The sequence below is a fragment of the Phascolarctos cinereus genome, unplaced genomic scaffold (genome assembly GCF_003287225.1).
Source record: "Phascolarctos cinereus isolate Bilbo 61053 unplaced genomic scaffold, phaCin_HiC Scaffold_3;HRSCAF=262, whole genome shotgun sequence".
NCBI classification, from domain to species: Eukaryota; Metazoa; Chordata; class Mammalia; order Diprotodontia; family Phascolarctidae; genus Phascolarctos; species Phascolarctos cinereus.
The window spans coordinates 49,217,824-49,362,002 of record NW_027555736.1 but is presented as its reverse complement, the minus strand read 5'-3'; the positions used below and the strand labels follow the sequence as shown (position 1 = coordinate 49,362,002).

Genomic DNA, 144,179 nt, shown 5'->3' with positions numbered 1-144,179 from the left:
CTTTAATAAATCTTGTCTTTGGCTGAAAGAAGGCTTGTATCACATTCATTCAGGCAGGACCCTTGTATCACTTTTTCAGTGTCCCAGCATCCCTAAACTTCAACAGTCCAAAGGCTACTGCCCAAAACTCAGAACAGTGCTTTCAAATGCCTGCTCAAAGGACCCACAGGTGGGTTTCAAGTCAATGCACCTGATGATGAAATTCATTCAAGTTGGCCTAGGTGTGCATCATGTCCTCCTAGCCCACCTCACTGGGCAGGACACTTACCCTCTAGGCCTCATTTTCCCAAAGTATGAAAGAAAGAGATTGGACTTGATCAGAGGTATCAAATCATAGCCAACTAGACTCACTCTGCTTACAACCCTGTCAAGTGTCACTGAACCAGATTAAAATACAACTGAGAAATACTTAACAAAATAAATAAAAATTCAACAAAACCGATATTACATTTTAAAACTAAGTCAATATGCAGCCCACAGGAACCTTACACTTGGATCAGTGGTCTCCTGAATCTCTTTGAGTTTGACACCACTGGTGATCTCGAGGACCCCTTCAGATCTAACATTTCTGGGATCCTTTCTACTCTGTACCCCAGGCCATGGCCTGCCCATCCTGAACTGACCAAAAAAGACTCAAGCAAAATGGAGATGCTGGTGATGTTTGTTAGTGGTCTAATCCACCCCGCCCCTCTCCCAGTTTCCCAGTAATCCCACCTCTCCCTCCACCTTGCCAAATAACACACTGGCCCTCATCTGGCCATCACCAGATCCCCTTTGTGGGGTACACCAATAGGAGCTTTGGCTTACCCCTGCTGGATGTCCAAAAACAGACCCTCCTCCATCATTCTCATCTCCCTACAAGCTAGGTGTGAATGCTATTTGGGGAGCCCCTGTGGAAGTGGGATGTGGTAGAGAGACATCTAGGCTTGGATTCCATACTGACTCACTTCTTGGGCAAGTGACCTCATATCTTTGAGCCTCACTGTTCTCATCTGCAAAATGGGGGCAAACAGTTTTCCTTATCTGTAAAATGGATATAATAATAATAGCGCCTACTTTAGAAAGTTGTTGAGAGGATGAGAGTAAATGATCATTGTAAAGTACTTAACTCCATACCCGGCATATTTTAAGTACTACAGAAATATTATTATTATTATTATTATTATTATTATTATTATATTACAGAAATGGTAGCTATTATTATTATTATCTCTTACAGTTTTCTATTGGTCTATCCATTCTTCTGCCTATCCATACCTCAATCTCCCTACTTATGCCACAGTACTTATCAGAGCTGAGGTAAGGAACTGCTTTGTAAAGTGGGAGGTGTGTGAGTGGTAGACTACTTTATAATTATATCATCAGCCTCATCGCTTATCTTCTAGGGCAGTGATAAGGATCTAATGAGCTAATGTGTGTAAAGTGGTTTTGTCAATAGCACAAGGTCAAGGTTATGACTTAGTATTGCAAATGGCACATCCCACCTAATGTTGCCCTCAACCCTCAAAGTTGCTTTATTTTTTTTGCCCCTGAAGTTATTTCCCAAACATTATAATAATCCCTTTCAGGCATTGTCACCAAACCCCACCATATGGTCCAGAATCCAGGCCCAAGGCCAGTCAAGATTAGCCTCTGCTCCCTACCCAAGGGCCCTGAATCACTGGCCTGCAGAGAGCCCCAGCATCACCCCTCCCATCTAGTTGTAAGTTCCCACCCCATCTCACCTCCATCCTACCTTCAGCTCTGGTCCAGTGGAATTCACTCCCTCCCCCCTCCTCCTCCCCCAATATTGTTTCGCCTGCTCTTTTCAAGGGATGAGTCATTGACATAGGCTGTATATCCTTGTGCTCTGGCTATAAATGAGACTTCACAGGAATTACTGACTGGGGGGCTAAGGACTGAAGATGGGGGCAAGAATACAGGGAAAGAAAAAGGCCCAGTATGTGGACTCATCCTCAGAAATGCAATATTGATAAGAGGTTTTGGAATTTAAGATAAATTAACTTATTCATTCATTAATGAAGCATTTCTTAAGTATTTACTATGTACAAAGCAAAGCTGGGCAGCTATGTGCTACAGTGGATAGAGTGCCAAGCCTGGAGTCAGGAAGACTCATCTCCCTGAGTTCAAATCTGGCCTCAGACACATACTAACTGGGTGGCCCTGGGCAACCCTGTTTGCTTCAGTTTCCTCATCCATAAAATGGGCTGGAGGAGAAATGGCAAACCACTCCAGTGTCTTTGCTAAGAAAACCCCAAATGGGTCATGAGGAGTAGGACATGACTGAACAGCTGAACACCAACAATAAGGACATGTTCAAAGAACTGTGCTAAGCACAAGAGTCACAACTAGGAAACACAGTCCCTGCGCTCCAGGAACTTACATTCTAATGGGGAAAACCACATATATGGAAGGTCTCAGCTTCAGGTCAGATGGAAGGGTCCCATAGTCATTGATCTGAGCTGGAAAGGACCTTAGAGATGATCTAGTCCAATCCTCTTATTTTTACAGAAAGGAAAACTGAGGCCCAGAGAGGTTAAGTTACTTGCCCAAGAAGAGCAGGGATCTGACCCTAGGACCTCTGACCCCAAATCCACCATGTTGTATCTCCTTATCTGGGCACAGGTTAGGAGGTCAAGTTCTACCTATATGATAGAACTTATATTTTTCTTATATAGAAAGATAGGGATGGATTTCAAGCATTTGAGGAAAAGGCACTCATTCTTTGAAATCACCATAGAAATGTGGGCTATTAATACTATCATCATTATTTAATAGTAAGCACACTGTAGCCTCTGCAGTTGGGAATGGTACAAGCCTCAACCTCCTCAACTCCCTCCTTGGAACAAAGAGTCCAAACCCTTGAGCTCTCCACCAGACCAGAGCTGCATATGTGGGCAATGGTGGATGGGGTAGACTAATAACCTAGGCCTGCACTAATTTTCTCATCTATAAACTGGGGATAATGACAGGATATGGGATGCTGAAGGTGTAAGAAGAACTAATGAATACCTGTCCAGAACACAAAAAAATCTGTAGATGAAAGAGCATTATTAATCACAAGGTGTTATGAAGAAAAGGGGAGGAGAGGGTAGTTAACCATGGAAATCCTGATGACATCAGACACAAGTCTGGGAATCACCTCCCCAAGCCCAGGTCCACATGATAGCTCAGCATTACCTGAAGGTACAGCCTAATCCAAGGAGGAGACATCTGACCAATAAGAGCTCCTCCCCATCTCTGCCCCTACTTCCTAAAGCCCAGTTCAGATGACTGCATTTTGGCACATTTTCATTGGGCATCTCTGTGCGTCCAACACCTTTCTTGGTGCTGTAGATCACATGGAGTCAGAGAATCTAAGAGTTGGAAGAGACATGAGGTCATCGAGTCCAACCCAAACATGAATCCCCAACAAATGGTGACATCCCCCAACAGTGTGACCTGGCAACCCTAAGAGCTCCTTGTCTCTACTCAACAACCACCAGGGATGGAAGGCCTTCATCCTCCCTGAGGGATCCCATCCCAATTTGAGGAAGCTCCAATTATCAAGAGGTTTTGCTAAGATCTGCCTCTCTGAAACTCCTGCCCAATGCTCTTGGCTCCAGGCTTCTGGGGCCAAGCAGAACAACACTAATGCCCCAGTTTTCAATGTTCTTAAAATATGGTGCTCAGAAATAAACATAATAATCTAGATGTGATTTGGCCAGGTCAGAATACCAAAGGTTCTAGTCTTTCATTTGGGACTCCAAGTATGCTTCAGTTACTACAGCTCAAAAGATATCTTTGGATTGCCTTGTTCTGTCATTATTTCATCTGCTCACATGGACTGTCGTCCTGCCTCATTTTTCCTCCTGTATTTATGTGGTTGATTTTTTTTTAACCCAAGTGCAGGGTTTTGCATCTATCACTCTTCTATTTCATCTCAATAGCTTCGGCTGCTTGTTCCAGCCAATGAAGATCTTTTAGGATCCCAGGTTTTCCATCCAAGGATGTACCTTAGGGCAGGTAAGTGGCACAGTGGATAGAACCCTGGTCCTGGAGTCAGAAAGACCTGATTTCAAATCCATTGTCTGACACTTACAAGCTGCGTGAACTTGGTCTGCCTCAGTTGCCTTAAAGGTGAAATGAGGATAATTACAGCACCAACCTCCCAGGGTTGTTGTGGGAATCAAATGAGAACATATTTATAAAGCACTTAGCATAGTGCCTGGCACATAGTAGGTGCTATATAGAAAAGCTTGTTACCATATCTATCTAACAAATCTGATGAGCATTCCATCTACCCCTTTCTCAAAGTCATAAATTTAAAAAAAAAAAGTTTAACAGACATAGGCTCAAAGAATCTCAGAGCTGCAAGATACTTACCAGCATGCATTAAGCACCTACTACGTGTCACTGTGTTGGACGCCAGAGATATGGAGACAAAAATGAAACAGTCCCTGCCATGAAGGGGTTAACATTCTCCTGGGGAGAAAATATGCACATACATAAAATACTTAAGCACAGTCTTACAAAACCATATGTATTCAGATGACATAAAAACATAATATTTAACTAATAGAGATTTCTTCCAACAAAACCTACATATTAGGTATTGCTGTGGTTATATTTGTATTTGAAGATCAAATTATCAGACTATTGCTAGCCATGTCTATACTCTGATGTGATGGAGATATTTCATTTGCATGGATCATTTAATTTCTAAATAAATGTGCAAGAGGAAAAATAATATTATATACACATAAACTTTGTATAGAGATCATCTGATCTAACCCCTTTTTTTGAAGTGACTTGCCCAAGATTACATAGGAATTACAGAGGTAAAGGAATCTCTGAATTCAGATTTAACTGATGACTGTGCATCCTCCTCCACACTGCCTCTCTGTCCCCTCCACTCCCTCCACCTGTCACTGGCATGTCAATTCCACTACTAAAGAGCCATTAAATTGGATCTGGAATGATAAACCTTGGGCTATTGGCAACTAACACCACAGTGGAGAAACATGTGCCATCTTTCCTATTCTTCCAATCAGTCTGGGAAAATCAGAAATACACACTTGGAGAAGAGAAAACTTAAGATCACCTAATTATTGAAACATGTTGTAAAAGAAATACTAGGGTTGGTTCAGGGGGACTTCCTGGAAGCGGTGACACTTTAGCTGTATGTTGAAGGAAGGCTGGCATTATGTAGGCATAGATAGGAGAAGGCGTTCTAGACTTTACATTTATTCATCTCGTAAGTCAAGGGACCTGGGTTCAAATTCCAGCTTTGTCACTTTTCCTTGTGACCTTGGACAAGTCAATTCACTTCCCTAGGCCTTAGTTTTGGAGTTCGACTAAACGGCCCCTAAGGTTCCTTCCATCTGCAAATGTATGATTCTCCACTCAGCTCCTGTCCAGGGTCCTGGCTACTCAGGCAGCTGGAGAGGCAGCCAGATCTGAGCTCAAAGAAGGTGAGGTGGGCACTGCTGAAGAAGGGCGTCGCTCTTCTTCTTTGACAGGGAAATTTGCAGCATAATTAAAATGAAATGTTGATGTCTGTGTTGCATGTTGCAATATTGATGTATGAGACACATAAAACATTCCAGGAAGGTCTGGTTCCACTTGGTGATTTATGACTAGTACCGTCCCAGTGCTGGCCAAGAAGCCCAGGAAATAGTGGGTGCACATCAGGAGAAGGAATTGTGCTTCATCGTTATAAAATAAGGGGAAGGAAATTGGCGGAATTAAGTGCAGCCAACGAAGAGACAGCCTCCTGCTTTATGGGCTGAGTGTACGCCTTCTGCTGTTGGAGGCAAACAGAGGCTGAGATCCAAAGTGACCCTCTTCCTCCTCCCCTGCCTGAGACGTATCCCATGAGAGATGCTTTAGGAGTGAATGGGATCCAGGCAAACCCAAGCAGGCACCACTCCAGAAGATCCACTCTCACCTAGGCTTTCCTTCTGCCACTCTCCTTTCTCCGCCTTAGTCTATCCGGGTGTGTGGTTTTCTTACTTTCCAGTCCCCTAAAATCACTGAGGAAATGGCCTGCTCTGCCTATCTCCACCACTACCACTGGTCTTTGCCCTAGCTCATCACCCCTCATGAGTACTTCCCCCTTCTCTCCCTTGGGTCCTCAGAGACAGAAGGTGGCTTTGAAGAAAGGGCTTTCATTCCTCAAAATTAAGGTAATTAGAATGAAATCAAAACACATCACAGAGTACAGAGTACAGATACAAAAGGCTAATACATACATACACACACACACACACACACACACATATATGCACAAGCATATATACATACCACAATTATTTAGATATACAGATATGTGTATGTATGGATGCCAGGGGGATAATATAGTGCCTACTCTGTGCCAGGCACTGTGCTAAGTGCTTTCCAAATATTACCTCATTTGATCCTCACAATGACCCTGGGAGGTAGGTGCTAGAATTATCCCCATTTTACAGATGAGGAAACTGAGGCAAACAGAGGTTAAGTGTCTTGTCCAGAGGCACACAGCTAGTGAGTATCTAAGTCTGGATTTAAACTCCCACCAACATGAAGGGACCTTATCACAAGACCTATCAGGGTTGCCCCTTACTGCCCACTGTGGAGGCTTCCCATGAAGATGACATGCAAATTCATGAAGCATTCCAGATGTTTTTCAGCTAAAATACTTACCTTTCCCTTCTCTTTGCCAAGCCTTGTTTCAAAAATGGGTTCAGAACTCATCTCCTTGAGGAAGCCAGTCTCCATTAACCCCACCAGGATCCAACCATGAACGGCCCATTCTTTAGACTCCATTTTGAAATGACATAAATCTTCCACTTATTGTCATTATGGCTTTTCCACCCGTACACTGGTCTGTGGCATACAACTGTGATAGGACAACACTGTCTCTTTGGGACTCCCTATCCCTATCCCTCAGCACCCTAAGTTGGAGCTAGAAGGAATCTTTGAGATTGTTTAGTCTAATCTCCCCATTTTACAGATACAGAAAGTAAGAACTAGAAAGTTTAAGTGATTTGCCCAAAGAAACACAAATAATTGGGTTACAATTTTATGTGTTGATATCATGTGACAGAGGACAAGGATCTTAACCTAGGTGCCCAAATCTAGTACTCCTTCCAATGTAGTACATTCTGAAACACAGTTTCTTCAAGTGTAAAATGGGGCTGGTAATTTCCAGCCCTGTTATTACCGGCCTTCTTGCTGTTGCTCACATGACTTTCCTACATTTATTTCCATGTCTGTGCATATGTCTCCCAAGCCCAAAATATATCTCTCCCTCCTAATCCCCGTCTCTCAGAATGACTCATTCCCTTCAAAGCTCAATTAAAGAGCCATCGCCTACAGGAGTCCTTCTCTGATTGGCCGAAGCCTGTTTCACAAAATTACTTTGATTTACTTCATATATCCAGGACAGCTCAGTGGATAGAGTGCTGGGCCTAAAGGCAGGAAGACCTGAGTTCAAATCCAGCCTTAGATATTTACTAGCTGTGTGATCCTGGGCAAGTCACTTCACCTCATTTGCCTCACTTTGCTCATCTGTAAAATGAACTGGTAGATAAGGAAATGGCGAACCACTCCACTGTTCTTGCTAAGAAAATCCCAAATGGGGTCACAAAGAGTCAAACACAACCAAACAACAGTGCTACGATGATGATGATGATGATGGTGACAGTGACAGTGGAGACCAATGGTCATTGTCTTTGCGGTAGAGCAGTGCCCACCCCTCAAGATGAGTGTCACAGAAAGGAAAAGCTTGGTGGGACTAGGGAGAGGGGAGGGAAGAGAAGCAAAATAACAGGAAACTGAAGGAGTCTTTCATCTTCTATCCATACCCTATCTCTGTGGCTGGAAGGTGGCCTCAAGTAATCTGTAGGAAGTGACAATATGTGTAAATATGTACATATTCATTCGTGCCTACATATAGGACATGCATATGTATATATTAATTAATACATGTATATCTATTTCAATATTTCGAAGCTCCACGATCTCTCCAATGTGGACGGTCTCTCCAATTTATGCAGATAACAATTCCTCCAAGCCTGAGTAGACAATTCCCAAGTACCTGAGAAGGGAGGCAGAGTGGTGCAGTGGGAAGAGCATTGGATTCTGAGGTAAAAGAGCACCTGGATTTCAGTCCTGGCCCAATTACTTGCCAGCTGATTGACCTTGGGTACTTCTCTGGACCTTAGTTTATCTATAAACAAAGAAAAAGGGAAAAGGTTAGACTAGGTTATGTCAAAGATGCCCTCTGTCTCCAAATCTCTGATGCTATCTATGACCCCTGTTATACTTCTAAAATAGGGCCAACATAAGGAAAGAACTCTGTGAGCCTTTAAACTCCATGTCAATGTGAGTTATGACTTTAAAATCCAACACCTGGTGGCCAACTTTCTGTCTTACTTTGAACTCTCCAAACTTAAACCTCTTTGAGTTTAGGCAGGCTGGTCATTGCTTGGACTCTACTCAAAGACTTTCCAACTTGGGAAGACCAAAGGTCACCTCTGTGCCACCATGATCCAGTGGAGGACAGGTATGTAATCAACCAATCAACAAGTATTATGACACGCCTACTCTGTAGGCATATATGCAGTCACTTAAGGTAGACTTTATAAGTGTGTGTATGTGGGTATGGGTGTGTATGTGTGTATGGAGGTACAAATGTATATGTTCACAGAGAACCCTTGTAGCAAAGTGTTACGGGCTTGTAGGCTTTGGGTAAACAAAAGACCATGACAGAAGTTACTAACCTCAGATTCACGAATTCCTCTCTGGTGTCTATAGATAGATTTTAAGGGATCCATCAACTTGAACGCATCTCTATTTTCAACACCCTCTAACTGAGATTCAGCTTTTCCTTCTATTATGAACATAGACAACAAAACACTCTTCTGAGAAGGGTTTGTAGGTTTCACCAGAAGGCCAAAGGGGTCCATGACACAGTCCTTGGAATGGAGTGATTAACCTTAGTCAGTTAGTCAATCAGCAACCTTTATTAAGCACCTACTATGTGCCAGGCACCATGCTAAGCACTGGGGATACAAACGTGAAAAGGAAAGACAGTTCTTGCCGTCAAGGAGCGTCCAGTCTAACAGGAGAGCACAACACACAAAAGCAAGGGTGTGGGAGACCATAGGGGCTCTCAAATAGTAGGTTAAGTGCTAGAAGGACTGAGTAGGTCAATTATTGATGCAAGAATTGTTTTTAACCATTTTACTGTGATTTACCATAATTTCTCCTAACTGTGTAAATGCACTTCAAATAAAAATAATTACAAGCAGATATAATATTAGGGCAGCTAGGTGGTTCAGTGGTAGAGTGCCTGGCCTGGAGTCAGGAGGACCTGAGTTCAAATCTGGCCTCAGACACTTACTAACTGTGTGACCCTGGGCAAGTCACTTAATCCTGTTTACCTCAATTTCCTCATCTATAAAGAGAGCAGGAGAAAAAAATAGCAAACCACTCCAGTATCTTTGCCAAGAAAAGCTCAGATGGGATCATGAAGAGTCAGATGCAACTTAAAAACAACTAAACAATAATTATAATTTTATTTTGAAATAGAAATTTTCATCCTTCCATCTCTAATATGTGCAAATACATTATGTCAGTTGCAAGATCTTGTTTCTCTGAGGTATTTTTCAGTTCTGGTCTGACTTTCAGGGGATCTTGGACCCTCGGTTCTCCCCTAGAGAACAAGGGGAAAAGGGATTGTTAGTAGACAGAGTTATTTAGAAGTTGAGAGGCCTCCGGATTGGAAATCATCTAAAGGGAAACCAAGACTGGTCTACTTGCTTAATACAGTACAAGGTCCAATGGGTAGAAGTTACAGAGATCGATTTGGTCTGAGTATCTGGAAAATCTTCCTAATAATTCCAGCTGTCCAAACATTGCATGGGATACTTGGGCAGAAAGAAGGTTCCCCTCTTCTTTGAGGGGAGCCATCAGGCCAAATGACCACTTGTTGGGAATCTGATAGGGCAGAGGGGTCAAATACACTGCCCATGGACTGCATTCAGCAGCATTCCCACATACAGCCTGAACCAGATTAAAATCTAATTGGCAAATATTTAACAAAATAAATAAAAATGGGGGCAGCTAGGTGGATAGAGGCGCAGTGGATAGAACACCAGCCCTGAAGTCAGGAGGACCTGAGTTCAAATCTGGCCTCAGACCAAACACTTGATACTTACTAGCTGTGTGACCCTGGGCAAGTCACTTAACCCCAACTGCCAAATAAATAAATAAATAAACAAACAAACAAATAGACAGATAGATAGACAGACAGATAGATAGACAGATAGATAGATGAATGAATGAATGAATATATAAATAAATGAATGAATAAAAAATAAATAAATAAATGTAAGATAAGATAAAACATAAGTAATGTTACATTTTAAAACTAAGGCAATATGCAGTCTTCGGGGGTCCTTCTCAGTGAATTAGGGGCTCTTGTTTCTAGGAAAGTTTGACATCATTTCTACAGAAGTCATTCTTGTTCAAGTTCAAATTTGACTAAATGGCCTCTAAAACCCCTTTAGATTCTGAGTCTGGACAGTAATTGGGCAGAGGGTGCCTAATGACTGAGCAAGCTTCTGTGAGGCCTGGGGTCAGCAAGGGAGAATCCAGAGTGGTCCCCTGTAGATGGCTGTAGTCAGGTCAGGTGTTTCTAGCCAAGGCAAGAGAGTCCTGGAATAGTCCAAAGCCACAGGACAAATTTCTTCACCTGAGGAGGGACACTGCTGGTCACTGCTGGCTGGAAGCTGCAGGGCCAAAGAAGATGCCACCTGCTGGTAGCTGTAGAGAGCTAGGGAAGTGATAGGAGATGCATCAGCAGCTGTCTGACATGGAGAGGATGGTGAGCATCACCTGCTTGGATCTGCCAACAGCTGCAGTAGGCACCTGTGCTGAAAAGTCCCAAGAAGCCATGCCTGCCAGGTGCCTGACAGTACAGGGCTGTACATGCTGAGGCTCCCAAATCTCTAAAAAGGGTCTACTTATTGGAGTGTGCCAGTATTTTCCATGCAAGATTTCTATTGTTTTTCTTAAACTTTGAAAAAAGAAAAATGAAAACTTGTTTTTTCTTGGAGCTTGGTAAAACTTATGCTTGCAAGGGGATTTGGTGAATAATACCCTGGGAGGTACAGAGTAGTTCCCAGATTTGGGGGTGAAGTTAAGAAATCAGAAAAGTGGAAAAAGCCCCAAAAGGTACTTGGGCCCTTCATGTGAAAGGTGCTGACATGAGAAATTTTTTTTTTTGTATAGTGGACTTAGCTTCCAGGGGCACCCTCTTAGACCCATGCCCCCATCCAAGTAAGCTCTACATGGGGCCAAAATAGAAGCTCTGTTACTTGGTTTAAACCAAAATTTACTGAGAGATTTATGAGGGGGAAGAAAGTGAAAGCTGAACAGTGTCGGCAGGCTGAATTTGTAGTTGACATAAGGTAGGAAGGTACATGACTCCTCTTCTTTCACATCCTCCCCTTCTCTTCTTTCTCCCTCTCTCTCCCCTCTCCTCCTCATTTTCTTCCTCACCTCCTCTCCCTCTCCATCCTCCCCTTCTCTTTATCCTACTGTCTCTTCCTCTTCCTCATCTCCCCCCTCATCTTTTTTCTTTTCCGTTCCCTTCCTCTTTCTTCCTCACTACTGTCTCTTCCTCTTCTTCCCCTGCCTTTCTTCTCCCTTCTCCTTCATTCCCTTTCTCCTCATCTTCCTCTCCCCCTTCTCTTTCTTCTCCCTCTTTCCTCCTACTGTCTCTTCCTCTTCATCTTCCTACTCTTCCTTTCTTTTTTTTTGGGGGGGGGTTTGGACAATGGGGGGTTAAGTGACTTGCCCAGGGTCATACAGCTAGTAAGTATTATGTGTCTGAGGCCAGATTTGAACTCAGGTCCTCCTGACTCCAGGGCTGGTGCTCTCTCTGCTGTGACACCTAGCTGCCCCATCCTCTTCCTTTCTTCTCCCTTCTCCTTCATCCCCCTCCTCCTCATCTTCCTCTTCCCCTCCTCTCTTGTTCTCTCCTCCTCTTCCTCCTCCCTCCTTTTCTTCTTTTCTCCTTCCCCTTCCTTTCCCTCCTCATCTTCCCTTTCTCTTTTTCCTCTGTCCTCTCATTCTCCTCCTCTTCCTCATATTCTTCTGCCTCACTCCCTTCTTGTCCCTCATTGTGCTGCACTGGCCAGAAACCCAAGAGTGCACCCCAGTCAGACCCTCCACTCTGTGGATAATTTACTGCAAATGAGGAGCATTTCTATAACGGAAAAAGGCCTGCCCATCCCACTAGACCCCTGAGGGTGATTTGCTGGGGATCTCTCAATAATGGAAAAGAGAAGCTTCACTCATCAACATTTCCTTGAAGAGCTGCCTGGGGGAGGGGAGGGGGAAGTGGGGAAGGAGAGGAGAAAGAACAGAAAAGGGGAGTAGAGAAAAGAAACCTTAGAAAAGGACAATGGAAACATGGTGAAAGAAGAGGAGAAAAGTAGGGAAGAGAAAAGAGGGAAGAAGAGAGGGGAGGAAACCAGAAAAGCAAGAGAGGAAGGCATGGGGAGGAAGAAGCAGGGAAGGGAAAGGAGGAGAGAAGACAAAGGTGGAGAGGGAGGGAGGAAATGGGAGGAGAGGGAAGGATGCTGGTGGGAAAAGGAGAGGAGAGCAAAGAAGGGGAGAGATAGCAATGTTCAGATGACCTGGGAAAAGAAAGTAAGACAATGAAAACGGGGGAGAAAGAAAATCACCACCAAACCACCCCACAGCTGAGAGTTAAAAATAGATTTGTGGAGAAGACAGAATGAGAGCAGTTGTCTTAAAAGAGGAAGGAATAGGGATGGAGACAGAGGAAGGAGTTACAGAATAGTTCCAAAGGATGAAAAATGACAAGAGAATTCAGGCTGCCCCATATGTGTCTTCAGGTGGCTCAACCCAGGGCTAGGAAATTTAATCCATTGGCTTCATCAGCAGTCATATTTGGCAGACACTGGGCCTGGCCTCCCTAGAGCCAGCTGGGCCGGCCCTGGGACACCAATAGCCCCCCTGGGGTTCAAATCTCAGCTGCTCCTTCCCCACTAGGAAAGAACCATCAGGGAAGGTCCCTGCAAAGGCCTCCAAGCTTCCCAAGGAACCGGTAGTTGGGGGGCAGTGGGCACTGTGCATAGATCTGATTCCACTTATCCACTTAGCGCCAAATCAGCTTCAAAATCAGCCTCCTAATACAAGAGTTCACAGCCACCCCAAGCAAGGGTAGGTCACTCTAGAAGCTTTGGGACCTGGAGTCAAGAGGTCTGGGTTTATGTCCCTTAAGTTACTGGGTGGTCTTGGACAAGTTACTTACCCACCCCAGGCCATGGAAGAGGTTGTGTTAAATAGACTGGATGGTCTGACCTCCTAATAATCTATAGAGCTGCCCTAACAGTAACAAATGGAGGCTGCTATGGCTGAAATCAAAACTAGTTTGAAAATTTCCAGCTAGGAGACCTCCTTGTCCAGTCCTCTGCCTTAAAAAGATTGAGTATTATTTCCCCCACTTGACAGATGAAAAAACTATTGAAACAATACAGTGTAGTGGGAATGTTGAGGTTTAGGGGTGTTGAGAGCCCAAAATAGCAACCCGTGGGGTCCTGCCTGAATGAATTTGATCCAAGCCTTCTTTCAGCCAAAGATCAGGTTTATTACAACACCGATTGCGGTAAGCGAGATTCCTAATAAATCTGCGCTATTGGACAGATTTTAAGAATCTGAGCACTTTAATGGCAGCCAAGATGGATCTTATATACAGAAAGACTGTCGGAGGGATCTAGGAGTGACCAAGTAGTTTGGGGCGACTGGGAGGTCACATGCCAGGTACCTGGACTTCATGGCCAAGAAAGAATGGAGTCTAGATATGATTAAGGGTGGGAAGTGGTCAGGGGAGGTAACCAACAGAATTGGGAGATTGTGCATAGCCACAATGAAAGTCCTGTTGGAGATGACCATGTGGGAAAATCCAGGGCTTTTCCCTTTTGGGGTTCAGATCCCAATCCCATCATGAAGAGCCCTGGATTTGGAGTTGGAAGACCTGAGCTCCAACCTGAGGTCTCCTGTGCTCGACCCCTGCAATCTTTAACCCATCGCCATCCCGCTCCTGAGCCTCAGATGCGCCCCCTCTGAGATGAGGGGGGTTGAGCTGGAGAACCTCTGAATACATTCCAGCCATCACTCAAGGTCCCACACCAGGTCAGCAGCAAAGCCAAGCACTTGCCCCCCTTCTCTTGGCTCCTTACCTTGGACTCTTTCATTCACTTCAGACATCAGTGCCCAGCCCAACCTAGGCAAACATGGCCACAGAAGAAAAATGCACCAGTCATTGGAGATGGACCTATTTGGGTCCTATTTGGGGGCGTATGGATGACCTATGGAGCCATTGGACCTATAAAGGAGATGATCCCCCAGGATGGAGAGCACCGGATCATCTCCCTTTATAGGTTCAAGAGTCTTTCCTGGGCACCTCCTGAAAGTCTAGTCCTGTCCTGAGTGTTAAGGGGTATTGGAAGGGTACAGGAGTCACATTCACAATCTTCGTTATTGTTCAGTCATTTTTCAGTCATGTCCGATGCTTTGTGACCCCATTTGGGGTTTTCTTGGCAAAGATATTGGAGTAGCTTGCCATTTCTTTCTCCAGCTCATTTGATAGATGAGGAAACTGAGGCAAACAAGGCTAAATGACTTGCCCAGGGTCACATAGCTAGTGTCTAAGGCTAGATTTGAACTCAGATTCTCCTGAGTCCAGGCCCAACGCTCTATCCGCCTGTCACCCTCAGAAAGCCTCTAATCCAGAGTGACCAAAAAAGATGAAGGCACACATAATCTACAGATCTATGTGGAGTAACCTGATATAATCAGACCCGTCCAAGGATCGGAGGCAAGTTTATCTTTTTAACTATATCTGCTGGCAATAGTGAGCATACCTTTCTGGGTGATGAGTTCAAAAGTAAATATTATGTCCGTGCTTTTATAGAAATACATTAGTACTAGAGGGATTTAAAATGAAAGAGATCATATTACCCAGACAGGTGGCACAGGAGACAGAGCCCTTCACCTGGAGTCAAGAGGACTCCAGTTCAAGTCTGACCTCAGGCACTGGCTAGCTGTGTGCCCCAGGGCAAAGGCACTTAACCTATGTTACCATCTGTAAAATAGGAGTCATACTAGCCCTACCTCCTAGGGTTTTTGGAAGGATTAAATTAGCACATAGTAGGCACTTCATACATTTTTGTTCCCTTCTCCCAAACCTTAATTTTACACAGGAAGAAAGTTGCCCAGGATTCAATTCAACAAACATTGACACAAGCAGTAATACTGAGCCAAGTTCAGAACACAGAATCTCCAGTTCCAAATCCCAGCTCTTTTCTACCATACCACACTGCCCTCAAGAGCATGGAGAAGTTGGGCAGCCTATTGGTCCTTTCCTCAGCCCGGCCCTGAGCTCTCACCACCCCTCCCTCCCCGTGGCCTCATTGTGTGGCATCCTGGAAGGGCCACTCCTTCCACAGGCCCATTCAGGAGATTGACAGCTGGGGATTATCCAGAGTCATGAAGCCAGTGCCAAGCTGAGAACCAGGAAAACATTCTGTTCCCTGCTGAGCTCCACCCTGACTTGGCTGTGTGGCCTCCCTGGAGCTTTGGTCCTTCTCTGGGCCTCTCCAAAGCACCCCAAAGGAGCCTAGGTTTCCTCCCCCAACAAGAAGCTCTAATGAACTAATTAGGAGCGTCTCTGCATAGGCAAAGTCCCCCATAAATGTTTAGCTTCACGAGCAGCAGGAGCTTGGGAGGGTGACCAGCTAGAAACAGCAGCCCTGCTGACGGGGCTGGTTTCAGTGCTTGCACTGGGGATGCTATTATTTTTGCTAGGAGTAGGGATTAGTATTAATGTTGGATGCTGTTCATAATGCTTTTATAGAGCCTTGATTCCAGGGACCATGAAGTACTTCTCTGCTGGAGATTCCCTGGGAGGCTTGGAATGGGTAGGAAGGGAAAAGAAGGTGACGTAAAAACAAAGAAGTGAAACACCAGAAAGCCTAATTCATTTGGGCAATCAGAGAGCAAAGGAACAACAGAACTGGATTGGAAGTCACAGTCTCGGAGACACTGCCTCATTTTTCCTCCTTGTCATGAATCCAAAAGTAGTCTTAGGGATTGATTCCAACTCCCTCGATTTGGGGGGGATTTTTTAGATAAGGAAGTTGAGAGGAAGGGAAATGACTTGCCCAAGGTCACACAGCAAGGGTCCAATCTTGACTCACATCCAGTTCACATGACCTCTTCCTTTCTCCTCTCCTCCCCTCCCCCCCCCAGCTTGAAGTTTTGCAAAAAGTTGGACTTGTTTTATCTCATTTGAGCTTCACAACAACCCTAAGAGGTAGGAGCTATTATTAGACCCATTTCACAGTCAATGGTCAAAAAGCATTTGTAAAGCACTTACTTTGTGCCAGACACCACACCAAAAAGTGCCTGAAAAGCAAAAAGCCCATCCCTGACATCATGGAGCTTACATTTTAATGGGCGAAAAAAACACGTAAAAGGAAGCTAGACAGTGGGAGGGTGATGGAAAAGCCCAAATGAGGAAACGGAAGCAGGCAAAGAATCGGTGATTTGCTCTGGGTCACACAGCTAATGAATGCCTGAGGTAGGATTTGAACTCAGGTCTTCCCACTACAGGTTCAGCACTCTCTCCACTGCACCATTTAACTGCCTAGTGGAAAATAGCAGAGCCTGGATTCTAGTTCCTCTGATTCCAAATTCCTTTCCAGCACAGCTATTGTTGACTGATCAACTGACTCTCGTGTGCTATCCTCACCCCATTCACCCTACATAGTAGTGAATAGTAGTGCTATTTACCTCCCAGACCCAGACTAACTCCTCCCACATTTAAGAGTAACTATCAGTATTAGGTCATCAACAAGCATTTATGAAGCTCCTACTATGTACCAGGCACTGGGCTGAGCCCTAGGGATACAAAGTAAGGTAAACAGACAGACCCTGTAAGGGATTAAAACCAGAAGCCCAGCTCCCTTCCCCCAAGACCAGCTTTGGCTTATGTAGACTTGGCCAGTGTGGTGAGGTGGACAAAGCACCAGCCTGGGAGTCAGGACACCTGAGTTCTAGTCTCAGAAATGCATCACTTCCCTTCTCTGGGACTCAGTTTCTCCTTATGTCAAATGAGGAGCTTAAACTCAGCATGTCCTAATGTTCCAGTTCTGAAATCATGCAGTTATCAGTGGCTTGCAGAGGAGGGGTCCTCCCTGCTCCAAGATTGTTTGCAGTTTGTAGGAACTGGCTTCTGACATCAATAAATATTGATCTCGTGGGCTCTCCTGCTGGGCCTTACATGAGGACCATTAGGCATCTGCTTCACAAAAGTACTTGTCTCCACAGTTCCAGCAAGGTCCTGGGGGATGTGAGAAAGCCTGTACAGAGGAGCTCCCCACCTGACTCAGGACAGGGTCCAGGCTGGAGGGAGCCAGGCCCTCTCTGCCGACTCTGCCCAATGCCAGAGTCCACTAATGAAGATGGATGGACTCAGCCTGGACCTGGGGGCACTAATGAAAATTGTTTAATAGTCAGGAGGGATCAAGAGAAGTGGTGATTAATTATCAAGAGGAGGAAGTTAATGGCATGGGTTGGCTTGAAAAGGGTGAGATAACTGGGACTTTTGCCTGCTTGGCTCCGCAGCTTCTCCTGACATTTGGCTCTCCTTGAGAGCTCCAACAATCCCTGGTGCTGCCCCCTCCCCAGTGGGTACCTGAGCTGCAGTGAAAGAGGAAACACATCCATGATCCCAGGGTCCCTTCACTAACGGGGCTCCTTCCTCTCACTCTGGGGCAGATCCAGCTCAACGAAACAGCTACAGCTCAATAAAATTGGCATCAATTAATTTCATGCATCCTTATAGATGTGCACATGGCTCATAGAATGCAAGCTTCTTGAGGGTAGACATTGCTGCATTTTTAGCTCTGTATTCTCAACACCTAGCTCAGTGCCTAGAACATGGTAGCCTCTTAATAAATCCTGATTGATTGATTGATTGATTGATTGAGGAGGGAAAGAGGATAAAGTGAGAGGACTACTATTTAGGGTGAATGGGGTGATGATAGCACATGAGAGTCAGCTGATAAGTCAACAAGCTTTTAAAATTCAGTACTTAACATGTGTCAAGCCTTGTGCTAAGCACTGAAGATGCAGAGGTTAAAAAAAAGTCACTGCCCTCATGGAGCTCATGTACTAATGCAGAGATGACATGTAAATTACTAGGCATATACAAAACATAGAGAGAGGAGACAGAAGGTAATGAGAAGCAGCTGGGGCAACCAGAAAGTCCTCCTACAGAACATGGGCTCGGAGCTGAGTCTTCAAGGAAGCCAGGGAGAAAAGGCTGAACTTCTCAACTCTGAGTTGGTGTTTTTCTCTTATAAGGAGAATGATCTTTGGACTAGAAAGGACAGAATGCGTGTGGCTAATAAGGAGCTGATTCCCAGGAGAAGCAAAGAGAAATTAAGAGAGCCATGAACTGCCCTTGAGTTCAAGTCACCAGACTCAGATGAACTCTATCTTCTCATAATGAAATGGGCAGATGTGATTGCTAATTGATTGGCACCTGTAGAGAAGTGGCTAGTGGATGCTATCCACCTAGAGAAGGGCAAATGATGTCCTGACTTTCGCAAAAGGGAAGAGAATGGAATCTACAAATACAGGCTCATGCATGAGCAACACTTCAAATCCTGGCAAAATGCAAGATGATGTTTACAATTAAAGGAATGAATCTAGAAATCTAGAAACATCTGGAATATCTAGAAAATCAGATAGAATAGATACAGAATAGAATGTTTAGAAAAAGAAAGCAGTGATCCCAAAGAAATGGTTTGGCTTCATCAAGGAACAGTCATGTCAGTTTAACCACATTGTCTTTTTTGACAGGGTTAGTAGCCTGGTAGAGCAGAGCAATGCTACAGATATAGCCTGCCTAGATTTTAACCAAACATTTGACATGTCTTTTATGCTGTTCTTATGGACAAGATAGATGCATTTCATATGTGTCTTACAAATAGCTATATATGTACTCATTTCCCTTATTAGAACATAAACTACTTACTTCACTCAAAAAGCTACTAAACTGTGCATCCCCTTTAACTCAGTGATAGGAGTGCTAAGTCTATACCCCAAAGAGAACCAGAGACAGAGAAATGGAGAGAAAAAGATAGAGACACAGACAGAGAGAGAATGAGAAAGAGAGAGGAATGAGAGAGAGAGGATGAGAGAGACAGACAGGGAGAGAGACAGACAGAGAGGACGCATATATACAAAAGTATTTGTAGCAGCTCTTTTTGTAGTGGAAAAATCTAGAAACTAAGAGGGGAAGAGAAAGTCCCTTCTGCTAGAGAATGAATGGTTGCGCAAACTGTAATATATTAATATAATAGAAGGTCATTGTGTCATAAAAAAATTATGAAAGGGGCAGTTTCCGAGAAAATTCAGAGATTTCTGATACAAAGTGAAGTGAGCAGAGCCAGGAGAATAATTTATACAATAATAACATTGTAAAGAAAAAAAATTTAAAGACTTAAGAAATATGATCAATTCAATGACTGAGCAGGATTCCAGAGGACAAAAGATGAATAGATACTGGGATGATGGAATCAAGATGCAGAATGAGACATATATTTTTTCGACATGGCCAATGTAAAAAATGTGTTTTGCTTGAATAAACATATTTGTTACAAAGGTTTTGTTTTTCTTTTTCCAATATGGGAGGGAGAAAGGTTGGATGGACAGAGAAGGCTACGGATAGAGTGGCAAAAAGAGGATTATGAAGCATTTTTAGATATACAGAACAGAAGGAACATACGTGTAGAACATCTATGAAAATTACAGGTGGAATTTATCATCTACTTAAAAGGAAAATCAAGCTCTATGTAACAGAAATAGTTTCATATGCAATCCTCTTTCGTGCTACTTTGTATATGGAAGGTCTCGTTTTATTTGGTATTTGTTAAGTTCAGAATACTTTTTTTTCTTTTTGCTTTTTGGTGAGGCAATCGCAGTTAAGTGTCAAACGTCTGAGGCCAGATTTGGATTCAGGTCCTCCTGACCCCAAAGCTGAAGCTCTATCCACTGCACCACCTAGCTGCCCCAAGAATATATTTTCTTAAAGTCTTAAAAGACTACAGAGCTATAGAACAAACATGGCCTCAGACACATACCACTTACTTACTAGCTGTATGACCCTGGGCAAGTCACTTAACTCCATTACGTAGCCAAAAGAAAAAAAAGTAGAATAGGCTGCCTCAAGAGATGGTGAGAAGAGGATGCCTCAAATGAGGAAACTGAGGCTGAGTGAGATTAAGTGATTTGTATTCTATTATATTGTTCATGTGTACATTCTATATCTCCCACTATCAATCAATAAATTAGTACTTATAAAGTACCCCTCTTTTGTTAAATTTTAATTTTTTGGGGGGGGACTAGGCAATAGGGTTAAATGACTTGCCCAGGGTCACACAGCTAGTAAGTGTTATGTGTCTGAGGCCGCATTTGAACTCAGGTCCTCCTGAATCCAAGGCTGGGGCTCTATCTACTGCGCCACCTAACTGCCCCTTAAGGTATTCCTCTTATGCCAGGCACTGTGTTGGGCACTTGGGGATAATCAGGACCAAGAATGAAACCATTTCTACTCTGAAGGAACTTACATTCTAGTGGAGGAGAAAAGTATATTTACAATTTATACAGCATAAATTCAAAGTGAATAAATACAAATGCATACAAAGGAGTTAGACATAAGGTAGCTTGGGGAGACAGGTACTAGCACTTGTGGGGATCAGGAAAGGCTTCCAAGATGGTGCCTGAGTTGCGTTTTAAAGGAAGAGTGGGACACTGGGGCAGTTAAGGAGGGAGTGCATTGCAGGCATGGGGGTTAGCCATAACAAAGGCTTGGAGGCAGGAGATGGTCATGAATGAGGAACAGCCTAGTGTGACCAGGTCATAGAGTGAGGGAGGGAAGTGACCACCGATGAGTGTAGAAAGATCTTGAGGCCAGGGACCAAGCTGGTATCTATCTCCCTACCTGCTTCCCATGTTGAGCACATGCCTTACAGAATAGGTGTTTGATACTTTTCTTCGGGATGAGCAAATGCAATGGGGTCAGATTATATTTGAAATGTACTTTCGTGGAAAGAAACTAAGCAAAAGCCATTTGCAATGGGGAGAGATCTATGAGTGTCCCTTCCACCTTTGCCCTGAAGTCATGGAGATCTGGGAGATGGAAGAATAGAAGGCCAGCTGGAAGAACAAACACATTAGATAAGGCAATGGAGTTGGAATCAGGAGGATCTGGATTCGAATACTGCCTCAGACCCTTACTAGTTGTGTGACCCTGGCAAGTCATTTAACCCCTAGAAGCTTCACTTGCTTCATCTGAAAAATGAGGACATGTTCTAAGGCCCCTTCCAAGTCTAAATCTATGACTTCCCTAAAGAGGCAAGGTGAATACAATATAATAATAATAGTTAACATTTATATAGCATTTACTACATACCAGGCACTGTGCTAAGTACACCCCATTTGATCCTCATTATTATTTTTCTCATTTTACAGGTGAGGAAACTGAGGCAAAAGATGTTAAGTGATTTGCCCAGGGTCATGCAGCTAGTAAGTGTCTAAGACTGGATTAGTACTAGGAGGCCTTCTTGACTCCAGGCCCCAGGTTTCCTATTGGAACAAGACTAGAAAGGCCCTTTAGAGGCCATCTAGCCCAATTTTCTCCTTTTCTTTTTTTTTTTACAAACGGTGAAAATAAGGCCTAGAGATGTCTTGCCCAATGTAACACCAAGATTCAAAAGCCACGTTCTCCAAATCCAGGACAGACGGCTTAGATAGGAGGGAAAGTCCAGGGGAGACAAGGAGGGGGAATCATTGGATCTGTAATCAGAAGAACTGAGTTTGAATCCTACCTCCCAGAGTCACCAGTGTGACTCCAGGCAAGGCACTTCACCCATGCCTCAGTTTCCCCACCTCTAAAATGAGAGGCTTAGGTTAGGTGACGAGCTTTCAAGCCCTCCCAGCTCTATATCCTATGGAGCAATGAACCTTAACAAACCCAAGAGCCTTCAGTGACTGAGACTGGACTACGGGCTACGGGGAAGAAAATAGGGAGTTCCACAGATGTCTTTCTCTCTGGCCCTCGGCAAGGAAGACAAGATCTAGTCTTTCTGAAAGAAATGCTAAAGTTTCCTTGGCCAGCCCTGCCCCCTTGTGGTGAAAGAGGAGAGCTGCAAGACAGTAAGCACAGTAAACCTTGGGGTGCTTTATAAAGAAGGGTCAATCTGATCCTCAGTTGTTCTGTTACTCAGCAGCGTTGGTTCAGCAACCCCCATTTAGACAACTTAACTAAGCACGTGAGAAGCTTTTAATTGGAAGGAAGGAAACGGCAATCATTAAGCACCTACTGTTTGCGAGGCACTATGTTAAGCACTTTACAAATACTACTTCCCTTGATCTTCACAACAATCTGGGAAGGTATGTGTGATTATTCTACCCATTTTACAGTTGAAAAAACTAAGGCAGACGGTGGTTAAATGACTTGGCCATTGTCACAGAAATTGTATGTATATATACACACATACACACACACACACACACACACACACACAAGCACACACACATATAACCTGGCTCAGGATTTGAATCTACATCTTCCTGACTGACTTCAGGACTCCATCCCTAGAGATACCTACATGGGGGAGATGATACAGGTTATATGGAGTGGAGGAGGAAGTGGAAAATACTCAAGAAAATTAGTTTTGATGTTAAAAGAGACTCCTAAGGTCAACTAGTCTCCCAGTGCAAAAATCTTCTCTACTACATCACAGATATTCAGCCATTTTTGAGCACTTCCAAGAACAGAGAGCTCACTACTTGTCATGGCAGTACATGACATTATTCACAGAATTTAGAACTGGAAAGGACCTTCTGGGCCATTTTAGGCATTATATGCCTTTTCTAAAACCTGGGAGGAACCTTAGAGGTCATCCAGCCCAGCCCCTTCATTTTACTGATAGGGAAATTGAGGGCCAGCTCGGGATCACACATGTAGAGAGTAGTCAAGCTGGGAATACAACCATAGAGCTATTCAAGAAGGGGCAGGATGCTCAACCTCCGAGATTCTGTTCCCTTTTCACTGCACTCTTCTCCAGGGCTCAGTGTTGGAAAGGCTTTTAGTTAGGGAGCCAAAATCTCAGAATATTTGGATAGGGTTTTCATGTCTTCCTTGGGTCTTCTCCTCTCCAATGGAGAGCGGAGCCCGGGGCCCTTCGGCCAGTCCAGATCTGAAATGTCCTCACACTCCTTTGCTCTCTCCGGAGGTCATGCTCCTGTGGGCAGGCTCCAGCTAGTCTGGATCCTTCCCAAAATGCTGCCTCCAGAATGTGCTCTGACCAGAGCCCAGGATAGGAGCCCTCTGACCAGCCTAGCTCCAGACACCAGGCGTCAATGAAAGCACCTTAAGAAGCAATGTAGCCCACATCAGACTGGAACGGGAGCTCCAGCACTGGGAGGGAGGTCAAACTAGTTTACCTTGGAAGTCCCTTTTAATTTCAAGTCTATTATTTTTGAGTCGGCTCCACTCAACCCCGTATAACCTTGCATTTTCTCTGAGCCCAGCTAGGTGGCAACAGTGTACAGAGAGCTGGGCCTGGAGTCAGAAAGACCTGAGTTCAAATCCCACTTCACACACTTACTGGCTGTGTGACCCTGGGCAAGTCACTCGGCCTCTGTCTGCCTCAGAAAGAAAAAAAGGAATCAATCCTTTTAGCTGCTGTGTCACATTGTTGATTCTAATTGAGCTTGTAGTTCACCAAAACTCCAAGATTTTTTCATACAAATTATCTAGTCCTATCTTCCACATCCGGTACTGTCATCATCTTCATCAACATTTATATATTGACGTGCCTCAAGTTTTGCAAAACACTTTATTGTATAAATTATCTCATTAAATCCTTATAACAACTCTGAGCCAGGTTATATGTGTGTGTGCTTATATATAATATATATGTGTGTGTGTGTGTGTATGTATATGTATGTGTGTATATACACACATATATATATCCTCAGAGCTGTATATATAATATGTGTATGTATGTATACACACATATGTGTGTATGTGTGTGTATGTATCACATATATACTGGCTCAGCGTTGTATATAAATGTATGTGTATGCATGTATACATTTATATGTATGTATGTATATGAGTGTATATACACATACATATATCCTCAGAGTTGTATATACAAATGTATGTATGTATGTGCATATATATGTGTGTTTGTGTATATGTATACATATACACAGTATATATATACTGGCTCAGAGTTGTATATATAATGTATGTATGTATATATATGTATACATTTATATGTATGTATATGTATGTATACATTTATATGTATGTGTGTATATGTATATATGTGTGTATATGTGTATGTGTATATACACATATATCTGAGTTGTATATATAATTGTATATGTATATGCATATATATATATGTGTATGTGTGTGTATATGTATACATATACACATACATATATATACTGGCTAAGAGTTGTATATATAAATATATGTGTGTGTAATATGTATATACACACACATATAAATGTATATATGTGCACGTATATATACATTTATATGTGTGTGTGTATACACACACACACATATATATAACTGGCTCAGAGTTGTATATATAAATATGTATGCATGTGTATGTATACATACATTTGTGTGTGTGTGTGTGTGTGTGTGTGTGTGTGTAGAAATATAGATGTTATCTCCATTTTACAGACAGGGCTTAGAGATATTGCTCCAGGTTACATAACTAGTAAGTGTCACAGGCTGGATTTGAATTCAGAGATCTGCTAAAGAGGGTAAAGCAGCAAAAAGAGTGACTCCAGACAAGTGAGGTCAGTCTGCTTGGACTGAAAGAAGTTTTGAAGAAGCACAGAGGCCCAGAATGACCCCAGGACAACAGTTTTAACAGCCTGCTCCCATTCAGGGGAAAAGGCCAATTGGAAAAATCAAAAGCCTTGGGAAGTGAGTTTAATTCAGTACTTAAACCTATTTGTGAGGGTTTCATTTTGTTGGATGGCGGAGACTGGATTAACCAATGACAAATTACGGAGACCCAAAAGTGAGATGAGAGGCAGAGTGGGACGGTAAGAGCACTGAGTATAAAGTCAGAGGATCTGGGACTGAATCCCAGCTTTGCTAATTACCACCTGTGTGACCCTGGACAAGTCATTTCACTTCTGGTTTACTCATCTTCAAAATGAGGGGGATTGGACTCATTGACCTATAAGGTCCCCTTCAGCTCTAAGTTATAGAATATATTACGTTGATAAAATATTCACAGTTCCAGGTTCCAAGTTCTGGGCTAGCAGAGCTCACACAAATGGATTCCCACCCAAAAAGTTGGAACAGGGTGTACAGCCCCTCCCAAAGAAGGTTTAAAAACTAGTGTTGGGGGCAGCTAGGTGGCACAGTGGAAAGAGCACCAAGCCCAGAGTCAGGAGGACCTGAGTTCAAATACAGCCTCAGACACTTGACACCTAGTAGCTGTGTGACCTTGGGTAAGTCACTTAACCCCAATTGCTTCACCAAAAAGCGGGGGGGAAAAACTAGTGTTATTGGCCCCAAGAGGTTTTAAGCCTTCCCTGAAACACATCAGTGACATCTCATCAGTGAAGACCTAAGAAATAAAGAGAGGGCAGGATTGTCTGGTGATCCAAATATGTGCAATTTTTCAAAAGTCACATGAGAGTCGGTTCCTTGCTGTGTTCTTTCCCAACCCTATTATAGGACTGTACCCTGGACGGCTGCCTACCTTGCTTACCCTGTGGTGTCCTGGAAGCTTCCGATGAGACTTCCCAGTTACAAGATGGCAGGCAAAGGTGAAGGCCAACTCCTAGGGCTCAAGTTCCTAGGCACAAGAGAAATGAGGAAGTAATAATTCTGGCAGCGAGGTGCCACGGTGGATAGAAAGCTGGGCCTGGAGTTAGAAAGACCTGAGTTCAAATCCTGCCTCATTTACTTACCAGCTACATGACCCTGGGCAAGTCATTAGCTTTCTCAACCGTACATGGGGATAATAATAGCACCCACTTCCCAGGGTAGTTGTGAGAATCAAATGAGATAATATTTGTAAAGCACTTTCAAAACCCTAAAATAAATGGCAGCTACGATGGTTATGCTTATCGTCACCATAAGGAGAAAGGACCTCAAAACCATTCCGTATGAGCATCCACTGAAGAAAACAGAGCTCTTTCTTCTGGAAAGCAATTGGAGAGAGGGTGGAGCATGACAGTCTAAAAGTATTTGCAAAGCTGTAGAGTGGAAGAGGGGTCTTGGGTCCTCAGGGCAGCCCCAGGAGCAAAAAGTGGAAAAAGGAAAGAGACCAAGTAAGTGTTGACCAGGAAAAAAAATGAGAGCTGTCCATGGTGGCCTGGGCCTCCATGAGAGGCAGTGGGTGCTCAGTCTCATGGAAGGTTTTCAACCAGAGGGCTAAAGGACCATTTGCCAGGTATGCTACAATGGAGGTTCCTTTTGGGTATAGGTTACACGAGGCAGCCTCTGGGGACGCTCATGGCTCCAAGATTCTGTGTTCAGGGTTCCAATTTTCATTCAATTGGGCCTGGGGAGTGTGGTAGCTCTATACACACCCCCACACTCCCAACAGGCTTAGTGCCAGTCATGGATCAATGGAGGAGAAATTTAAAATAGGTGATATTTGCAAATCATGTCACAGTCAACAGAACGTGTTCAGATGCCCTGGCTCACTTGGTCCTCACAATCCTACAAGGGTAGGAAGAAGAGGGAATACTCGTGTTTCACATAGCTGTGGCACTTTCCTTACAACTTCGCAGGAGGAAGAAAAGGAAGTAGGATTATCCTGTTTTATAGATGAGGAAACTGAAGCTCACAGGGGTTAAGTATCTGGCTTGGGATTTAAAGCCAGGGAGAAATGCAGCGTCCTAGAAAGTGCAATGAGCAGAAAGTCAGGGGACCTGGGTTTTGAGTGGTAAAGAACCAAGCTGGTTTGCTGTTTGACTCTGGACAAGCTCCCTTCCCTCTCTGGGACCCAGTTCTCTTCTGTAAAAGGACAGAGTCGGTTGGAATTATCTGAGGCCCCTCCTCTCTCTAATGCTCTGTGATTCGAGATCCCTGGGAAAGAGAAAGGGCCATAAATGCTGGCTGAGCCTCCACTAGGAAAGAGCCCTCCTCTATTAAACATTAACTTGGGAGAGGGCAGCAGGCCTGCTCTGGTTTCCAGGCATGGGCTCCCTTTTTCTTCCCTTTGACTTAGGTAAAGAAGAGGCTTTTCTGGAAGCTTTGATCAGAAAAGGAGGGCTAAGGGGAGGGTCAGAGAGAAGGAAACTCAGAGATCATTTTCCTGCTTAAAAACCAGGGCTGGTCCCTCAAGGAGGGGTAGGAGAATGATAAAGCCCAGGAAAGAGTCTAGGTTTAAAGCTGGAAGCCCTGAAGAGCCTTGCCCCCTTCCCTGGCCAAGCCTTCTCCCCACCCCCAGTGTCCCTCCCCTCCCCTGAGAGCTGGCCCTGGCTGGCTAGGACCGGAGAGGAGCCAGACAGCTGTTGGCACGGGGTGGATGTGAGCCCTTTGCCACGCCCCCTGCTATCACAGCGGCCAGGGAGCTTTGGCCTCAAGCTGGTTGAGACTACCTCTCTAACTCCCTCCTGTCTCAGCTGCGGTCCTCTGGGGGATTCTCTCGTGCACCCACCCCTGATATGGTAAGGGCCCCATGCTGGGGAGGGGCAGGGGACATTGGGGAAGCGGCTGCCCAAGCCACAGGACTGAGTGAGGCACCAGATTCATGTGTGTCCAGGGCAGAGCCATTGAGGGCTGGGAGAGGAGGCAGAACAGCCTAGTCCCTCGGTTAATGAACAGCTTGCTTCCTCCCTGCAGACAGTTCCTGGGAAGGGAAGGGGGAGGGGGGGATGTGGGGCAAATAGGGCTCCTGAAAGGAATGCCTCTCCTCCTGGAGCCAGGCAGAGAACCATCTTCCATCCAGAGGGGCCAGAGACCCCCGATAGGCCAGCTGAGAGGTGGAGAAGGCAAAGATCCAAGGAGAAAGATGGCAAAGCACGCCCAGACTTTCCCACTCTGAATCCATGTTCCTGTGACAGATCGATAGGGAAGGGATTTGCTAAATGACCATAAGGCACAGAGTGGTGCTGACAACCCAGAATAAGAAAGAAAAAGGCAGAGGTCCAGGGTTCAAATCCCAGCTCTGCTTCTTATTACTTCCATGACCTTAAGTATCTCAACCTCTCTCTGGGTCTCAGTTTCCTTATCTGTAAAATGAAAGGGATCAGACTGAAAACAAGGTCCCTTCCACCTCTAAATCTTCAATCCCAAAGGATATTTTTGGGGAGGCAGAGGAAAGCAGCAGACGTTGGCTTCCCAAAGACATGGGTTTCTGAGAGAGAGGGAGGGTTAGTATCTCTGTAAACCTGGTGAAAATGTGCAGCTGTTGGTGCAGGAAGAGGCAGCTGTGAGATGTTTGCCTGGTGGCTTTGTGGTAAACCAGCCTCAGTGGTGCGGGAAGGTGCTTCCCCACTGGGATCTGTCTCACCCTTTTCTATGCCATGTTCTAGTTCAGAGACTGGTGGAGTAAAATGGGCAGGGGGAAGGAGAGGCTTGAATGGACTTAGGAAGCCAGAGAGAGGTCCACACCTGCAGAAGGGGCCAGGCTTGCAAAGAGGCATTTTCTTGCTCAGTTTAAGCCAAAAGGTTTAATTGGAACTTTAGAATTGAAATGAACCTTAGAGATAATTTAGCAAAGCCTTAAAATGGGAGGGAAGAAGAGATGGAGGTGGATGGAGAAAGAGGGTCGTCCCTACAGAGTAGAGTCTGTGTCTAATTGGGGGAGGGGGAAGAAGGATCTGACAGGTGGGGGGTGGAGGGAAGGGTGGTCATTTTCCTTCAGCCTTTCACAGCCCAGGATGCTGGACTAGGTGAATCTCTCTCTGATTCTCTTTGCAAATGTCGTCATGTCTCAATCCTTTGACCTGAAGGTCAGAAAGGTATTTATGTTGGGAGGCTACCAAATCTGGGCCTCTGGTGGGAGTGAGACAGAAGAGGTGGAGTGACCGCTGAAGAGAGGAGATCACACCCCTTCCAGGGCCATCCCTGAGCTCTGCCTCCCCTCCCCCCACTCCCACCCTACCCAGACCAGACAGCAGATATTAAGGCTCAGCCTGACGTCTGGTTGCCAAGATACTTGGATGGAGCTTATCAGCCAGCCTGAAAGGGCAGGGGTGACAGTTTCTAGATCTGTGTTTACTCTCAATCTTTCCTCCCACCATGGTGTTCCACCATCTCAGCAGCTATCCAATAGGAAAAAGAGGAGGGGAGGGGAGAGAAGGATAATTCAATTCGACAAACATTTACTGTTCGCCAGCTATGTGCAAGTCACGGTGGGGGTTACAGAGACTGGCAGGACACGATCCCTGTCGTGATGTTTACAGTCTAGTGGAGGCGGTATGACTTCTCCTATCTGTTCAAATCCTATGCAGTTCATCTCAAGCCCTGACTCCCTGAGGAAGTCTTCCTTGATAACTCCAGCCATCACTGATCCCTCCTCCCCCTGAAGACTCCCCTCCCTCCCCCCACTGTCTATAGGATACATCTGGGTAGGTTATGTTACCCCATTTAACTCTGTCCTTCACTAGTATATTCACTGATCTCCTGTTTTCTGTGTCCAATGCAATATAAGCTCTTTGAAGACTGGGACAGTCGCTTCTAGACTTTCTTTGCCACCCACATGGGGACAGTAACTGGGAGGGCACATGGTGCCTGCAAAGAATGCCATATTGGAGTCAGAGTACCTGGCTCTGATACTTACTTGGTCATTCAGTTATTTTTCAGTCATGTCTGACTCTTCGAGACCCCATCTGGGGTTTTCTTGGCAGAGAAACTGCAGTGGTTTGCCTTTTCCTTCTCCAGCTTATTTTACACATGAGGAAACTGAGGCAAATGGGATTAAGTGACTTGCCCAGGGTAGGTGCTGTCATGATGCCCATTTTACAGTTGAGCAAAACTGAGGCAGAGGTGAAGTGATTTACCCAGGGTCATACAACCTAAGCCTGGATTTGAACTCAAGTCTCCCTGACTCCAGGCCCAGGGCTCTATCCCCAGGGCCACCTAGCTTGCCTTGTCCCTTAACCTCTGTGAGCCTCAGTTTTCTCATCTCTAAAATGGAGGGTATGTGAGGGAGAGGTTGATCTTGTGATGTAAGACCCACCTATTAATTTGTTCTGCCCAAATGATCAGTGGGAGAGGAAGGTGGTATGTGATCCTGAGTCAGTCCTCACTAGACTTCTCTGGGCCTCAGTTTCCCCATCTGTAATGGGCAGTAGACTAAATGCGCCCCAAGATCCTCCTCACCCTGAGGTTCTAGGAAGTCAAGGAATGAATGATTCCCGCCATGATGGGCCATCCAGAGCCCCCTCCTTCCCTGAGTGCTTGTGCCATCTCTCATTTGAATCTTGTTTCCCCTGGCTTCTTAGAAGAAGAGCCCTTTCATTTGGGGTGGGGGTGAAGGGTACGGCCCAGTGGGAGTCCTGATTTAGCTAGGATTCTTGCTACTGAGAAGGAAACAGAGGCAGGCCCGGAGGTGGAAAGTGACCTGCCCAAAGGGACCCAGAGGGTGAAGAGACCTAAAGTTTCTCCACAAGAGGACCCCATTGAAGGCGACATGATAACTGACCAAAATATAGAGGACTGCCAGGGAGACCCCAGAAGGCTGAATGGGAAGCAACAGGTGGAAATGGTGGAGAACCAAATTTCAGCTCAATGTAAAAAAAAAAAAAAGATTAGAGACATCCTAAAGTCTAAGGGGTGTGAGATAGTGAGCTCCTCATCACTTCCCAGGCATGCCTGGATAGCCGTTTGATGGCAGGCAGCATTGTGGAGGGGATTTCTGTTCAGGATTAGGCTCAATGGCCTTGGAAGGCCTGTAAAAGTCCCACAGACAATCAGCTGACGGTCCAGGAGAAGCCCCCAGGCCCTCTAGCCTTCAGCCGCACACCCTCCATCAGCCCTGTCCTTTCCAGTTTTGTAAGTTGCTGAAGGACCTGGCACAGCAATTTCAATGGTGCAGGGAACTCCCAAGTAAGGAAACCACCTCCACCGGTGCAGATCCAACCTTCTTGGCAACTTAAGAGTCGCAGAGGGGCAGCTAGGTAGCGCAGTGGATAGAGCACCGACCCTGAAGTCAGGAGGACCTGAGTTCAAATCTGTCCTCAGACCAAACACTTGACACTTACTAGCTGTGTGACTGGACAAGTCACTTAACCCCAACTGCCTTAAAAAGAAAAAGTCACAGAGAGTCACATAGGCCATAAAGCAATTGTGTATTGCCTCACAGTCCCCCAGACAGTACATTCCACTTGGGGATGGGGGCAGGGGGGCCATGCTGCATTCTCCCCCCCTCCACCCGCCCCGGGGCTGTGCTTCTGATTCTCAGCTGCTTTCTCCCCCTGAAGCATCTCTTCTCAAGCCAGCTCCTTCTGAGGGGCCTCCATTTGGGGGACAGGCCCCGGCTGGCCGTGCTTCCTTCCCGTGCCCTCCTCCCTGTCCTCAGATCCCTATTAAGTGCTGTCATTGGAATGTAAGCTCCCTGAGGGCAGGGGCTTTACCCACCACACCGCACTGACATCTCTATCTAGGCATTATGGCACCCATTTTTTCTCTCAGGCAGGAAAAGTGCACAGACTGAGTGCTGAGGAGAGAGACCAGCTGCTGCCCAACCTGCGGGCCGTAGGCTGGAATGAGCTGGAGGGCCGAGATGCCATCTTCAAACAGTTCCACTTCAAAGATTTCAACCGGGTATGGGACCAAGGGCCTGGGGAGAGTGAGGATTCTTGGGCCACCCTCGAATTCATTTTGAGGAGTGCACATTCAGAAGCTAAGGAGTGGCCCCGTGCCAGGAATGCTTTCCTCTCATAGGGGCCCTTTAGGAGAGCTCCTGGAGGCCTTTGCTAACCCACTTTGATGAGGAAGGTGCTCCCCACATAAGGCTGATGGGGAAAAACAGAGTTGATGGGCCTTGCCCATGCAGTTGGCTCAAGGGAGACTGGGTAATCCAGTCTCTAATGAGAACGGCAGTTAACATTTAGATAGCCCTTTAAGGTTTGCAAAACACTTAGTTGATCTTCGAGACAACCTTGTGAAGTAGGTTCTATTATTATCTCCATTTAACAGATCAGGAAACTGAGGCAGGCAGAGGCTGTGACTCACCCAGGGTCACACAGCAAGCCTGATTCCAACCCGTCTTCCTGACTCCAAGCCCAACACCCTATCCACTGCACCACCGAGCTGCCCATCACAGAGGCTTCGGCTGGGATTTTCCCCCACCACTCTGTCCTAGTCTTTCTGGGGTTTCCATCTCGGGTGGGCAGGATTGGCCCTGTTTCCTCTTCACTAGATAAGAGGAAAGATAGTATATTAAACCTAGTATATTAAAGCCAAAGGCTCCTTAGAGCTGGGTGATCCAGTCCATCTCCCTGCCTCTGAGGAGGTGACCCTTATCGGACCAGTTATCTGTCATTCCCATGGCACGGTTACAAGGCTAGCTGGGCTCTGTTCCTCCCTTCCCTAGGCCTTTGGGTTCATGACAAGAGTTGCCCTGCAGGCTGAAAAACTGGACCACCACCCAGAATGGTTCAACGTGTACAACAAGGTGAGCTGTGCTCCTGCCCACCCCCAGCCAGAGCCTGGATGCCTTTAGAGCCATCCTTGACCTCCTCAGCCCACTCATAGCTCTCTCCTCCCCACCTGGGATTTCACTCTGAATTGGAACACTTTTTGTATTGCTTCCTGTGTTTTTTCTTCCTAACTAGATTGAAATCTGTGAAAGCAGAGCTATCTACTCTGTTACCTTTAAAAACTGATTCTGGATATCCCAGTGCTGGGCACATAGTAGGTGCTCAAGATTCTTTTAATTTTTTAAATCTGGCCCTGATTTCATAGCAGTATAGGATATTCCAGGCATGGAAATGCCTTCCACTAATGCAGATCAACAACTTATCTGCTATATATCATCTCAGAGCTGCCTAAGGGCATGGTTGACTGGCCTATAATCAGTCACACAGCTCATATGTATCATTCTTGTACTCCCAAGCATCCAGTGCAGCACCTGGCAAAGAGTAGGTGCTTAATACTTATTGACTCGAACCCAGACCTTGACTCCACAGTGAGCATTCCAGGTTGTATTTCCCTCAATACTGGCTGGGTGACAAAATGACACGCAAAGTCCCCCTAGTGAGTAAGCCGCAGGAATGGAATTTAGGCCAATCATGGGAATCCTTCCCATGAGGCCTCAATGAAGTCCCCTGTTTTTCAGTTCTGATCTCCTTCCACTCCAGCTCTCCAACATAACCTATTCGTACCCATTCCCTGTTAAGATGTTATCTTCCTGTAGACATTGGCAGCCACATTAGGTGAAAGGTCTGGGTCTCTGTCTGGCACTTGCCCAGGGGGTTGATGCTAACTATGGTGGCACAGAGTGCCCAACACCCAAGGAGCCCTTGGCTGTGTTCATCGTAGTGGGAATGGTTAAAACAGTCAACACAGAGTGCACTAAAAATCAGAGAGGAGATATAGCAAAGGATTTGTTAGCTCTTTTTTTTTTACGGGCTTGAGAATAACTGTCTAAAGCAAGTCGGTGCAAAAGTAGCAGGTACTCCTGACTTCCAGGGGCAGGTTGGTGGGCTACCACCTTTTACAAGTTTAGTTGAGGCCCAAGGAACACTGGACACATACACATCTCCTGCATTCAGAGAGGTTGTACACATGATAACTTCTACTTGGAATGAATTGGCATTTGGTCTCTGGTTTTATTTTTCAGGTCCACATCACCCTGAGTACCCACGAGTGTGCAGGCCTGTCGGAGAGGGACATTAACCTGGCCAGTTTCATTGAACAGGTGGCTGTGTCTCTGGCTTAGACCTCACTCTCCCTCCCTCCAAAGTCCCTTCCACTTGCTGCTCTAGGAGGGTGAGGGTGTTGGGGGGACACAGGAAACCCTAGACAATGAATGGATCAGATTCAATGGTTATAAGGGGGTAGGTGGGGAATGGACGCGAGGCGACATGTACACTGTGAAATACGCCCTTGTTCTCAGCACCAGACCCTGTCCTCTTTGCCCACTGCCTAGCCTCACCCTGTGCTGTGTGCAGAAATTGTGCCAAGTCCAATGTAAGGCAGCTAGATGGTTGGGTGCAGGGGCAGCCAGGTTTTCTTCCCTTCTCGTATCCTGTGAGTGCAACAGTGAAGTGATGATTTCCTCCTTCTGGCCTGTTTAACATTTCACCATAAGCTACTGAACTATAACTAGGAGTCAGCTAACAATGTTCTGTCCACTGTAACTCGGAGATGGGACCCTCAAGGAAAAACCCAATTGTAACGGACAAATGTGACCTCATTCCTCAAATAAAGCTAGCCATGGATACTCGGTCGTGAGCTCTGTCGTCTGCCTTTCTGGAGGTGGGGCCCAGATGGGGTCAACGCTTAGTTTTAGGTGACCCCCTTGGAGATTCTTTTCCAGAACGTTCAGTCCATCATTCTCATTAGCAGCAGTAAAAAAGCTAGCAAGGTCATCAGTCTGGAAGCGGGGCCTTTGAGAAGAGGCTTGCTGAACGTCCTCCATCAGGACCAAGAGCTACAGGTGCCCTTCTTCCTGGGGGATCCTGGGCTCTGTGACAGATCTCCCTCAAGCTCCTTCCCAATCCTCAGTCCCAATCGGCTCACTCTGACTTGCCCTCTGCTGGGCAGACAGGGAGCTGGGGTTCGGCCAGGCTGTGAGGACTAAGGGCCCTGGGTTAGAGTCCCTCCTCTCCCCACTACCTGGGGGATCTGAGACAGCTCACTCTACGAGGCCGAGCCTCAGATTGCTCAGTTGCACTAGCTGAGGACTGAGGTCCCTTTCAGCACAGACTTGCTGTGCCCAGGGCATGGCTCCTCTGAAGGACTGGGTCTCAGCTCACTCGGTTTACCTGGTGATGTACATGTAGTGGGAAAGGACACTAGGGCCAAGGAGGAAACAGCAATAAACCAGGGCAGGGGTGGGATGATTTTTTCCAGCTGAGCAGTCAGGTAGGTCCGTTTCCACTGGCCAATGCCCTTTCTCTGGAGAACGCTATTCACGCACCACTCCCCTGAACTCTAACTGGCCTTTCCAAAGTCTGCTGGGCTCACAAACGCCAAGCACCCTGAAGGGGTTTCTCTTTCCAGGGCCAAAGGAGAGGTGGTACAAAAGAAGGAGGGAAAGGGAGCTGCGAGGCTCTGCACCCACAGCTTCCATCCTGCCCTCAGCTCCCAGGGTTGCGTCATGTGAAGACTATTCCCACCTCGGGGCAGCTAGATAGAGGGCCCAGGCCTGGAGTAGCAAGACTCCTCTTCCCGAGTTCAAATCTGGCCTCAGACACTTGCTGTGTCACCCTGTTTGCCTCAGTTTCGTCATCTGTAAAATGAGCTAGAGAAGGAGATGGCAAACCACTCCAGTACCTGTTAAGAAAACCCAAAATAGGGTCACCAAGAATTGGACATGCCTGAAACAACTACACAACAAAACTCCCACGTCACTGAGCAAGGGAAAAAGACCTTCATGGTCCCACTGTGTTCCCTGATTTTGCTTCCCAAGACTGCGGGCTGCTGAAGGCCAACTCCTGATGGCAAAGTGGAGCTGGATCACCCTTGCCTCCCCACTGCCCCATCTGAAATCCACTCCTGGGAGATACTGAGAAGGGCAGTGGGAAACGCCCAGCGAGAAGGCACTAGGGTTCAGGATACATTGTGGCATTAAAAGATTCTATTTTGGGGGCAGCGAGGTGGTGCAGGGGATACAACTCCAGCCCTACAGTCAGGAGGACCTGAGTTCAAATCCCACCTCAGACACTTGACAATTACAAGCTGTGTGACCCTGGGCAAGTCACTTACCCCCGATTGCCTCGCCAAAAAGGAAAAAAAAAAAGATTCTATTTCTAGAAAGGTAACTGCTAAAAAGACAACAGGGCTTAGAAATAAAAAATTTATTCTACAATTAATCCAAACAATGGGAATGACAGGCCTGGAGAGAAGACTCAGTGGGGGAGGGGATAGAGGAAGTATTTCATCACTGCTGAGTTTCAAGAGAAATAAGGTCGTGAAGTGTTCAAATCAAGGTGAGGGCATGGAAACCTATGCCCAGCTTACAGAGGCAAGGGTTGGGGGGGAAGGAGGCCACGTGGTGTCTGTCCCTCCTCTTTTCTCCCTCTATGCCACTCCCCTAGTGCGATCTCATTAGCCCCTGTGGGCTCAATCACCATCTCAATGCTGAGCATTCTCAATCTCTACAACCTCCAGGTCTATCTCTCCAACTGCCTTTCAGACATCTCAAATAGATGTCCAGTAGACACCTTAAACTCAACATGGCCCAAACTGAACTTATTCTGTTCTCTCCTGTCCACCCTTAAACCCTCCCCAAATTTCTCAATTTCCTATTACTATCAAGGTCTCTCAACTCCCCCTAGCCAATCTGTGGCCAAAGCCCATCGATTTTACCTTCCTAACATCTCTTGTACCTGCTTCTTCTCCCTTGACTCTGCCCCCACTCTAGGCCAGACCCTCATCACCTCATCTCCTTCCCATGAGGCCTCAATGAAGTCCCCTGTTTTTCAGTTCTGATCTCCTTCCACTCCAGCTCTCCAACATAACCTATTCATACCCATTCCCTGTTAAGATGTTATCTTCCTGTAGTCATTGGCAGCCACATTAGGGGGAAGGTCTGGGTCTCTGTCTGGCACTTGCCCAGGGGGTTGATGCTAACTATGGTAGCACTCTTTAAATAGCCTGCTGATAGATCTACCTGCCTTGCCACCCTCACCCCCAGGTATGGGGTACGTGGGGCATTCAGGAGGACTAGCACCACTGATGTGAGGGCTTCTCAGGGCTGCTCATCCACTTTCAGCATCCACCCATCACCCAACTCTCACCTGTGGCTCCAAGAAGCTGGAGCCCCCTACGTGGCCACACCCTGGTAAACTCCCAGCAACAGGCCAAACCAGGCTGAAGGTAACCGACAGGCCTCAAACCGAGGTGAGTTAGGGGGTGTCTACCCCAAGCGCTTCCCCTGGCGGAACGAGTGGATGAGAACAATTTGTTCCAGGGCCATGAAGGCAGCCGAAGCAGGCGCCATGGAGAACTTGGAGCTCGGTCAAGCATTGAAGGTCATCCAATGCATCCCCACACATGGTCAGTCATCCTGGCCCGTGTCTTGCCACCGCGCCTGGAGGACGCTAGAAGACAGTGAGGCTGAGGACCCTGCGACTTTGCCTCAGATCCAATTCACTAATGAGTCAGAAACGTCATTGGTCTTTGAAAATGCAGGGCGAACAACAATCACCTGCCTGAAGTCTCTGCTTCTCAGCTGTCCGAGTCATCTTCCTAAAGCACAGGTCTGACTGTCTCTGTCTCTGTCTCTCTCTCTCACACACACACACACCACAATAAGTTCCCATGCCTCCCTGTGTCACTTGCAGGATAAAATATAACATCCTGATTGTCATTCCCAGCTCCCACCTCTTCAGTCCTCTTACACCTTTACAGAATACAGTGACCACGGCCTCCTGACTGTTCCTTTCACAAGGCTCCTCCTTCTCCCCACTGCAGACATTTTCCTGGCAGTCCCCCAGGCCTGGAATTCTCTCCCTCTTTCTCTCTGCTTCCTGGCTTCCATCAAGCCCCAGCTAAAACTCTGTCCTCTACAAGGAGCCTTTCTTGCTTCTCCCTTTTAATGCCAGAGCCTTACCTCTCTTACTTAGCATGTATTTCCTGTTTTTACAGGGCTGTTAGCATGCTGTTTCCCCAGGGGATTATGAGCTTCTAGAGAACGAACACACACAGTCTTCTGCCTTCCTTTGTATCCCCAGTCCCTGGCACACAATAAATGCTTAATAAATGTTTACAAACTAATTTTATGGCTTTGTCAGATAAGGCCTTAGGCATTAGTTTGTTACGACTAGGGGAGGATAGTTCCCTTCCTGTCCACCGTGGACAGTCATGACAAAGAGTAAAGTATTCATCTTTTAACAAAAAGAGAAGCAGCCCCCACCACCGCCCCAATCCTTGAATGAACCCAAATTTACTAAGCCTCAAAGCTGTGGATCACCTGCATCTTCTTCCTTTGGGGTGCTATCCCCAAACAAGGAAGTGTATCATCAGTGGAGCAGCCTTAGCCTCCTTTAGCACAGTCAAGGCTATTCTGAAGCCAAGCTAATGGGAGTCCAGAGGAGCTGAAACCCAACTAAAAAAAAAAGATGGTTTGCCTAAGTCAGCTTGGCTCCTGCATGCCCAGTTTTTAGAATACTTTTAATATCTAATTCCTGTCTGGAACATCAGGTGACACCATGCTCAAAGCTCTACCATCACCACCACCTACCACTTCCTGGCAAGGGATGCTGGGACTAAACCTTTCTGCCCTTTTCCTTAGACCAGAGTCCCATCACCAAGACAGCCAGAGAGCCAAACGAAGACTGTTTCATTATGCCACAGGCTTAGTTAGGCTAAGGAGATATTCCAGACCCTGACAACTTAAGTGGCAAGGACCTGCCTGGGAACCAGGAGTAGGGTTCTCCTCCTCTCTAAAATAGGCATCTCTAACATCTCTGCCTCTCCTTCAGAGGGTGTGAGAATGAGTCCCCAAACACTGGTCCAAGTGCCTGGGAATAAGTGCTGTGTGGGCCTGCAGGTTATCACTCGTCACAAGTGAAAGGATTCTAGCTCAGCGCCGGCATTCCTCCCCGACAATGGCGGTCCCTGTCCGACAGCCAATGCCAGGGTTTTGGACCAAGGTCCAGCGTTGAAAATCAATGCCACTACCTCCCGAGAGAAGACCGCTCGGCTGCGGTCCCATCAGAAGTGACACCTCCCATCCTGGAATCTCCTGACACTCATGTCGGGGTTATAAATGACTCCAGTCTTCCACGGTGATGAAGGTTTTAGAAGTTTAATTGTTTTTCAAGGTTACTACTGCAGCTTGGCAGCGAGGTCAGAGAGGAGAAGCGGGGAGGGTAATAGGGGAAAGTACCATCAATTTTCAGATTATGAGGCTGAAAACAGTATTAAGAGTGAGTTGACAGTCCATGGCTCACACAGCTACTTCTCTACGAGCCAGAGAAAGGAGAAATGAGAGAGTGAACCAAGGGCAGAGCCACTCAACTCGCCCTGGCCGCTGACCAGCTCACACACACCATCACAGTACAATTACATAGCAGTTGGAAGAGAGAAGGGAAGAGACTTGAAAAAAGAACGAAACCTGGAATTAAGGCTGTGTCAGGACTGACAACTAGTGGGGCTCTCAGAGCCATGGGGGCGTGGTCTGCTCCGCCTCTGCATCCTGGCCACCAAAGGCAGAGGAGGGATGCCTGCTGCCTGCTCCCGGGGCCCTGGATCCCCCAGAACACCTGAGACCCAAGGACAGTTCCTGTAATTTCCAGACCGTTGGCACCATCACAAAGCGGCGCCTTACACAGAGTAATTAAATGGGTCACAGGGACGGTTGATGAAGAAAATGAAGCGTGTGATTCTCAGCTCCAAGGGACTTCTCCCCTTCCTCCAAATCCCTTGGGGCAAAATGTACAGGAAACAGGGAAGAACAAACAACAGGAGTCAGCCATATCATACCGCCACATAACTCACAACAGCTGGCAGTTCCATTCCTCTGGTACGCGAAATAAGCAAGACAAAGATGTGACTCTCCTTCCCCACTAGCATGTGGAAGTACAAATTCACAGCACAGAGGTCATAGGATCTGCCAAGCTTGTGCCAGGGGATAAGGATCCCTGAAGAAGGGAATGGCCCCCCAGGAAAATGTCATGTGGCTTTGTCATAAGAATTCCCATGCCCAGGGTTGGTATTAAAAGAAGTCAGTGGGTACATTTCACCAACACCCGGGGTCTGGAGTGGCTGCTTCCTATGGCAGAGAAAGGCACGCTAGTAAAAAATCAGAAAGCAGGGCAGCTCCGGCAGAGCAGGGCACTAAAGAGAGTGAGAGCGGAGAGCGGATGCAGGATCTGCATACTCGCCCCACGCCACCTGAGATACCAGTCTACCAAGGAATTGCAAGGACCAGGACAGACTGCAGTCCCCATGAGGCCCCGTATTTCTAATAAAGATGTTGCCCAGAGCCTGCTCCCTTTTAGCTAGAGATGAAAGAGAAAGCCTGAGGCTCACCTGCCATAAGGACCATGGGGACTGGAGCAAGGTTTGGGGCACTGACCAGGCCTGTAATGGGGATCCCACATCCTCCTCAAAAACAGCCAGGAAAAAGTCAAGGCAAATTGGTGAATGCCCTTTAAAATGTGCCTTCAAGTAGCCAGGATCACAGCTCATTTACCAGTTTTATGCTACAGAATGGCTTGAAGAAAAAAAGACAAAGGTAGGAACAGAGAACAAATTCCAGTGCCATCCCCAGCTTGGGTCCCCATCTCACTCCAATACAGTGGAGTCTAGCTTCTGATTGCAGCCAGATCTTGGAGGGGGTGGGGGCTTAGGGGGGTAATAGACCATCTCCAGTTCAGAAAAGAAACTCCAGGGACAGAGACGCCAGGGTACCTTGGTGAGCATTTTCTTTATCCAACCCATGGAGGACCGGAACCCATGGGAGGAAAAGGACCATGAGTAGCAGTCCCAGGAATAAGGGCAAAAAACAGAACCAAAAGGGATTTTTGATGTAGAAATGGCTAAGTCCAGTCCAGTCTTCCCTTTGGAGGGATGGCAGGACTGAGCTGAGCCACTTTGTGTGGGAAGAAACTGACCGATCCAACCTTATCCCTCCAGAACAATGGTTCCAGCCGGCCGGCCTCCTACTAAATAAAAAGTAATCCGCCATGATCGTCACAAGTGGGTCCAGCTGCCTACTCCTGGTGCTAGCTCCGAGGAAGGCGGGTGAAGGTTCCTACTTAAGACAGACAGACCTCCACTGAGGATGACAAAGAGAGACTAGTGGAGGCTGCTCCAGAGCCACACCCTCGCTTCCTAAGGAACCAGGAGAGGTCAGAAAAGCCACACAGTAATTACGAGTGAAAAGGCTAACAAAATGCCTTGGGAGGGATGAAAACTGGGACAAGATCACTACGTGAGGAAATCTTTCGGTTATCTCCAGATTAAAAGCAACCCTGGAGGCTCGGAGAGAAGACTCCCTCAAATCCAGATGTCTTGAAGTTGCTCTTGAAGTGGAATGTGAACAACAGCCGTGGTGCAGAGCGGCCCGCTCCTCTGAGGGTCAGCCCAGGACCATGGACAAGGCATCCCCGGGCACAGGATCAGTGAGATTTGGGGGAACCATTCTTTTGACTGCCCTGACACGGCTCTGTGGTGAAAAGACTGTCCAAAAAGGCTTCTGTCAATTCTGCTACCATCTTCCTGTCAGGGACAGTCTGGGACATCCCATAAATGGCACCCTGCAAATCCAAACAAGATCTGACTTTACTGTTGCCACAAAGGAAAGGAAAGGAAAAAGCTGTGGTCAGCAGTCCCAAATTAAATTCCAACTCCTCACTGCCTCGCCGATCCTCCCGCCAGCCCTGGGAGTTTTCCACTCTTTCTTCAAGCCTTCCCACCCATGGTCACGATCCCCTAGACCGAAACAGAAAGACTCTCAGAAAGAGCATCTCAGCTGTTCCCTGCCCGGCTTCACACAAATATTTCAAAAGACCCGGGGCCATTTTCCAGCTCGGGCACTTAGCGCCCATGTGACCGGAAGCAGCGTCATCTTTGAGCTACGTTTTCTCTTTCACAAAGGAGGCTGTTCTAAATGAGATTTAAGGACTCCCTCAGCTCTAAAACCCTATGACCCCATGTTACCCCTCGCCCTACTAACTTCCAAAGAATGTAGAAAAATGGCTCCGTACCATGCCTGTTGTCCTGGCTTTAGGGTTCTTCATGATCTGCGTGACAGACTCCCGGACATCCTTCAGAAACAGCATGGACACCTTGGGACGGGTGTGAAGCAGGGTGATGCAGATGTGGATGCTGCAGGGAAAATAACAGGAAGAGAATTGTAAAGCAATCCACTTGTCTCCTGCTGGCACTTTTTCCTGAAGCCAAGTTCATGGGGTCAGCTAAGTTATTCAAGTCACTGGTCTCCTAAGTAGTAGTGCACACACCAGCACTGTGACTCCCAGGCAGGGCCAAGAAACATCTAGGATAAGGAGAAAAGAATGGCACCCCCCAAAATACTCCATTCCCTTTAATCCAGATTAGTGTGGGTTCTGTACAGCTAGAACCGTCAGAAGCCATGCCCCATTTATCTGTGAAGCACCTGAGAGACATCACAAAGAGGCAGGAATTAGTCAAGAACTTTAAATCCCGGCTACACATTTGTACCCACAACTCACTTTAAAAGAGCCCGAGCTTCTGGAAGCTGTGGAGATCCAGACTTTGAAAGGAGTCTGGGCATGAGCAGAAAACACCCCCAACCTGGACACCTGATTGTGAACTCCAACTTGGACAACTATGAGCTCATAGTAAATGAGTAAATGATAATCTCTCAAAACTTCAGTTCTTCATCTGTAAAAAAGGACTGATGACCTCCCAGGACTCTTGGGTCTCAGAGAAGGAGCTGACCCTTACATTCTCCCATCCAGCCAACACGTACACTAGGGGATCCTTAAATACCCGAGGGCTTGGCTCTCCTGGCCCGCAGCCAAACTCCCATGACTTCCCTGGCCACAGATGCTCCGTGGTGGGTCACCTTGGAGAGGACCCCTAACCAACAGCAGACTTACCTTGATGGGAATTGCAAAATATTCAAGTTCCAACCCTTGGCAGTCAGGAGATTAGAGAGTCGAAAAATGTCAAAGTCATGAGAGCCCAAGGCAATGACTGACACCTGAGGGTTCCCAAAAACAAAGATGCCTTTGATTTTTTCTAGCCTTAAAAAAAAGAAAAAGAAAGATGTTTGTTCACAGGTGGTCCTTTTATTATCATCCGCTTTAAACAATATCCTGCATGTTGAAAGTACTCAATAAACTTACGGCTTCTAAGGTCCAAGCCCTATGACCTATGTGGAATGAAAGCCTTCAAGGACACGCGCAAGGACACTACTCATCAAACCTAAAACATTTTGTGCCTTCTCCTCTGCTCTTCTATCAGGCTTAAGCCAAAGCTATGAACAGATACTTATGCTGAACATTGAAAATTCAAATGCCTCAGTCTGAATCAGACTCCAAGGGCAGTGAGGTAAAAGCTCACACCTCAGCCCCGTGAGGACAGTGTTCTGAGGGGTCACCACCCACAAGGCTGAGATGCAGGAGTCACTGTCACTATCTGTGGCATCCAGGTCAGCGGCCCAGCATCACCAAGAGGCCTGAGGTTAAAGGCCAGCCCTTCCTGGCCAGAGGCTTTGGTTCTTGGGGCATGGAAGGAGAGAAAGAACAGAAAGCTGAACAACCAAGCATCCTGGACAGACATACTCTGACTTGAGGAAGCGCGCGGTTCTGATGATACTCTTGGTGGCCTCCACGTAGCCATTTTCGCCCATGTGCATCAAGGTGGCCCAGCAGGCTGCAATGATGCCGCCAGGCCGCGATCCTGCTACGTTGGGAGAAGCGTAGATCCCTCCCTGCCAGTCAGGGGAGATGAAGAACTGGTAGCGTCGATACTCCTTGCTGCTGTACAGCAGCACAGACGAGCCTTTGGGAGCATACCCATACTAGGGGAGAGAAAGCGGAAAGATAGCAGCACGGACAGAAGGAGAACAAAGTCAACGGCCCACGAGGCCCTGGCCGAGTCGACACAGAAGCAGCGCCCATCTCCTGTCCCCTCTGGCAGGCGCCACTTCTTCTCTGAACTAATCCACTTCCCTTTAGCCTCCCCAATCAAATGCCCCCTTTAATAATGACTCCAGGCATTTCATGTTGGCACAATTGCAATTCACATGCTGTCAGAATTCACCCAGACTCCACAGGTGACTTTTGTCTTTCTTTCTTTCTTTTAAAAAAAATGTCACCAACATGTTGTCAAAATAACAGGCAGTAAGGTCGACATGGAAAGAGCAAAGGACTTGGAGGCAGAAATCACAGCCTCTTACAAGTGTGTGTGACCTAAGTGTCCTCTTTGTGAAATGAAAGGTTGGACTGAACTCTTTCTAAGATTGATCCTAACTCTAAAAATTACAATAAAGAGCAGCTAGGTGGCGCAGTGGACAGAACACTGGCCCTGAAGTCAGGAGGACCGAGCTCAAACCCAGCCTCAGACCAAACACTTGACACTTATTAGCTGTGTGACCCTGGGCAAGTCACTTAACTCCAAATGCCTAAAAAGTAAATAAATAAATAAATAAATAAAATAAAATAAAATAAAATAAAAAATAAAAATAAAAATTACAATAAATTCCCATGAGGAAGCAGGAAAGTGTGGAGTCCAAATGCTGGGAGCACAAGCTTAGAGCTTGTTCCACATACACCATCCCCTCCTGCCAAGAAGCTGACTTTCTTGTTCAGCATTTCATCGGTGAAGGAATGATCTTGATTTCAATCTTTGGAAAAAGGAAAGCCATGGAGCAAAAAAATCCAATAATCACTTATGTTTGGCTGAGAATCCACACGATTTCCTTACAGCAAATCTGCCTCCCTACTTGGATCCATCATCTGAGCAGACCTTGGCTGGGTGGTGGGGAAAGTCTATAGAAACTTTCTAAGTAGTGACAAGGCAGCAGGCTGGGATCAAAAATTCACTGCTGAGCATTCACACATCAAAAAACACGACTTAGCTGTTTAACTGACATTCTGAAAATTCAACCAAAGCTACTGAAATACCAGCAAGGCAAACAATGCCTAACCCCACCTTTGACCCCACCATGCTTGCCCAAGGGTCCCCATATGGCTATCATGATATATATTCAGTCTATTTCGAGGTATATTACAAATGGGGGGGGGAGGTAATGGCTTCCAAGTTCTGGCTACACCCACTTCTTTATATACTCCTACCCCCATGATCTCAAGATTTCAGGGAAATAAGAAACAGCTTTTTCCTATAAAAAGTATGGAGACTCCTATGATAGAACTCTCAGTTTACAGACATTCGATCAAGATTCCTACAGTCACAAAGAGGCAAAGATCAGCAGAGTAATGAATTCTAATCTGCTCCTTCCAGCCATTTCATTTAACCAGGCAAGGAACTCCTCCTGTCTGGCTCTATTGCCTCGGTGGGAGCTAAGAATCAAGAGTCAGATTTCCCGAACAGGAGACTGCTCAGAGATGTGAAATACTGGCCAGAAGTACCATAGGGCATGTTCGCTTCCTCACAGCAGAAGTGGCTATCTTAGCTGTCATTTTTCTCCATCTTGTCTTACCTTATGAGTATCTGCTGAAATGCTAGTCACGCCTTTTACCCGGAAATCAAAGAGCTGATCCAGAGGGTATCCTGCTTGTTGCATGAAGGCGATGAGGAAGCCCCCCAAACAGGCATCTACGTGGAAAGGAATTTTATACTTGACAGCCAGCTGCACCGAGAAAATAAAGAACAGAAGAAATCACAGAGGACACTATGACAAACCCGACGGTGGAACACAGCAGGAAAGGTGGACTCAACCCAAAGTTATTCTGTATTTACGTCTTATGCAAGAAGAAACAAAAATCAGAGATGCCCCAAGATCTCTACGGTGTTTCACACAAAGGCATGCTATTTCAGAAAGCAAAATTCTCCTTCTTTTTATACCTCATTCATCCTTTAATTCTATTCAACCACAAATTAATATCTTCAGTAGCTAACTTTCTAATTTTTTTTAAAACTCAATTTTATTTCATTTTCAGTTCCAAATTCTCTCCCTCTCACTCCCCTCCCCCACCCATTGAGAAAGCAAGAAAAACAACAACCCTTACAAATGTATGTAGTCAAGCAGAACAAAGCCCCACATGAGCCGTGTCCAGAACACGACTACACACACACCTGTGCATATGCACATGTATTATACAAGCCTCAATCTGTGCTCTGAGCCGTCAGCTCTCTCTGGAGGCAGAGAGCACGCTTCATCACGAGTCACCCAGAACTGCAGTTGGTCATTTTACTGACCCAAGATACTGAGTCTTTCTTTCTCTTTTCAGTATCGTTGCTGTTGTATAAACTGTGCTCCTGATTCTATTCACTTCACTTCGTATCAGTTCATACAAGTTTTCCCAAGTTTCTTTGAAACTGCCCTTCATTTTTTTTTTTTTGCTTTTTCATGAGGCAATAAGTGACTTGCCCAGAGTCACATAGCTAGTAAGTGTCATGTGTCTGAGGCTGGATTTGAACTCAGGTCCTCCTGACTCCAAGGCCGGAGCTCTATCTACTGTGCCACCTAGCTGTCCCACCTTCATCATTTCTTACAGCACAATAGTATTTCCTCATCTTCATGTACAAACTTGTTCAGCCATTCCCCAATTCATGGTCATCCCCTTAGTTTCCAATTCTTTGCCAATACAAAAAGAGCTGCTATAAATATTTTTGTAATATGAGTCCTTTTCCTCTTTTATCTTTATCTCTTTGGGTATGGACCCACTAACAATACCAATGGATCGAAGGGTTATCATGGGCTAATAACTTGTTTGGCATAGTTCCAAATTGCTTTCCAGAACAGCCAGAGAAGTTCACAGCTCCAGCAACAGTACGTTACTGTACCTATTTATCCACAACTCCCCCAGCATCTGTCATTTGCCTTTGTTGCCAACTTTGCCAATCTGATGGGTGTGAGGCGGTACCTCAGTTGTTTCGATTGGCATTTCTCTAACAATTAGTGATTTAGAGCATTTTTAAATGGCTATTTATAGCTTGTCTTTCTTCCTTTGAAAAGTGCCTGTTCCTATCCTTTGTCTATTGATTAGGGAATGGTTCTAATACTTATAAATTTGACTTGGTTCCCTATATATTTGAAAAATGAAGTCTTTATCAGAGAAACTTGCAAAAAAATTCCCCATTTTCCTGCTTCTCTTCTAATTTGGGTGCACTGGTTTTATTTGTGCATGAACTTTTAAATTTTATGTAATCACAACTGTCCTCTGTGCCTCCTGTGAACCTCTCTATCTCATTTGGTCATGAATTCTCCCCCTATCCAGAGATCTGACAGCTCCCCTATTTTATAATGCCAGCCTTGATGTGTAAATCATGTACCCAGTTAGAACTTGGCTTGGTATATAGTGTAAGATGTTGGCCTACACCTAGTATCCACCCAATTGTTTTCTAGTTTTCCTAATAGTTTTTGTCAAATAGTGAATCTTACCCAATAGCTGAGCTCCCTGGGTTTTTTAAACACTCGACTACTGTGTTTATTTGTTTCTGTAAAATAATAATAGCTAACATTTATATAGCATTTATGACGTGCCAGGCATTACGTTAAGCACTTTACAATTATTATCTCATTTTATCGACAAACAGTCCTGGGAGGTAGATGCCACTATTATCCCCATTTTATAGATGAGGTAACTGAGACAAACAGAGGTTAAGTGACTTGCCCAGGATCCCACAGCTAGTAAGTGTCTGAGACAACATTTGAACTGAGGTCTTCCTGACTCCAGGCCCAGCGCTCTATCCACTGTGCCACCTAGCTGCCCATACAGGTATTATTGTGTACCTAATCTGTTCCACTGATTAACTTCTCTATTTCTTACTCAGTACCAAACCATTTTGATGATCATGGCTATGTAATAAAGTCTAAGATCCGGTTCTACTAGGCTCCCTTCCCCTTCAATCTTTTTTTCATGAATTCCTCTAATATTCTTGACCTTTTGTTCCTCCAGACAAATTTTGTTACTATTTTTTCTAGCTCTACAAAGTAATCCTTTGGTAGTCTGACTGCTATGGCACTGAATAACTAAATCAGTTTAGCCAGCATTGCTATTTGTATTCTATTGGCTTAGCCTGCCCATGAACAATTACTATTTGAATCAATCATTCTGAGCTGTCTTTATTGTGTTGACACAGTTCTGTGTTTCTTGGTAGGTAGACTCTCAAGAAGTTAATGCTTTCTGTCCTTATTTTAAATGGAATTTCTCCTTCTATCTCTTCCTGCTGGATTTTGTTGACAATATACAGAAATGCTGATGATCTGTGTGGGCTTATTTTATATCATCAAACTTTGTTGAAGTTGCTCATGTTTTCAATAGTTTTTAAGCTCTCTAGGCTTCTCCAAGTAAAGTATCACATCATCTGCAAAAAGCAGTGACTGCTTCTTCTTTGCCTGTGCTCATTCATACTCCAATTTCCTGTTGGTTTCTTATTGCCACAGCCAGCACTTCCAGCACTACGTGGAACCATGATGATGAGAGGGAACAGCCCTGCTTCACTCCTGATCTTATTCCAAAGGCCTCCAGCTTATTCCCATCTACGCTGGATAATGCTGGCTTTTAGTTTTGCACAGATAGTACTTTGCATTTTAAGGAAAGCTCCATTTGTTCCTATGCTTTCTAGGGTTTTGTGGGAGTTTTTTAATTTTTTGAAGCAGCAATGAATGTTTTATCTTGTCAAAAGCTTTTTTTGCATCTTTTGATGTGATCATATGATTTTTGCTGTTTTTGTTATTAATATGGTCACTTAGGCTTATGGTTTTCCTAATATTGAACCAGCTCTGCAGTCCCAGCATAAATCCAGGTTAATCACAGTGCATAATTCTTTACAATACATTGCAACAGTATCCTTACTAATATTTTACTTAAAATTTTTGCATTGATATTCATTAGGGATGTTGATCTATATTTTTCTTTCTCTGATTAGATATTCCCTAGTTTAGGTATCAACACTACATTTGTATCATAGAAGGAATTTGGCAGGACTCCTTTTCTTATTTTTTTTTTCAAACAGTTTACATAATATGGAATTATGCTTTAAATGTTTTGCAGGATTCACTTATAAATCCAACTGGTCCTGGAAGTTTTTTCTTTGGGACTCCACATATATAACCTTATTCAATTTCTTTTTCTAAAATAGTGTTACTTAAGACTCCATTTCCTTTTCTGTTAATCTGAGCAGTTAACATTTTTGTAAATACTCATCCATTTCATTTAGGTTGTCAGTTTTATTGGCATACAGGTGGTCAAAATAGTTCCTAATAATTTATTTTATTTCTTCATTGGTAGTAGATTTACCATTTTCATCTTTTTCATTTTTAATACTAGTAATTCAGTTTTCTTTTTTTCTTTTTTTTTTAATCAAATTAGCTAATGAGTTATCTGCTACCCTACACACACACACACACACACACACACACACACACACACACACACACACACATACACACACACACAAACACAACTCCTAGTTTTATTGATTAAATCAGTGGGACTTTTTGCTTTCAGTTTTGCTAATCTGTCCTTTGGTTTTCAGGATTTCTATTCCGGTGCTTAAGTGGTTGTTTTTAATCTATTGGTTTTCTAATTTTTTTAGTTGCATGCCCAAATTAATTGGTCTGTTCTTTCTCTCTTTTACTGATGAAAATGTTTAGAGAAATACATTTCCTCCTAAGAGCTTGGCTGCATCCCCAATATTCTGGTATGTTGTCTTGCCATTGCCATTATCTTTAATGAAATCATTAATTGTTTCCATGATTTATTCTTTGACCCACCCATTATTTAGGATTGTTATTCCATTCCAATTAATTTTTAATCTTTGCTTCAATGTCCTTTTGTTGAATGTAATTTTAATGCATTACGGTTGGCAAAAGAAACATTTAATATTTCTGCATTTGTTAGATCTTTTATGCCTTAATTCATAGCCATTTTTGTGAAAGTGTCATGCACAATTAATAAATAGGTCTCTTCCTTTCTGCTGCCATTCAGCATTCTCCAGAGGTCTATCATAAGTAGCTTTTCTAAAATTCTATTCAGGTCCTTCATTTTTGTTATTTCATCATTAGATTTATCTATGCCTGAGAAGGGTAAATTGTCTATTTCTCCCTGTAAATTTTCCTTTAAGAATTTAGATGCTGTATCACTTGATGAATTATGTTTAATATTGATATTCATTCATTGTCTATAATACCTTTTAGAAAAATGTTGTTTCTCTCTCTCTTTTAATTAGGTCCACTTTTGCTGTTGCTTTATCGGAGATCACGTTTGCTGCCCTTGTTTTTTATTTTTTTTTCTCCTGCTGAAGCATAATAGATTCTGCTCCCACCCCTCATTTTCACTCTTTGTGTATTTTCTTATTCAAGTGTGTTTCTTGTAAACAACATATTGTTGGGTTTGGGTTTCTAATCTATTCTGCTACCCTTTTCTGTTTTACAGGTAAGTTCACTACATTCACAGTTATGAGCGATAATTACGCATTTCCCTCCATCCTATTCTCTTTTCCTTCTCCTTGCTTCTCACCAGCTCTTTAAGAGTTTGCTTTCCTTCTGACTAATCCTTCCCATAATCTGCCTTCTCTCTTGCTGCCCCTCTTTCCCTTAACCCCTCTCCCTCCTATTTCCTTGCTGGACAACATGCATTTCTGTGCCCAGCTCTGCGTTTATGGGTCTTCTTCTATCTTTCAACCAGTTCACATGAGAATGAGGTTCAACTGTTCCCCGCTCCTCCTCCACTCCTACTTCCTGGCTGTACAGACCTCTGCTTACACTCCCCATTTTTGTCATCGAATTTTCCCCATTCTTCCTCTCCCTACCCCCACTTCTCCCAATGTCTTCCTCTTCCTATTCCTTCCACTCTTCTTTTAATACCAATAAAACATAACAGAATCACTCCCTCTGTGATGATGATAGGGTTCTGAGGGGCCTCACGTGTCTTACCCCCAGACAGGAAGATACACAGTTTAACCTTGTTTAGTCCCTTAATGACTGTTCATTCATGCATATCATTTTGTGCTTCTCTTGACATTTGTATGTTGAATTTCTTATTCCATTCTGGTCTTTGTATTGAGAATACTTGGAAAGCCTCTGTTTTATTAAAGGTCTGGGCTTTTTTTTTCTGCCTATAGAATTACATTGTTTTTTAAGGTAAATAATTCTTGGTTATAAGGCTAGTTCTTTTGCCTTCTGAAATATCATATTCTAATCTCTCCACTCCTTCATAGTGGTGGCTGCTAAATCTTGTGTGATCCTAACTGTGGTTCCTCGTTACTTCAATATTTTCTGTCTGCTTGTAGTATTTTTCTTTCTTTGCCCTGAGAACTCTGGATTTGGGGTTTAACGTTCCTGGAAGTTTTAATTTTGGGGTTTCTTTAAGGAAGTGACTGGTATATTCTTTCTATTTCTACTTTGCCCTCTGTTTCAGATAGTCTGATAATTCCTAAATTAGTTTTCCAGGTTAGTTGTTTTTGCTATGAAAAACCTAACATTTTCTTCTATAATTTTTTTCATTTGACTTTGTTTTACTATTTCTGGATGTCTTATGTAGTCATTAACTTCTATTTGGTTAATTCTTTTTTTTTTTTTTGGTTAGGCAATGGGGTTAAGTGACTTGCCCAGGGTCACACAATTAGTAAGTGTTATGTGTCTGAGGCCAGATTTGAACACTGGTCCTCTCGAATCCAGGGCCGGTGCTCTTCCCACTGCGCCACCTAGCTGCCCCTGTTATTCTCATTTTTAAGGATTTACTTTCTTGAGTATGGTTTTGTGCCTCTGTTTTCCAAGCTGTTAATTCCCTTTCTATACCTTTCTTCAATTGCTCTCATTTCTTTTCCCATTTTTTCCTCCATTATTCTCATTCGGTTTTTAAAATTAATTTTAGTTCTTTAAAAAAAAAAAAACTCATGTTTCCATTCTGGTTGGACTTGTGTCCAAGTTGAATTGTTCTTCGCAGTTTTATTTTTAATTGTTCCAGATACGTGTCTTGAGATTCCTTGTCACCATAATGGCTCTTTAAGGTGGAATTCTTTTCCTGTCTCCTCATTCTTCCAGCCTGCTTTTTCACCGTGGACTTGATCTCAGTGCTGGTCTCTACGTACTTCTGGGGGAAATGTCTGGCCTGAGTTTCTCTCCTCTTACTTCCTTCTGCTGGGTTTTTTTTTTTACTTTTTGGTGAGACACTTGGGGTTAATGACCTTCCATCTATTTCACAAGTGTCTTGTATGTACATAATTGTTGGCTTCTTGTCTCTCCCATTAAAACGTGAGCTCTGGGAGGGCAGAGACTTGGTTTTTCCTTTCCTTTCCTACCCCACCCCCCCACCTGCTTACACAGTGTCTAGCACATAGTAAGAAACACCTGTTGACTGACTGAGAAAAATGACCTCAAAGACGAGAAGACCTGTGTTCAAGTCCTACATCTGACCTAGGAGATTCTGAGCCAGTCATTTTACTTCTCAACCTTCCCCCTCCATCCCCAAACACACACACATTCACATTTCTCTAAGACTATAAATTAATTGCAGAGGTGACAATCTGCCCTTTTTTGTTGTTGTTATTGAGGCAATCAGCGTTAAGTGACTTGCCCAGGGTCACACAGCCAGTAAGTGTCAAGTGTCTGAGGCCAGTTTTGAACTCCGAGGCTGGAGCTCTAGCCACTGCGCCACCTAGCTGCCCCTCGTCCTGCTGTTTTCACAGCTCAGACTGGGGGCCTGCAGGTTTTCAGCTCCTCCAGCGGGACGTGAGCCAGGGTAGAGTCTGCTCGCCGCTCTCTTGGTCTGGGATCTTCTGGTTGCTAGCCCCCGGGTTGGGTCTGGTAGCTCGTCCCTAGGCAGGAGTTTCCACAGACTGCTGCCAGACTCAGCCACAGTCCACTGGCGACTCTGCGTGTCCCGAGAGACTGAACTGCGGGCCCCTCTTCGGCCCTGGTTATCCCCCTGCCGCTCGTGTGCTGGGCTGAAGACGAGCACCGAGCCCCTGCTCTGCTCCTGCTGGTTTCAGAGCTTCTTCCTTCCTCAGGACACAACCAGAATCTGCCCCCCTTCTGTGGGACCCTCTCCAGCCTGGGTCTGCAGCCTAGGACTCGGGAGGGGGTGACAGAGCTGCCCTCACTTAGGGATCCTCTCAGATTATTTTCTGCCCTGGGGCGGCTCTGTCTCTTTGAATCCCTGGACACCAGAACGCTCCTCTCACAGTGCATTTCTGGCCAGACCTCGGCCCCAGAGTCAGCAGGCCTCTCTATCATCCTAAGATGCCCTGAGCTGGGAGAATGACCGCCTATGACTTTCTCCTGGATTTCCCGATCTGAATTCGGCTTAGCGCTTCCCTTATCTTCGTGGGAAGGTTTGTGGAGGGGGCCAGGCGGCCTTTCTTCCTGATACTCCACCCACCAATAGCCAATTTCTGACATGCAAGTTGCTTAAGCAGTTAAATAAGTGCCATACATGCATGTCACTGCAACATTATTTGGAAGGAAAAGAGCCACTCTCGTTCAAAGGTCACACTGTCTTAGAGAGTGGGGACGAGGGGATGTTTTGTGAACTGGCTTCAAGTTTGTACACAATGATGACAGAATCCTACACCCACCCTCCTTTCCCAAAATGCTGCTGAAGTCCCCTTCCTACCACCCACCTGAAGCACATGTCTAGGGCCTTTCTTAGAATGCACAGAGGGTAAAGCTTTGAAATCACCTAATGAACTCCTCAGAGGCCACATCTGTCTGCCACTGGCACGGCTGAATCCCAAACCTAGCCATCATGTCTAACCAAACAAAGCTGACTCGAGCTCCGATGAAGACCCTCCACGTCACTCATAACAGCCCACCGCTCCCCCAGTACCTTGGCTACTTCAGGGATGGGATCTATCACCCCATGGGGGTACTGAGGCGCTGAACAGACAAGCATGGCAGTGTTTCTGGAAATGGCTCTTCTCATTGCCTGGAGACGTAAAGAGAAAGAAGGAAGATGAGAACACCCATAGCGCGACCAAGAAGGGTGTGGAGCCACCACATGGCCGTCCCAACCTCCCTGCTCTTACTACAGCTCCCTGCCCGGGAAGACGGCACCGGTAGATCCTGGCAGAGGACCAAGGGCAGGGCGACAGCCTGCCAGTGTGGAGGAGAAGGAAGGCAGGCCCTTCCCACGCCGCCTTCAGAAGCCCATGGGAAGCGTGCTCCTGATCATCCTCAGGGGCTCGCGTGAAGTCACCTGAGACAGAAGAGGACCCACAGCTCTGCACTCCTTTTTAAGAATCACTCTGAGAACATGTGGTGACCTGAGTTTTCAATATTCCAGGTATTATCAACGAAAAAAATATTATTAAGTGCCTATCTGAACAGGGAAAGGGAGAGGGACTGGACCTGTGACAGAGGTTAAGTGACTTGCCCAGGGTCACACTGCTAGTGAGTATGTGAGGCTGGATTTGAACTCAGGTCTTCCTGCCTCCAGGCCCAGGGCTCTATCCAGTGAGCTGCCCTCCTCTGAAGCTTATGGTCTTAGAGAGTTGCCTAGAACACTGAGAGGGTAAAGTGACCTGCCCAGGGTCTCAAAGCCAGCATGTGTCAGAGGCAGGACTTGAACCCAAGTCCTTGTGACTCTATCCCCCATAACCTACCACTTCTTATTTGAATGTGACCATGGATAAAATGAACCACGTGGATGCAATCCTCATCCTCCTACAAGGTGAGGTGGTCAAGAGGAGCTCTGACAAGGAAACTCACCTTGACATCCACCTCCATCTTCTTATTCAGTGGGACGCGTACCAGCTTCATCCCAAAATAATGTGCTGCCTTCTCGAAGGCAGCGTGGACGCTGACAGGGGCCACACTAGGAGACAGAAGCACACATTCAGAACAGATGAAGCGACTGAGGACTGGGAAGGGTCAATGATTTGTCCACAGCCACACAACTCATAAATGTCTGAGGCAAGACTGAAAATGCAGATTTTCTTGACTCCAAGTCCAGAACTCCATCCACTACATCAAAGGGGAAAGGTCAACGCAAGGCAAAGGGGAAAGAGTGAACCGACAAGCAGAGCTAAAAACCAACTTGAACAATGACAAGCCAACCTATCTTTTTTAATCCCCTTTCTCCTTATTCCTGAAATACCATCCTGGTGACACTGTTAAAAGAACTAGAAAGTAACCTGATCACAGGCAACCTGTGAACACAAGAGTCTAATAAAGAAGTAAAAGGAGAAATTAAAGTCTCCTTTTTGCTTTAAGGAAAAATTCTCTCAACTAAACAGGATCGAACTTTCAAACAGTACTGACAGAGGAAACTAGTCAAACTCAGGTCTTCTTTTTCAGACTTACTGCTATTAACTCTCAGCATCCCCTATCTCAGAAACAATAAAGAGTTTCCCTCAATACCAGCCACCAAACTGTGACTTTTAAGCATCCAAGGTCATAAGATGCACATGTCCCCATTGAAGGGAAGGGACAGTACCAGTTGACCCTCAAGCACCATTGATGAGCAGAGATCATGTGTAACATTAGCTCTTGGGCACTGGTCCTGCTTCAGATACCAGCAGGGAGGGAAAAACAAATGCTAAAAAAGGTCAGTCCACTGGGTGGCAGCAGGTCAAGGCTCCTTGACAAAGGATGACAGAGACAAAAGGATGGATTGTTCTGGGGTAAACTAGGGGCAGCTTGTGGCTGAATGGTCTGTCTGAAGTCAAAACAAGGAGAAAAGGCTTTCCTCAATCGACTGAAAGCTTACAATCCAACAGGAAGAAGTCAAACACATCCCAAAAAAACACATCTGAGTCACTTCACTGGTGAGGTGCGTAAGAGCCTGGGGCCGAAGATGGCAGGGAGCTCTTAAATCCCAAAGAGTACCAGGCCTTGTCAGTGCATGTCCCTGGCCAACCAGCTTGGAACAAAGACTTGAGGATGAGAAGAGGCCCAGGTGCCCCCTCCAGGGATTCTCGTTACCTGGCATTCTAGCAGGGGAAATAGATCAAGGCTGGGAAGCAGATACATACATTTCTGGAGATTTGATGCCCTTTTCATAGGCTAGGTCTCGATAGGCTTTGCAGGCCATCAGGATGCTCTCTGTCCCCCCTGAAGTCATCTAAAAGGAAGAGGAGACATTAGCCATGGAGGCAGCTGAAAGGAGCTTCCAGAATGCACCGGATGTTCTAGCCTGTACAACCACTGGGTTCTGGTTCGTCGGCCAAAGCTAACCTTCCTGCAAGAAGCAAAGGCTGCTGAGATACTGATTCTTTCTTTTGTTTTTCAATAGCTTATACATGTCTGAAGGAGGCTGGATGTGGCCAACAGACCTAATCCAAAACCAGTCATTTTTCTACCTCCCTCTACAGAGTAGAAAGAATATTGGATTTAAGGGATCAGGAGACTTCAGTCAAAATCCTGTCTCATATAAGTACAGCCATGTGCTCAGGGATCAATCACTTTGATGTCATGCTCTGAGCCTCAGTTTCCTCATCTGTGAAATAAGGATAATCCATTATATATTTCACAGGACACTACAAAAATGCTTTATAATTGTTAAATGGCTACAAAAAGTGAATCATTATCACAAACAAACCTATACAGACAATGTATATGTGTGTATGTATGCACATATTTACATATATCTGGATAGTGACAAGTAGGCCCGCTGCAATGGACCCCAAGCTATCTTATCTGTTTACAAATAAGAAGGTACTGCTGCAATGCAAAAAAAAAAAAAAGTCATTTGATCTAAGAAGTCCACTAACACAAATGGGAAACTACTAGTAATTTCTGATAAATATTATAAGAAAAATGAACCCTTAGAACAGGGGTGGGTAACTTGTGGCCTCAAGGTCACTTGTGGCCTTGGGTATGGACTTTTGACTGAGTCCAAGTTTTCTAGAACAAATCTTTTTTCTTTTTTTTGGCTAGGCAATGGGGTTAAGTGACTTGCCCAGGGTCACACAGCTAGTAAGTGTCAAGTGTCTGTGGCCGGATTTGAACTCAGGTCCTCCTGACTCCAGGGCCAGCGTGCTATGGTTCCCCACCCTTGCCTCAGAGGCTGGTGTTACAGTTTAAACAAGAGAAAGGACAACAGAAGTAGTGCCCACTTAGTCAGGAAGGGGATTATGATCCTGTTTACCTAAGATAGAAACCATATGCATCACAGTTATGAAGGACCCTAAATATTTCTCTATGATTCTACCATCTATAGACTGAAAAGAAGATGGTTCAGAGGTCATTTCAAGAACTCCCTGGGTTCCACATAGTATTGTCATCCTACTATAAAAAAGAAACGACTATCTATGGAGATTCCTTGGTCATCAGTACAGCAGTACCAATACAAGTTCACAAGCATGTGGCCCCCTTTTAACAATGCCTCAAGGTGCCAACCCAGAATATTTAGCAGATATTTTTCAGATGTGCAATTTCTAAGCACACTTTCTCTTCAGATCACATGTCATGTATACACAGATGACATGTATTACATGCATGCTACACATCTACATACACACAATATATATTAATGGAAACAACCTATTTGATACATTGATAGAAAACTCCAACTCCTCGGCTTCAGTGAGACTGGGCTAGATGGTGGTTCGGGCTGGCTTCCAGAGAAGGTAACCTTGCCAAGAAAAGACCACTAAGCCCTAACACTGCTGGAATGAGGAGCTATTCTGAAGATCTTTGGAGAAAAGTCAGCCACTAGGACTCGGGAAGTCCTTATGAAACACGTGACTTTCACACCCTTAACTAGGAGTAACCATGAGAGTTCCCTTGTTTGGTAAATGATGCGTCACCAAATGCCTAAACCAAAAGGAAATCACAGTTTTACAAATGGGGTCAGAGATAAAGCCCCAGTTCATTGAGGCAATTCCCCAGGGTGTAGCTTGTGGCCCAGTGAAATCTCAGAATGTCATTACAGGAGTCAGACTGGTTCTGAAGTAAACAACAGGATGAGTGAGGCACCAGCAATGCCTCTGCCTCCACTGACTCAATCTCTGTACAAAGGTCTGGGCGTGAGCTAAGCAAAACCACTTCCCCAAAACACCAGTCACCAGAATCACATGCCCAACTTGGTCCTATAAAAAGAAAGCTGATGTTAGCATCTCCAATCAGCATCTGTGCAGAGAGAGAAACTCCTAACGTAGCACTAATGTGCTACAAAGTAACAGCTATATAGGACTAGATAGGAAAATGGACAAGAATTTACTTATTCGGGGCCATATCAATCAAACTACCAAAAACTTATTTTATAGAACTAGAAAAAATAATAACAAAATTCATCTGGAAGAACAAAAGGTCAAGATTATCAAGGAAACTAATGAAAAGAAATGCTAGGGAAGGTGGCCTACCCATACCAGATCTTAAACTGTATTATAAAGAAGCAATCATCAAAACGACTTGGCACTGGCTAAGAAATAGAGTGGTGGATCAGTGGAATAGGTTAGGTACACAAGACACTGCAGTCAATGACTATTATAAATTACTTTTTAATAAACCCAAAGACTCCAGCTTCTGGGATAAGAACTCCCTATTTAATAAAAACTGCTGGGAAAACTGGAAAATTGTATGGCAGAAACTAGGGAGAGGCCAACATCTTACACCCTATACCAAGATAAAGTCAAAATGCGGACACGATTTACATATAAAGGCTGATACTATAACCAAACTAGGGGAGCAAGGAAGAGTTTACCTGTCAGATCTATGGAGAACAGAAGAATTTATGGCCAAATAATAGAGAACAGTATGAAATACAAAAATGGATAATTTTGATTACATTAAATTGAAAAATTTTTGCACAAACAAAGCCAATGCAACCAAGATTAGCAGGGAAACAGAAAGCTGGGAAACAATTTTTACAATCAGTGTCTCTGATAAAGGCCTCATTTCTAAACTATATAGAGAACTGAGTCAAATTTATAAGAATACAAGTCATTCTTCAATTGATAAATGATCAAAGGATATAAACAGGAAGGTTTCAGATGAAGAAATTAAAGCCATCTATGTCACATGAAATAAATGCTCTAAATCACTATTGATTAGAGAAGTGCAAATTAAAACAATTCCGAGGCACCACATCACACCTATCAAACTAGCTAACACGACAAAACCAGAAAATAATAAATGTTGGAAAAGATGTGGGAAAATTGGAATACTAATGCATTGTTGATGGAGCAGTGAATTGATCCAACCATTTAGAGCAATTTGGAACTATGCCCAAAGGGCTATAAAATGTGTACCCTTTGACCAGCAATAGCACTTCTAGGGCTACATTCCAGAGAGATCATACAAATGGGAAAAGGACCCACATGTACAAAAATATTCATAGCAGCTCTTTTTGTGGTGGCAAAGAACTGGAAATTGAGGGGATGCCCATCAACTGGGGAATGGCTGAGCAAGTTGTGGTATATGAATGTAATGGAATACTATTGTGCTATAAGAAATGATGAACAGGCGGACTACAGAAAATCCTGGAAAGACTTGTATGGTCTGATGCTGAGTGAAGTGAGAGGAACCAAGAGAACGCTATACACAATAACAACCACGTTGTGCAATGACTAATGTTGATAAACTTAACCCTTCCCAGCAATACAAGGATCTTAGACATCTCCAAAGGCCTTGTGATGGAAAATGCTATCCACATCCAAAGAAAGAACTATGGAATTTGAATGCAGATCGAAGCATATTATTTGCTATTTTTTTTCTCTTCTGTTGAGTTTTGTTACCTCTTTCTGGTGGTTCCTCCTATTGGTTCTAATTTTTACTTACAACATCACTAATGTGAAAATATGTTTAATAAGAATGTATATATATATATAGCCTATATCAGATTGTGCACTGTCTTGCGGAGGGTGGTGGGGAGGAAGGGGGAGAGAAATTTTAAACTCAAAAGCATATGGAAGTGATTGTTGATAAATCAAAATAAATTAATAAAAAAAATGGAAAAAAATAAAATAAAGCATTACGTGAAAAAAAAAAAAGTTCAACCAAAAAAAAAAAAAAAAGAAAAGAAATGACGAGCAAAGGGACTTCAGAAAAACCTGAAAAGACTTATATGAACTGATGCTAAGTAAAGTGAGCAGAACCAGGAGAACACTGTACACAGTAACAGTAACATTGTGCTATGACTATGATAGACTTAGCCCTTTTCAGCAATGCAAGGATCTCCAAAAGTCTCATGATGACAAATGCTATCCACATCCAGAGAAAGAACTATGGAGTTTGAATGCAGATAAAAGCATATTATTTGCTTTTTTCTTCTGTTTTGTTTTGTTTCTTCTTTCTTGTGGTTCCTCCCATTGTTTCTAATTCTTCTTTACAACATCCTCCCATTGTTTCTAATTCTTCTTTACAACATAATTAATGTGAAAATATATTTAATAGGAATGTATATGTAGAGCCTATATCAAAATGCACATTATCTTGGGGTGGGGGGAAGGGAGGGAGGGGAAAAAATCTGGAACTCAAAATCTTATGGAAGTGAATGTTGAAAACCAAAAATAAATTTTTTCTAAAAGAAAAAAGGATAATAGACAAGAGCTACAAGAACTATAGGAATGTATATGTATGTGGATAACTGATAATTTGGAAGAATCCCAATGGTTAGTGCAGCAGGAAGAAGGAACTACCAGCAACCATGTTTGTTGCAATAGATGAGACATAAATAAGTTTTCATAAAACATGTGATGCTAGCCTCCTTAGAAATCTGTCTCTTAGATGCCATTTAGAATATTTAAGTGCACTTATAGAAACTTTTCCATTTCCCCCCTCCCTATTTGGGGACCTCAGCTTATCTAACGCCACAGGGTAAATGAGGTCACCTAAGATAAAAGAGTTTTGTTGGTATAAAGGGGTAGAGGGGAGCATCAGACCTGGAATCAATCTATAGATCACCTAGATAGCTGGGGCAGAGAACCATACAATGCACTGCTGGAAGGGCCCTTTGAGAATCTTCCTACTTCTGTGGTGACATGAAACTAATTTTCAAATATATTTAGACATCATTATGATTTTTAAATGCAAACTACTGAATTCTTATTAGCTTGTCATCACAAATTTACCAAAAAAAGCAGCTATGAATAGTATAATTACTAACATGTGGTGATATGTTTAACATTAAAAGAGGGCTTTCATTCCAATCTAAAATCAGAATGTTGAGGGCCTTGGACACCAGGATGAGGAGTTTGCCTTCCTAGAGGTAAGAGAGACCTTGAAGATTTCTGAGCAAGGGAATGGCACAGTCATACCTACCTATGTCTCAGGAGTATTATTTTGGGAGCTGTGTGGAAAAAAGATGGGAAAGGGAAGATACTAGATGTAAGGAGGTTGGGTGACAATTACAAGAGTCCAGGAGAGGAAGTTAAGACCTGAACTCAGGCCTTGGCCTTGTAAACTGAAGAAGAGGAAGGACTATGAGATGTTACGAAGGTAGAGTCAAAAGGCCTTGAGGTAAAGAGGGAGAAAGGGAAGAGTCAAGGACGATTCTGAGTTTACAAACCAGGGTTTCAGGAAGAACGGTGGTGATGAAAACATCACTTTTATGTGCTGAGATGTCTAGCCGTGAGCCAGTGTACAGGAGAGAAATTAAGGCTGACTATACAGATGTGGGAGTCAGCTACACAGGGATGATGACTGAGTCCGTCAGCTCAGATGGGATTACCAAGGGGCCCAGGACAGAGCTTTGAAGACACTCGGTCTTAGGAGGCAGGAGCCATCCTAAGGTGAGGAGCCAGCAAAGGAAACTGAGAATCAGTCAAAAAGTACTCCTCTGTTCTAGGCACTGTGCTGCATCCTCGGAACACAAAGACAAAAAGGAAATGGGGCCAGCTCTCAAAGAACTTATGTCCTATCAGGAGTGAAGATATGTACGTAAATTCATACAGAATAAATACAAGGTAGCTGAGGGAGGGAGAACAATAGAAGCTGAAGGATCAAGAAAGGTTTCATGTAGCAAGTGGGGCTTGAAATGAATCTTGAAGGGCCTCCATGAGGCAAAAGTGAGGGAGTGTATTCCCAGCAGTGGGAGCAGCCAGAGGAAAAGTACAGAGATGAGAGGTGGAACAGCGAGTGTAAGGGAAAGCAAGAGGGCTCCTCCAGCAACCCACTGGAATGCAGGAAAGTCAGCAATGTAGACAGGCCCAGGACAGAGCCCCGGGCTATGCTCTCAGTTCAGGAAAGGGATGTGGAGGAGCAGTAAAGGGGATTCAAAACAGGGGGACAGGTAGATAGGAAGAGAACAAGAAAAGAGCTATGTCATGAGTAAGCCATCACACAGGTGGCTTTTTCTAGGAGTTTGCAGTTAGGACATCAGCTCAAGGGATAGAAGGTCTTCTTATAGTGTTTGTCCTTCTTTCTCAAAGAGGACCATGACATCTGGTAGATGATGACATGACTTGCAGTTGACTTTGATCTGAATAAGGGAGGGCTGTGAAAGGTCACCAGCCTCACTTTCTCCTCCACTGCCATCTGGGTCCAGTGGCCAGATATTCATCAGGACGACTGGAGATGGTGCAATGGGAGACCCTGGCCCTCTTAAGCTAAAGTCTTTTCAGGTTCTCGCTTTGAGTGAGGCAACGCCCATTCAGTGAATAGGCTTCTTTAAGAAGTGAGTCAAGAGATGGCCCCTTTAATTAAAAAAAAAAAATCAAACTGGGAGGGCAAGACCAGCCAAGGTTGCTGACCAAAAGAGAAACAGTTACTATTTACATCCACTCTGAGCTTGGAGGCTCATTAAGTGGTGCCTGAGCAGGGAGCAGTTGTTGTCTGATCTGTGAGATCCAGAGCGAACTGGGTTTAAGGCTTGGTCTTTGAGAGAGAGATCTAGCCAGTAAACCACAAGTGAAATGGACAGCTTTTGGCCACCAACATTTACCTTCTTTTGGGCATAACATTCTCAGAGGCGAGGAGAGGAGAGGACCTTAGCTTAAAAGGGCCAGGGTCTCTCATTGTATCCTGGGCCATGTCCAGTGTATTCATCATGTTCTGATGAATATCTGGCCACTGGACCCAGGTGGCTCTGGAGGAAAAAGTGAGGTTGGTCAAATCAAAGTCAATTGCAAGTCATATCATCATCTCTCTGATGTCATGGTCCTATTCAAGAACGAAGGACACCTGTGAGTAGTCCGAGCTGCCTGAATGGAGACCCAGCTGGCCAGTTCCAGTTGGGTAACTCCTCCTTTTCCTCCCTGCCCTTCCTCTCCCCTCCTCTGCCCCCCCCCTTCCCAGAAGGTTTTGCGAAGGTTTTTTTAGGGATGAAGGAGACTTGGACATGTTCATAGGCAGCAAGGAAGAAACTATCACATATGAAATGAGAGTCACAAAACCCGAGGGAATTCAAGTTTGGGTTCAATAGTATAAAAATATTATACAATTAAGAAATAACTCCTAACCTTGGAGAGAGCACCTTCAGTTGAATGGTGGGGTCAGCGCCAGAACACACATGGAGGTGACAAGCAAGAGGGAGGTGAGGAGGTGAAGGCAGCAAGCACAGACCTTTCTAGGAGTGAGGCCAGGGAGGTCAGAAACAGAAAAAGTTCAAAGGAAAGACAGGCGAGATCTAATCCCATTTGTAGAAAACCCAAAAGGAGGCAATACACAGGGAGAGACAGAAGATGAGAAGGGAATGGTTGATAAAACAATCTCCTGGATTAAACAGAGAGAGGTAGAATCAAGTCATAAGCAGAGGAGTCAGCTGTGGCGAGGAGAAGGCCACTTCTTCCTTACAGAATGTAACAAAGGAGAGGAGAAGATAGAGAAGAAAGACTCCTTGAGTAGCTGGGGGAATATATTTGGAAATATGATGTAAAAACAAAGACAAAATAAAAAGATAAAATGTAGCAGCATTCTGAGATGTAGCGTAGGGGGAAAAGAGGGAGCTGATAATGGATATCTTCAATATTTCAGTGAAATGAGAAGCAAGACCATCTGCTGAAAGAGAAAACAATAGAGGTGACTGCAGGGACTCAATAGAAGAGAAAGTTTGGAAGCACGAATGCAGAGAGTTCAAGAGTGAATCAATTAGTGATTAACCAAAGGAATTCTGTGTAAAAGTAAAGGCTGCACTGTGAAGAGAGAACAGGAATCCCCATCCTCAATCTTCTCCCAGATTTTATCATCTGCTATTTCCATCCACCAGAGCAGTTCTCAGAGAGCCTCCTTTTCGCTCTGATTCTGTTCTAGCCACCTCTTAATCCTCACCCCCTTTCTTCATGCTGATTATGAATTAAACAGAAACTGACTATTTGGTTTCACCCGAACATTCTGACCATGAGTACCCTGAATCAAGGCCATAACTTTCCAAGTGCCTCCAGTATGCCAAACAGCTCCCATACAGAGTGAGTCCAGAGCAGCTGACTGGCTGATAATGGCTGATGCTGATAATGCATGATAATTCCCAAGAAGGCCCAACCTATAGGGGAAAGCTGGTGTGACAGATGGGATGGGTTGGAGGAAGAAATGCACTAACTGTTCATGCTTTGTCTAATTCACTACACTGGTTTTCAAAATCAAGAATCATACACACAGAAGCCTTCTACAGTCTGGCTTTGTAAGAGATTGCACAGTTGAGCGTGCTGTTAGGGTAAAGATGGCGTTGCATGTTCATTCAAAACCAATTCTCCCATGTGTACCTACCCTGCACAGCCGCAAACCAGCACAAAACGTAGAAACAAATGCACAATCCTAGCTAACATCTATTCATTCCACTTTGAAGTGTTATGAGGGAAAAGATCCCCACCTACAAAAACTGCTTGGCATATCTACAAGGCACTGCCAATGTTATCTTCTTCTGGTTACAAGAAAAAAACACTGGAAACAATAGTCTCAAATATAAAATCTGCATGTGTCATCTGTTCTCTGGATCACATAATTACAAAAGTCTAAAGAGTCTGTCCTGTTTTGCTACCTAATCTGAAACATCCTTTCTTATTGACTGATTCCTAACAGCATGACTGGCAGGCCCCAAATACTAGCAAAGGAATTTAAAAGAATAAGTATGTTCAGAAATTCCTGCAATCGAGAACAACCAGTTCTTAAGCCCATCGGACAAAACTGGTACAGCTGCCAGCGGGGAGAAAGGAGCATTAGGCTACCCCAGCTATACAAGGAAGCCTCCTATGCACATCAACACGTCCCTACAAGCTCCTCTGGTCAGGTGACAGGCCCTGCACTCCAACCAGAGAAATCTAGCGTTCCTTCCCACTGAAGTACCAGCAACAATTACTGGCCCAGACACAACACGATCTGACGTGCTAGTTCATTTCTTAACACTGTAACACAAAAGAGGTTCAAAAAATAAGTAGCAGCCTTATGAAAAATGGGAAATGAAAGAAAACACATCAAAGCCACTGGCAACCATTTCCTAAAATCAGAGAATTGAAGATTTGGAGCCAGCAGAGACCTGAAAAGTCTTTAGAAAATTAAACCAATTTAACCGCAGCCAGGAAGCCAAGAATCTAGAAACCACTATGTCCAGCAAATACTGTTCTCTGACCCAGCAGAGACATGACAACCAAGGGCAACACCGATTTAGAATAAAAAATCATTTGTAAAATCACCTGAAGGAGGAAGATAAGAAGTTATCTATACTAACAGCTCATAAAACAGTGAGAAACAGTAGAGGGGAAAATAAGTCTATAAGAAACCATAGCAAGAAACCCAGTGATCTTGAGAGTGTTTAAGGATGAAATAAGAGAAGTCAGACAGGAAATAAAGACAAATGACAAAGATCTGTAAAATTTCTGTAAAAAGTTATTTTCTCCAACAATGACAGTGGAGCCACCATATTTGTCCTGTATTATTGTATGAGGAAGTAGAAACTGCCCTCAAGGCAGGAAGGAGAGTAGAACCAGACCAAATAAATGTCCATGAGAAATGTTCATGCTTGAGGCAAAAGTTAAGCACCAATTCTCAGGATACAGAAGCAGGGAATGACGATCAAACTCTTGGGGAAAAAAAATGGATATTAATACTACAGGAAAAAAAAAAGGACACTGAAACACATCAAAAACTACCAACCTACTTACTCAGCTCTACAAAATCCTTATGAAAATAATCTTTACATGTACGAGGGCAATTCCTGATAAAAGGATAAGAAAGAAACAAGCAGGCTTTCACAAACACTGTTCTATAGTAGACCTCACCTTCATAACACAGCTCACTGAAAGGTTCAAATAGGACAAGACTTCACTGTTTGCTTCACTATACTAATCAGTTGGATCTGATACAGCAAAATGCCTTACAGGCTACTCTCCTCCAAGTTGATCTCTACGGATATGATAAAATTATGTAAGATTCCTTGAAAGCTGAATGAATGAAAAAGCATGTATTAAGTGCTTACCAAGCACTGTGGATGCAAAGATCATCCATGCCCTCAGTGAGCTTATGTTCTAACGAGGAAGACAACACACAAATGGGGACTGGTGGCCAGGAAAGGATACTTTGGTCCAGAAAGGCAAGAGGAAATGAAATAAAAGACATAATGACAGAACTTTGATTAACAGCCCCAATAATTAACATTAAGTAAGGCATATAACAAAGAGACGTGGTCACTCACAGTATTTACTACCATCACAGAGGATGTCCAGCTTCCAAAAGTAACAAGAACTCCCTATAGTTGTAAAGACAGTAAAAACAAGATGTTCTTGTTTGTGGATAACATTGTGCTAAGTGCATGAACACAGCAAGGAGGCCCTTACATGAGAATCAAAATCACTCAAAAGTGTGGGCCTAACTATCCACTCAGGAAAAAAAAAGGACAAAGAATTCCCATATTTCAGACCATGATACACTTAAGTTGGATAGACAACCCACAGAGGGAATTCATTACTTGGGAAATTGTGGAATCCTTCTAAGAGTACAAGCTTCTAGGGCGGAGCCAAGATGGCAGAGTGAAAGCAGTGACTAGCTTAAGCTCTCCAAAGCCCTCCAAATACCTATAAAAAATGGCTCTAAACAAATTCTAAAGCAGCAGAACCCACAAAAAGACAGAGTGAAACAAATTTCTAGCCCAAGACAACCTGGATGATTGATCAGAAAGGTATATCGTGCAGGGCTGGTAGCAGAGCCCAGTGCAGCATGGGCACGCAGGCCACAGCAAACCTGGAGCAGGCCTAAGAGGAGTGAATTGTGGGCAGCTGTGGTGGTTTCTAGACTTCTCAACCCACGAATGCCAAAGACAACTGAGAAGGTCAGTGGGAAAAGTCTATTTCTGCAGTGCTGAGAAAGGAGCGCGAGGTCTCAGCACCATCCCCCAAGAGCACGGCCCTGGGGGGAGCAGCTGCCTCCTGAGCTTCCGGCTCACAGACTGAGGGGGAATTGAGTAGCTGATCAGAGGGGGATTGCAGGGATCTCTTTGCCAGTGCTGAGGAAGGAATCTCTTGCTTTGCCCATGCTTGGATCTGGGTCACAGTTCTGGGTGGCAGTCCTGGGATGAGGAAGAGCGCTGGTGTGGTGGAACTTGTAGTGGCTGTGCAGAGAAAACCCTCCTCACAGTTCCAGGACAGAAAGGAGTACCTGTGGCCACTAACAGACCACAGCACAGGCCAGGAAAGGAGTAAACACCTCACCCCTTATCATACCACCTTGGAAGAACTGAAAATTTACAGGTCCCTACAAGTATCTCTGAAAACAGCTGTACAAACCCCCAAAGCTTGGGACAGTACATTCTCCACATTGGAAGACGATCTTACCTTAACAAAGAGCTTAAAACTCAAGTAATTGGCTGGAATCATGAGCAAGCAGCACAAAAAGAGTCAGACTATACTATCTTACTTTGGTGACAAAGAAGATCAAAACATACAACCAGAAGAAGACAACAAAGTCAAAGCTCCTACATCCAAAGCCTCCAAGAAAAATATGAATCAGTCCCAGGCCTTGGAAGAGCTCAAAAGGGATTTTGAGAAGCAAGTAAGAGAAGTAGAGGAAAAACTGGGAAGAGAAGTGAGAGTGATGCAAGAAAATCATGAAAAACAAGTGAACAGCTTGCTAAAGGAGACCCAAAAAAATACTGAAGAAAATAACACCTTAAAAAATAGCCTAACCCAAATGGCAAAAGAGGTCCAAAAAGCCAATGAAGAGAAGAATGCCCTAAAAAGAAAAATTGGCCAAATGGAAAAGGAAGTCCAAAAGCTTACTGAAGAAAATACTTCCTTAATTGAGAGGATGCCCATCAATTGGGGAATGGCTGAGCAAGTTGTGGTATATGAATGTAATGGAATACTATTGTTCTATAAGAAATGATGAACAGGCTGACTTCAGAAAAACCTGGGAAGACTTATATGGTCTGATGCTGAGTGAAGTAAGCAGAACCAAGAGGACTTGGTATACAATAGCAGCCACATTATGCAATGACTAAGAATGTTAAACTGAACCCTTCTCAGCATTACGAGGATCTAAGACATCTCCAGAGGTCTCGGGATGGAAAATGCTGTCCATATCCAAAGAAAGAACTATGGAAGTCGAATCGCTCTCACTTATTTTTACCTTCAGTTGAGTTTTGTTTCATCTTTCTGATGGTTCCTCCTATTGGTTTTAATTTTTACTTACAACTTCACTAATGTAAAAATATATTTAATGGGTATGTAAATGTAAAGCCTATGTCAGATTGTACGCCATCTTGGGGAGGGTGAGGGGGGGAGAAAAAGGGAGAAAAAATTTTCAACTCAAAAGCATATGGAAAAAAAAATTAAAATAAAAATAAAAATAAAATACTTCCTTAAAAATTAGAATAGAGCAATTGGAAGATAGTGACTTTATGAGAAATCAAGACATTGTAAAACAAATCCAAAAGAATGAAAAAATAGAAGACAATGTGAAATACTTCATTGGAAAAACAACTGACCTGGAAAATAGATCCAGGAGAAAGAATTTAAAAGTTATTGGACTATCTGAAAGCCATGATCAAAAAAAGAGCCTAGACATCATCTTTCAAGAAATTATCAAGGAAAACTGCCCTGATATTTTAGAACCAGAGGGCAAAATAGAAATTGAAAGAATCCACCAATCTCCTCCTGAAAGAGATCCCCAAAGGAAAACTCCTAGGAATATTGTAGCCAAATTCCAGAGTTCCCAGGTCAAGGAGAAAATATTACAAGCTGCCAGAAAGAAACAATTCAAGTATTGTGGAAACACAATCAGGATAACACAAGATTTAGCAGCTTCTACATTAAAGGACCACAGGGCATGGAATATAATATTCCAGAGGGCAAAGGAGATAGGATTACAACCAAGAATCACCTACCCAGCAAAACTGAGTATAATCCTTCAGGGGAAAAAATGGTCATTCAGTGAAATAGAGGACTTTCAAGCATTCTTGATGAAAAGACCAGAGCTGAATAGAAAATTTGACTGTCAAATACAGACTCAAATGGAACATGAAGAGGTAAACAGAAAAGAGAAATCATAAGAGACTTTTTAAGGCTGAACTGTTTACATTCCTGCATGGAAAGATGATATTTATAACTCATGAGACTTTTGTCAGTATTAGGGTCGTTGAAGGGAAAAAAATATATGGATAGACAGACAGACAGATAGATAGATAGATAGATAGATAGATAGATAGATAGATAGATAGATAGAGGGCACAGGGTGAGTTGAAGATTAAAGGGTCATATCTGGAGAATAAAATTAAGGGATGAGAGAGGATTATACTGGAGAAGAAGAAAGGGAGAGGTAGAATGGGGTAAATTATCTCAAAAAAAAAAACAGAAAAGAAAAGGCTCTTACAGTGGAGGGGAAATGGGGAAGGTGAGAGGGAATGAGTGAATCTTATTCTCATAGGATTTGGCTTAAGGAGGGAATAACATACACATTCAATTGGGTATGGAAATCTGTCTTACCCTACAGGAAAATAGGGGAGAAGGGGACAAGAGAGCAGGGGATGATAGAGGAGGGCAGATTGGGAAAGAGGGTAATCAGAAGAAATACTTCTGAGGAAGGACAGGGTCAAAAGAAAGAATAGAATAAATGGGAGGACAGGATAGGATTAAGGGAAATAGAGTTAGTTTTTCACAACATGTCTGCTATGGAAGTATTTTGCACTTGTATAACCTATATTGAGTTGCTTGCCTTTTCAATGAGGGTGGGTGGGGAGGGAGGAAGGGAGAAAATTTGGAAGCCAAAGTTTTAAAAACATATGTTAAAAAAAAATGTTTTCATAAGCAACTGGGAAATAAGAAATACAGGAAATGGGGTACAGAAGTCTATCCTGCCCTACAGGAAAATAGAAGGGGAAGGGGATAAGAGAAGAGGGGGAGAGACAGAAGAGAGGGCAGACTAGGGGAAGGGATATTCTGAATGCATGCCATCTTGGGGTGGGGGGAGGGGGAGATGGGGTGAAAATTTGGAACTCAAAATCTTGTGGTAGTAAATGTTGAAAACTAAAAATAAATAAATTTATATTTAAAAAAATATTCATCATCGTAATTACACACGCACACACACACACAAAAGAGTCCAAGCTTCTATCAGAAACGAAAACTCAGATTCTGAACACCAGCAGTCTTCCGGCGTTGTTACAGGGCTGCCAGTCTTAGTGTACTACAATACCCACAGAGCAGTGGAGCATAATGAGGCTGCCACAAGAAAGCTGCAGAATATCCCTAACACGCCGTGCGGCTTGTGTTCTTGGTTCAGAAGACACGGAAGAGTTAAAGAGGATGAGGTGAGGATGGATTGTAATCTGTACCACTGGAATGTGAACACCTAGATCTAGTGAACAACCCACGCTTTCACACAAACTCGACTCCCAGACTTTATACAAAACTCCTAAAGATTTTAAGTGACCTACCATGCTTGTCTCAGTTTCTCTAGCTGAACAAAATCATTCCTTCATCACGCCTCTAGGCTAAGCCTTAAAGTCCTTAAGTGATCCCTACATGCAAGAAAATTCCTGAGGAGTCAAGACAAATTTCCCTTTTTTTCTTCCCACAAGTATTATTTACCTACAGAGGCAGCTAGCTAGCACAGTGGATGGCAGTTAGGATTGTTGTTGTTTGTCCTTCACTCTGGAAGAGGACCATGGCATCAGGAAGGTGATGCCATGACTTGCAAGGAGTCAAGAAGACCCGAGTTCAAATGCAGCCTCAGATACTTACTCACTGTATGACACTGAACAAGTCACTTAACCTCTGTTTGCTTCAGTTTCCTCAACTCTAAAATGGGAATAATAGTACCTACTTCCCAGGGTTGTTGTGAGGATCAAATGAGATAATATTTATAAACAGAATAGCACAGTGTTGGACACATAGTAAGCACTTAATAAATGTTTCCTTTCTTCCTACGACATATATGAGTGCATATATGACATTATATTACTAAGTCTGAATGCAGAATATTCATCGTTCCAACTATAAAGTGGACAAAATTCTTGTTCGTGTTCCTCAAATAAACTCTTTGGAAAATGTGCTTATATTTACCTTCATTCCTGACAAGCCATGACACAGGTACCATTCTAGCAGCTTTATGGACAGATAGCTCAATAGAATATCACTCAGTTTTTGTAGTAGGGTAAAAGCAGAGGCAATGACTGCTTACCCAATCCAAACAAAACCATACCTGAAATGTTCTCCCATCTTCAATTCACACAGTTTAAGTTTAGACTTAAACAACAACAATAAACAAAATGGCCTGGAAAATTCAATTCAAATGAACATTTATTAAGTGCCTTACTATGTGCCAGGCACATCTCTAGGCATTGGAGATACAATTAAGAAAAAGACAGTCCCTGCCCTCAAGGAGCTTACAATCTAATGGGGCAAGATGACCCATAAAAGGAAGCTGGAAAGTGGTGGGACTGGGGGGACAGAGGACACCAGGGGAGGCCCAGCTTGAAGCCAAGCAGAGATGCACATAGAAAGTGGGGAGTGAACTGAAAAGGCCACATCCAGACTTCTGGAGGAAAGCTCCAGGAGGAGCTGAGGGCAGCCTCCATTCCTCCAATCGGGGGGGGGGGGGCAAGGAGGAAGAGGCCACTGGAGATGGGGAGGAGCCTGAGGAGCCACGGCCCAGTTAACAGCCCACTCTGGAGAAGGTGCTCTCTTCTCCCAGGCTCCTCCCCTGACCAGAAGGCCCTGGGGATGGAGGGAGTGGGGCAAAACCTTCTTTACCAAACAGCGTCATTGGTTTGGGGCATTCTTCTCTAGGCTCAGAAATTCATGTGAAGATCAGGGCCATGAGTAAACTCCTCATGAGATAGCTTTTAGCTTGGGATGTTTATGCTCCTCATAAAAAGCCTAGATATCATTTTTAAAAGTAAGATTTTAAAAATAGTTTTTAAGGAAAAAAATTAAAGTCTCAGGGCAAAGATGAAAAAAAAGATGAACTGGAAGGAATACAACCCAATCCAACATATATTTGTTTCTTAAGTGCCTCCCAAGGACAAAATACTATGTTAGGAGCTGGAGGTAACAAAAAAAAAACAACCCCAACAATTCCTGCCTTCAAGAAGCTTACTCTCCCTTGACCAGCCTGGGGGCTCTGAACACAAAAAATTCACTGCTTCATCCTTTTGTCTCTAGGGAAGCATGAGCCCAAGAAGATAACATCATCCCTTCAAAAGTAAATTCAGCGTGGAGGCTTAGAAAGGTCTCTGTGAGGCTCCCTAATCATTTTCCTACACAGGATTCTGAACAGTCAGCCTAAGCAGGGGTGGGGAACCTGTGCCCTCGAGGCCACATGTGGCCTTGTAGGTCCTTTCATGCGGCCTTCTAGGTCCTTCTATGCGGTCTTCTAGGTCCTTCAGAGCAGCCTTTTGACTGACTCCAAGTTCTACAGAACAAATCCTTTTATTAAGGGGATGTGTTCTGTGAAGTTTGGGTTCAGTCAAAGGGCTGCCCTTGAGGATCTAGAGGGCCATGAGGCTGCAGGTTCCCCACCTAACTGAGCCTGAGTTCTCGCCTGTTCCCAAATGCCAGCACCTGCTGGTCTTACCATGGAGTGTGAAGAGCTAACTAACACTTATCTGATGTTCTAAGGCTTCCAGAGGGCCCTCCTACCCACAGCTTATAAGGGAAGTAGGGAAACATCATTTCCCAAGTCTGAAAGGACTGATGGACACGTCCAGACCCACATGGCCAGGGTTCCATCCCCAGTTTCCTGATCTCAAGAGCAGCATGGTCTCCGTGACGTCACGTTGCTTTCTGCCCACAGCGACAACACAACCACACAACACAGAGCGAAGGACACCCTCCCCCCGACTGCCCTAACAGCCTAAGGAACTTCTCTGAGCAAACCCGAAAAGGAAATTCCAGGCTAAGAAACGGGAGACCAGTCAAGAGGGGCAGTTACTTACGCAGCCACAAGACTCTGGTCCACCATTAAAGAGGGTGCAGACTATCCTCACAATCTCCGCCTCCATCTTCCGAACCCCCGGAAAGACTTCTGGATGTAACGGATTGCTCCATGCAAAATCCCCATAAACCTGCAAAGAAAGGCAGCTCAGCACCTAAGGCAAGAGGGGACCATTCCAGGAAGGACATTGAACCGTGCCAAGGGACGGCTAGGCAGGCCCAACCATCCGTCTGGTTACTCAGGGAGGCCCCAAAAGTACCGCACAAAGGAGGAGGGGAATTCATCCTGAAAATTTTGTTTTCCAGCTTGTGTAAAACAGGATCTGTGGAAACCGTAATTGGGCTTTCACAACTTTTCATCTTCTTCGAACTGCTCACTTTCAAGCTTACCATGAACACAAAACATGCCCCTCTACTCCCTAACATCCATCTAGGCCATCACACAATTAACCCTCTCTTCCTTTCTAAGCCACTAATCTCTAGCCTGATCACTGCTAACTCTGACAAATCATTCCCAGGATTTAGAAGTTCAGTGTTGAATGTTTCCAAAACTCTGTTCTCTTTGAAACGGGATACGTATCACACGGTATTTGGTGTGTTGACATCTCCCCTAAAGTAGACGTCATTTACCTTTACAAGAAGTTCAGTGAGTTTTTCATCACCGCTGTACACTGTCCCAGAGACTTTCCCATCTTGCCAGTGTGAATTTCCTGAAAAAACAACCCCCCAGCCACAAGTTAACGTCATTTGGTGCCTCATCAGGCACTGATATGATACCTAAAGGAAGAGGGTTTGTTTCCAATAAAAGCCAAGGAAAAAAACTATCCAGGAAGAAATCTAGCCTAGAATAAGGAAAGAACAGTTGTGAACTGAATGGCAGGTCTATATCAAATTAAGAGGCTAAAGATTTCAACAATGATTTATCAACCAATCAGTGTTACTCAAGCACTTACTATGTGCTAGGCCATGTGCTCAGCACTGCAGAGATAAAGCATAAAGTGAACCAGTCCCTGCCCTTCAGGAGCTTGCACTCTAAAGGAGACACGTGCACACACAAGTGGATACAAAACACACACTAAACGGACACGAGGTAGTTTGAGCCGAGGGAGATGAAAAAAGACTCCCTAAAGAAGGCGGAGTTTGAGCTGAGCCTTATGCGAGACGAGAGAGTCAGAGGGAGGCGTGAGGAGGGGGGCACTGGTGCAAAGGCACTAAGACGGGTGAGGGAACATCACGTCTGTGAAACAGCAAGCAGAGCAGGGGGACTGGAGCCCGGGGGGGGAAGGGCCAGCCTGGAAAGGGCTCTGACGGTCAAACAGAAAGACCTATTTTTGATTCTCAAGGCAAGAGGGAGCCACTGGAACGTATTGGGGGAGGTGACACGATCATACTTGGGCTTCAGGAAAATCCCTCTGAGAGTGGTAGGCAGGGAGATTCTGGCGACCAGTGAGGACAGTCCTCCAGGATGGCGGCTGTGTGAGTGGTGTACGCTGGAGACGCCGTGCAAACGGATGACAAGACGTGGCATCTGATTGGAAATGGCAGGCGGGTAAGAGCAAAGAGTCAAGAGTGACCAGGAGGCTGTGAACCTGGTGACTGGAAGGATGGTGGTACCCCCCCACAGTAACAGGAAACTTAGGAAGAAGAGTTGGTTTGGTGGAATGACAAGGGGCTCTGCTTTGGACGTGCTGAGTTTGAAATGCCCATGGGACATCAAGTCTGAAATGTCCAGTAGGCAGTTATACAGGAGTTGAGGAGGTCACCAAGAGAAAGAGAAAAAAGAGAAAAAGGCCAGAACAGAGCCCTGAGTACCCCCAGAATTAGGAGGCACGGCAGAAAAGTGAGTCAAGAGAAAGACGTGTCCGGAAGAACCACAAGAGCAAGTATCCAGGAGAAGCTGGTCAGCAGTTTCCAATGCAACGCAAAGGCCCAGGAAGGGTAAAGGCTGAGCTGAGGCCACCCGGTGTGGCGACGAGGAAATCGCTGGAAGCTTGACAGAGCAGGCTTGGCTGGCTGGCTGTTTGAGATCGGATCTCCCCACTGACCAGGCGGGAAGCGCAGAGGCTACATGTGTGGGCCAGTCCCAATCACCAACCGCTTTACCTCACATCCAGAAAACTGGCAAAGACAAAAAAGGATGGAAATAGTCCTGGAGGGCCTGTGAAAAGGCAGGCACATGGATGCACCGTACGATCATTCTGGAAAGCAATCTGCGATTCTGCTAAAACATGTAATGGAATATTGCTGTGTCGTAAGAAAGCACGAATAGGGAGGCCCAAGAAGCATGAACAGGACTGTGCAAAGTGAAGTCAGCAGGCCCAAAACGACAGCGTACACAATGACTACAACAATACAAAGAAAGGCAAAAAAGGAGCATTAAACGCTGCATCATTTCTGACCTGGAGGGAAGAACATGCCTCCCTCCTCCTGGCAGAGGTGCAGAAGTGCACCTCCCAACAGGGCCTGGGCTGTCAGACCCCGCTGACGGGTTTGGTTCGATGGCCTTCCCCTTACCCCCTTTTGGTTTGTTGTTATTTTTAATATGGGGTGCTCCTTGGCTAGGGGACGGAGGAGAGATAACATTGGAAATGAAGGGACGTAAAAACTAGGGATATAGCAATAACCATTTTTAAAGGTGATAGAAGAATGTATGTATCCACATAGTTATAGAGTCTGTCACCCAAATAAACAAGGCCCATTGGCAGCCAATGCTCTTTGCTGAGACTAGCCAGGCAAACAGAAGGAATGACTTTTGCTTCTCATAAAAAATCTGCCAAATACCCGTCTGATAGCTATCTTCCCCCAGGCAGTGCCTCTTAACCCACAGTCTAAGAAGCGAGGAAGGGGTTGCTAGTGGAAAAGGTTTAAGAAGCCCTGCCCTAGAGTACACTGCTTTTGTGCTGTGCCAGTCTTTATACCAGGGCTCAGTACCATTTCAAGTGAGGTGGCTCAGATTCTGACCCCTGTTCTTACTCCTTGGGTAAGGTGTGTGGAATGGGGAGCAGGGAGTATAAACATGTTGGCACTCTTAAGGGGTGATATAACACCAAGGAGTAACCTGAGAAAGCACAAAAAGAGGAGCATGGCCCATGCCACTAAAAATCATTCTTATGCCTTAGGTCATCGAACCCTGCTTTATATACCATAAACATTTGGAGGCTGGCCTGCCCCTAATTTTATACTTTGTAATATATACTACCAAGCACTCTCAAAATATACTGATGATTAATTTTTAATTTTTATATTAATTTTTAAAAATTCTACTTTATATACGCCCACATGAATTTTAATGGTCCATAAGGTTTTAAGTCCCAATTGTTTGTTGCTGGAATCTAAATTTAAATGCCCCTTAGATAGGGGAAATGCAATTTGGAAATATTTGATCCAGCCTTTGAGAAAAAGGGAACTGCAGTATAAACTAATGAGTCCTGACAGCACAAGTTCCAGCTCTGTGGCCCTCCTTGACCTGTGGACACTGACAGTCACCATTCAGAGGAAGTGCGTATTATGCATACACACAGACTCGTACCCAGGGCACTGTAGTCCTTGAGCCTCTCCAGAATGTCAGATGTGCTTAAACCTTCAGCTGGCAGGTTTTTCACATACTCCTTGTCCACTTTCAGGAATGACAGATTCTTGACGATGTCTTCCCTGGCCTTGTTCAATCTCTCTCTGATCTGCCAAGAAGGAAAGGACACACAATCAACAACCAGAATGGAAAAAAAAAATGAGTGTAGTGTCAGGATAAAAACACTTACCCTGGGGCCTGACGCATGTTTTCACAAACGAAAGGGAAGTGGCCAAGCTGTCAGACTCTGCTTCCTGGGCGTACAGAAGCCTGAAACAGTAACCTTCTAGAGCTAAAGAGATCTAGGGACAAAGGTACTCTTATCGCACATCCCCACTGGTGAATGTAGCTTCTTTGCTGAGGTCGGCACTTCTTGAAGGGTGACAATTTCACCACAGTCTTGTGAACAGCGAGAGCCCGATGAAGAGTCAGTGACAGAATTGTGAAGAACATCCAGGAAATGGGTCAGCTGGTGATGGGAAAGTCTCCACTTAGGCAACAATTTTCCTTCTATCACAGCAGTGGCAGCATGAGAGCAACTGGGGAGTTTGGGGTTTGCTTGGGGGGCTGGAAAGGACTGAAGCTTGGCCAGTGAGAGTGAATGCTATAGCTCCATTCAGGGGCTGGGTTTGCAGGCTCCTTCCCCACGATGGAAACCTTCTGCCCTGGAGTCTGTAGCTAATCTGCCCCGAGACACTACAACCATGCTACACCCTCTATCTCCACCAAGCATCCTTTGCAAACGCCGGATCTGAGCCTGGATCTGCTACCACATAAGGAGGCACTACTCAGTCCGTACTTCAAACAATAACAACAAATTCTTGCAGAAGTAAAGGGCATCTGGACACCAAGCCCTTTGCTTTCCAGAAATGGGACTGTGGCTCCAATCAGAAGCCCAACATACGTTGAACATACAGAGTATCTGACTGTGCACCATCCTCCGCCATCTTGGGAAGAGATAAAAGAATTGGTGCCAAATGTGAATTCTGCCAGGCCCCAAGAGCCCCAATCCCCAGACATTTACTGATCTGGAAAGCAGGCTGATTTCCTTTCTTAGGCCCCCTTACGATCAGATTTGCAACAATGCGGACCCAAACTCCTCGTTTCCTAGATCACACCCTCAGATGATCAAATATGCTAAGAGGTGTGTTTAAGGTCACCCAGGTAAGGAAGCAGTAAAGCCAGAATTTGGACCCAGGGCCCAATCCAGCGCCCTTTTCATTATCATCACACTACTTCTGCTTCTCTGGTGTTTGCAAGAAAACATGTTGATCCCTCCCTACCTCAGCCCAGGATCACTTTGAGGGGGAATCCCAATCAAACGGTACTTTCCTATCACATGACTAACAAACTCTCACAACCTCTTTTGCTAACTCTTGATTCAGAATCACCAGCTGCCTAAGAGAGTCCCTTCAGAGAGTGCCTTCACCCACCCTCTCATTCCCATTCCATCAACGCCCTTCTAATATTGCGCCCTTTGCAAGCCCCATTCTCAAGTCCATAAACTTAGGAAGCAGATCTCTTTCTTTTCCCTCTCTCCCTCTTCCTTCAGCCATAACTTCACCCTTGAGGCTAAGTGTGAAAAATCCATTTGGTGCCTTCCTCCCTGCCTGTGTAATGGGAGAAGAGCACCTGGAAGTACAAGGGTCCTTAGACATCGCCTAGTCTAAATCCCTCATTTTACAGACGTGGAAACTGAGGCCCAATCAATGAGCAAGATTAATCAGATGTCCCTGCACCAGGCACCAAGAATACAAAGACAAATGCCCCCAAAAAGCTTTCACTCCATCAGGGAGACAAAAGGTATGTGTCCAAGGACGCCCAAAACAAAGAGCGGGCAGTAGCAGCTGGGGAAAATCAGAAAAGGTTTCTCCCAAAAGGCTGCATATGAGCTCCCCGGGCTTCTAAGAGGCAAAGATGGCGAGCAGCACATTTCTGGCATGCAAGACAGCCCGCACAAAGGCCCCCAAGCAGGACCAAAGGGGGCATGAAGGGAAGCGAGGTTTAAGTCTGGGAAGAAAGGCTGGAGCCACGTGGCAGAAGGGCCGAAAGCACTACAGAGCCAAGGGAGGTTCTGTACGCCAGAGGGCTGCATTTTGGCAGCTGGGTGGTGAATGGAATGGGGAGAAGAAAGACTGCAGCAGGGACGCCCATTAGGGAGCTAAAACAATGCAGTCCAAGCAAGAGGCGAGAAGGGTCTGAAGAAGGGTGGGGGCCATCTGAGCACAAAGTAAATGAGAGGTTACGGAGAGAAATTGAATGACGTGGCTGATGTCACAATTGACACTACAAGGTGGCAGAGGGGTTAGCCAACTCCAGCCTGGCAGCACCTTGCCAAGGCAGTCCACCCAAATCTTCACAACATCCAAGTGGTTCCTACTAGTCCACAACATCTCTGTCAGAGTCTGAGGCAGCACACACAGCACACTTGGCTTGCCAGAGGCTCACTTATTGTGCTGGAGAGGGCAGGGCTAAGGAGAACATGCCGTAGGCTCTCCTCTGCCCCCAGAATCCACACGTTCCGTTGTACCACTGGAAAAGATCACTGGGGTGATCTCAAGCAGACCATGATCCTCTCTGGGCCTCCAACCTAAGACTTCTTCAGGTCCACTGGGGTCTTCCCGAGAGTAACTGCAGAATTCTCTAATTAGGATCCTAGATGGTTAGAACTAAACGTAGCTACAGAATTCATCACTAAAACTAGTGGGAGATAAAAATCTTGTTTACCTTTACCTATAAAAAAGAAACACCATACAAAAGATACAAAGGTCAGCGTCTACACATGTTACTGGCCACAGACCAGAGTGCAAAGAGCGGAGTTCCTTATCTTCTTGACTATCTAAGCCAAGCAAACAGCCTATTATGGTTCAGAAAAACACCTTGAGGCCCAGACTCTGGATCTAAGAAGCTCTCCGTGCACTGGTCACACCCCTTCTTTAGAACCCTACGTATCTGGAAACTTCTTTCCTTGGAACCTCCCCAGGCTAAAAACTGCCAGTTCCCTGCCAACTTGAACCTCCCTGGTAGAACCTTATGGGTGGAAAACCATTCAGACTCTTCTGACCAGAACCTTGCCTGCCTCCACCCCCACCCCATTAAACACTTGACTTACTCAGAACCCATGAAAGCCAACAAGAGCTTAAAAGCAGGCAGGAAGGAAGGAGGGAGAGAAAGCACCTACTATGTGCCAGGCACTGTGCTACTCGCTTTACAAATATTGTCTCATTTGATCTTCATAACAACCCTGTGAGGTAATACGATTACTATCCCTATTCTACAGTTGAGGAAACAGGCAAACAGAGGTGCAGTGACCTGCCCAAGGTGTCTGAGACTAAATGTAAGCTCAGATTAAACTTTAATCCCTAACTCTAAAACTCAGCGCCCTACCCCCTGCACCACCTGGCTGCCTTACCACTCCCTGGTAGCATCCTTTGCTTTCTCTCCACTTCCCTGTTCCACTTGGGAGGTGTTAGTCCCAACCCCAGTGTGTGCATGGGGCATGGGGTGGCAGTTAATGCTTCCAGAGTACTTTTCTTTGTTGCCTCTGCCTCACCCTCCATACTCCCTTGGGGGGGGGGGGGTCTCCAGATAAGCCGCATGGCCTTTCTTTAAACAGCTGAAATAAAAGGTCTCATTGTTTAGCACTGACTGGGCCATTTGATTCTTCTGCAAAGAAATCCAAATAATTGGCCTCAACATATCCAAATTGGGCAAATATGGCCAAAACTATGGGTGCCAAATCATGAAGTGATTCCTGCCAAGTTTTCTAACTTTTTTTTAAAGGTATAAAAGCTAAAGGAAAAGATAGAGAAAAGGAAATATGACTAGAAAAAAGGACACAGACATCCAGGTCTTGTAACCAACAAGATGGAGAATTGACATTTTCTCTGATTCTTACAACCTCTAAAACTTCTCCAAAACAGGAATTCTACATGAGAGGACAAGTAAATTCAGCTGTCTCCATGACCTATAACACTAAGGGGTTAAAAGTGCAATGACCTAATAGCAGAAAAGGCTAACTCCTAACTCACTCGGCACCATGTCTCCCACTAGTCACCTCTTGGGTAACCCAATCCACAGACTTGCAATAGATCACAAATTTGCCACTCCCTTCTCCCAGAGCTGGAGAAAATCAAAAGGCAGAAGCTTGCTCAGGAAACTCTGTGATGCAATACAGCTAAGCCTAAGAAATGAGGAACACAGCAGACTGGGAAAGGACATGTATGCATATGGCTGAGGGAAAGAGCCTGGCATCCAGTCGGACCCATTTCTGTCTTCCCAGAAGTCAACTGGGGGCAGAGACTGAAGCCAGGGAAACACTGAATTGCCCAGCATGAGAGAAGCTCAAGACAGCTTTAAGGTTCAGTACCCAGAAAAACCAAAATGAAAGGGGAAAGAGTCAGAAAGTGAGCAATAAGGAAAAATAAGGAAAAAAGACTAAAATGACCAAAAGTCTCAGGAGAAAGAAAACCCAGTTAAAGACCTTGAGTAAAAGCAGATATGCCAACAGAAAAGATATTAATACCAAAAGGGAACATGATCTCCAAATAAGCTAAAAGTCCAGGCATTTACCAATAAATGTTACAAGAATAAGAAAATGAATCTATGCCAGATGAAGCAGAGGAACCTGTGGATTCCTTACAGAGCATGGAACAAAAGCATTATGTTCTCAAATAATTAAAAAGAGAAGTAAGAATTGTGAAAGAAGAACTTATGGCCTGAACAGCAGAAATAATTGACAAAACAGAAAAACCTGAACTCAGGGTGGCAAGTCAAAGAAAGAGTAATTGAGAATGCAAACATAAAGAAGTGAAGGATAACCTGGAAGAAGAAGACAAGATGCAAAGAAAAAAGTGAAAGATTTTTTTGGCTTCCAGAATAACATGACTATCAAAAAATCTGAATATTATAATGTAAGAAATAATACAAGAATTCACAGATCAGCTCCGAGGGGGGGAAAAAAAACCTACACTACAAACTTCAAGAGATACATTGGTTAAATCAAACAATCCCAGCCCTTTTTCTCCCCTCTCCTTTCTCCCTTCTCTCCCCTTCCTTTCCCTTCCCTCCCCTCTCCCTCTTCTCCCCCAATCCCATCCTTCCTTCCATCCTTTCTCCTTCCTCCTTTCCCCAGCCTAGACGATGCCATGGTGGAGACGGCCAAGGAAGCCACGGAGCCCGCCGAGGCAGACATCACGAGGCTGTGCCAGGACATGTTCTCCAAAATGGTACATACCTCACAGATGAGCTGACAGTCATGACTGAAGACTATAAACTTCTGGGAAAAAATGAACAAAGTGACTAGCTGGAAGTATCTAGCAATGAACGATATTGCAGTAAACATAAGCAGAAACCTAACAGACCTGAAGCAGAAATCTGCAGCACTTCAGCCTGATCCAGATCAGATTGCTTTAACTGAGGAGCAAGTAGAAGCCTACAGGTTGGATGTATACTCAAAGAAACTAGAAGCAAAGTACAAGAAGTTAGAGAGGCGATGAAAGAATTCTTTAGCACAAAGACTTTAACTACAAGAATGTTTCCTAAGAGCTGAAATAAGTGGGATGGAACTCATCACTATGCTTCAGTTCCTACAAGGAAGTGCTGCTGCTGATCCAAGGAGAATCCCAGCCCTCACCTCTGGCTGGATGTGTGACTTTGGCCACCCCTTGATGTTTCCTAAACCTGTAGCCCCTGGAACCTCATCTTATCGTGTGCTTCACTGTGTGCCCTGGACCAAGGCTCAGAAATCAGGATCAACTCTGTCTGCAGCAGACACAGGGGAGAGGCTCTCAGCTCCCTGTCTCCTCCCTTGCCCCCTCTCCCCTAGGGCTCCACCTCGGACTGTTATGAATGTTCCCCACCCCCTTCGTAAGCTGTTCTCCAACTTAAACAATAAATGCCGACTTATGACCCTCAAAAAAATTCTAATGACAAATAACAAATTCTACAAGTTATTACAATAAAAACCTTCAGGAAAAGAAATTCAAACACCGCACCCACCAAAAACCAAAGCAGACATAAGAATGACCAGAGCCAATGAACAAAGGAGCTCAAGATGCAACCCAAGGTAACATGCTCCACCAACCTGAGACTAACCTTTAAATGTGAACATTCAATAAAAAATAAGTGGTTGACTTCTGGTCAGGTGAGCAACAAGACTGAGGACTAGACATTTTCTCTGAACCCCTCGCCCTCTCAAACCTTTCCAAAATGGAAATTATTTGCCAAAGATAAAGAAATTTCAGCTGCCTCCATGATCTAGGACATCCATTCTGAAAAGTGATTTAAAAAAAAAAAGAACAAACCTGTGAACTGACTTTCCTGCTCCACCTACTGGACTAGCTGACCCACAGGAGATCTGGACAATACCCAACTCCATCCCCAAGTCTCCCCCCGCCCTTTTCCAGTGGAAATCTTAGCTCCAGCTGAGGGGTAGGAAGAGAGGAGTCAGGGAGGCAGGGGAGAAACCTCTGCAGGAGAGTCAGGAACAGAGGGAAAGGGGCAGGACGTGAAGGCTTTTGCTGTTGCTCAGCTGTGTCTAACTCTTCTTGACCCCACTTAGTGTTTTCTTGGCAGAGATACTGGAGTAGTTTTCTATTTCCTTCTCCAGCTCATTTGACAGATGAGGAAACTGAGGCAAACAGAGTTAAGTGACTTGCCCAGGGTCACACAGCTAGTAAGTATCTGAGGCCAGATATGAATTCAGAAAGTTGAGTCTTCCTGAGTCTAGGCTCAGCACTCTATTCAATAAGCCATCTAGCTGCCCTAAGTCAGTTCTTGAGTCTTCTATAAAGGAAGGCTTTGGGATGAGAAACTATGATGACAGCAATAAATACCTTTTTTGAAAGGGCCGAAACACTTCAAGAAATAAAAGCAGACTTGAACCAGTCATTTGCTTCTCACATACCCCAGATACAAAAACATGAGAAGGATAAACCAACAGAGCCACCAAAGACAACCGCTCCCCAACTAACAACAGAGAGGCCATTAAGAGATTCCTTTCTAAAAGTACTCAGGGAGTTTTCTTCCATGAAATGACTAATGTGGGGATGTTGTGCATGACTGCACACGTATAGCCTGTATCAGATTTCTTACCCTCTCAAGGATGGAGGACAGGAAGGGAAGGACAGAATCTGGAACTCCAAACTTAAAAACAACAAATGTTGAAAATTATTTTTACATGAAATTAGGAAAAAATAAATATTAACAAATAAAATTTTTTAAAAGTACTCCAGGATAAAAGATGAAAGCAGAAGGCAAACAGAAGTTATAGTGGAGAAACAGGCCTGAAACACCCTGGACTAAAGCTCACATCTTGCTTAACGGTGAATCAATGCCTTTGTGAAACCACATAATAGAAGAAGGGAGCACCTAAAGGGGGAGAGGAGAGAAGGAGATAGAGGCAATGGATGATACACCCTGATCGAGTCAGGGTTTGACAATGAGAGGGCAATAATTCCTACAGTCTCTCAGAAAGATGAGATGTTCCAGGGAGGGAGAGAAATCAGACGGGGACCAGACAACAGATATAATCTACTCTTGTCTCAGGAGAAGGGATCACGGAACTTGGGGGTCACTGACACCCAAAGGGAGGAAGTTCATGGGGGGAGGGGTCGAGGGGAGATGACCGAGTAGAGTGCCAAGGTCGATAACAAAGTGCACGGGGCAATGACAGCCTCTCCGTCATCTGCAGGACCTACAAGAGAGGGAGAGAGCCAGGAGGCAAGATGTACATGGCAGTAACGTGGAAATGATTCTGAAGGAGGAACTTGAAACAGATTCCTGAGAAGCTTTCAATTCCACGAATGTGACCAAAGAATTCTGTACTATAAAAAAAAATGACAAATGGGATGAACACAGAGAAGCGAGGGGAAATGTCCACGAACCGATCCAGAGCAAAGCAAGCAGAGGCAAGAGAACAATACGCAGCTGGATCCGGATTAGTGTCAATGACAAATCTGGGAAAGTGGTCGTTTTACCATCTGAAATCGTAACCATGTGTAACATGTAGTCACTTGTTCCAGCCCAACAGAACTACAGGATGAATTTTTTATAATAAAGTTCAAATCTAATTATTAATGTAATAGAACAGGAAAGAATAAGAAAATGTATTTCTGATTCATGTTTATTATACAGTAATAGAGTAGGTTTAGCAAGCAAAAATTTAAAAATTAAAAACTTACTGAATAATAATATCTAAAGATGAGCCTGCACTGATGATATGATAAAAAACAGTATTATCATCATCATGATTGAAAAGATTTTAGCAGCATAGACTGAACTGTCTCCTCTTTTCCTAAATCTTCATACCTACGGTGGGAGGAACAGAGAGTTTTAAACACATCTCCTCAAATCCTCATGAATGGTCACACTCCCACACACAACACCAAGTGTAGTTGGATGATCTGGGGCATTGCCTGAAAATCAATAGTGCTTAAATGCAACATGACTGGACTTGCATTATTTTTCAAGCACTGGGCTAAAATAACTCAAAAATCAGTCTTCAAAAATAGCTTTTGGTCACCCATGCTTCCTTATTTGATCAGTAAAAAACTGGAGGCGAAGGATGGTTGTAGCCTCTCAGGGCAGAAGGATTTTGAGACTAATAAACAGGCACTGGTCTTCATTTTAAATCCCCTTCTGCATTACCTCCTTACAGTAAACGTGTTAGAAGATCCTTGAACACTATAAATCCAGGACGAGCTTTCTCTTTCTTAGAAACATAAGCAGCCCGTCATTCAGTGGCAACCAAACCTCCCTCACTCAGGTGCGTGACAAAGGTATCAAACCCATTGCATCCTTTTTCAGAATAAGCCTGCTTCATCCACATCAAAACTTTGCTGATCAGCGTCTCACTATCATCGTCACACCTCTATTTCTTGTAATTGTTTACAAATCTGATGCCACTCAGGCCTCTTCTCTCGTTTCGCCCATGTGCTTGATGACATTCCACACCACATTCGTGCCAATCAATCCCACCAGATTTCATCCAAATACAGTAACGAGCTGCTTCTTCTTTGCCCTGGCACTGTTTCCATCTGAAGTAGTCTTCCTTTGGTCCATTTTTCAAGGTCTCCTTTTTGAAAAGTTAACACAACTGCAGGTAACAGAGCAGGCAGCAGCACAGCACATCCCTCCACACCTGATGTGGGCAAGTGCAGATCACCAATGCAGGGGGCCTCAAAACTCTCAACAAGTGTACACGCATGTCATTAATTGCATTTTGGATTGCTTTACATGAGATGTATTGTTTTATAATTTCACTAAATTGAATTCTGCATTATTCAAGCTCCCATTAATCACAACTAGCTGTGCATAACGTAAACAAAGAAAAGGTCAACCACAAAAAGTCAAAAGTCAATGTTTCAAAATAATAAAAAATCAGCATGGCTGGAAGAAAGAGACAGAAGACATCCACACCCCACCCTGTGTAGAGGTGAGAGGCTCACCAGCATCACACAAGGCACACGTTTTTAGGCTGTTTTCAATGCACTAATCAGTTATGCTGATTTTTTTATTTTGTTGTTGTGGTTCTTGTTGTTATCTTTAGATGGGAAGACTCCCCAGGGAAAATTATGGTGATTTTTTAAAAAGACAACAATAAAAACTTATTTTTAAAAAAAGGACACAGAAAGATTCTACTTACCTTAGTACCGATAATAGGGACTCTTCTAATGATTCTAAAAAACTTCTTTTTGGCCCTTGAAAACAAGCCTGAAAGAAGCAGAAAGGCCATGAGTCAGCAGCTTCCAAACCTCCCCCACTCAGGCATCAAAGTCACAGCAGCACAGAACTCCCCGAGGAAGACAGAACCAGGGAAGATGGAGTTGGAAAACGTCTAACAAAATTTTAAAAGTACAACATGTGAATTTGTGGTTTTCTAAGTCTGCAAGCAGCCAGACCACAGCTCGACACCAGTGGTACACAGCTTCTGGTGGTTTCCCTCGCCCTCAGGGCCCTGCTACCAGCTTTACTTCCAGTTTCTCCAAACCTCCACCCAACCTCCACTTGCCCCAACAAGAAACTTCCAATTCATGATGTCTTTTGACAGACTCTACCCCCCTGTTCTTCAACAACAACACTTTGGCGGAAATTTCTGGCCCCCAGTACTCCCTAGTAATCACGGAGGCCCACCAAATCCCACAGAGGACAGTACAGAAAGTACGTAAGACCACAGTGTCTTCCTGCTTTCTCACAGGTCGTTGTCTTCCAAACCATCAAGTGAAACGGATTTGTTTTTCAGTCACCCTTCCTGACACCCTCTTTGCAGCCTCGGACGCTGCTGACCAAACTCCCTCGCACTCTCCTTCTCCCTTAGATTCAGCACCGCTCTACTCTCCTGTTTCTCTCTCCCTACCTGCAACACTTCCTTCTTTTCTTTGCTGCCTCTTCATCCCCTTCCTAACTCTTTAAGGAAAATGCCCTCCTTCTCTCCATGCTCATCCTTAGTAAACTCACTCCTTCATTCCTACACCTCCAACTCACCCCACACACTGCCTACAACACACTGACCTTGATGCTCCCAAAGCCGATATCCGCTTTGGACCTCACTACTTCTGAACCTTGATGTCATCTTTGACTGGCCCCTTTCGTTGCTCCTGAGTAGTGGCCCCTCCCAACCCTCCTCCTCCACATACCTACCAAAATAACCTTCCGAAAACACCGACCTCACAGTGTCAGTGCCCAGCTCAAGGACTTTCTCTTGCCTTTAGGATACCAACTCTTCAGCCTGGCATTTCAAGACTTCAGAACCAAGCTCCAGCCCACATTTCCAGAACTGCTTTTACCTTTCTCCCTTTCCCGCCTATTCCAGGAAAACCAGTCCATTTGCCATTGCACAAATTCATCATTCTTCTCACACTCGTGCAAGGGTTATCCACTGCCTACAATACATTCCCTCCTCGCCTCTACCTCTCAGATCCCAGAGATTCCTCCAAGAACCAGCTCAGGCACTTCTTCTGATCTTCTCATCGCTGACTAGTTCTCTCTCTCTCTCTCTCTCTCCTCAACGTCCGATGTTTTTTATCCAAATGTTTATATGTTGGATCTCTCCGGAAGAATAAAAGCGTCCTGAGAAGGGTGTTTCTGTTCCCCTCTCACCCCAAGGGATGCCCTGCATCCTAACACACTTCATAAATGCCTCCTTTCTCATAGCTACTCAGCCACCCGTCCTGTTCCCTAAATCACCAACTGCTTGGGTATGTCTGACCAAACAGCCTATACATACCTCATACTTAACAGCATCCAAACAGAATTTATTGCCTTATCTCGTCTTCATCCTTACAACAACCCTGGGAGGTAAGTGCTATTGTTATCATCATTTTACCAATGAGGAAATGGAGACAAGCAAAGGTGAAGTGACTTGCCCAGGGTCACACAGCTAGGCTGTGTCTGAGGCTGGATTTGAACTCAGGTCTTCTTGACTCAAGGCCCAGTGCTCTGTGCACTGTGGCTCCCCCCATCTCCCCTAGTCTATCTGCTGGAAGAGGAGAGGGTCTTCAGCAACCTCAGATGCAGCAGAGAGGCTGAAAAGCAGGATGCTTTGGTTTGCATCTGGTTTGTCAATAAGGACGTTTTCTAAAACAATTCTAGGTGACCTCGAGAGGCTTCGAGACTCACTTCTGATTCTGGGTTTGTGACTTTGAGTCTGTGTGAACAGTTTCTCATCAGTAAGTATGTGAATCAGTGAATCACAAAGCATTTATTGAGCGGGCGCTGCCAAGCACTGGGCTGAGTTGCAGAGGCTACCCCTGCCCTCAAGGAGCTCCCCTTCAGATGAGTGAGAAGCACAGCGAGGCACATGTAAGATACATGTATACACAGAGGGGAAGGGACGAGGGTACTGGAAAAGGCCTCCTGCAGGGGGATGAGCTTGGACTGAGCCTTGGAGGAAGCCAGAGAAGCTGAAGGTAGGGATGAAAGAGCAGACAGTTCCAGGCATGCGGCTCAGCCAGTGCAAAGGTCTGCTGTCAGGAGATGGAGGGTCATGTATTAGGAACAGCAGGGAGGCCAATGTGGTCAGATCTTTGAGTACTCAGAGGGGAGCAAAGTGTTGCATGTCCAATTCATTGATTTGCTCTCTTTTATTGATGTACACATTTAGAGATATAAATTTTCCTCTAATTACTGCTTTGAATGTATCCCACAAATTTTGAAACGCTGTCTCATTTTTGTCATTCTCTTTAATGAAATTATTGATTGTTTCTATGATTTGTTCTTTGACCCATTCTTTAGGATTAGATTACTTAGTTTTGTTTTTTGGGGTTTTTGAGAGGCAATTGGGGTTAAGTGACTTGCCTAGGGTCACACAGCTAGTAAGTGTCAAGTGTCTGGTCTGCTTAATTTTCAATTAATTTTTAATCTATGCTTCCATGGCCCTTTGTTGAATGTAATTTTTATTGCATTATGGTCTGAAAAGGGTGCATTTAATATTTCTGCTTTTCTGCATTTCGTTGTGCGATTTTATGCCCTAATAGAGTGTCAATTTTTGCAAAGGTGCCATGTACCTCTGAAAAGAAGGTACACTCCTTTCTATTCTCATTCAGCTTTCTCCAGGGGTCTATCAGATCTAACTTTTCCAAGATTCTATTCATTACCTTAACTTCTTTCTTAAGTTTCTTTTATGGTTATATTACTCCAGTTCTGAGAGAGGAAAGTTGAGGTCCCACACTAGTATAGTTGTACTGTCTATTTCCTCCTATAATTCATTTACATTTTCCTTTAAGAATTCGGATGCTCAATTGAGGATTGACTGAACAAGTTGTTGCATGTGATTGTGATAGAATATATTGTAATATAATAAATGATGAGCAGGATGCTCTCAGAAAAACCCGGAAAAACCTACATGAACTGATACAAAGTGAAATGAGCAGAACCAGGAGAACACTGTACACGGCAACAGCAACACTGTGCAATGACCAACTTTGACAGACTTAGCTATTCTCAGCAATACAATGATCCAAGCCGACTCTGAATGATTTATGATGAAAAATGCTATCCATCTCCAGAAAAAGAACTAATAAAAGTCTGAATGGAGATCAAAGTGTGCTTTTTCTTTATTTTTCTTGGTTTTTTGTCAGTGTTTTCTTTCACAACATGACTAACACAGAAATATATTTTGCATGACTGCATATGTATAACCTATATCAAATTGCTTGCCTTCTCAATGGAGGGCAGGGCAGAAAAGAGGGAGGAAGAGAATTTGGAACTCAAAAATTTTTACAAACAAATGTTAAAAAATTATTTTACATGCAATAGGGGAAAAACAAAATTTTAAATTAAAAAAAAGTAATTTGGATGCTATGCCATTTGGTGCATATACACTTAGCACTGATATTACTTCACTGTCTATGGTACCTTTTAGCAAGATGTAGTTTCCCTGCTTATCCCTTTTAATTAGATCTATTTTTGCTTTTACTTTGCCTGAGATCATGATTGCTAACCCGTCTTTTTCCCTTCAGTTGAAACATAATAGATTCTGCTCTAGCCCTTTAGTTTAATTCTGTGTGATTCTCTGTTTCAAGTGTGTTTCTTGCAAACAACATATTATTGGCTTCTGGTTTCTAATCCATTCTGCTATCTGCTTCCATTTTATAAAAGAGTTCATCCTATTCATATTCACAGCTATAATTATTAACTGGGCATTTCCCTCTATCTTATTTTCTTCTGTTTATTGTTCTCTCTCTCTCTCTTTTTATCCTGCCTCTCCTCTAAAGTCTGTGTCACTTCTGACCACTGCCTCCCTTAATCCATACTCCCTTTTATTACCTCCTCTTTTTCTTATCCCCTTCCCCTCCTATTCCCCTGCTAAGTAATACAGATTTCTATTACCAATCGGGTATGTATAATTTTTCCTTTCTTTGAACTAATTTAGATGTGAGATTTGAGCATTGACTGTTCCACCTCCACCATCTTCCCCTCCACTATAAAAGTTCTCCCGTGTATACCTCTTTTGTGTGAGATAATTTTCCCTATTCTTCATTTCCCTTCCCTCTTCTCACAGGGCACCCCCTCTTTCTCACCTATCCATTTTTTCACATCATTTCAACATAACTGACTCATGTCTGTGCCTTCTTTCTACATAGAATCCTTTTTTTTTAATATAAATTTATTTATTTTTAGTTTTCATCTAAACCCCATCTCCTCCCTCCCCAAGATGATGCACAATCTGATATAAGGCTATACATATGCATTTCTATTAAACATATTTTCACATTAGTCATGTGGTAAGGAAGAATTAGAACCAATAGGAGGAACCACCAGAAATTCACAAAACAAAACAGAAGGGGAAAAAAAAAGCAAATAGTAGGCTTCAATCTGCATTCAAACTCCATAGTTCTTTCTTTGGATGTGGATAGCATTTTCCATCATGAGACTTTTAGAGATGTCTTAAATCTTTGCATTGCTGAGAAGAGCTAAGTCTGTCAAAGTTAGTCATCACATTACATGGCTGTTACTGTGTACAGCATTCTCCTGGTTCTGCTCACTTCACTCAGCATCAGAGCATACAAGTCTTTCCAGGTTTTTCTGAAGTCAGCCTGTTCATCATTTCTTATAGCACAATAGTATTCCATTACATTCATATACCACAACTTGTTCAGCCATTCCCCAATTGATGGGCATTCTCTCAATTTCCAATTCTTTGCCACCACAAAAAGAGCTGCTATAAATATTTTTATACATGTGGGTCATTTTCCCATTTTTATCATCTCTTTGGAAAACAGCGCCAGAAGTGCTATTACTGGGTCAAAGGGCATGCACATTTTTATAGCCCTTTGGTATTTACGTTGTTGTTTGATGGATTCTCAATGTCTCATAGAGTCATTAGCTTCTAGTTGATCAACTCTAACTTTTAAGGTGTTGTTTTCCTCAATTAGCTTTTGTACTTTCTTTTCCATTCAGCCAACTGTACTCCTTAAGGAGCTGTTTCCTTCAGTTGACTTGTGTATCTCCTTTTCCATATGGCCAATTGTACTTTCTAAGTAGTTTTCCAAGCTATTGACTCTTTTTTCACAATTCTCTTGCTTCACTCTCATTTCTTCTCCCATTTTTTTCTTCTACCTCTCTTACATGACTTTTAAGCTCCTTTCTGAGCTCTTCCATGAGTTCTTTCCGGGCTTGAGACAACTTCCCATTTTTCTTTGGAGTTTTGCCCGTAGGTGTTTTGACATTGTTGTCTTCTGAGTTTGCATCTTGGTCTTCTCTGTCACCATAATAACTTTCGATGGTCAAATTCTTTTTTGTTGTATTTTTGCTCATCATTTTTTTTTTGGCCTTTTTCCTTTCTTTTAAGTTTGAGCTCTGTACCCGGTATAGAAGGGTAATTGTCTCAGGCTTCTTGTAACAGTGGCTGCAGGCCCTGGCTATTTACCTAGTGCTGCCCTGATGTTGCCCTGAGGCCCCCAGGAGACCTTCGTGTCTGGTGCTGGGCTGAGACGGTAAAGTGGGGGGTGGCTGGCATGTGCTGCTAGAGGCCAGCTTACCTGGTGCTGAGATGGGCCATAGTAGTGCTGTGTTGCACGTGCTGAAGCCTGGTGGGGTGTTTCTGCATTTCTTGGCATTACACTGAAGCACGTGGAGGTCCAGCTACTGGAAGATGCCTATTTGCCCTGGGCTATGCTAAAGTATGTGGTGGTTCTCAGAGCTGTAGTCTGCTGATTCCCCTGGCTATGCTAAGGCACATGGGAGGTCCTGGTGTTGGCACCTGCCTGCCCCACCACACTGAGACTCAGCATCTTCACCGGTTTGCTGAGGTGGAGCTTGCTGGGATGTTTCCTGTCCTGGAATGTGAGACTGACCTTTCTTGCTAATCTTCCAAGTTTCTTGGGCTAAAAGATTGTTTCACCCTGTCTTTTTGCTGGGTCTGCTGTTTCAGGATTTGTTTGGGAGCACTATTTTATGGATATTTGGAGGTGAATATGGGACAGTTACAGCAATTTACTGCTTACACCATCTCTTGGCTCCCAGAAGTTCCCATCTTAAATAATTTTTTTTTAGTTTTTTCAAGGAATTCTTTTTGAGCTTGTGTCAAATTCACATTTTTCTTTGAGGCTTCATTTGTGGCCATTTTGACTTCATGGTCTTCTGAGTTTGTGTCTTGATCTTCCTTGTCACCATAGTAGCTTTTTATGGTCAGGTTCTTTTCTTTCTTTTTTTTTTTTGCTCATTTTTCCATTTCTTGATATTGAACTTTATGTTAAAGTTGGGATTTATTCCCAGTGTAGAAGGTGAGTAGGGCACTGTCTCAAGCTTCAGGGTTTTTTGCAGTGTTGTTTTCAAAAATAGTTCTGGGTGTCTGGAACTTTCTGGTGTTTCCAAGGTGTTACAATCTGGGGAGGGATGTGGTCACTGCTCTCCTGGTCTGTACTCTGGTCTTTACCCAGGAAAGGCCCCTGATCCCTTGGGACTGCAATTGATACTGCTCCTCAGGGCCCCTGTTCCCTTGGGGTCATGATACTGTGCCTTGGGGTCTCTGAATCCTGATGAATGAAAGCAATACTGCTCCTCAGAACTCCTACTCCCTCTTGACTGAAGATGCTCCTCTCTGCCCTTGAACTGTGACCCAGAAGTAGGTATAGACAATGGATTTGCCAAATAGCATCTGGTCCTGCACTCAGTGCTAGCACAGAGGTCCCCCATAATCTCAAACCAGTTGCCAGGTCCTCTTACCATCTCTGGCTTGAGAGCTCCTAAAGCCACTGCTGCTTGCCACCACCATCCTAGTCCCACCAACAGTGTTTCAAGCATCATTTTTTCCATTACATTTGATGGCCTCTAATGAGTAATGAGGATTTCTGGCTGCCCCAAAGGGCCAGCCAGAAGACACAAGGCCCCTCCCAAAAGAGTGATAACACATTTAGCATCACACTTTAATTAAGGGCATGACCCAAGTGTGAAGTTTTTTCCTGAATCCTTAGGAGAGAATCATTCTAATAACAGCTAAAATTTATTAACTGCCCTGGCCACCTCAACTCACAAAGATCTCTTCTTTCTCAACTCTCATGTGGTTCCAAGCACTTATTTGGCACTTACCACATACTGTCTGGTGTCAGTATTAGTTTTCTTTTCACAAGCCTACGCCCTATCGCTCCAACTAGACCCTGACGACCTCCTAGACCATCAGCACCAGTTCCCACCCCCACCCCCAGAACATACCAGTGCTCAAGAATATTCGATTGATTGCTTACTTTAGGAAGCACAAAACATGAACGGCAGGTATCATCGTAATTTATTTCCACAAACTTGTATAACAGCTGAACGCTGCTTTTTCACTCTTTGCTCTTTAAAATTTATATTACAAGTTATAGTTGGATAGCTACAACCAAGAATACAAGGGAAAAGGTGGAATTAACTTGCATTGTAAAGTGTTTGAGAGCTGGAAGAGATCATGATTTCTGATTTTACCAATAAGCAAACTGCCTCTCAGAATAAATTAGGAGAGACCTACAAATGAAGGAAACTGTATTAGGTTCCCCCAAAAGTACATAGATGTAAAGGGGCAGAAATAAGAAAAAAGATAAGAGCAATACTGTGGATGAAAGCAAGGAAAGACAGGAAGGGTAAGAGTGAGAAAAAGCAAGATATCTTATGAAAACCAAAGAATGTTGCCCAGAAGGCACCTGAAATGTCCAGTCCCAAACGATAGCTGTCTGCTCCCAAGCGCACTCCATGAGATGTTTTTTCAACCAAAGCATGTTCTTAGCTAATTAGCACACATGAAGAGGGAAGCCGGTAGCACTGAACCTGCTCTCACTGTATGACTGTCAGGACAACAGGCCTGGGTCAATTAGTAACTGTAAGTGAACTGCACAGTCATTACGTTTATGCTAGAGAGTTCCATTCACATGAGGCCCCTTTCCCTCCCCACTCAAAAAGTAGGATGCCCTACTTTAGCCCAGCTCTCTCATTTCACAGATGAGTAAGGTCCAGAAGGGAGGGGTCACAAGATGACAGAATCAGACCTAGAAGGGCCTCCGGAGAGCCCGTCGAATCCAACTTCCTCATTGTAAAGATAAGGAAATGGAGACACAGAGCAGTTAAGTAATTTGTGAGGGTAGGCAGCCAAGGCAGGATTCAGACCCAGGCTTCCTGATTCCAAGTCTAGGGTCCATCTACTCCTTTGATGACACGTCCTCTCTTCAGCCAAGCACCTGAGTAGTCCCACAAGTGAGTTCCTAGATTATGATACAAGTTCCCACCTCCTCAAAGTCCCTGAAATATCTTTTTTTCTTCTCATTTTTGATTTTACATGAATTTGCTGATTCTTCCATCCTATTGCCCCCAACATTAAACAATTCAAAAAAGAAAAGGAAAAAAATCTTCATAATATGCATAGTCCAAAAGAGCAAAAGAAAGTCCCCACATTAGGGCCATGTGCAGAAATGCCTATCTCATTCTGTATTTTAACTCCATCCTCTTTCTATTATAATTAATCTTCAGTCCTCTGGATTAGTGCTTGATCATTGCACTAATCAGGGTTCTAAAGTCTTTCCAAGTGGCTTCTCTTTACAACGTTACTGTTGTTTACAAAGTGTTCTTCTAGTTCTGCTCCCTTCTCTCTGGATGGGCTCATGGAGGTCTTCCCAGTTTCCTCTGAGGCTGAGCACTTCATCCTTTCTTATGGCACAATACTATTCCATTACACTTATATATGCCATCATTTGTTTGGTCTTTACCCAATAGGCAGGCATCCCCTAAGTATCCAGCTCCCATAAATATCTTTGTACAATAGGGGTCTTACTCCTCTTTCTTTGATCTCTTGTGTTATCAGCTTAGTGGTAGTATAGCTGGTTCAAAGGAGTTGTCTGTTTTAATCACTTTGGGGGCCTATTCCAAATGGCTTTCCAGAATGACTGGACAAATTCCAGTTCTCCCAAGGGGGCGCTGCAGGCTCTCAAACATAATTTTCTCCTTTTGCCATCTTTGTCAAACTTAGGGTAGAAGGTATAACCTCAGAGTGATTTAATTTGCATTTCTTTAATTAACAGTGATTTGGAGCACTTTTTCATATCATTGGTGATAGTTTGGATTTCTTTCCTTGAGAACTTTTGTTCATATCCTTTGACCACTGATCTATTAGGAGAATGGCTCTTCAGTCTTATAAACTGTAATCAGGTCCTTTTATACCTTGAGTATAAGATTTTTATAAGAGAAATTTACTGCAAAGATTTTTCTCCCAGTTAGGTATTTCTCTTCTAATTTTAACTGCATTAGATTTGCTTGTGCAAAAGCTTTCAATTTTATATAATCAAAATTGTCCATTTTATTTCCTGTGAACTTCTCTGTCCCTTCTTTTGTCATGAATTCTTTCCCTATCCAAAGAGCTGAAAAGTTAATTTCTCCCTCACCCCTCTAATTTGCTGAGGATGTCACCTCTTATGTCTAACTTATAAATCCATCTGAATTTATCTGGATACATGGTGTGAGATGTTACAGATCCTGGAGCATTAAAGCATTTACTATGTGCCAGATCCTTGATCCCTCCAATCCCTTAAAGGTGCCTGTCCTGATCTCCCACTCCAGGAGCTTAGCAAATCTGCAAGAAACAAAGCTGAGAACCAGCACACTGAATGACAGCCAGCATCCAACACTTTAATGATCATACACAATTTAATAAATTCTTATTTTAGGTTAAATTTCATGTAAAAGTATAGGACTGGGGAAGGATAAATAGTCTGCGTGAAAGGAATCTGGATGAATGAAGCACGGCAACCCAAAAACTAACATAATCTCAAGTGACATGAATAGCCAAGGTATCCAGGACAAGGGAGGGGACTGACAGTCTGCCTGAGTTCTGCTCTGGTCACACCACACAGAGAATATGGGATCAATTCTGGGCCTGAGGCTTTAGGAAGGATATTGACAATGTCCAGCTTGTCTAGCAGAGGGTGACTGAGATGACAATACTAACAATGACTGCATATAACTTGTCTAAAGCTCCCAATGACTCTGTAGATAGGAGAGTGGAGGAAGCACAGAGGTTGCCCTAGGAGACTCTAGACTAAAGAGTGCTTCAAGCATTTGGAGAAGGAATCTGCTTTATCTAACTGACCTCAGAGAGCAGGACTAGAAGCAATTTTGGCTTGATATTAAAAGGGAAAACTTCCTAAATAATCAGAGTATTGAAAAAAGAAAGCAGAATGGGTGGCCTTGGAAGACAGAGGACTGCTCATCACTGGTGGTCACCAAGAGATAAGCCTTGGGAAGGGCTGTCCACCTTCCACAGCAAGAATGCTCACGCCTCTGTTTCCCTGAGAATCTCTGGTTTCCATCAAGACTCAGCTCCGGCACCACCACACCACCCTTTCTCGATTCCTCCCATCTCCCTCTCAAACTCCCTTGCATACAGACATTCTGTCTATATTTACACGTGTGCACACATTCTCCTTGGGATAATGCAGAAGATCCTTGAAACCAGGGCATCTTTCACTTCTGTCCCTGCATCCTCAGGCACATCAATAAATGCTTAGTGTTTGGTATGACATTGATTCTCTCTTGTCAATGGAAGCAAAGTTTCCCACCTTACCATTCCCAGTTCTGAAAGCCGGCACAGCACAGTGGAGTGAACACTTAGGATCAGACCCTGGATTCAAACCCTGTTCCAACACTGACTCTCCAAGCCTCAGACTTCTCATGTAGAAAATGGGGAAAATACAGCCCTGTTGTAAGCAAAGAGCTTTGTAAACCTGGAACTGCTACAGAAATTACCAGGGTGATGCCTGAGAAAGAGCGCAGACTAAAAGAAGAAGCCTTCTGAGCTACAGGGAGAAGCGATCATCGCATGCAGAGACAAGGACTCCAGAAGCCAAGTAAGGCTCGAGCAGAAAGTGGAAAAGAACAGCCGCTGGCCCCGCACCTCGGCAGACGGGCACCCAAGCTGCTTCTGAGGCTCGCCATTACAACCAAACAATGGCATATCTGCAGAGACAAGAACAGCTCAGCGGCTCGGGTCCTCCTTCCAGGTCTCCACTCCTTAATATCCGGGTTGTAGGAAATGCTCCCATTGTTCATGAGCAGCTAATAATTCTGGGACTCTCAGGGATAAACTAGAGGGTGGGCAGGCAGTCATCAAGAGCTAAACCAAGTTAGGGCTGATATGTCAGTCCCACAGAAATCCGCTCCAAACACACTCATGCCAAAAGTTAACTTTTTAAAACTTAATTTCCCCCATAAAAGAAAACTTAAAAACCCTACCAAATACACAATACAAGATACTTCATATAGTGTTTTAGGAGCATTTACTTAAGGAATGTTCATTAACGTTTATTACTAGGTACAACATACCTAAGCCCAGGGAGGATACAAAGATAAGCATGACACAGACCCTGTGCTAATGAAGCTTACAATCTGGTAGAATGGCTGTATTGCTAGCATACTAGACAACAGAGTCCAGGTTCAAAAAGATTTTGGCAGTCTAGGATATTAAGCTGACTCTAATAGACTGAAATGTAATAGGGATAAACAGGATCACAGACTAGCAGATCCCAAGTTGGAAGAAGCCTCAGAGACCACATAACGTAACCTCTCATTGTACACATAAGGAACCTGAGGTTGACATATGTTGTGACTTGCCCACAATAACACTGAGAACAAGCATCAGAGGCAAGCCCCCTGACTCCAGAGTCAATGCTCTCTTCAGTCCCTACATGCTGCATCCCCACTGCAAAGTCTTACAGTTGGGTTAAAAAAAAATTACTTGAAGATGGGGGAGCAATTCATCAGGAAAAGATCTAGGGGCTTGGGTGCACTCCAAGCTTAAATGTCTTAAGTGGAATACAGCAGTGAAGAAAGCCATGTAATCTCACCGAGAAAGGACTAGTGTTCAGCACTAGGGATGTGATTGTCTTGCCAGGTCAGACCACATTAAGAGAATTGTGTCATTCTGGATGTCACAGGTTAGGAAGAACATTGATCTGCTGGAGAACCAAGATGGCGAGTTTGTGCCATATAACAATTCAATGACGAAACTAGAGATGTTTAGCTTGGGAAAGAGAAAGCTCAGTGTGGCCATGCGAGAGTTATCTCCAGTGATCTGAAGAGCTTTTGCAGGGACAAGAGATAAGAAGACTTGCTCTGCTTGATTCTGGAGGGCCTAAGCAGGAGAACTTCCCTACTAGAAGTCATAAGGAGGTTTCTGGTAATCAGAGCTCTCCAAGTTTGACTATTAACACTGAAAAAGAATCTGACCCATCTGAATAAAGGGTCATGGCGCAGCCGGTCATTCAAAACAACGAGGCTGCAGTGTAACAAGGGCTTGAGATGAGAAGCCAATCGTTGGCACACGACGTGGAAGACCCTCTTTGGAACATTTACAGGAAGATAAATCTGAGCTGATGGGCACCAAAAGACCTTGCTATTGGAAAAGACCAAAAACTGAAAGTTAAGGGTAAAGCCTACAGGCTCAAAGAGAAGGAGTTAAGGCTACTTTGCAAATAGCCATTGACCTACTGTAGTAAATTTATGTAACACAGTGACATAGAAAGAATGCTTGATATATTTCTTTTATGGACATGCTAACCTGGGACACTTTCATCTGCCCCAAAAGCATGGCTAGAGAAACTGAAATCATCCACAACATTCTCAAATGCAGGTTATTGCAGCCACAGAATACAGGGATTTTCTACCTGGGGTCCATGAACTCTCATGTTAATATTCTGACAACTACATTCCCCTGTACTTGGTTTATTTTGTAATTCGTTGTACTGTATTTGATTTCATGCATTTAAAAACATTATTGTGGGAAGGGGTCCACGGATTTCATAATAAGACAATGCCCAAGGGTTCCAAGGCACATGAAACAGAGTAAACTCCATAATAAACAAACAAGTCTTCTTTTCCTTCTCTCTCCACCAGTGATTCTTCTCACTTATTCAGCACTGAACTTGATTATCTGCTATGCACCTACTAATCACAAGGCCCTGAGGCCAGGCTTTGGGGAGAGGAAGTCAACATGAAACTCATTCCTGTGCTCTAAGACCTTAGACATTTAAACCCAGCTGAACTCTGAAGGAAACTAAGGCTTTAAAGAACAGAAGTGAGGAGAGAGGCAACTCTGGACTACAGAAGATGGAATGCAGATTTTGGGCAAAGTAAGGAGACCCATATGACTGAAGAGTGCATGAGTTATGGGAAATAAGTAAGGAAGGGTGGGCTGAAGGATATTTGTGAAGGGCTTTAAACGTCAAGCTAAGAAGTCTGCATTTTATCTAACGATCCTAGGGAAGATGTATGAGCAAGGAAAAAACATGGTCAGACCCATGCTTCAGGAAGATTATTTTGACGAGCATATGGCAGAGGGCCTAGAGAAAGGAGTTACTAACAATAGTTAGTAGGCTATCGCAATAAATCCAGGCAAGAGGTCATGAGTGCCTGAATTGAGGGGATATCTGTGTGAGAAGAAAAGGATGGATTTGAAAGAGGTTGCAGGAGTAGAATTGACAAGCTATGGCAATTGATTAGATGTGGAGGTGTTGAGGTTTAGAGGTTTAGGGGTGCTGGGACCCTGAAATCATGACACACAGTCCTGCTTAAATGAATATGACCTAAGCCTTCTTTCAGCCAAAGACAAGGTTTATCAAAGAGCTACCATATTGGCCAGACTCTTAAGGAATCTAAACATTACTGAGCTATTGGCTGGATTTTAAGAATCTGAGCACCTTAATGGAGACAAGATGGACCTTATATACAGGAAGACTGTGAGGAGGATCTAGGAATGACCAAGTAATTTGAGGTGACTGAAGGAGGGGTCTAAGGAAGATCTGGATGGGAGTGGCCAGTAAGCTGGAGTGAACAGAAGACCAGGGATCTGGACCATGTGGCCAAGGGAGAATAGAGTCTAGCTAGGATTAAGGGTGGGAAGTGGCCAGGGGCAATTGGAAGGTAACAGAACAGAATTGGGAGATTGGGCATAGCCACAATGAAAGGCCAGTTGATAAGATTATAGCCTCAGGTAAACTCTGGAGATCTGGCCAGGTGGGAAAGTCCAGAGTTTTACCTTTTTGGGGTCCAGATCTCAAAGACATGGTCTTTTCCTTTTAGGGGTTCCGATCCCATCCCCATCAGAGGTAAGAGAAAGTCAGGCAATGAAGATGACTCAGGCTGCATACCTGTCTGGTATCTTCAACAGAGAAGAGTTGGGAGGGATGGGTTTAAGAGGGAAAACTATTAAGATCCATTTCAGATACACTGATTTTGGGATGCTTAGGAGACATGTAGGTAGAGATGTCTAGCAGGAAGTTAGTAACATGGGACCTGAGGTCAGGAGCAACATTTGGACTGGATACGTAGATCTGTGATTCATCTACAGAGATAACTGAAGTGACAGGAGGTAACATGAAGGCCAAGTGCAGGGCTACACAGAGAAAAGAAGGCCCGAGACAAAACTATGGTCAATAGTTACTGATGCACAGTAAAGAGAATGGAACCTAGAAGATGATCCGGCAAAGGAGACTGAGAAGCAGATCAAGGAGGAGAGACAGGAAAGAGAAATTAGCATTAGATGAAGTGATTTCTTATCTTAAGTAACTGAGTCCATTCAGATCTTTCCAAGGAGGAAGCAGCAGGACCCAATAAAAGGCATTGTATACCAGGCCCCAATATCTGCACAGAGGTGAAATCATAGCCAAATGATTACAATCAACTAAACCATAAGCATTTAGGAAGCACCTGCCATGTGTCAGACACTGTGCTGAGTGCGACAAATAAAGGCAAAAGACAGTCTAGACAGACTCTCAAGAAGCTCATGGTCTAATGGGAGAGACAGCATGCCAGTAACTATGTACAAACAAGCTGCAGATGGGATAAACTGGAGACAATGAATAAAGGGAAAGAAATTAATAGGGGATCACAAAAGGCTTCTCATAGAAAATGGGCTTTTAGCTAAGACCTGAAGGGAGTCAAGAAGGCCAAGAGGTGGAGATGAGGAAAGAGAGAGTTCCAGGCATTGGGAACAACCAGAGAATGCCCAGAGCCAAGCGGTGGAATGTCTTGTTCAAGGAACAGCAAAGAGGCCACTATAACTGGATCACAGACCACTCGGAGGGTAAGGTACAAGAAGACGAGAACAGCAGGAGGGGACTGGAGTGTGAAGGGTTCTGAATGCCAACAAAAGATTTTATATCTGATCCCAGAGGTGATACGGTGCCACTCAAGTTTAACCGGGTAACATGGTCAGATCTTCACTTAAGATTAGGAAGATTAATTTGACAGCTGAGTGCAGGAGGGACTGGAGAGACTTGAAGCAGAAAGACGAACTAGCAGGTACGAGGTGATGAGGGTCTATACTAGGCTAGTGGTGATGGGGTTGGGATCTGCACCCCAGAAAGGAAAAACCCTGGACTTTCCTACATGGCCAAATATCTGGCTGTCTGCCTTAGGTTATAATCCCATCAAGTGGCCTTTCATTGTGGCTATGTCCAGTTCCCCAATTCTGCTAGCCCTCCATTGTCTCACCTTCCTATGGCCCCTGGCCACTTCCCACCCTTAATCCTAGCTAGGGCTCCATTCTCCCTTGGCCACTTGGTCCAGGTCCCTGGCATTCTGTTACCTCATAGTCCCCGTAGACTACTTGTCCACTCCTAGATCTCTCCCACAGTCTTTCTGTATATAAGGTTCATCTTGCCTCCATTAAGGTGCTCAGATTCTTAAAATCTAGCCACTGCTCAGATTCTTACCATGTAGCCAATAGCTCACAGGTGCTCAAATTCCTTAAAAGTCTGGCTAACGTGGCGGATCTTTAATAAGCCTTGTCTTTGGCTGAAAGAAGGCTTGGGTTGAACGGGCAGGACCCATGTGCTCTGATTTTGGGGTTCCAGCACCCCTAAACCTCAACAGTGGCACTGTCAGAAGAGAGAAGGGGGCATCAGACATGTACAAGAAATGTAAAATCAACAGGCCTTGGCAACAAGTTGGACATGAGGAGTGACGAGTTGAGGATAACAGCTAGGCTGTGAGCCTGGGAGGCTGGGATGATGGTGGTGCCCTTGCCAGAAGCAGGGTGGTTCAGAATAGGGCTGTGCCTCAGGAGCAGAGTGAAGGCCAGTTTGGATGGGTCTCAGATTGAAGGAATGGGAATACAGTCTAACAAAGCTGGAAAGATCCATCGGAACTGAGCTGTAAGCTAAACAGAGTTGTTCATACAATATCCTATGGCACTGGAGCTGAGTGAATAGGGAAATTGGTCCAGTCAGATCTGCACTTAAGATCTGGCAGCAGAGGTTTACCAATCACTTTACAAATATTATCTCATTTGATCCTCACAACTCAGAATCTAGGTGCTATTATTATCCCCATTCTACTGTTGAGGAAACTAAGGAAGACAGAGGTTAAAAGACTTGTCCAGGGTCACCTGTCTAAGGCCAGATTTGAGATCCTGACTCCAGAGGCCAGCACACTATACACTTTGCCATTTAGCTGCCTAAAGTAACAGCCATGAACAGCCATTCCAAAATAATTAAGTTTGCATAGCTAATCCAATTTAGGGGTGCTTTCTTAACAGCCTAAGTTACTCCTCAGGCTTGAATCTGCAGAAGTTTACAATGCCCCTTACTTTGATTTCTGAGAAGTTAAGGAGATGAATATAAAAAGAGGTAGGCCATAGAGGTGTCATTACCACTCTCCACAGAAGCCAGATTCCACAAAGCCCAGTGACCAAGAAGGGCTGGTGTCCATCGGAGGCCCATCCCTCTGAGTCTCGGATCTGAACACAACAGAAATGACTTTCCTCCTCCCGAGGACAACAGGCACACTTACTCTCAGACTGGAAGACAAAACCGTAGAGCCACACCATCAGCAAGGTCCACAGCACACTCCACGCAATCAGCTGCCACGGTTCATATTTGGTGCAGTGTCCATTGACATAGTTCTTGGCATTGATTAAATATACTTCCAGGATTTCCTGATAGGGCTCGATGGCCTTCTAGAAATAAAACACAAGACAAAGAAATGTCATAAGAAAGAAAAAGAAAATTCAGTTTTTGACTATTTAAGTACTCTTGGTTTATTTCATTTCCCAACTACCATTTTCTTTTACACTTAAGAACCTCTATACTCTTACCCCCAAATACCTAATTAATTTCCCATCCAAAAAAACCTCAATTCCAGACTGGCCTACTATCTTAAATCTTTTGCTCACATCCTTTGCTTAGGGAATATACACACCAAAATAAACACAAGGTAACTTAAGGAAGGAGAGTAAACTGACAGCTGAATTTAAAGAATGTCCCTGAGTACCTGAGTCTTAAAGGAAGATGAAAATTCAGAGAGGCTGGGACACAACCCAGTCACGGAGGCTTGCCAGCATTGCCCTCCTGTGTCAGTTATCATTTCATGTGACTATGTCTTAGCTTCCTAACTGGCCTACGAGTTACAGAGGGGAAGGGCCCATGACCCTCAGAGAATATGAGAGTCAGAAACAACTTCCAGGGCCATCTGGCTGAAACCTGAGCAAGAATTTTCTCTACAATACACTGAACAAATGATCCCTGCTCAAAGACTTCCAGTGAAGGGAAAGGCACTTCCTTTTGAGGCAGCAATTCCACTTGGGAACAGCCTATTTGGGTATCAGGCTAGATAAGCTCTAAGCCCATTCCATGGCCAAAACCTCAGACCCTATGAATTAAAAGCTCTTTGAGACTGGTTTAGTGGAACAAGCCAAATCCCTCTCCCCCATGAGGGTCCTCCCCGTACATGACCCAGAAACAACAACCATCACACGGCCACACACAGCAACAAGTACAGTGAAGTCACATAAATGCTACTGCCGGTGGCAGCACTTCTGAATGGCCTCAGCAATACTCCCCAAAAGAGAGCTGGGAGGAGAGAATAAGATCTGTAGCATTTTGAATCACTACCACTCAAAGAAGGAATCGGGACAAGCGTTCTTCAAATTCATAAGACAGAAGGGGAAAAACGGCTTCATTTTGTTTGAGGGCTCTAGCATAATTAGCACACAGCAAGTAGGAGGCATTCTCTATAGGACCCTACAGAAACACAGCAGCTCCTCTGGAGACTGATGTCTATCCTTGGCCACTCCCCAGGGCCACACTACTGCTGTCACCAAACACAATCGTGTTGAACGCTGGCAGCCGCCAGAGTCCATGCTTTGGTAGGATCTAAAGACGCTGTCATCCACAAAAAGTGCTATCACGTTCCAACGGCTAAAAAGAGGCTTCTGGTGAGAAAGTCTAGGTCAAAGAAGTCAAATTAGTGACTGAGAGACAGGGAAAGTCAGTCAGAGAGAATTCATCTTGAAGATGGTGGTTTCTACCTAGTTACCAACAATCAGGACTGACAGAAGGGAACAATAAACATTTCAGCTGGAGAAAAATAAATCAAAATGCTTGGGTGTTCATATACAAAAGGAACTCAAAATCCAAAGTTTGTCATTTTTTCCAATTAAACTCAGTTTTGTCAATAAAATATGCTTCACAGCTATAGGAAGAATCAATAAAAAGTCTCAGAGAGGTTAAATGATTAGCCCAGGGTCACAAGGTTAAAGGCTGGTCCTCACACCCCCAACTCTTGACTCCAAATCCAATATTCTTTCAACTGCATCACAAAGACTCCCACTAATTCCTCACTGCCCACAGGTAAAATGGGTAACCAACGGCCCCCATTCTGAAAACTCAAAATGCAAGATAACTCAGCAAACAGCTGCTTCAAGAGACACTGTCTCCTGTTAGCCACAGAATCTTGTTAAGACCATACAGTTCACCCAGTCTAAACCCCTCAATTTTCAGAGGAAATTCAAGTCCAGAAAAAAGTGACTTTCCCATGGTCACACAATAGGTCAGTGACCACAATGTCCTTCTCACACTCGGGGCCAAATCCTGGGCTTACTGATAGTGAATATCAGTGCCGGTGCCAATTTAGCATAAACAAACAGGCTTAGTCCTTGGGGGATGAAAAGCCTTGCAGCACCGCTCAGCTTACACATTATTGGGCTCTGTGGGCCTCTCGGGACAGTCTCATTGGGAGGAGGCTGTTCTTTGGTGCTCTGGGTGCAGGCATAACCCCCAGAGAGAATCCTGATGTAACTCAGCCTTAAGGAATCTTTTAACCCCTTTTAAACCACAGGCATGCCAAGATTTACTTTCTCTGTTCCCAAGTTCCTGAATGACTTCACCTTAACTAGTAAAAACTATGCACATGGGGGCAATTTGTGTAATAACAAATGGGAAGATTGGCTCTACAATGTTCTGTATGACAAGCTTAAATGACAGTTATGTCATGGCTTATAGACAGGAATGTAGATAATGATAGCAAGAGAAATGAAAACTTCACTTTTTAATAATTACCTTTTTTAACCATATCTTCTAGCTTAAAGCAATACATTCTTTTACCATGTGCACACACAATTATTACTCTGTAGCCTAAGGTGATTCCAATTTACTACACCTAAGTATGAACGCTCAGTGTTTACCCTGCCAGAATCCAGTGACTTTCCGGGACAGGTCTGGGAGTCATCCCCCTCCTCCAGATCTCATTTGCCTTCTGTGGGACACAAGGGACACAAAGCTAGCCCCCACCAACACACAGAAGAGGAAGAACATACCAGCAAACAAGGAAATGTGCTGTGTAGGAGAGGTACACAGTACCGTCTTCAAGGGTTATTCGGGGTAGGGGCAGAGGGCAGGCACTACAGGAACACAGATAAGTAAGTCTGAGACAATTTGAGGACGAGGAAAGCAGGAATAACTGGGCGAAATCACATAAGAGTTGGAAAAGAGGTGGCACCTACGCTATGCTCTGAGGAAGCCAAGGATTCTGAAAGACCACAGGGAGGATGAGGAACACAGAAGTGCCCCCAGGCACAAGGGCGAGCTACAAGAAAGCTTGGAGGCAGGACAGATGGAGTATGAGGTTGGAGGCAGGGTGACAAGATGGGAGGCAGCAGGGTGGAGGGACAGAAGGGCATAGCTCAGTTTGGCTGCAGACTTCACAAAATGAAGAAATATTAAGATGAAAAAGGGAGACGAGAGCTAGATTGTGAAGGGCTTCAAATGCCAGCTGAAGCAGTTTGCTGATCCTAGACCCCAAAAGGGAAGAGAAGAGTGGTGGGCAGGGGAGGACATGGTCAGACCCTTTAGGAACACCAAGGCAGCAATGAGGCACGGCATGGCACAGTCATTAGAGGAGCAGCCGTGGACTCAGGAAAGTCTAGGTTCAGCCTCCAACGCTAACACGTATTAGAAAGTCACTCAGCCCACCAACGTTCCATTGAGCTCTCTAAGACTAGCTTGCCAATGGCATGGGGAGTGAAGGGAGTTTTCAAGTAGGAGTTCCCCACACTGATGAAATCCCAGATTAAGAAAAAAAAAGCAGCTGTGGGGAGGAAGGATTAGCGACAGAAGAGCCTAGGCGCCAGGACTACAAATAGGAGGCTTTGTAAACAGTTCAGGCGAGAGGAGATACAGGCCTAAAATACTGAGGTGGTGGCACTGTGAGTGGAGAAATGACAGATGAGAAGAATGTTGTGAAGACAAAATCATTAAAACTTGGCAACTAATTGGACACTGGTACAAGAGAGAAAAATTGAGCATTTACTTCAATTAAAACTTTATGAAGCACTTACTGTGTGCAGGGCACTGTGCTAGACCCTAGGGATATGCAGCCAAAACAGCCCGTTTTTAAAGGCACTTACATCCTATTGCTTCCAGTCTGGATGACTGGAAGGATGGTGGTTCTCAACAGAACTAGAGAAATCTGGTGGAGGGAGAGGTTTAGAAAGGAAGATAACGGTTTGCACATGTGAAGCTGTCAACGGTACATCCACAGGAAGACATCCTCCAAGAAGGGACAGTCGGAGACTGGGGGTCAGGAGAGATACTCTAAAGGTGGCTTCTGTGGAGTGATAAGCTACACAAATATATCATAGACTTAGAACTGAAAGAGGCCAGTGAGGTCAGCACCAACTCCTTCCCATCAAGACGAGGAAACTGAGGCCAAAGGAAGCTAGGTCATTGCCTGAGGCCAATTCCACATTAGGAATCACAGCTCGGAGCTGGAACCTGGCCTCCCACCCGGCCTCCCCAGGTCACTGCTCCTTCCACTGCCTCTTGCCAGACCTCTTCTTCCTTCCCAAGCCTGCAAGCATTCTTCACGACTGTCTGTCATGGCAAACGCTCATCACATACATGAACCAAGATGACCGGGCATCCCATGAAATGATGTTTCTTGTTGCCCTTGGGTGCAGGATAAAATCCAAAAAGGCCAGAGCGCCATCTTTGTCTTCTGGTTTCCTTTGCAGTGGGAATGCCAACACTGGCATGACCCAGTTCCTCCACAAGCACACCCACTTGCCAATTACTGGACAAGGGTCTCACATCCAGTGTGCCAACTTCTAACCACATTCTCACACAGTTTAACAACCGTGTAAGCCTTGGCTCCTGTCACTGAAGGAGTACAAGGGGGCCCTGCAGGACTGAGGGCCATGAGGAGGCAAGAGAATTCATCACCTGGCTGACAGCATCCTAGTGACTTGTCTCTCTGTACTTAGCTAAGGGTAGTACCAGAAAAACAGAGGAAACTGTGGCCTTCTAGGTCCTTGGGTGAGGCCTTTTGACTGAATCCAGATTTTATAGAACGAATCCTTTTATGAAGGGGATTTGTTCTGTGAAGTTTGAACTCAGTCAAAGGGCTGCACTTAAGGGCCTAGGGGGCCACATGTGGCCTCAAGGCTGCAGGTTCCCCACCCCAGAAATAGCTCGTGTGACCCCTGTTAAGTCACTTCTCCTTTCTAGAGGGGAATCTTAAAGGAAACGTGTTTAGCCTCTAAATGTATTAAAATCATACTTAAGTAAATCTTTTTAAATGATGAAACAAATGTTTATTAAATGCCTACTGCATAGCAAAACACTATGTTGGGTGTTGCAAGAGATAAAAATTTTGAGAAAACAGAGTCTCTTATTCACAGATGAAATAAGCCACAAACTCAGGTAACCATAATATACAACATTATGTAAGTGAATTAGAGAAGTGTAAAACAATACATGACGTGAAGTCTAATTGAGAAGGTCTTTACAGGAATCAGGGAGGGTTTGATATATTTGAAGGGAAAATGACCTTTTTTTTCCAAATGAGAAATTTATTTGAATAAATCAAATAAAAAAATGTACCCTATCTCTGCATTTAGAAGAATATGGTGGGCATCTTGGTAGTGAAACGCGATTTGTGATGGTGATACCAAACTCCACGGGGCAGTGGGGAGGAATGAAACTGCTTGACTTCAGGCCAGTGGTACTTGCTAGCAAGAATTTCTTCTACTTTCATGATACGGATGGAGTGGGCCCAGCCACTGTGATGGGTCCCCACATCTTAGTAGCAATGAGTGATAGCATCAGCAGTGGCCAGGTCCCCATACTCCCTGTACATGACATGGGTCCCTCTCCTGGAACTGATACAAAATCAGATGCCAAAGTTTTTCACCCTTAGAAGGAACTTCTCAAAGACCAGTCCACAGTATACAGTTTCTCTAGAACTCATCATCTTTTTTAGCCAGAAAATAAAGTGCCAGAACTGAGACTCTGCAACAACACTGATTAGGAGCAAAGATACCCAACCAATAAAGGTGTGGCATTGGACTCTTGGGAGTGAGCCAGTAGCCCCCACCTACTTTACACTCTCTAAGGCTTCGCGGTGCTGGAGCTTCACTCCCTGTCAACTCCAAAACACAGAAAACAACTTTTAGGGGAAAAAACCATGCTCAAAATGTTAACAGTTTTTTGGCAGGATTCCAGTCAACAAATCAGCACACTAGTAGATTTTTGCCTGTCCTAACCATCCTATTTCCAACAAAGTTGAAGAAGAAACAAGGTAACTAAAGGCCAATATCCTGTTAGAAACTGACAGTAGCAACAGTGACTGTCGTATTATTTCTAAAGTAGATGATTAATCCAGTTTTTCTGTGACCCTTTGAATCTAGCAATGGACTGATTGGCCTGCCATTCAGGTGGGGCACCAAGTCCATTGAGTTTATAGGGAGAAATACAAAAGTCAGTGCCAATCCTGATTTTTCAGCATTACATGCATAAACTTCCACTGATAGCTTACCATTCATACCTAATCTTTGGCAAGATATTACCTAAGATTAAAACCTTCCACCCTGAAATTATGTGATCAGGGAATAGGTTTTAATCTCCTCTGCATCTCCCTTTCTTCTCCTCTGTCACTACTGCACAATGCAAATCCCAAGAGCTTTTCAAGAAGAGCTGGAAACTCTGGCTTCACAACCTAGAAAAATGTGGAAGACAGAAGCGTGTCCCACCCAGATTCTCAGAGACTGCTCTGGGAAATGGTCTATAAGACTGACCAAGACAAGCTAATGAAAACTACATGGCTTAACAAGAATTAAATTTCAAGCTAAGGAATAAGGTTACATAATAAAGTGACAGATTCTTCAGGAAAACAGCCAGGGAGCTGAGACACTGTCTTTCTCCACAACAACCTAGAAGAACAGAGAGCCAAAGGAAGAGCATTTCATCCTCTTTCATCAAGTCACAAATCTGTAGCTTCAAAATCCAATTGTAAAACTGGTAAGAAAAAACAAACATTTTGGGGGGGCATCTCAAAAGGCACTCGATTATAATGACCAAGACTAGTGAATTCCTCCCTTCCCTCCATCTTGAATGATGCTCATTGAACATAAGGAACCAAGTCTTAGAAGAAGTGTTAGAATGGAGGTGATCTGCCAATCTATGCTCTTTCTCCTAATCACAAGCTACTGATCACAATCAATGGGAAGACACGTATTGTCAGTGATGATCAGGGCACCTTTATTAAGTGCCTGGTGTGCACTGAGAACTATGAAAATCAAGTAAGGCTCTCTTCACTAAGTTGATCATTGTGGCAACACAGAAACTCACTTTCATGTTCACAAAACAATATGACAAGTACCCAAGATAAAATCACCCCATACAACTAGCACTCATCTCCCCAACCAATCCCAATGGGGGCTGGGGGGACCGTGAAACAAAAGAAAATAAAAGCTGAACTGCAACTAAATAACTATCTTGCTAGCAAGGATGAACAAAAAGGAATCAGAAAAACAGATTTCCCCAAAGGATCTTCCCTTCTCTAAGAAAGAAAAGACAGGCAGAGCTGGGAATGAGATCTCTGAGACCTGCGCTGTGATTCAGATACCAGATGAATGACAGGTGGGCAGGGGAGAAGGAGGTTTTTGCTTGTAAGCACCCATACCTTGCCCTCTGCCATTCTTTTCCCCGTTTAGGCCTCAAATGCTCCCCCATTTTCTCTCTGGATATCACTTCCCTTTAACCCAGAAATGCTGCAATTGTCACTACAGCCCCATTGTCACAAATACAACTATACATACTTTATATTCTAGCTATATTATCAGGGGACTGAAGAGCAGAGAATACTAAAAGAATACTGAAAAGCCTAACAAAGAGGAATAAAAATGAGGAGCTTATCATATGGAAGGTTGGGAAGTAGATACTCCTCAGGAAAGAAGCCTCAAACGGTGCTAGGCTTTATAATATAGAAGCTCAATTGACATATCTTTTGCTTGAATGAAAAGGTGCAAAGCTAAAAACTACTGTGTAAAAAAGGGAGGCACAATACAAACTAATACCAAATAAAGTCACCAAATGCTCCTATTTATTAACTACTGGCCAAGAAAATCAATCAAGGTGAGGTGAATTTTGTAAAAAATGCAAGGATTATCTGAGATTCATTTCTGAGATCTGGGCTAAAACAATTATTTGAATTACTACCTTTCACAGGCCTTCTCCACGTAAAGAGAAAAAATATGATAGAAAGAACCCCAACATGTCTCTTGTGGAGAAGAAATGATCTGGGCTCCTTTTTTCCCGACTCTCAGCTCCTAGATATGACTACGTATTTCTAACACTGAAGATGAATTAGCTTTTCTAAATACTGAAACCCTTTGAAAATTTCCCTCAGAAGTTTTACTGCTTCTGTGGATGGCAAGGATTGAAAACATCCTGAAAAGCATTGCCAAAGAAGGCCGTAAAGATCACATTTCCAATGATTTTTTTATGAAAAGCCATGGTTTGCGTACAGTCTGATCCAGAGGAAAATGGACTTCCATTGGGCACTTTGACTTCTTCCCAGTCCTAGGTCTTTGGCTGACCTTCATAGTTACAACGCTTTCCTTCCAATCCCAAAGTTGTATCCTTTAGAAAGTAACTCTATGCGAAGTCTACTCATCTATGGGTCACTTTTAAATGAAAAAAGCAGACCCATCTCTAAGGAGATGCAAGGTTTCTTATTAGGGCAAAAAATACCACCATTACTCATAGCAAGTGCTATTCTAACACAGCCTTCAAAGCAAGAGTTAATTCTCTTCTCAGCTTCATATAGGAGTTCTACTCTATCAAAACAAGCCTACGTTTTCTAGGGGAAAGAGGAGAGAGGGGGTCGGTGGAGGAGGAAAAATGAGGGCAAAGAATACAATCACTCTGGATTGACTTTGCCTATGATCTTCCAGATAAAGCTCCACCCAGATCAGGAACAAAGGTCTCGCTCAAGTCATGTCTCCTAAAATCTGGCTGATCCAAAGCCTTTTAGAGATAAAAGCTTCTCATATAAAGATTGTAAAATGAGCCAGAGGTACAAGAATCTCCAAGAAACTCTAGACACTCAAAGACTGCCTGCTCTGTTCCAAATAAAGGTCAAGAATAGGCCAAGAGCATCAGGGTCAATTATCTACCTAAGTATTCCATAAAAAGAGTCATTGATTAAGGAAGCTATTTCTAAAAAGTGATCTATCAGCTTTTCTCGCTAGTGAGTTTTACTGTTGTCTTCTTGAGTGAGCAAATAAATCTCACCCCTGCTCCTATGTACGCTCAGAACAAGAAAGTCACGGCCAGATCTCCACAGAACTGGATGAGCAGCTCTCACATACCAGGAAATAGATGGACATTCATAGAATCAGTCCAATCCAATAATGAGGTCATCATCCAGAGAGTTAACTGGAACAAGAAAGCACGCATCACTCCTCCTCTGTCTCCTTCAGAATGAAGCAGGGGCCTTGCCCAGTGGAGCTTTGCAAAAACAAGAGGATCATAGTCTTGCAGTGAAAGGAACCTCTGAAACAGAGGGCATCGAGGCTAACCCACACATGACCAACAACTCCCTCCCCAACAGTTCAGAGATTTGGTTAAACTAAACTGTAAGAACAAGCAGAAACCAAAGCAGCTCAATGAAGCTTGCCTCTGCCAAGCGTCTGGAGCAGACGACAGAGCAAGCATACATGACATCTACCTGGAGTGGATGTATGGATTCAAAATGCTGGCCCACCTGTCACAAACTTATGGTTAGGCTGGTGGAACTCTACCAACATTTTCTCATAGCAAGGATTTCCACTGATTTCACAGAACCTCCGAACTCGGAGGGACTTCAGAGGTCATCTAACTAAACCTGTACTTGAACAAGCATTCCTTCTACAAAATTCCCCACGGAACTCCAGAGGTAGTTTTGGGATAGCTCAAATTGTTGGGCAAATTTATCCTTAAGTCGAGCCTAATCCTGCCTCTCTGCAGCTTATATCACTGCTCCTATATTCTACCCTACAGAACTGGAGTGAGCAAATAAATCTCACCCCTGCTCCTATGTACGCTCAGAACAAGAAAGTCATGGCCAGATCTCCACAGAACTGGATGAGCAGCTCTCAAATACCAGGGAAAGACAAACAAACAAACAAACAAAAAATAGGAGGAGAAGTAGAGAGACACCAAGGGAAGGTAACATCACAGGTAAAAAAACTGTAAAAGCCTGGAGACAGGTCCTGAAGATATCCTGATCCTAGCTCTAAGCAATGAGTGGTAAGGTAGCATCTGCCAAGCACTGAGAAACAGATGCTATCATTCTTCCCAAAACCATAACTCAGATGACACCAGGTGCCTGGGCTTTCTATAACTGTACTGATTCTAGCAGAGTTCCCAGTACTGTACCCTCTTACCTGCCTCAAAAGCAAGAGTAAGTATTAAATCAAGTCCAGAATGTTTATAGCCTATAAATGAGAGCGACAGATAAGAAACCAGACCAGCACCAGAATCACCTTTACTAGGAAAGCCCAGAGACTTTCCTGTCATCGAGAGGGATGCGATGTAGGAGCCCCCAGATGCCCTTCTCCCCGGCCCCAGCACATCCACACAGGGCACAAGCCCAATAAAGTGGTGCCAAGCATCAGGCCTCCGGGTTCCTCCTACACGTTCAAAGTGAATGTTTCCTTTTGCCTAAATCTTCTCATAGATCTAGTACTACCAAAACAATTAATTACTGTCTCAAAAAGTCTATCCCTTTTAAGTTACTTTACCAAAATTACTTTCAACCAGAGGAAAGCAAACAAATGAGCTCAAATAAATGCTAACTCTCCAAAGAACTATCTCCTCCCAGCACTGAGCATACCTGTAGCAGTCCAGACCCTCAGATTCCCAGGGCCCTTCAAGAGGTGATTTTTGTCCTAAGATCACCGACCAGAAAATAGGTTCAGAAAAACTCTGGACTCACATGCTGGTGTACATTCTAAGAGCAGAGTTATTACTCTGTCTCTACACAAGCGCTATCAGTGGTTGTTATCTCTAAGATAAACTGAGAAGAGTAAAAGTATCTTGACAAAAAGCTGATTTGCTCAAGAGTTTCCCAGAGGAAGAAGTCTCTTTGTGAGCCATGAGAGGGAGGGGATCTAACCTAGAGCTGGCAACCATTCTGATTTGCTCTGAGTCACGCTTCCATAATTCAAGGATCCTGATGGCAAAGCACACGATGGCCTTTCCTAGTAGTAGGCCAGTCTCCATGAGTGACTATGGCCAAAACCAGTCATCATGAGGTGCCCAACCTCTCCAGACCTGTGAGGCAGATTTCAGATGGTGGCAACTGGTAACCCTTGTACTCTAGCGGCACAGCCTGGAGAACCCCAGGGTCACCTCCACATCATGGTACAGCATCAGGATTTTAGTGAAGGACACTGTAACACACAAATCAAAATCTTCTCCAAGTCTTCACTGATAGCCAGGTTCCATAAAGCCAGTGAGGCATGAAGTGTTAACTCACATGAGGTATTACTCTTCCCAAGCTATTGCCACACATTAGAAGCAAATCTTTCTGGGATCTCACTTCAGAATTAAAGTTGATCTATCTGTAAAATTTGTAATGAAGTTATTCTTACGTTTTTCTACAACTGCAAAAGGAAAACTCATAAAGATTTTGTTGGACACAGTCCTAATGAAGCTCTCCTTCCCAAAAGGAAAAAATCTTAACTAGCAGAAGTTGAAAGGAGGTGAATGACGAAGAGATGGGGAAAAGGAGACCAGTAAGAAGACACAATGTTGTGTTGTTCTTTTTTAGAAGACTATATAGACAAGTCATCTACCCTTATGCCAAACTAATGGAAAAATATGAGGGGTAGAAACTTCAACTGACCACAGTAGGACAGAATGTCTAATCTAACAATTAAGAGTTACCCAGTAATGGGATAGGGCCGTCTGCGTAGCAACTTCTCATCATTGGAAATATTCAAAGAGTGGCTATAGGTGACCACTCTAGGATGTTCAAGAGAAGATTTCTGCAAGGGTAAGAGGGTGAAAGAAATAAATCTGAGGCCCTTTCCAACAATATAATATTATACTCCTAGAGAATAACACTAGGCTCCCATTTCCACACCCAAAGCAAGAACTCTCAGCAGGTTGTGAGTCCACTCTTCCATTTTAATGCAGCCTACCCTAGTAGATAAAGCACTGGATTTGGAGTGAGACAGACCTGAGTTCAAATCCAGCTTAGGACCCTAGCTAGGCATGTCATTTCACTTCTGTAAGCCTCAGTTTCTTCATGCATAAAACAAGGCTGGAGTAGATAGCCTCTGCATAGGTTCCCAAAGTGTGAATGATCCAGGGGGGCAGTAGTAGCCTCAGCTACAATTGGGAGGCATTGAATAAAAATAAAGGGGCAGTGGAAGAATAAGGAAAGAAGAAAAAGATAAGAAAATTTTGAAAAACCATACATGTCTCATCTGGTGTAACAGAGTTAAAGTCGCAGTGATTACATTATTTTCCAAATAAACACACAAAATGCAAGTTATAACCAATCAGTGGTCAAGTCCGCCAACAGATCCTAACAAGCAAGTGTTGGCAGGTAAGCATGTCGTGCATTGTTGGGAAGTCCAGCATGCATCGGCAGGAATATGTACACGTAAAGACTTGTTTACAATACGATATTATATGGTTACATGATACAATATTGTGTCATCAAAATTTCAATGTGGGAAAAAAATACAAATTCACAACAAGTTATTAAATTTAAGACATCTTTTTTTTAATTTATATTTTTTTGAAATGATGCAAATTTCCAAAAAAAAAAAAACCATTAAAGGGTTGAAGAAAGTACATTTCCAGGGAGGTGCCAAGTAATTTTTTTTTAAGGCGCAGTAGGCCAAATAAGTTTAGGAACTTCTGCTCTAAAGTCTCTCCCAACATTAAATCTATGATCTCAGGATCTTTTTATCAAAAAGAATCATCTCCCTTTCTTCCAACCACATCTCTCTCCTTCAGTATTGTCCTCGAAGATGACCTCCTTCTTACAGGCTTTCTAAACTAAATAGCCCCCCAGCCCAGTCACTTCTCTGGAAATAAATGAACTATACCCGCACCCCAGGTAAGCTCCCAGAGGACATAGATGTATCCTCAGGACCAGTGCAATACTTTAGACATAGAAGGGGGAATTAATAAATATTTACTAAGCTAATTCCAATAAATTACCCTCACCTGTACCCTTCTCTTCTCTCCCAATTAGTTTCCTTGCCATAATATTTTATGATTTTATTCCACTCTACCCTGAAGTTCCATGTATATTGCTATAACTCCAATTTATATGTTTACATACTTTGGCATTTGGACTTATATACATGAAAATCAACTCCCTGGGGCAAATGTTTAATCCCAGCCTGGCTTGCCCACTTTCAATTAGTATATTCTGAGGGAATACAAACTATGTATAACATGAGACTAGACAAAACACAACTAGGAAGGCAAATGTTACAAAAACTACCGGTATATTACAAGGCCAAAAATATTTTGCTTTGGGAATACACTACTGCTTCCATACATTATCAAAACCTCTAGGAAAATGACTGTACTTATTGTCTGTTTGATGCTCCCATTAGAATGAGACAATAATATAAAATACAGTTACCTACCCAGGACACACATTCAAATATAGACTAGTAAGAATCTCTACCTTCTGGGGACCCTTCCCACCATCTTGAACAAGTCTCGTCCAAGTCTTAGGAACAGAAATAATTACAGAACTGATTTTTCAGTGTGTACGTATTCAACTCAATTCAATAAACATTTATTAAGTTATCTGCTATCTGCCATACACATACAAGGGATATAAAGAAGAAAAGAAAGACTGCCCTCAAGGAGCTTACAATCTGCCGGGGGGGGGGAAGAGTGAAGGGTAGGGAGGGACACAACACACAAAAAGCAGATGGAAGGGAGGAGTAAAGGGCAAGGGGGGATGATGTTCTATGGAGTCAAAAACAAGCTGAGCAGCTAAAGGAGAACTGAGAGTTACCTGGAAAGTTCTGAAAGTTCAGAGCTCTCTATAAAAAAAGGCTTCGCAAGGAGTTTACTGCTCCTCTACCCTCTACTGCTCCAGTCAGGAGAGACAATTGAGGAAGTTGACAAAGTGCTGAGTATCAAAAACTGAGTCTGCAGAGAGAAATTCTGGGGCTTTGGGGGCCACCTGGCTCAACCTGATCTAAAAACAAATTCCCACCCCAACATACCCAAGCACTACCTCACCAGACTTCACGTGAAGCTCTCAGACAATCCACTCTACTTTGCACAGAACCTAAATCCCCATCTCTGCCTACCTGTCACCACCACTCCTAGGCCTGCTGTGTGCGACCATGGCTTACCTACCCTGTAATGGACCTGGGAAAGAGGGCATTCCAAAAAAAAAAAAAAAAGGTCAACCAAACTAACTCAGACTTTAGATGTGAGCCTTTGAGCCCAGAAATCAGGATCAAAAAGCCCATGCAGTGATGTTTCTAGGCCAGGAAAGGCATCCAGTTTCTCAAGAAATGATTCTTTTGAAGAAAGCCCAACAAAGCCCTAATCTCCTGAATAACAAGCCCACATCAGAAAGGTCTAATCTACAGGTGACATAATTTTAAATAACAACTGTCTTTCATTCCACAAGCTCAGTAAACTCTTAGAAGAGGCCTGTGTGGCTCAAGCACCGGACTTGAAGTCTGAGGATCTCAGGTAAAATGTTAGCTCTCATACTTACTCCTTGTGCAATTTGGGACACACAACCGAGGTCATTTCCTATGCAGAATATTATGAGGGCTGAAGAATAGCTACTCATCTTCTTTATTACATTTAGCCCTGCATATTAATTTTGACTCAGCTCTACCACACAGCCTCCCTCCCCACTTCGGGCACTACATTTGCATTGTAATGGCAGAAACCGTCCTTAACAGAGGTTCCAGCAGAAAATGATCAGAAATCTGAGCACCCAAGTTTTACACCTCCTATCTGGCTAACTACATGCATGTCCATTCTAGAAACAATCCAGTTTTTCCCATCTACAGCCCACAATTGTTCTATCCAGAGCAGAGGGCCCCAAGCAGCCAATCACAAAAGTCCAAGTCTGCTCTGGGGGATTCAAGGGTAGAAGCACTTTCTCTGAAATCTGAGATCATTTCCAGTAACAAAAGACCCAGGCCACAGTTGGAGGGCCCCTACAGTCCTCTAGTCTCCTCCCTATGTCCAAATCAAAGTGCCATCACCATCTTGCCTGCAGATCCAAGACTTCAGAGAAATAACCTTCCCAAGGAAATGCTGGGAATCCTGAGTCCAGGTCTGGCACTTCTCAAACTTTTTAATCTCAGGCTCTCTTTATACTCTTCTTATTTTGCTTCTATGGAGTATATGCAGGGTACCATGAGGCTTAAGTAACAAAGCAGATGTAAAGCACTTTGCAGATCTTAAAGGGCTATCTAAATACCAGTTATTGTTGTTGTTACTATTATTGTGATCATTAGCTTACCATGATCCCCAGGGGCCCAGGCTGGTGCTGACTTCATTCCCTGAGCCTCTTGCTGCACTCCTGCCGAGATTTTAGTTTATAAGCATGTTTATAGAACAGTACAGGGGTGTGCTGCTAAAGGTTTAACAACCAGGCTCTCTGGGGAAAAAAGAATGTATGCACACACAATTCTGAGTTTAATTCCCATTATTATCATCACCAAGCAAATAAAGCCCTGATTTATAGTTTTCAACCAGATTAGAACTTGTTCTAGCACAAGCCCAGTTATATCAATAGTTCTGTATTAAAACTAAAATTGATAAATTGTTAACCCATTACACATTAATAGAAAATATTTTTAATGAAAAATAGCAATATTTTCCTAAATAAAAAAAATTTGAGGAGAACAGTGGCATCGTCTTACACATTTTTGCAAATCTCTTTAATATCTGGTTTAACAAAAGACAGCTGGATTCTCATATTTGCTTTTGAATTCAATCTGAAGTCAGGAAGATCTGAATTCAAAAATCTGGTTTCTGACATTTACTAGATATGTGACCCTGGGCAAGTCACTGAACTTGTATCTGCCATAGTTTCCTCATCCGTAAAATGGGATAATAATAGCACCTACCTCACAGGGTTGCTGTGAGGATAAAATGAGATAATATTTATGAAGCCCTATATTTTGTTCTTCAGTCTTTTCAGTTATGACTGTATGGGAGGTTTTCTTGGCATAGATACTGGAGTGATTTGTCTTTTCCTTCTCCAGCTCATTTTACAAATGAGGAAGCTGGCGCAGACAAGGGTTAAGAAACTTGCCCACAGTCACACAGCTAGTGAGTACCTGAGGCCGCATTTGAACTCAGGTCTTTCTGACTCTAGGCCTGGTACTCTGTGCCACCTAGCAGCACTACCTAAGTGTTTTAGTTAAAGAAAATCTGGCCTCACAAAAATATACAGTTGGAAAATGGAGGGGTATTTAAATAGGCAAATAACCTCTTAGCATTATTTTGAAGACAGTTTTGACCTCAAGGACCCTACTTGGAGTACCACCACCCTAGCTTACGGCAGCCTTTCCTCTCACATCCCAATCTGTTGATGCCAATTCAGCTAACGACCCCATCTGGTCCATAGTTGGGAACAGAGAATTCCCGATGAATGACGATAGTAATGAAGCCCCTTTCTCTTTAAAAGCTGAAAGTGCTTGCCAACCACCAGTGTGTGGTGCCACGCTCCTGGTCCTCAATGTCAGCACACGAGGGAGTGAAGAAGGTGGTTGCCAGCCTGCAGTGAGGAGGCTAGAAAATCGGCCACCTGCCCTCCTCTGAGTGAAAGCCAGGACAACTGAGCAATCTTCATTGAGGATTCGTGGACTCCAAGGGCTGGTTCCATGTCCGTCACTTCGGTCCTCATCACTCCCACTACCAGCACCCTGGTAGTGATCTTTTGCATCATCAAGAGTCCTGTGCTATGTGCATTGGGAGTTACAAAGAAGCCTAAGACATGCTTCTGGCCCTACGAGTGCTTATGGTCTAGTGGAAAAGATAAGACATAGGTGTGTGTGGAAAAGACAGCTACAATAATAAAGCCGCATGTTATAAGTGATGCAGACAAGAGTTGTAAGCTATTGCAACATCTTATTTTTAAGTATACTTCTTTTTCATTAACAAGAATTTTCTTTTCTCTTTCTTCCATTTCCCCCCTTGCCACTGGGGGAAAAAAAGGATAAACAAAACCCTTATAACAATCATATATATTCAAGCAAAACAAATTTCCATATCAGCCACTTCCAAAAATATGTACCTCATGCTACTGTAATCTTCTTAACTCCTCACCTCACCTGGAATCTCCCCCAACTCAAACCATCCTCCAGACAGGGCCCTCCTGCCTCTTCCTAATGGACAGCACTCATCAGAGACAGCTTGGCCTAATGGGCGTACTTGAAGTCAGTAAGACCTAGATTCAACCCTGCCTCTGATATCTATACAGCACTCAACAGACTACCACCGATCAAGAGGTGGAAGGGACCTCCGAGGCCACGTAGCCCAACTTGCTCATTTTCTAGATGAGAAGTCGCCACCTTGAAGAAGGGGAAGGGACCTGTCCCAGATCATGCAGATGGTGTCAGAGACAAGGTGGCCAGACTCTAGAGCCAGGAACTTTCTGCTCAGATCTTACCATCCTGCTCAAAAATCTTTATATGGCTCCTTGTTGCCTCCCATATAAAGAAGAATATCATTAGCCCAGCATTTAAGGACATTCACAATTGGGCTCCAAACCACTTTTCTAAACTAATGTTACGTTGCAGCCAAACTAGACCCTTGCCACATGCCACCCCTAAACACATCCTATTCTTTGCCATCCCTGGGCCTAGCCCTCAGCACAGGTGTACCACAACCAGCCCATCTCTGTCCCTCAAAATCTTCACCTTTTAAAGGTCCCCTCAGGCGTCCCAGGCTTCATGAAGCCTGTCCCCCTTTCAAGAAGAGTGAGACTTCACCTCCTCCCGTGAGCTCATAGTATTTTATCTGCACTTCTCACCCACTTAAGATTCTAAGTTACTGGAGAACAAAGGCCATATTTTCCAGGCCCATATCACTTTCACATCCATGAAGTGCCTGCCCACAGTACTTAGTCTCACTATTTTTTCCACAAACTTATATCTTATATACACTAGGCCATATGCTCCTGGAAGGCAAGAATCATATCTTATACCTCTCTGCTGCTCACCTAACCACACACACACACACACACACACACACACAGCAGGCAATCACACTCTTAAAGTGAACCAATCACAGGGTTCTGACAACTGTGCCATCCAAAAACACACCGCACCTTGGCACTAGCAATAGATTCTCTACCATCCCACCTTACATAAGAATTCAAGAAAAGGGCAGCTGATTCTTTCCAATAAGATGGCCTCATGTAGTAATTGTGCTATCTTTTAGATACTATGTGAATCCACACCAGGACAACTGGTAAAACAGTTCCACTCCCAAAATACAGACAACATTATGCAGTGCTGGAGAAATAGAGAGCAATCACCTACCATTTCTAAATCAACTTTGGCTGACAGTCCTTCTAAAGAGTCAGTATTCTGAAAGTAATTAATACTGATTAGTTTATGAAACAGGACCTAAGAATCCATGAAGTAATAAGTCCATTCATGTACATAGCACTCAGCTGTACCTTATACACAGGAACTTACTGCAACGAGAGGTGGGGAGAAGGCATGAAAATCAAGCAGGGTGAAGACAGCAGTAAATCAGATCTCTTCTAGGAAGTTAGCAACAGAAGAGGAAAAAAGAAGCTTCTACAATTTAGACTCTTTAAAAAAAAAACAAGAAAACAATGATATCCCCAAGTCCACAGTAAATACACATATATGTCTCTTATATATCTGTGTATATTCATATGTGCATGTAAATATGGACATATATATGTGTATATAACTACACATGCATATTGATAAATGTGTGTGCATATATACATGTGTGTTTATATGTATGTGTGTGTACATAAACTTATACACATATGTGTATTTCAGAAAGGGTTCTGACTACTAATAAGACCTACTGAAAATACCCAAAATTTCACTACAATCATTACTGGTACCTAAAGTCTTAAGTAAGGTCTATGAAGAGGCCAAGCCTAACTGAATCACAGCCTTACTAAAATCACCCACATTCCCCAACTACAATCCAGATCTGATTACCACTTTGCCTTCATCTATCTACTCATTTTGCTACTTGGGGAAATAATCATTCACAGAAGGAAAATCTCAGGACTAGATCCTGCCCATTTCCCAATGATGACAACCAGTTCTATAAAGCTAGTGAAGTAAAAAAGAAATCAGGAAATAAAAACATTGGTTAAAATAAAGAAGAAAACTATTGAACAAAACCCAAACCAGCAAGGAAGCTAAAACTTCCCTACACCTAAGCCAGGAACAGAGAAAGAAAGGAAAGTAACAAAGGTGAAGCCAAAATGTTCTCCTTCTCTGGTTCTGTCTGTCTGTCTCTCCCCCCACAACTCTCTATTTTCAAGATATAACTTAAGCCTTAAGGAAAGGAGGTCTAAATGCTCTCCTGTCCCTAAAAAAGCCACAAGAGGTGGAAACTACACACCCAAGTGTCCTGATTCATGCTGCAAATTTGTTTTTGCAAATTTGCAAATTTCCTTTTCAGTCACAAAAAAAACCGCATCTGGAGAAGACTCACCATCTTTAGGAGGCCCCAGTCAAACATCTTCCTCCTCCTCTTGCTCTTCCTTCAAGTGCCTTCTTGCTGTAGAGGAAAAAAAAGAACCAAGTGGTTTAATTGCAGGGCTAATGATGAACACCAACAGCCTCAGCCGAAGCAGTCAAAAAAGATTTAGCTTCCTCCTTTGAAAGCTCAGGTTTCACTCCTAGGGACTAGGCGTCGGGCCCCGCCCCCAGTCTCTGGTTGAGCGAATCAGGAGCGGGCTCCCTCAGGCTCCACCCAGAAGATCCCTCCCAAACTGGAAGTCCCAGTGCCAGTCTCTGGTCAATTTCAGGGATCAGTTTCCTCCCTACCCTACAGCTCAACATGGCACAGAGGAGGGGGGGGGGTCACCCTCAATTCTACTTTCTCCCACTAAACACCAACCTTCACTGTGCCCCAATCCCAACCCGGATCTGATCCACCTCTGAACATCCCCATGCCCCGTAGAACGGGGTCCCTGCTGAGGCTCGGATGAGGATCCCATTGCACCCCGCCCAGTGCCCTCAGAGGTACCTCACCCAGGATACTCCCCCCGACCCTTTGAGGATGAGATTGATCCCTCAGAGACCTCCAGATAACCCAGAGAGTCCTTGGAGGGACACTCCTCAGAACCTTGAGCCCACTCTGAACCAGGTGCGTCCAATCCCCCTTGGAGTCGGGTCCCCCGTAACCATTCAGAAGGACCCCATACAAAGGGCCCTGATCCTTGGAGGGCATCCCCGACCCAAGAACCCTTTAGCCCTCAGAGGGGACCTCCGACTCCTCAGAGGAACCCCCAAACCTGAAGAATCCCTGACCTCCAGATGGATCCCCAAACCAGAGGGACCCCTGACTCCTCAGAGAAACTCCTCAGACTCTAAAAGCTGGGACCCACCACCTCCCGGAGGGACCCCTAAACCAGAGGAACCCAGACCCTTAAAAGGGATCCCGGAACCCCTCAAAGTTTGGACCTCCGACCTCCAGGAGGAATCCCCAAACCAGAAGAACCCTGACCTCTCAGAGCAACTCCCTCAATCCTTGAGATCTGGGACCTCCGACCTCCCAGAGGGACCCCCCAAAGCAGAAGAACCCCACCTCTGAGACCTAGGACCTCCGACCTCCCGGAAGGACCTCCAAGCCAGAGAGAATCCCAACCCTTGCGATCTGGGACCTCCGACCTCCTGGAGGGATCCTCAAACCAGAGGGAACCCAACCCCTGAGACCTGGGACCTCCGACCTCCCGGAGGGACCCCCAAGCCAGAGAGAACCCCAACCTCTGAGACCTGGGACCTCTGACCTCCCGGACAGACCCCTAAGCGAGAGAGAACCCCAACCCCTGGGACCTGGTACCAGAGACCTTCCGGAGGGACCCCCAAGCCAGAGAGAACCCCAACCCCTGGGACCTGGTACCAGAGACCTTCCGGAGGAACCCCCAAACCAGAGGAACCCCGAACCCTCAAAACGATTCCCCTAACCCTTGAGAGCTGGGACCTTCGACCTCCCAGAGGGACTCCGAGATGACCCCTCAGGGCAAGCTCACCTCAGCCCTCTCCCTCCTTCTCCCCTACCCTCTCCTCACCCCGCAGCGGGCTCGCTCTTCCCTCCTGCCGAGGCCCGAGCCGGACCCGGAGCCGGGCCGCCACCACCGAGATTGGAGCCGAGGCTGCTCCTCCCCCTCCCTCTTCCCCTCTGGCCCCTCCCACCGCCGCCACCGCCTCCTGCGCCCGCTCCCAGCCCGGAAGTGGCTCCATGGACCCGCCGAGCCCTCGCTTATCGCTCAGGCCCAGAGCTGCCAGCTCCGCGCATGCTCAGGAAGCGACGCTGACGGACGCGCAGGGAGACCGGAGACAGAGCGCCCCCACCCGACCCCGAGAACCTAGAAAGCGCGAAGTGCTCCATCTGGTGGCCAAGAGGAGGAACTGCACCCTCCACCTACTGGGACATCCTCCGGGGGAGAGAAAGGTTCGAGGTGAACTCACTCCATCAACAAGCATTTATTAAACGCCACTTATGTGCTAAGCTCTTTGCTGGGCATGAGGATAATCAAAGGATCCTAGGGCTAGAGCTTCAAGGGCTGTCAGGGGCCATCCAGTCCAACCTGTCTTTTACAGGTGAACCATCACAGAGCGGATTCAAACCCGAGCTCCGACTGCAGAGCCAGTGTGCTTTGCACTGCACCAGGCTGCATAGAGTAGGTAGGAGGCATATAATAACTGGCTTGAGTGACTAAATGATGCCCCCCATCCTTATCAGAGTGCATCCTTGGCATCACTGCAGGAGCTGTTATGAGGCTCTGAACTAGGCGTGGGGACGGAAGATGAAAGGTGGTAGGGTCTCAAAAAGATGGATAACCCAGCAGGGAAGATTTGACTAATGACCATACAAATTAGAATACATATAAGTGCACGGGGTGGTGGAGGGGGGAGTACAGGAGATCAGCTGGGTTTCCTTGTCCCTTCGTGCTCCTGCTCCACTTCTCTCTTAAAAAACACACCTGCAGGTCTTTTGCTGAAATAATTATAGGTCCTGCCAGGTAGAGAGAGAAAGGAGCTGATTGTTAAATTTTTAATGTGAGTATTGGAAATAAGGACCCTTCAAACCAGGGCCTGATTTATTGTTTGTTGATTATCTAGACACAAGAAAGTGACATGTAAAAGTGTGTCCTGAGATTTTTGTACAACTAGTTGTTCAACATTTACCAGCACAACCTCCAAGTGAGTCTCCTAACAGGTATAATAATCCAGCGTGACTCTGGATACTTTTTGAATCTTGCAAATCTTAAAGCACTATATAATGTTGTCTATTAACTGGTGACATTACTGATAGAGCTTTGAATTGTCACCATCCTTCAGACATTTACTAGCTGTGTGACCCTGGGCAAGTCACTTAACCCCGACTGCCTCCAAAAATATATCTAAAAATTAAAAAAAAAATCATCACCATCCATCTCCCTTGTAATCCTGGTCATTTAGACTCTTCCCTGCTCTGGGCCTCAGTTTCCAAAACTGTAAGAATGAAAATAAGAATGCCCCACCCCCACACTACCCTCTTACACATTATACGTCGGCAGTAACTTTAACACCCACCTCTGAGATGTTCAAGACCAGGTATCAGGTACTAGAAACAATCAAAAAGAGAAACCGAAGAAAGGAATTCTAGAGGGATGAGACATTAGAAGGGTCTTGGACAGAAACACTGAAAATACAGTTATGTTTTCTTGCTTAATATAGTCCTGAGAACTGGGGAGAGGCCTTAATTCCCATCAAGTCCAACCACTGGGCAGGAGAAGAAACTGATGGCCAGAGAAAGGAAATGACTTAGCCAAGGTTATCCAACAGAATGCAACTGCCTGGGAAGTAGAAAATGTAGAGGGCTTTTTTTTTTTGGAGGGGGTGGCTTTTTTTGTGTTTTGTTTTTTTGCTGTGTGTCTCTGGCTCCAGTGTCTGGCAAACAGTAAATACTTGATAAATGCTCATTGACTGACTGGCCTCTGAGGTCCCTTCTGGCCCTAAATCTATGATTAAGAGACATTGCTGCAACTTGTTATAGACAGATTAAAATGTGAGTCTCCTGCCATGCCCCCCCCAACTCATCACTTTGTTTGAGTAAATAAGGAAAACTATTCTAATTTTTCAAAAGGAGAAATGTTACATTAGAAGACATCATGATCATGATCGTGCCTGTATATTGTGCGTTTTTAAGGAAATGTTTTTGTTATAGAGCTCCCAAGGAAATGCATTTTTTTAAATTATTAGCACTCCACCCTTCCTGTCATCCAGGTTCAAAACCTCAGAATCATCCTCAGGTCTTGCCTCTCCCCTACATCCCATCAGTTGCCTAGTTTTCTAGCCTCTATGTCCACAACATCTCTTATCTGTCCCCTTATCTGACCTCCCTGGTGGCTTATTTCATCATCACTTCTCACCCTGACCATAGTTGTATCCTCCTAATTGGCCTCTTTTCTTCTGGCCTCCGCAGAGCTGCCAAATCAAAAACACAGGTCTGGCCATGTCACCTCAAGAATCTTCAGTGGCTCCGTCCTTCCTCAAGGATAAAGTGCAAGCTCCAACGTGTGGCTTGGAAAACCCTTCACAGTCTGGTCCCCGGGGGTGTTCCAGGCTCCTTAGTGATCACCACATTTCAATCAAACTGGCCTGGTTGCTGTTTCCTTCGAGGCTCAGCAACTGAGACATCTATGTGGGTGTTTCCTGATCCATCCCTACTCCCTCGACACAAACACAGACATAACTTCTTCCCCCTGAAATTACTTTGCCTTTATTTACCTGGGTCTCAGCTGTATTCCTCAGATTGACTATAAGCTCCTTGAGGGCAGAGACCAACTTTTCACTTTGGATTTTATATCCCTAGCACCTAGGACAGAGCTTCACATATAAAAAATGTTTGTCAAGTTGTGTCTAAATAACAGAGCTCGGAGGACATAATTTGATTCCCTTGTAAAGATGTTCTAGATTATGGAACATTAATTTAACTTGGGATGATTGTTTGTGTGGCTGTCACTTCTCTCTCCCTTTACCCCAGACCTGTGAGATCGTATTTCAGATCTTACTTACCTAAATTAGCTTATTATTCCAGGTGTTCTACGCTCCCATCCTGCTATCATCTCCACTCCCAGTCCTGGAGGCTGAAGGTGCTATAACAAATCACTAAGTTTCACTGGGCCTTGCTTCACCCAGAGATAATCCCACGCCTCTATCACCACCATAGGGCATCCTTCTCACTTCTGACAGTGAGGAGGAGGTAAAGAGCTACTCGGTTGGTACTGTGGCTCACTGCAAGTCCCACCTTGTTCCTAAACCCCGGGAGTAAGTTCAACCAACGCCCTGGATTACAGATCCCAAAAAGACAAGGTGAACCTCCCTCAAGAATTCTGAGATCGCTTTTTATCAAAACAGATAACCTTTTATCATTCCTTCACTCTTTGTAGATTTGGTATGGAGCCTTCAAGCCCCAAGCACAAGGTCTTGATGACTCACATTTGTGAGTTCAAATCTAGCCTCAGACACTTACCGACTGTGTGACCCTGAGCAAGTCACTTCACCCTGTTTGCCTCAGTTTCTTTGCCTGTAAAATGAGCCAGAAAAGGAAATGACAAACTACTCCAATATCTTTCCCAAGAAAACCCCCAATGGGGGGGATATGAAACAACAGCCCTTACGTACTCCCTCCTAATCTAAGCCTCTTAGAATCCATACTAGCATTCAAAGCTCAGCTCAAACCATACATCTCATCTGATGCTTTTCCTGATCACCAACCCCATATTCTAAAGCAGCATCCATGACCTGAGACAGACAAAAAAAATACATTTATTAATATTTGTAAATATTAATATTAATATGTGTTTTCCTTCATAATCCTTGGTGTTTTATTTTAGGCATTCCAACAACATGATTCTGAGAAGGGGTCCATGGATTTCACCAGACTGCCAAGGGAATCCAGGACACAAACCAGATGGAAAGCTCCCTCAATGGACCTTATATTTATTGTGTTATGTGCTAACATGTATAAACTTAACATATTATACGTCTTGCCTCACCCTGTAGATTGTAAGTTCCTAAAGGGCACTTTTCATTTCTGTCTGGGTTTCATTCCTGTCTTTGTATCCTCAGCATATAACAGTCACCTAATAAATGCCTGTAAATTGACTGGCTGATATCAAGTGTAGGGAATAAAAGGATAGAAAAGCAGCCTGGGAGAGCAGGAAGTGATCTATCTCCTGCCTGACCCAAAAGGCTCTACCATCCTTGCAAATCCTGGGACAGGGTCAATACTAGAAAGACAGTATTACACAGTAGAAAGTGGGTTGAATTTGAAGTCAGCAGATCTAGGTTAAAATCTTGGCTCAACAACTTAAAACCTGTGTTATTTTGTGTCACTCTGGGCCTCAGTTTCCTCATCTGTAAAATGAAAAGCCTGTACTAGATGTTACCTGCAGCCCCTTCCAACTTTAAATCTTTGATTGTAAGGACAATTACAGAACATAAAGACCCTTTAAAGTTCTCTGGCCTTCATTTCTACCAATAAGGAAAGAGACCCATGCCAGTGGGCTTTGGGACAGGAGTTACAAAACTTTATCTCAGCTTCCATGTGGTTGCTGTTCCCCATAGATGGGATTGCATTGCCCATATCTGTGACTTTGAACAAATTAATCCTCTCTGAGTCTGGGGTATTCTCCCTCCTTACCCCTGCCTCTTGAGGTCCCTACCTCCTTGGCTATCTCCTGCACCTTACCTAATCCACCCCAGTCGTTATCATTCCTCCCTGCAATTACTTGGTATTTACTTAGCTGCATGCATTGTGCTTCTCCCCAGTGGAATTACTCCTTGAGGACCAGAAATGTTTTGTTTTTGACTTGGTATCCCCAGCACCCAGCATGTGTACCAGATAAGTGCTCATTAAAATAAAGTCAACAGACTGGCCAGCAGATATACCAACATATCCTATCCCAGCTCTTCCTCTGAAGAATTCTTGCCCTTGTGACCCAGGACAGGTCATTTAATCTCTCAATGCTCCGCGAACTCTAAGACTGGACATGCCAAAGCAGGCACCTAATTGCTTTGCGATGGGAAGTTTTCCTAGTAAGAAAGTCTTTACTGAAGGCATTGTTCTAGTCTTTAGAAAAAAATGATTAGTGTGCCAAGTCTGGTATGAAACAATGGTCTCTTTTAAAAGTTACCGCAGGAGAAATCAACAGGCAAAATGTAAAAGCCAAGAGGTCTAGTTGAAACAGGCTCCACTTCATTCGATCAGCTCTCCCCAGGTGGAAATCCTGAGGTAAAGAAGTAGCTTTTCTGTGACCATATACTAAGTAGAGGAAGAGCTAAAAATAGAAGCCTCATCTTTAAACCTTTTTCCCCTGCTCCCATTCAGTGGCTGTTCTCTCTCATCCCCCTTGAGGATTTTCAGGGAGTCCTCTGAGAAGTACCAATGGACCTCCAAAGTCATCACCAGGCTTATGCAAGATACACAAAAGTCTGGTGGCTTCAATTCAACAAACATGTCTTACACCTCTCACTATGGGCCAGGCACTGTAGATGTAAAGGCAAGAAAATGCAATAGTACCTGCTGTCAAAGGAGTTTACACCCCCTATTCGATTCTCTTGTGTTTGGTGGTGGTGGTTTTTTTTTTTAATTCTGGTATAGTTTTTTTTTCTTTTTTAAAATTTTTTTCTTTTTTTTTCCTAATGTAGGTTTTTTTATTTTATTTTGTTTTTAAGGCAATTGGGGTTAAGTGACTTGCCCAGAGTCACACAGCTAGTAAGTGTCAAGTGTTTGGTCTGAGGCGGATTGAACTCAGGTCGTCCTGACTTCAGGGCTGGTGCTCTATCCACTGCACCATCTAGCTGCCCCAGTGTAGATTTTTTTTAAGAGCTGGAAGGGACCATAGTCTGGCCCCACCAATTTGTAGAGAAGGAAACCAAAGCCCAGAAGAAGGAGAGCACTTTGTTCAAGGTCACTCAGCTAGCTAGCAGCAAAGCTGAGACTGGAACCCAGGTCTCCAGATGTGGGAAAGATGCAAGGTACTTTCCAGTGCCCCACGATATCAGTGATCTACAAGTGAGCCTCTCAGAGGAGGCAGCCAGACCTAGTGGTGGCTCCTTCCTCCCAGGCAAATTCTAATGCTTTTTTGCTATCTCCGTGATAAGGCAGCGCAAACAGGGAATGTATCCTTTCCCAGGGATCTTTCACCACAATAAGCTACTATTCAAACTAAAAAAAAAAAAAAAGCTAGCTTTACCTTGGTTACCTTCTGAAAGACAAACCACCCAACTGAAGGGAACCCCCTGTGTATCTAACCTAGTACAGGCTCTACAGAAAATACAGAAAAGAGGGGAAACTTCCCACCCCAGTTCCCACACACACACAAAGACTGAGAGAGACAGAGAGAAATGGGGGGGGGGATTCTGGGTGCTAACTCACCTGGAGGATGAGGAGGATCAGCTAAGACTGGAGCAGAGGGAGATACTGACTGTGCCGAGGCTCTCCCACTTGTGACTCACTCCTGGTACCTGTTTGCCACGCAGGATGTCTCCCTAGAGTGACCATTGCACAAAGAGACGAACTGTTGAGAACTGTTCCCCCCGTTCCCTGGGGGAAGCCAGGAAGCACGTAAGAAGAAGCTACAATCAGGAAAGATGACAGAACAACTGGTCCCTGGGGGAGACGGAAAGGATGTGTTGCTGGAGGGGGAGATGGTAGGGGGGAAGGGATGGGGAGGCAGGTATGGAAGAAGGCTGCCCCCACTAGAATGAGGATCGGATGGCCTTGGCAGGGGGCTTCTCAGAGGAGCCAGGGCGATGAGCAGCAAGACTCGCTGCTTCAGACACAAACAATGGTGACCAGATCCTCAGGGAACCGAGTCATTTCCAAAGGAAATCCCCTCGTTCCTCCTGGGCTTCAAAAGGTCCACCAGCAGACATCAAAAGAAGACTGAGAGAGAGTTTCCTCAATAATGAACAAAAACAAAGAGCTGAGGGGGGGAGGAATCCCAGAGAAATCAAAGCCAGGCCAGTCATCAAACACTGACTGGAAGGGGGGAAGGAAGCCCATGCTCACCTGGCAGGTCACAAGCTGAGACCCCATGGACCCAAGCCTTCAAGCTAAGAGCTTTACCTCTCCAGGCTAGTTGCATTTAAATTCCCAGTCCAGGAGTTATGTGATTGGCTGAAGCCAGCCGAGCTCCTCTTACCTCATTGGTCTAGGCCTGAGAAGAAACACCTACTAGGACTCAGTCTGTCCCAGCAAGTTGATTGGTAACTTTTAAATGTGTCTTTCCCACACCTTTCTGCTGAATCCAAAGCCTTTGTGAAGCTGCCCTAGTCAGCCACAGCCCTGTGGGTTTTTTCCAAGAGGTTGTTGCTAGGACACTGGCAACAGGTGTGGCCCACACCTGGCCTGAGCTCCAGTACTACTGACTTCTCATTCTTGTTTTCCTGGGCTCCCGGCTGACTTTAGGAACTTTTTTTGAGGGTTTTCTTTGGGGGGGAGGGCAGAGATATCTTTGCAGACCTGAGTCTTTTCAGAAAGAATTGAGCTGCTTCGGTCGCATTGCTAATTATTTCAATTCAAATGGGAAAAACTCTGTGAAAATTCGAGGTATGTTGTGAAGGGAGATCCTTGTCCCTGATTTTTACAGGCTGCCTAGCCTAAAATTCCCTTCCCTAACCATACCCTGTGACCTCATTCCTACCCATGCCAATCCTACTGACATCCGTACTCAACTCTTCAATGTCCCACAGCCAGAGCAGGGACTAGAATTCAGCCCTCTGGAAGCTCTCTCCTACTAACAGAAATCTGCCCTGAGTGACCTCTCCCCCCACCTGCCCCCTTGGAATTACTTTGTATAGATTTTCTATTTTCTGATATGTGTTTCCTCCCAATAAAGTATAAGTTTCTTGAAGCAGGATTTGTTTCTTTTTGTCTTTGCAGCCCAGGACATAGCGCATAACAGGTATCCAACAAAAGCTGGATTCGAATGAACTGGACTCCCTTGTTTCTGAGGTCACTTAAATGGAGTTTAACTGTGAACCGAAAGAATTTCGTTTTGCCTCTAAGTGATTACTGCAGGGCTGTGGTTTGCTGAGTGGGCGCAAGACAGAACAATGTATATGTGAAGAAACAACCTGTACCTTTTATTCTTTTCCCACAGACATTTCTTTGCTGTAGTTACATCTAACTGTACCATCTATCTATTGCCTTTATCCAGCCTGTTTCTACAGATGTCTGGTGAGCTGCAGTTAATTCTGGGTATCATAGATCATACATATCTTTTTTAAAGCAGGGGTTCCTTAATGGTGCTATATATATATATATATATATATATATATATATTCCCATGTATTCCTGCACCAATAGAAAAAGCATTTCCTTTGATTTTTGTTTCTTTACCATATAAAAGAAATCTTCGAGTAGATCTAATTGAGTTTGTAGTGAGATCTCTCTCCCCCTCCTCCCCCATCTCTCTCTGTGTCTCTGTCTTTCTGTCTCTCTGTCTCTCTCTGTGTGTCTCTCTCCCTCCCCTCCTCCCTTTCCCTCTTTCTGCATCTCTTTCACATTTCAAGTTTTAAAAATCTGTTGACTCTTGACTATGTCTCAGAATTTTTCCTTCAGGTACCACAACACTAGCCACAAAAAAATATAGAACTGGCCCAACCTGAAGCAGGCTGGCATTTTCGCCAGAAATGAAGCAACTTTTTTTTTTCCTTTCAAAGACTTTGATGGCCAGGGCTATGTTTAATGGGAGCCCCTAGGGGTGCCATCTCTTCCATTCTATGCTAGACTATCTTAACCTATTACAGCGAACCTGCTGCCCCCAAGGCCACATATGGCCCTCTAGGTCCTCAAGTGTGGCCCTGTTCCCCACCCCTAACCTATCCTACCTAACCTACCCTATTCTGCTCAGCATATATTAAGTACCTACTGTGTGCCAAGAATACAAAGACAAAACAAAACCAAAAAGCCCAGATACTACACTGGAAGAATTTCCATTCTACTCTGCTTTGGGCAGAACTTAACTTTTCTTTTTCTGTTAAGTTTTTTTAATTTTTATTTTCTTCCAAATTCTCTAGCTCTGGTCTCCAAGTTCTCCTTCTGGTCCCTCCCACACCCATTGAGAAGGCAAGAAATAAGATACCCACGATAAATATTAGCCATCCATATTGCAAGGGGGGAAAGCAAGAAAAACAAAGTGAAAAAAATCTGCTTCCGTCTGCATTCAAAGTTCACTGGTTCATTCTCTGGAAGTGGATAGCATTTTTCATCATGAGTCCTTTGGAACTGTCATGGATCATTGTATTGAGCAGAATAGCCAAGTCTTTCTCAGCTGATTATTGTGACAATATTGCTGTTGCTGTGTACAATGATCTCCAAGTTCTGCAGAGCTTAACTTTTTAAAATATTTCTGTCTACTCAGTCAACTTCACTGGCTTCCTAGTACATCAGGGATAAAGTATAAACTCTCTGTTTGACATTAAGGCCCTGCCCAGTGGGACTTGGCCTAGCTTTCCAGCCTTTCTATACCTTCCTTCCCTCTCCACACTCTATGGTTCCCCCAAACTGGACCTGAGGAATTCCTATTTTTCCAGATGATATTCCCTCTCCTGTCTCAGTGCCTCAGTACCCCTGTACCTAGAATTTGGGCCTTCCCTTACCTCCGCCTCTTAGAATTCCTTACGTCCTCAAGGTAGTTTGAGAGCCCCCCTCTACTTAAGCTTTTCCTGATCCTACCTGCTATTCCCCCTCCCAAAAACATTCCTTGTTTTTATTTTGCGTATACTGATTCCTCTACATGTTGCCTACCCCAACAGAATATAAGCTTTTTTGAGAAAAAGGACTATCATTTTTGTCTTCCAGTCTACAGTGCCTGGCATCAAGTAAGTACATGCTTCATAAATGCATGATTGCTTATTGATCAAGGCATTGTCTGGGGCAGAGAGATTATCTAGCAGAGGGAAAGCGGTCTTGGTGGCTGCAGCCAGAAACAAGATGGTGTGAATTTGATTAAATAGAATTTATTTTGAAGAGCACTATAAAGCATCTAGGAGGTGAAGTGAATAGAGCGCTGGGCCTGGAGTCAGGAAGACTTATCTTCCTGAGTTCAAATCCAGCCTCAGACACTAGGAAAGTCACTTAACCCTATTTGCCTCAGTTTCCTCATCTGTAAAATGAGCTGGAGAAGGAAATGGCAAACCACTACAGTGTCTCTGCCAATTAAACCCCAAATGAGGTCACAGAGAGTCGGACACAACTGAACACCAACTACATAAAGCTGAGCCAAATAGCTTCTTCTGGTTCCCAAGTCCCATCTGGTTGATGTGGATGGGGAAGGGAAGGTTCAGGTACCTGTTCTAGCCTTGTCTTGAGGGAAGTCCATCTTTGCAGGATCCCCCTCTCCTCAAATACCTGTGTTTGTTGAGATGAAACATAGCTAAGAGGCCCGAGGCCTCAGTAAACAAAGTTGGTAATTACTACCCCATTAACCCAGAGATTATCTTGACCAGGCCCAGAGAAACAGGTTTCTCAACAACTTCCAGGGCTGAATCAAATAGGTCAGCCTCTCTGACAGCAGGACAGAGAGCCCAGCCGTCTGGACAAGAGATGTGCCTTTCTCTGTAATCCTCAGAAATTCTGACTTTTCTGACTTTTCAGGCTCTGGCTTTCATTTGACTTTTTTAAAAAATTAAAAAAACAAAAACAAACAGAAACTGGAATGGCTCTCCCACAGGCAGGTGGCTATTCTGGTGTGCCTCCTTTATTTATGCAGTCCTTTCTTTCAAAGGATCATAAAACACTTTCAAAACGTGAGCTGGCTCCTCTTCACGGTGCTCCTCTAAATGGACGGATAGAAAATATCGCAGATTTAGAGGATCTTGGTCTTAGAGTCAAAAAGAGACCCTAAGATTCTCTATCCCAACCCCCTCGTTTCATCTTTTTGTTGATTGGGTGATGCTTTTTTACTTTTTCAGCACCACAATCACTTCCCAATTTTACCAGCTCCATGGAACCCTCCCCTAGAACCAAGAGAAAATTGATCAAGCAAAACCCACAGATAGAGCAACACCAGCTGACAGCGCAGCCAGTAGCCCATTCTCGGTATCTGCCCCCTCTCTACTGAGGGGGAGTACGCTTCATTACCTGTCTTCCTGAAGCCAAGAGGCATCATTACAGTTAATCATTGACTTGTTTTGGTGTCCTTTTACTTTATACCATTGCAATCATTGCATGCTGCTCTGCTGGTTCTCTTTATCTACCTCTGCATTAATTCACATAAGGTCTTTCCAGGTGTTTCTGAAGTCCCCATTCTTGTCTTTTCTCAGAATCAAAAGATCACGGAATTTTAGTGTTGGGAAGAACAACAGCCATGTAGACCAACCCATATCTGAAAAGGAATCCCTGCTACAACATGCTGGACAAACAGGCATCCATCCTCTGTTTGAAAAGAGTTATCGTGCTGCACTGAGTCTTTGCCTCTCCCCGATAAACATCCCTAATCCCTTTAACAACTCCTCACGGGCCCCAATAAACATCCCTAATCCCTTTAACAACTCCTCACGGGCCCCGGACTCAAACCCTTCCACCATCCTGATTGCCCACCTTCTGTTCCCTCCAACGTGTCAATGTCTTCATTGGCTGTCATATCTAGAACTGAAATGTGATCTCCAGAGTACAACAGGACCCTCACCTCCTTATTTCTGGAAGCAAAGCCTCTGTTAATGCTCACCAAGATTGCATTAAGGTTTTAGCTGCTAAGTCACAATGCTGATTCATACTGAACCTACAATCCACAAAAACCTATGTTGCCAGAAGACTCCATTCCAGGTATATTCCAGGTATATTTCTGGGTGTTCATATATATCCTCCTCCTTAATGGACACTTGCTCTGCTTCTAGCTTTTTGCTGTTACAAAAAGAGCTCCTGTGACAATTTTGGTATAGGTATATGGGGCCGTCTTTTCTGTTATTGATCTCCTTGAAATATATGCACAGTAGTGAATCGGAGAGGGGCAGAATGTAATTATTGAATCAAAGGTTATGAACAGTTTAATAATTTTTCAATGTAATTCCAAATTTTTCTCCAGAATGGTTGGACCAATTCACAGTTCAATCAGTAGGACTTGACCTCCCACAGCCTTTGTCAATGTTACGGGTGTGACATGAAACCTCCATCTTGGTTCAGTCACCATTCTGAAATGGTGACCTGGAATCCTCAGCTACTTCTCTCTTCTATTTAGGAACTGATGCTAATGTAGCAGCTTAATTACTTATCCATTGGCATTTTTTAAGACCTTTGGCCAGTATTCTTAAGATAGCCCAAGGCTATTACCAATTTCTACTTGTTTTCCAGGTCAGCCTAAGATGGAGATTGTGTTTCTAACATTACATATGCCCTCAAGAAGCTCCATGAGAGACAAGGAAGGAAGGGAGAAAGATTTCAGCACTGGGCACTGTTCTCTAATAAATGCTTGTTGACTTGGCTAACTGACTACCCAGGCAAAATGAAAAAAAAAATGGCAGTCCCCACAAATTAAAACAACATAGCGTATAAAATGTTCATAAAATAGGTGGTGGGCATGACCTAGGAGAAAGGTTCCTAGGGCTTTATTTCCCACAGTGCACTAGGCCAAAAAAGCCCATTGTTTATTGGGGGAGATTTTCTCTTACCATTAGTGATTTGCAGTTTTTTAGTATCAATATTAATAGTTTGCATTTCTTCTTTTGGACACTATTTGGAGCTTCTGACAATCCCCTCATTTTATAGATGGGGAAAGTGAGGCCAAGCAATCAATAAGTGTTCATTAACCACCCCCGACATCCCAAGCGTTGTGCTAGGAAACAGGGACACAAAGCATAAATGAAAGACTCCTTGCCTTCTAGAGTCTCCTACCACAAGGAATAGAGTGTGGGGGTCAGAAAGTCTTGAGTTCTAATTCTGCCTCAGACATCTACTAGCTGTGTGACTCAGGCAAGTCATTTAAACCTCTTTTGGCCTCAGTTTCCTTACTTGTAAAATAAGGAGAATAATAGCACCTACTTCACAGAGAAGTTCAAAGGAACTAACAGATACGAAGTACTTTGCAAGCCTTAAAAGTTACATAAAATTTTAAGTTACATACAATGTTATATAAATATGTATTTATATAAATATGTATTTTATAATATATAAATGTTATATAAATATATATATTTAAGGCTTTGAAGCCTTAAAAGTTATATAACTACTTACATGTATAACTATATACAAAATAAGTACCAGGAAAGGGAAGAAGGAGTAATAGCAACTGGGGGACTTTGGAAAGGTTTCACTCAGAGGTCCCAAGAGATGCTAGAAGTCATTTGGTCCCTCCTCATTTTAAAGATTTAGTAAAGTAAGTCACTCAAGACAACACAGCAAGTCAGTTGATATGTCAGGATGAGAACCCACCATTGCCCCCTTCCCTGGGACAGCTCTAGCCATCTCCAGCTATAATTCCAAGACATGATAATTTCTCAAAGATTGAAAGGGAGATCCAAGCAAAAGGATGAATGCAGAGCAAGACTACTGATGCGAGTGTGTAACTACAGCTCAGACTAAGGCATGAGGAATAACTCACTTCCCATATTTACTCCAGTGGGTTGGAACCTAAGACAAGAGAAGCCAACAACATAAGTCTGACGTGCTCGTGAACCAGCTCCTTTTAACATGAGTCTGCAGGGTGACCTGGCATCAAACTAGCTCTTGTGAATTTAGTCTGCTTTAAGAGAAGCAGCGTCCAAGAGGAAAGAAGCAATAGTCCCACCAAACTCTGTCCCAGTCAAACCACTACAGGAGTGTGATATCCATTTCTGAACAGTAAAATTTATAAAGCCAATGGCAAAGCAGGACCAGTCTACGAGATGCTGAAGGGCCCAGAGACCGTTGCATTCCAATAGCATAATAGCTATCTTCATGTATTTGAAGAACTATGTTTTGGAAGAAAGATTAGGCTTGTTCTTCTTGGGCCCAGGAAGGCAGAACCAGGAGTGATAAATAGAAGTAGATGAGGCAGAATTAGGCTCCACTTAAGGAAAAATGGCCTACCAGTTAAGTGTTATCCCAGCATGGAATGGGCTTCTCAGAATAATAGTGGGTTCCCCTTACTGGAGGCTTAAGAGCAGAAGCTGGATGACCATTTAGAAAAAAATTCATACTTAAATATAGCTTAGCTAAATGGCTTCTGAGATACTATGATTCCATGATTGACTTATGGCCCCTAATCTGCCTATGGAAGTATATAAGATTATATGGTAAGCAGTAGACAAGCAATATATCCAAGAGAATCTCCCCCAATAAACAATGGGCTTTTTTGGCTTAGAGCACTGTGGGAAATAAAGTCCTAGGAGTCTTTCTCCTAGATCATTCCCACCACCTATTTTATGAACATTTTATATGATATATTGTTTTAATTTGTGGGGACTGCCATTTTTAAAAAAATTTTGCCTGGGTACTCAATTAGTCGAGTCAACAAGCATTTATTAGAGAAAAGTGTTCAGTGCTGAAATCTTTCTCCCTTCCTTCCTTCTCTCTCATGGAGCTTTCTGAGGGCGTATGTAATGCTAGAAACACAACCTCCATCTTAGACTGGCCTGGAAACAAGAAGAGATTGTTGACATCCTTGGGCTATCTTAATAATACTGGCCAAGGCTCTTAAAAAAGGCCAATGGATAAGTAATTAAGCTGCTACATTAGCATCAGTTCCCAAACACAAGTGAGAAGTAGCTCAGGATTCCAGGTCACCATTCTGCTGGAGCACTCAGTGCCCAGATAGCAGAGAGAAACTACTTATCCCCAAACTATCTGAATAGCAAAAGTAACAGGGGAAATAATCCTCTCTTTTAAGGGCAGAGTTGTGGGGAGATAGGAGCTCTGCTACACTGCTGTAGTAGATTCACTCAAACATTTTGGAGAGATGCTGGGCAACATATATACAATAAGAGTTGCAAAATTGGCCATACCTAGTGACCCAATGATTCTTTTACTAGAACTTTATCCTGAAAACATCATTTAAAATGAAAAGAACACATTGACACAAAGTTATTCATGGCTCTACAAAAATATCTGTTCACTTTATTTATTTGTGATTGAAAAAAAAAAAAGCTAGACACAACCGATTCAGACTTTGGCTGTATCTGGGGGAGGAACAGACGTAAGATAAAAGAATGGGAATGGAAGTTGAGATTTCCCCCTACGTGCCCAATGATTGAACAGAATATGGATAAATGGCATCGTATTAATCTAGCAGAGTAATATGATGATGTTAGAAATAAGAAATGTAAATTTAAGGAGATATGGAAAGACCTATATTTAGTGATGAAAAGAGACCAGTAGCACCAGAATTGTTCCCATGTTGACTACATCTACTTTAAAAAAAAAAAGCCATAGGGGCAGCTAGGTGACACAATGGATAGAGCTCCAGCCTTGGAGTCAGGGGACCTGAGTTCAAATTTGACCTCAGACACTTGACACTTACTAGCTCTGTGACCCTGGGCAAGTCACTTCACCCTGATTGTTTTACCAAAAAGAAAAAAAAAAGCCATAAGATGAATGAACTTTGGAGGGACTTGAAACAAACACAGCAAATGTACTTCTTCTTTGTTTTATGACCTTTTGTTTGGTTCTATTATACAAAATGATGTAGCAGGTTATGTGAGACTCAATTTCTTCTTTCCAGTTTATTTGATTGTCACTATTGGTGATCAAAATCAGTTTAAATTGAAGAGGAGAAATAATCCCAACTCTCATTGCATGCAGAGTGCTAGGAAGACAGGAATATTGCTGTTGGTAGGACCACAGATTAGCTCAGACATTTTGGAGAGCAATTGGGCAACATATATGACTGTCATTTATAATATTTATAAAATTTATAAATTTAGAAAATTCATAATATTTATATTTTTAATTTATAATTTATTTTATTATATTATATATGTTGTATTTATTATATTATATTATATTATTTATTATATTATATTATATTATATATTATATTATATTATATTATATTATATTATATTATATTATATTATATTATATTATATGATATTATATTATATTAATTATATTATATTATTATATTATATATCATAAATAGATACATGCATTGGAAAGAAAGGTCTAATAACAGTGGCAGGGCAGGTGACCAGGGATAGGTGTTCAATACCGGGAGGGTGGCAGAACATTCAGTTAAGGGCTGAACTTTGGGAATAAGGATGAAAGGTAGGACCAGTGGCTAGGATGACAGCTTCAGGGGTATGTGACAGAATCACAGACTCTCAGAGTTAAGAGACGGGCTCTTCAGCACCATCTAGTACAACCTGTCCCTAGCCAACATGTCGTCATAGCCATATGCCAAGAAGTCATCATCTTCTAGCCTTTGCCAAAAGACCGCCAGTGAGGGGAGCACCTGCCCCCTCCTGAGGCTTCCTACTGCACACACGGATGGCACTAATTGTGCTTTCATCACGAGAAAATCAGCTTCTCTACTTCTGCCGGGTACTACTAACTCTGTCCTCTGAGCCCAGGCACACAGTCTGACTGCTCTTCCACCTGATAACCTTTGAGATATTTGAAGACAGCTGGCATATCGCTCCCAATTTCTTCTCCAAGCCAAACATCCCCAGTTTTTTCAGCTAATCCTTGTATGACAAGGTCTCCGATCCCCATATCATCAAAATTAAAATTACGTCCAGAATGTAACATAATGCTCCAGGTGCGTTCGGCCCAGGTCCAAGCCCAGCAGAATTATCAATCAGAAATAGAAGGAATAAGTACCAGAGATCAGGGGCTGAATACCAAGGGTGAAGGTTAATATCAGAAATGGGAAAGGAGACCCAGGAATGAACTCAGGGATGAGATGAGACCATGAGAGATGGGTATATCAGGGATGGGGAGCATTAGGAATTGGGAATGAATCCTAGGGAGTAGGAGGGTATCAATAATTAGTAATTGGGAATATCATGGGTAGGGGCCAAGTACCAGGAAGTGGGATAATATTCAGACTTAGGGACTGAGTATCTATAGGAAAAAAAAAACAAATTTATGAATGCATATGAGGCACACAGTGAAAAGGACATTGAAGGACTCAGACAGGGACGCAGAAAGCCTGAAAGACAAAGAGATACAAAAAGTCAGAGAGAAAGGAAGGGCATGGGATTTGAAAAGTGTTGGGGCTGCTGTCTTGCATCTGGTACAATGGATCACTCAGAGCCAGAAGGCTTAAACAAATAGTTCTTTTACTAATATCATATTCCAACACCCTCAGCTGGAAGCAATTCTCAAGGAAATTTACAAGAAGTCCAAGGGATAAAGGCAAATAAAAGCTGGCTGGCCAGAAGGTTAAAAAGCAGCAAGCCCAGAGGTTCAGGAGCTCCCTGGAAAAATCTCCCAAACTACTTTCATTCTCCTCCCCTAAGTTCCAAATCAGTCTACTTGAGGACAAAGTTAACTTCCTTTGCTTACACAGTGCTGGCTGGAATTGTGGGAGTGTGTGGAGTTCGCTCACTCCTCCCCACCAGTTCTACCAATGTCCTGGCCCACAACAAGGAGAAACTCAAACCTAAGAAGAAATGGTTACGTGATCAAAGCAGATAGAGAAGGTGAGAAATATTGGGATAGAGAGGAATCTCACAGAAGAAACCATCTTCATGCCTAACTTAGGGTACCCTTGTGCCTTATCTCTCCACTTGAGAGCTATAGGCTTTCAGTCACTACAGGTGAAATAAATGGAAGTTTAGGGGCAGCTAGGTGGCGCAGTGGATAGAGCACCGGCCGTCAAGTCAGGAGGACCTGAGTTCAAATCAGGTCTCAGACCAAACACTTGACACTTACTAGCTGTGTGACTCTGGGCAAGTCACTTAGCCCCAGTTGCCTAAAAAAAAAAATTAAAAAACAATAAATGGAAGTTTAAGCTTCCCTTCTCTTCCCTTCCTCCTCTTGCCCACCCATCAACTTGACTCCCAAGGTCACTAGGCACCATGGAGCTCCCAGAAAAGATCACTGCAAGGGAATAGGCCCATTAGTGTCTTGATCCCTATCGTCCTCATTTGTTGCTTGGGCTTCTTGGGTTCCAGGTGATGAGAAGGTAGGGGGTCAGTGCCCACTCCAAAATGTTGGTTTCTGGGGAGGCAGGGATCGTAAGAAAATTCATCAGGAGAAACAAAAGTTCAAGAATATCAAGGAAATCAATGAAAAAAAAAACAAAGAGAAGGGGGCTTAGCAGTACTAGATCTCAAAAAAAAAACAATTCGGTACTTGGGAACTGAGGGGATACCTATCAATTGGGGAATGGCTGAGCAAATTATGGAATATGAATGTGATGGAATGCTACTGTTAGTAAGAAATTATGAAGGGAATGGTTTCAGAAAAGCTTGGAAAGACTTGTATGAACAGATGCAGATTGAAGTGAGCAGAACCAAGAGAACAATTTTTATAATAACAGCAATATTGTAAACATAATCAGCCCGGAAAAACTTAGTACTTCTGATCAAAAATAATGACCAACCACCATTTCAATACTCATAATGAAATATGTTTTCCACATCCAGAAAGAGAGCTGATAGACTCAGTGTGCATATTGAAGCAAATTTTCTTCTATTTCTTTTTCTTGGAACATGGCTAATGAGGAAATTTATTTTGCATGTCTATACATATTTAGAATGATTTTTATTTTTCTTGCCCTCTCAATGAGTTGGGGAAGAAGAGGGGAGAGGGATAGAATTTGGAACTCAAAATAAAATTGAATTTTAAAAAGACAGCATTGTGTCTATCTAGTCCAATAACCTAATTTACAAATAGAAAAACTGGAGCCCATGGGAAGGAAATGACTTATTCAAGGTCATACAGCTAGCTAATTCAACTTTCTGTAGTTCTGTGCTTCCCATACCAACCAGTGGTAGGGAGAAGTGACTCTCATTGGGATCAAATTCCTAATCTTTCATGTTAACTCAAATATTTGTCCTTCCTCAGACCCTAAGCAGAGATTTCAAGGTCCCTTCTTCCCACAGAAATTCTCTTCTTCTCAGGTTCCTGCCATCCCCCAGAAGGAGGGAAGGATGGTGCCAACAATGGGGACAGGAGATTGAGAGAGAAAAAAAGAAAGAGTGGTAGAGACAGGAGAGAGGAGTCAAAATGAGAAAAAGAAAGAGACACAAAGACACACACAGAGATAGAAAGGAGACTGGAAATGAAAGAGACAGAGACAGACAGAGACAGAGACAAAGACACAGAAGAGAGTGAAGTAAAGTCAGAGAAAGAGAAACATATGAGAAACAGAGATAGAGATCCAGAGAAAAAGAGACAAATGAATGAACAAGAGGGCCAGAGATAATCAGAAACAGGAAAAATATATATATATAAGAAAGGAGAAGGGAATTAGCATTTACTGAGTGAATACTAGGCACTGTGCTGAGTGCACACTTTACAAAAATTGTCTCATTTGCCCATAACAACCCTGGGAGGTAGGTGTTATTATCCCCATTTTACTGATGAGGAAACTGAGGCAAATGGCGATTAACTTGTCCAGGGTCACATGGTTAGTAAAGGTTTGAGGCCAGATTTGAACTCAGGTCTTTCTGACTCTGAGTCCAGTGCTTTAGCTACAGAGCCACCAGCTCAGAGGGAAAAAAAAAAAAACAGGGTGGGGTACGGGGGAGGGAAAGGGGGAAGAAACAGACGTGGAAGGAGCTGATGATGCTCTCCATACAGGTGTAGCACAGGCTTCATGTAT

General features: G+C 44.0%; 2 protein-coding genes across 5 annotated transcripts; one reads left to right on the top strand and one right to left on the bottom strand.

Moving 5' to 3' along the window:
* The first annotated feature begins 27,648 nt into the window (after positions 1-27,648).
* Positions 27,649-34,532, top strand: PCBD1 (pterin-4 alpha-carbinolamine dehydratase 1). Of its 2 annotated transcripts, XM_020994691.2 has the most exons (4): positions 27,649-27,804; positions 31,775-31,906; positions 32,679-32,759; positions 33,927-34,532. In XM_020994691.2, the coding sequence occupies exons 1-4, from the start codon at positions 27,802-27,804 to the stop codon at positions 34,023-34,025; spliced, it is 315 nt and encodes a 104-aa protein (XP_020850350.1). In that variant the 5' UTR covers positions 27,649-27,801; the 3' UTR covers positions 34,026-34,532. The 2 variants fall into 2 exon arrangements, with proteins under 2 accessions (XP_020850350.1, XP_020850351.1); XM_020994692.2 differs by lacking the exon at positions 31,775-31,906.
* A 4,514-nt stretch (positions 34,533-39,046) lies between these two features.
* On the bottom strand, positions 39,047-124,611 carry SGPL1 (sphingosine-1-phosphate lyase 1). Of its 3 annotated transcripts, none has more exons than XM_020994532.2 (15): positions 124,503-124,611; positions 122,921-122,986; positions 103,434-103,599; positions 86,332-86,399; positions 76,647-76,794; positions 73,748-73,827; positions 73,120-73,248; positions 55,853-55,941; positions 54,588-54,693; positions 53,707-53,805; positions 45,411-45,560; positions 43,531-43,769; positions 42,844-42,990; positions 41,968-42,088; positions 39,047-41,517 (listed from the first exon to the last, which is right to left on the bottom strand). In XM_020994532.2, the coding sequence occupies exons 2-15, from the start codon at positions 122,945-122,947 to the stop codon at positions 41,380-41,382; spliced, it is 1,707 nt and encodes a 568-aa protein (XP_020850191.1). In that variant the 5' UTR covers positions 122,948-122,986; positions 124,503-124,611; the 3' UTR covers positions 39,047-41,379. The 3 variants fall into 3 exon arrangements, with proteins under 3 accessions (XP_020850191.1, XP_020850193.1, XP_078006946.1); XM_020994534.2 differs by lacking the exon at positions 124,503-124,611 and adding an exon at positions 124,464-124,482; XM_078150820.1 differs by lacking the exons at positions 103,434-103,599; positions 122,921-122,986; positions 124,503-124,611 and adding an exon at positions 87,198-87,280.
* Between the last annotated feature and the right edge of the window lie 19,568 nt (positions 124,612-144,179).

What these genes read in the sequence shown, in the direction of transcription:
- PCBD1 (XM_020994691.2), top strand. An exon ending in ACTTCAAAGATTTCAACCGG is followed by an intron (nt 31,907 to 32,678) that starts GTATGGGACCAA and finishes TCCCTTCCCTAG; the next exon opens with GCCTTTGGGTTCATGACAAG. An exon ending in GGTTCAACGTGTACAACAAG is followed by an intron (nt 32,760 to 33,926) that starts GTGAGCTGTGCT and finishes TTTATTTTTCAG; the next exon opens with GTCCACATCACCCTGAGTAC.
- SGPL1 (XM_020994532.2), bottom strand. Translation starts at nt 122,947, where the DNA reads ATGTTTGACTGGGGCCTCCTAAAGATG. An exon ending in ACTGGGGCCTCCTAAAGATG is followed by an intron (nt 103,600 to 122,920) that starts GTGAGTCTTCTC and finishes TTTTATTTCTAG; the next exon opens with AAGGCCATCGAGCCCTATCA. An exon ending in GCGCGCTTCCTCAAGTCAGA is followed by an intron (nt 42,991 to 43,530) that starts GTATGTCTGTCC and finishes CTTTTTTTTAAG; the next exon opens with GCTAGAAAAAATCAAAGGCA.